At 41.1% G+C, this 144,179-nt stretch overlaps 4 protein-coding genes across 4 annotated transcripts; all 4 read left to right on the top strand.

Annotated features, from left to right (window-relative positions):
- Positions 1-6,310: 6,310 nt before the first annotated feature.
- Positions 6,311-37,149, top strand: IL1RL1 (interleukin 1 receptor like 1). Its single transcript, XM_050907217.1, has 12 exons — positions 6,311-6,341; positions 10,796-10,891; positions 11,773-11,843; positions 14,720-14,921; positions 15,218-15,386; positions 15,474-15,636; positions 18,753-18,821; positions 20,685-20,817; positions 20,910-21,067; positions 28,943-29,086; positions 31,009-31,167; positions 36,803-37,149. Exons 3-12 carry the CDS (start codon positions 11,780-11,782, stop codon positions 37,147-37,149), a joined length of 1,608 nt encoding a protein of 535 aa, XP_050763174.1. The 5' UTR covers positions 6,311-6,341; positions 10,796-10,891; positions 11,773-11,779.
- Positions 37,150-48,675: 11,526 nt separating this feature from the next.
- On the top strand, positions 48,676-67,187 carry IL18R1 (interleukin 18 receptor 1). The gene is made up of 10 exons (XM_050914215.1): positions 48,676-48,741; positions 49,795-50,035; positions 55,957-56,134; positions 57,808-57,961; positions 58,481-58,543; positions 60,871-61,027; positions 61,210-61,343; positions 62,723-62,884; positions 64,493-64,651; positions 66,787-67,187. Exons 1-10 carry the CDS (start codon positions 48,693-48,695, stop codon positions 67,185-67,187), a joined length of 1,698 nt encoding a protein of 565 aa, XP_050770172.1. The 5' UTR covers positions 48,676-48,692.
- A 12,364-nt stretch (positions 67,188-79,551) lies between these two features.
- IL18RAP (interleukin 18 receptor accessory protein) lies at positions 79,552-93,586 on the top strand. Its single transcript, XM_050915344.1, has 10 exons — positions 79,552-79,675; positions 80,808-81,075; positions 81,176-81,350; positions 82,691-82,865; positions 85,124-85,192; positions 85,448-85,568; positions 87,325-87,479; positions 88,342-88,479; positions 92,397-92,567; positions 93,213-93,586. Exons 1-10 carry the CDS (start codon positions 79,552-79,554, stop codon positions 93,584-93,586), a joined length of 1,770 nt encoding a protein of 589 aa, XP_050771301.1.
- Positions 93,587-96,083: 2,497 nt separating this feature from the next.
- Positions 96,084-133,369, top strand: SLC9A4 (solute carrier family 9 member A4). Its single transcript, XM_050911042.1, has 12 exons — positions 96,084-96,360; positions 99,518-99,981; positions 105,976-106,235; positions 109,415-109,632; positions 114,256-114,458; positions 115,970-116,056; positions 117,416-117,486; positions 119,815-119,976; positions 125,794-125,890; positions 127,928-128,059; positions 128,810-128,897; positions 133,068-133,369. The coding sequence occupies exons 1-12, from the start codon at positions 96,099-96,101 to the stop codon at positions 133,367-133,369; spliced, it is 2,346 nt and encodes a 781-aa protein (XP_050766999.1). The 5' UTR covers positions 96,084-96,098.
- The last annotated feature ends 10,810 nt before the right edge of the window (positions 133,370-144,179 follow it).

The following is a 144,179-nucleotide window of genomic DNA, read 5'->3' as shown; positions in this document are numbered from 1 at the left end:
CCCAAGAAGATTTGTAGGAAATCATGTGGAGAGCTGCAAGAAGGTTTTCCATAAACAGAGGAGTTTTGGTTAGTGAGGGGAGAGAAAAAAGCTTGTGTTGAGTTTATATTTTCATGGTGAAAGAAACAAACCTGAAACCTCAGTTAATAAGCGCTGAAAGGAACTCTGCATGCCGTTTGGTATCTCTGCAGCTTACAGAGATAGGCAACTGTCTATATTCCCAAATTTCTTGCAGCTGGCCAAACTGGGTACATACAGTTCTACAATAAACAGCCCAATTGCTGACATACTCTGTCCTAGTTTCCATGTAACTAGCTGCTGGGAGCCAGCGCCAGAGAAGGTTTTCATGCTCATAGCCCTCCCTGCTTTGACAGGTACTCTAAGGTCTAAGGATTAGGCGCTCTAAGGATTTCTGAACTCTAGCAGGGGACTCCTTGGGGTCTGGACACCTGGCTGCTTCAACTATAGAAAAACTAACAAAAATGTTGATTTTTTTATTCTAGAAAAAATAAGTTGGGTGACATTTCCTTTTCACAGGAAAAGCTCAGAAGTTCTAGTTTTCATGAGAAGCTTTGTTTTTTCTTTCCAAAGTATTTTAAACTTTCAGGGAATGCAAACTCCAAGTTGCAGCCAGATCTGATAGTAAATACAATGAGATAATTATCATAAAAAATGTTCTTCTAAAAACCCAGTCCATAACCTATAGAAAAAATAAGACATTTTCTTAAATAGTGATATTATAAAAAATATAAATAATTTTTATAACTAAAGCTCGGCTCCTGCATGCTGTCAGTATGTCATGACCCTCTTTTGTCAGTAAGACATTAACTTCCAGTAATTCATATACATTAAGGAACAAACAAGACTATTTAGTAAGAAGTTATTATAAACAATATCCTTTGTCAACAAATTATCTCAGTGACTTTCCGGAGAATCCCAATTAATTTTATTTGCGTAAATTAATAAGAACTGTGTCTTTCGCATCCGAGTTATGATTTCCAGAATGCCATGTATTTGTAGAAGTTTCTTCCTAAGAAATTGTGTAGAAAAACCTCCTTATTCTCAGGGAAGAGGTCAGTTAGGAACAACAACCATGTGCTGAATAATCTTCTGTTTCCACAGTAATGGGAAATAGAGTGGGTGCTGCACAGGAGGTTAACTTCCTGTGCACTCCGAGGGGAGAGTTGGATGTAAGGGCCTGGGACTTCTGGAATTAGTCTATGCTGTTGCACCAAGCAACCTCTTGGATATAATGGTCTTTCACTTAAAATTTGGAAGATTTCACTTAGGCATATCTTGTCTGTGCCCTGAAGTTATTTGGACGCAGGAGGGCTGGTTTATTCAGCTTTTCTTTTGTGGATAAATTTTGGATAGGTTTCTTGCCCAAAGATACTTGCCTGCTCAGACTCATTCTCATCTCTGTATTGTAAGGCATTCTGGCATCCAAGGACAGGACCACCTGTGGGAATGGAAGATCCTGGAGACTCAGCAGAGTATTTTTATCTCCGCTAAGAGCAACAGATGTACTGCACCGATCCTCTCTCTGGTGGGCTTTGTGGTCTCCCCACAGGGATCCTGCTGGTGGCCCGGTGACATTCAGAACAGCTGCTGTTATTTTCGTTCTGGCTGGCTGTATCCAGCCTCTGTGGGACGGCGGCGCAGCTGCTTTCCTTTTGGGGCAAGGCATGGAGCTGAGAAATTGAGAGCTTCTTTATGAAGGGAATCTGGTTTTAAGATACAAAGGCTTTGGTGATGACGTTAAGATTTTTGTTTGAATACCATCCTTGGCCTGACAAACATAACTATCATTGTTAAGATCTTTTATAAACTGCTGGTGATCAAATAACTTCCCAAGTAACATATCAATGTGCAATTGAAAGGTAAATACATGCCAGCCACATTAAAAAGGGCAGATATAATTGCTTCCTTAAAGATACTCTCACCTCCATTTTGCATCCTCTGAACTTTAGTACACTAGCTGGCAACTATAATGGAGCTGAAAACCTGATAAGCGGCTTAATAGCTCTGCCTTGGTGGGATGAAGGAGAAAGATGAGTATGATGAAAATACTGATAGCTTTTTAAGCCTTAAATTCTTATTAATCCTTTTCCGTCCACATGCACGTCCTCACCTACAGTTGTGGGGGACCCTGCCATGCCAGTTGACCTTGGCTGGCTGCCAGGGGCCCACCAAGCCGCTCTATCACTCCCCCCCCTCAACAGGACAGGGGGAGGAAATACTATGAAAAGCTCATGGGTTGAGATAAGGACAAGGAGATCACTCACCAATTAGTGCCAAGGGCAAATCAGACTCAACTTGGAGAAATTAATTTAATTTATTGCCAATTAATAACAGAGTAGGATAGTGGAAAAAAAAAACCAAACTAAAACCACCTTCCCCCCACCCCTCCCTTCTTCCCAGGCTCAACTTCACACCCAACTCTTCTATCTCCTTCCCCCGAGCGGCACAGGGGGATGGGGAATGGGGGTTGCAGTCAGTTCATAACACTTTGTTTCTGTTGCTCCTTCCTCCTCACACTCTTCCCCTGCTGCAGTGTGAGGTCCCTCCCATGGGAGACATTCCTTCACAAACTTCTCCAAGATGGGCTCTTCCCACGGGCTACAGTTCTTCATTAACTGCTCCAGTGTGGGTCCTTTCCATGGGGTGCAGCCTTCAGGAACAGACTGTTCTGGTGTGGGTCCCTCACAGGCCACAGGTCCTGCCAGAAAACCTGCTCCTGCATGGGCTCCTCTCCGTGGCCTCAGTTCCTGCCAGGAGGCTGCTCCAGCATGGGCTGTCCAGGGGCTACAGCTTCCTTCAGGGCACATCCACCTGCTCCAGTGTGGGGTCCTCCATAGGCTGCAGGGGGACAACCTACGTCACCATGGTCTTCTCCATGGGCTGCAGGGGAATCTCTGCTCTGGCGCCTGGAGCACCTCCTCCCCCTCCTTCTTCACTGACCTTGGTGTCTGCAGGGTTTGTCTCACATTATCTCACTCCTCTCTCACAGTTGCTGTGTAGCATTTTTTACCCTTTCTTAAATATGTTATCACGGAGGTGCTGCCAAAGTCACTGATGGGCTCAGCTTTGGCCAGTGGTGGGTCTCTCTTGGAGCCAGCTGAAACTGGCTCTGTCCAACATGGGGGCAGCTCCTGGTGTCTTCTCACAGAAGCCACCCCTGCACCCCCGCAAGTCTTGCCACATAAACCCAATACACTCGGGTTAGGCATGTACCTCCCAACAGTGTCTTCATGGGATAACTGTCTCAAACTTTTCAATGAAAGGAATCAGCAGAGCTATTTGGGGACCATCCATTCGTCTTTCTTTATCACAATGTGGGTGGTAATAGGACTGCATGATTAATGATAAAGACCAGGGGCACCTCTTACCTTGGGGGAAGAGGAGTCCATCCCCATCAGAATATTATAACCCTTGAAAAATCTTTCTAATTTCTCTTTTGCACAAAGCATGAGTTGCCTATGCTAACTGCAAGTAAAGCACCACAACACAGAGGAACAGGAAGGACACTGCAACCTCGGTAGGGCGGATCCCCACCAGCTAAAAAACATTAGTCCTACCATGGGTATGGGCACACCCAACAACAGCTTCCCCTGCCATCCGACCCTGTGCTAACTCCACCAGTGCTCCCTAGGCTGGCCTCAACAAATGTAGATAGCGAAACCTTCCCTGACAGGGTCACTTTTGTCCAGGTGTCCTCTACTGTGTGCGATGACAGTCTGCAATGACAGGGTGCAAAAAACATACACAGCAATTATTTCCTGGCTAATAGAGGTAGGTATTAGGCAGCCAGGACTAATAGACTGCTAGACTAAGCACTGTTTCCTGGAGCAGAGTGAACCCTGATGTTGCTGAGTTGCTGATTGCCTATCTCTGCTTTTTATCTCAGGATTTTATCTTTTTTTGTGTCATCATTTTTCCTCTTGAATGTTTGAACTCCTAACTCTTATGATCTCAATAACTTCATGCGATCTGGGTTTTCACTTTTTGTATCTAGTATGGCTTTAACTTGCATACTTTTCACAGCTCAGGAGTAATTTTGCCAACACAACTGAGTTAAGTTCATACAACCATGCTGCACCAAAACTAGCCATTGAATCACTGACAGCTGAGTCTCTGGGCCATTGACTCCTAGTGCTGGTAAGGACCTGTGGGGCTAACTACAGCATCTTGATACGAATACCAGATTTTTCTTTAAGGTCTAACACCTAGTGGCAGCTCCACTAGGTTCCCAGCAAACTCTTCCAGTGGTTCACTACATTTCCTGTTAAAAGATTTTTCCTGCTGTCTTGCCTAACTATTCCCTGCTTCAGTTTAAGTCCAGTACTTCTTGACCTCTTTGCTTGGAGAACAGATGATTCTCTTGCTTGCTGAAGTGCTATGCATACAGGCTGCCAAGGGAGCATGATGCATCTAACTCCTCAAAGAAATTTCTTCACATATTTCTGTAAGCACATTTTTCCATATACGTATCAAATAGGATTTTTTTTAGAAACTGGGCCAAAAGTTACGAAGCATTCAACGTTGATTGTAGTTTCTTAAGAAAGCTGCAGAATGGCTTTTGCTCAGCTGGCAGCTATTCCCTTTAGCCAGGAGCTCAGTTTCCCACCTGCATCATGATCTGGGAACAACCTGGGCATGGGGAACGGACTGCGGGATGAAGGGCTCTTCTGAGGTATGGAGCAACACAATAAGCATCTCTGATCTAAGTTTCAGTGGTCTTTATGGTAGAAGAACTTATTCTGTATCCAGACAATGGAAGTTAGCTTGACCTGAATATATTTAACCTTTCCCTAGAATAACCTGACATGTCGTGGCAAGAGGACGCTGAATTTACCACTGAATGCAGCTGGTTACTCCAGAATTTTTGCCTGAGTCTCTAGCATCAGGAAATGAGGAAGGCCTTGATCCCGATGAAACTGCATGAACCTGAGCAGGGAGTGGTTTGTGAGCTTTTCAAGGTAGGGATCTGAGCTGACCCTGATCAGTTGACCAAAGCATTGGGAGATTTCATTGTTGCAGTTTTTTTTTTTTTTTTTTGCTGTTTTGCATTTTCTGTGTCATATGGGAAGTGCAACCCCCCAGACCACTTCAAAGGAAACGCTATACGAAGAACTGGGGAAAGCATGGGTGTGACATCAGTAAGATTTTTGCATACTGGAGTATAATTGCTACATCTTTGTGTATTGATGTGGAGTTGCTGCATGCTGACAGCGGAGTCCCAGGAACACTAGAAGTGATAAACAGTATTCATAACTCTGCCAGGGAAAAATAAGAGTTTGAATGACCATAGTATAAAATCTTCTTGTTTGGTTAAAGAAAGAATGAACAGTTGATTCTCAAAATGTCTTTAGGGGTTATTCTGTTAAGATGTACAAGCTGATTTGTCTCCTGGAATTTGGCTGATTTGGTACTGAAATTGCCCCTTTAGACTGGCTGCTGCACAAGAAGGGGATAGTTTGGGATCTTTGATCTGATAGGTCCAGGTTTAATGCTGATGCTTGGAAGGCTGCTCAGCAGTCTTGAACAGTGCCCCCTAAAAATGTCTTGCTGACATTCGGTGACCCATATGGTCTCCTGAATACCTGCTCTTGTCGGACACTGGACACTGGGTCATGTCCACCGCTGCGGTGACTTCTCCCTCTCCCTCTTGCTCTCCCAGAGTTGCTTCTGGATTTCCTGTGGAACTGCTCTGCCCCTCTAGCCTTCATTCCCTCAGAGACTTAATTTAGCTGCTGGTGCAGACAACGGGTTTCTCAGCAGCCTTCTTTTATCAGCTTAGCTTCAGTGAAGCAATTTCCTTCACTAAAAACTGTTCCTGGTGCTCCAGGAATTTTTAGAGCTGTTCTCTGGGAGCTGCTGCCTACCTAGACCAGGCAAAGCTGTCACTTGTTTTCAAACAAAATCTGTTTCAAAGCACCCTCTGCCAGCTGAGTGTCCCTTCTTTGTTCTCCCCAGGCGTGTGAGAAAGCCAATAACCAGACAGCAGATTTATTGGAGTATAATCATGCTAAAACAGAGTAATTTGTGATTCATGGAAAACCTATGCTATTGGTAAAAGATATCTGATTAATTGGAACTATGAGTTGTCATCTCTGATGATAGGTACTTAAGGTTACTACAGTAATTTGCATGTTCTGGTCTGTTCTGTGGGAGGTGTCTCAAAATGAAGCTGTATATCTTGCTCTTACAGATATGAATTGTACAAGCCAGTTAAAAAGAGTTCCCAGTAATATCTGGTACAAGCTACAGCAGAGGAATCAGTGCAAAGGACCCAGCCACAGAGAACAAGCCACTTCTCTGCTTTCTGAATTTTCCAGATGGTAGGTCAAATTTTGATATTATCATTTAACCAAAAATAACTGAAGTATTTTATAAGAAAGTTTATTTCAGTTCACTTATGTGCTTCTTTATCTCAATAAAAAATATTAGATTAAAATAGTGGATATGTTTATGTGCTAGACAAATAATTTTGGGACCAGCATGAAGATTTACCTTATAGAGAAGTGTATTTAGAAATGGATTTGCCCTCAGTTTTCTGACAGATATTTTTACTAATTATTCAAAGACACAGAAAATATTTACTGAGCAGTGGATTTTTCAGAGTTTAGTATATTTATGTGCTTGCTTGCTTGCTTCAAAATGTTTTGTAACAATAATGTGTATATCAATTCTAGCATTTCCATGCTTTAATATTGAAATTGCTAAATTTTACACCTACAGCTGTAACTAGTGTAGGTGTATTGTGAGTGCTAGTTGTGGAATAAGTTCAGTGTTACTGTTGCTATTTTAATAGCCCATTTTCAGTCAGAATGGGTTTTCTGGTTTGCTAAAAGAAAGAAGATAACTTTCAAAAGGTGAATGAATGAATTCTATGTCTTGGGAAACAAATCTCACACAATTGCTGTTTCACGATATGTTTACGTTGTAAAGTCTGTTAAGCTTTTTAAAGTAGAAATTGCAATAACATTTCCAAGTTTTGTTAGTATGCAAGGTATGGTACTTTTATAACGTTTTTTTCACTTATATGAACAGTACTATAAACAGTTTGTTGCCAAATACAATTTTGGAAAAAAAAATCACAAGTATGATACTAACACAGTTGCCTTTGAAGAAGCAAGGAGTTCAGCCCTATAGACTACTGCTTCTGCAACATAAGTAGGGGGTTCCCAGTTCTTGCATCTTCCTTTGATATTGGATCATTAGGGGCTAGGTTTTGACATACTCAGGTAGTTATCCCAAACCTCTGTATTTGAATCTAGTGCTTTTTCAGCATCATACTGAAGTTTTCCTTCAAAGAGCTTAGACTTAAGCTCATAACATGCAGTTATTGTGAGCTGTAGGAAGAAAGAGATTTATGGAAAATGTCTCCTTATCTTTTTTCCCCTGAATATTAACAATCTAAATGTATGGTATACTGAGGACCCAAAAATCTGTTATGCAGGTTTTACTTCAGACAAATGTAATAAAACATAAATTCTAAATAAATCTGCAAAAGCAGAAAGAAAACTCATAACTATTTCCAGAAATTATGGCCTTTGTCTCTCAGTGCTTCAAGCTACAGGAACTTCTTCCTTTTGATTGCGGGACCTGAGGTGTCTTAGTGCCTTTGTCTTGTGCCTCATAATACCCTTTTTATTTGACCTAAGCATCACGGATGTGTGGATGCTTTAATTTTGCTTTACGCAGAGTGATGCCACAAGCTGTAAGGCACTAGTGAACCAGTCCTTCTCTTGCTATTTGCTGTCTAGAACTGCAACCTCTGCCTTGGTTTTTATTGAGGTAATTTGGCAGTTTGCTGCTGACTTTGGAAAATGCAAACAGAATCATGTTGCTCTTTTAATTACCTGAGCTCTTTGTATTTTCAGGGAACATTCCTCTTTAACTACAGCCCCATATGTTGCACATATTTGCACACACAAACCCCAAACTCTACTTAAACTGCCGCCAATACATGGCAACTTAAAAATGGGGGGAAAATCAATAAAGTAATCATCAAAGTTAGGCAAGGAGAATCTGTCGTTTCAGCACAACTATTTTGCGCTGTTTTGGTGCGGGCTGGAAGCCCAGTATTTGTAAGGTCTCTCGGGGACATACTTTTTCAAGAAACAGAAGGCTAAATACAACAACTGGCAAGTACAATGATAGGCAAATACAAATTTCTGACTCCTGGATCATTCTGGCACTTGTTAGAAGACTTGGTGAGGGCAAGTAATTGTCTGTCTCCATTCCTGGACAAAGCTGTATCTCAAAAATGGAGAAAGTGCAGCTCCTTGCAACTTTTTGTTAATCACCAGCCTTCCATTTCTAGGGCTGCAATAGCACTGGCAATAAGGGACTCACCAGTGTCTCCAATAGTGGTGTCAGTTGTGGCCAAATACAAAGTAGACACATACAAATAAAATATCAAATGAGAAAGAACCTCATTTCAGACAGTCTCCAAATCTAGACTATGAAACTGATTTTCCTTTAAAAATCAATCATTTTACTTTTTGTCATCTTGCTGAAGTATCTGCTTGCTTAAACACAATAGCTCTAAAAAGTAGTAGGACAGTTAGTATAACTGCTGGTATACCTCGTTGGGGGCAAATAAGTTTGTGGAACAGAACCAAACACTTGGAGGGAAAAGGCTCCCAGCAGAGAAGGAATATTCTGAATATTTTTTTATGTCTATTTAATTACTCAGATAATCTAATGATATTAAATTCTATTTATTATTCAGCTTTGAGTTCTTCACTTAGCTGATTCTTAGGGTCTGTTTGGAGACTTCAATGTGGAGATTCAGTTGATATAGATGTATCTAATCTCAGTTGTACGAACTAGCCCTGCTGCAGCTAGTGTTTTGCATATCATGTTTGCTTATGTGTATACACATACATGTATTTTGCATGCTGTAGGCATTCAGCATCTGATGGTACAGTGCTCTGGAAGGCTGCATAAATACCCTTTGGAGGGATTCACCTTCCCTTGCTACATCACTAGTTCTGACTATGTATATACCCTGCTGCAGTCCCAGACGTGTCAGTCAGTCCCTCTCCAGAAGAAGTGAGCCATTCCAAATGTGTGTGGGTACCAAATAGTTTAAAGTCAGCTTGCAAAACTGGCTGCCTGGCTGGACAGAAGGACCTCGTAGGAAGCAAAGGTCTCCTCTGCATAAGCCAGTGCTCAGTAGCAAAGTCACAAGAATATGGAGGTGGTGAATTATTGGGAATTATCAATAATGGCTCTTGTGAGCTGCAAGTGAGAAAAGTAATTTCTTTGAGAAAAAAACAAGTGAGACATAGGCTAACCAAAGCTGATTTGAACCAATAAGACTAGGTACAGTAACAGCTAGTGAAAGACAGTTAACTGGAGGGGAAATTAGTGCAGAGAATGAAGTGGTGTTTTAGAGCAGATCTATATCATAACAAGGCTCAGTGAAACCAAGTCAAGGAAAATCAGTTCTCAGAAAGATTAGAGCTAGATGGCAGTGTTTCGATTTTACCAAGAGAGACAGAAATGGAATGGGTAGTTATCTCATGGATTGTGGAAAAGAGGTGCTCACTGCAGTATGCCAGAGAAACTTTCATCACTTGCTCCTGATGCGCTGTTCGGGAGATTGAGACACCATGTATCTATCAAATGTTGCTCACCAGTGAACTGGTTTCCAAATATGTGCAGGGCATTTGCACCTCCGTTTTCTTTCTCAGGAGAATATGGAGCCATGAGTCCCCATATTATTTTTCAACTGTGATCGAAGCAGACCTTAGCTGATGAATGAAGTCAACAGAGTTGCTGGCAAATACAAATCTGTTTAGGTCCTGAATTGGATCCAGGTCTCTAATAATAGGGATATGTGAAACTCAGCTCCCCTTTCCCACCTGCCAATCTAGTTTGCTCCCTGGTAGTGTCAGAAATAAGTTCTAGGAACAAGCCTTCCGCTCTAAAGGATGAACAAAGACAAATGCTTTGCTGTGCTGATGCTGTGAATTTTGTTGTATGCTGTTTTGCTCTGTATCTTTATTCCTTGAGGGCCTACCCTGTCCCAGGTCACTCCCGAACCCTCTTCTGGGCCAGCTCATTCATTCCTTCCAGGGCAAAACTCCTGATGTTTGTTGTGCTGAAAAATACCTTCTAAAAATCTACTAACCTGGCCTAAGATTTCCTTAAAATTAAAGAAGTCAACAGACAGCATGTGCTTGTACGTTGTGCTTTTCTCCAGCTCTAATGAAAGCGAGCAGCTCCTCACAAACAGTGTTTCTAGGAGCTCCTGGCTGGTCCCTCAGTTCCCGTAAAAGGCATGGCATCAGCCTCGCCGTGACATTAATGCTGGGTTGCTGCTTTTTTGGTCTAAACCTCATCTGTTCTGTGATTTGTGAGTATCCCTGCAAAATACCTACACTGAAATTCTCACGCTTTTCTCTTCCAACACTAAGTTCTGTTATTATTTTTGAGAGTTTAAGAATAAGCCTCTGGATGTTATTAAACCTTCTAAAAGAAGAAACTTTCCATATCAATACAAAGCTGAGGACATTTCTGAAAGCTCAAAAATGAGTTCGGTCTGAATTTCAGACTTGGCAAAAACATAGGTCTTGATAAGGTCTGTCAATGTTTGTTTAGTCTGGAAATCTTTGGCACTGAAATAAAAATTCCGTGCAGTAAGTGTGATGACGGTACTTACCCTGCCTGTACATTTCTTGCCTATTTTTCACTATTCCTCTTGTTCTCACTATCTGCAAGATAAATTGTGATTCATTTCTAACGTGATTTCTCTTGAAAACTTATCGGCCATCTGTAGTACCATGGGACCGCTTCTTCCTCATACATGATAGTAGAACCCACCGCTCTCTGATCTGCAGTGAAGGACAGCATTCAAGCGAAGGGTTTATTAATGGTAAGTAGAATGCTTACAGCTGTGTAGCATAGCTGGTTTGCATGTCTGCTGTCTCCTGAGGTATTCCTAGATTAGGTCAACTTAATGTCCACAGACAAATAGGTTTCTTTAATAAAGGGATTTGCTGGAGAGTGTCTGAGCCACACTGCGAGGTGTGAATTACAGCAGGTACATATCAATTAGACACAAATGAAAACATCAGTGAGGCACGGGATCTGCCCTACTGCTGTTACACGGGTATAATATATGTTCCTTTACCTACCTTTCTAGTCCATTTCTTCAGTTCCCCTTCAGGTTAGCATTGCTGATGGCACTCACCTGGTTTTGTTCTTACTGCTAAACCCTTACCTAGAGAAGCTGTCACTGAAGATACCTCCACTTCCATAGAAAGCCAAACAGGTGTTGTGCACCTAAGCAGTTGATTGGATATAAGCTTAATTCAAAACCAGGGTATATATTTTCAAATCCAGGATCTATCCTTTTCTAAATCGAGGTATAATTTTTCTGCACTTGACTATGAAGAGAATGCCAGTGTACATTTTAGCTTCCTTAAAAAAAAAAGCAACCAAACAAAAAGAGGCTTCTGCCTGAGGCCCACCATGGCAGAGTAATTCCCGCATCCTCATTAAACTAAGTCATAACAGTAGTTTCAATGGAACATCAACTATTGGATTGACTATAGAACAAAGAGCATCATCTCAAAGCTGCAAAACCACTGCCATGCACACGTGCACACTCTGTACAGAGCAGCTCACATGATGCAGTTTATCACTGCATGATACCTTTATCTGTTAGTAGATGTACATCAGTACCATGGCAATAGCATAACTGATGCAGTCGGAGTATATTCTGAGATATCAATGTTTTTCTTTTTGGTTTAGAAATACGATGGGGTATGTACATTTGATCTTCCTATCTACCTTCCTCTCGGTTTCCATGACATTCGAAACATGTAAGTCACATTTTAAAAATACTTTCTGATGAGGTTTATTCTGTAGAAATTTGTAGGCTGTTCCTAAATTGGTAATTGTTTCTAAACCTAAAATTATCTAGTTTACCTCAAGCCACAAATCACAGCTTAAAAACTAGCTTTATGTGTTTTCTCTGTATATTAAAATGCACCGAGTACTGTTCATTTCTGTGACATTAAGTCTAGGTTCTACTTCTGCTCCTTGGCATCTCTGCAAGCAGAAGGAAAAGGGTCTTTTTGAAAGGATTTGAGAGTAGCTGGTGTTCCAGGCCCCAGCTGGGCAAAGTCTCCAAAAGCATGCTTAAATTGCACTGAACAGGGCATATGCTGTCGTGGTTTAACCCCAGCCAGCAGCTAAGCACCACACAGCCACTCCCTCACTCCCCCCCGCTGCTCCCTGTGGGATGGGGAAGAGAATCAGGAAAGAAGGTAAAACTCGTGGGTTGAGATAAGAACGGTTTAATAACTAAAGTGAAATATAATACTAACAATAATAATAATGAAATATAATAATGATAATGATGATGAAAAGGAATATAACAAAAAAAAGAAGGGGGGGGGGCAGAAAAAAAGAAGAAAAAAACCCAGTGATGCACAATGCAATTCCTCACCACCTGCTGACTGATGCCCTAGCACCAATCCGCCCCTCCCAGCCAACTCCCCCCTGTTTATATACTGGGCATGACGTTCCATGGTATGGAATAGCCCTTTGGCTAGTTCAGGTCAGCTGCCCCGGCTGTGCTCCCTCCCAGCTTCTTGCACACCTGCTTGCTGGCAGAGCATGGGAGACTGAAAAGTCCTTGGCTTAAGATAAGCACTACTTAGCAACAACTAAAACCTCAGCGTGTTATCAACATCATTCTCACACTAAATCCAAAACCCAGCACTGTACCAGCTACTGAGAAGAGAGTTAACTCTCTCCCAGCTGAAACCAGGACACATGCGTATGCACCCTGCTGAACCAGGGACGTAACTGGGCGCTTTGCTCATTAAAAATGTTTTTTAATGTCCTGGTTTTGGGGGTGTTAAGCCACAAGTGCAATGTAACAATAACATTTCCCTGCACATGGGGGACGTTCAAAACAGTAAACTCTTTCTGACGGGTCAGCTCTGCTGACTCAGCTATATAATGCTGACCAGTGCTGACCAGTGACACAGCGTTACATAGCACTCACGAAGTTCTAGTCTCCAGATGAGCTGCTTGTTTGTCTGAAAAAATGTTGTAAGATATGATCTCTAAATATTTCCCCATATTCTCAATTTTAAAATATGAATGCTAAGTTTCAAATGAATTAGATTTATTAAGAGGCCAAATTCTGCTGAAGAATTTGCCAAGATAATTTTCACTGATGTTATTGAGTTTAGATGAGTCCTCTCATTTTCAGTGTGTTCCCTCTCTATTTTTCCCTGAGGAAAGCTGTATTTCCAATGTGTTCCTCCTTCGGTGGGGCAATGCTGCCTTTCCTGCACCCCTGATATGTCCCACTGTCTTTGCAAGGCTCATGGGTGGGAATGCTGTTAAAACGGTGGGTTTGGGGGTACTCATACCTGATGTGGCTAATTTATGTTCCTGAATTAGCAAGCAAGGTGACATGTAATGTCAGTGGAGATGGACCACTTCTTTAGAAAGAACCAGAGCAGAAGCCAAGTGTTCACCATGTAGAGAGACTCACCACCTGATTTGTGCACCTACGTGTCTAAAGCCAGGCAGTGACAATACTCCCACAAAGTGTCATTTTTGATAGATATTCTCTATTGTGGTTAGCTATTTGGTTACCTACTCTCATTTTCATGCTCCCTTTTCTACTGTAACTCTTCTGCCAATCTCCATCTTTGTCCAGTCTCCATCCTTGCTTATTTTCTCATCTTTATCCTCTCCAAAATGCAATTTAAATTTGAGATTAGAGTTTCTGTTTTCAGCAGCCAGATCACTATTCAGGTGCCTGGGCACTTAAATATCTGTCAAAATTGCTTGATTCAAATTTCTCTGGACCAGTTGCAGTATTCAAAAGTAGAAATATACTCAGTAAAAAAAAAAAAAATTAGTGTCTTACTCCCAACTCGTTCCTCTTTTTTCTTATGTGTGAGCATGTGTGGTTTATCTTCCTAAGCTTCTTATTTGTCTCTTATTCCTTTCTGGCATCTTTTCACCTTGATATCAGATTCTTCCTTTCAGTCAGTTACATTTCTTTCATTTTTTTTCACATTTTTGTGAACTTCAGAGCGAAACTCTTCTGGATTTTGTCTTTTTTTTTTTTTTAATGTTCTCACCTACAGGCTTCCTCCTTCTACTATTTTTTTCTTCCACAAAAAAGAAGAAAAAGAAATGTATTGATTTCCTTTTTCTGTATTAAAAAGGCAGAACAAAAACTCTTCTCTGTTGTACAAATAAATATTCATTATACTGAAGTAAGGAAAGCTAACTTCATAGTACAGCATTAAAGCCAGTACTTTTCTTTGTGTTTAAATTCCTGTTTTGAATAAAACCAGGATTTCAAGCACAGACTTCCATAAGAACTTCATTTCAAGAAATCACTATTTTTCAATTAAAATCTCATTTTTTTTAGTGTCTTGAATTCAGTGGTTTGAATCTAGGGTTTTGTTTGTTTGTTTGTCTGTTTCAGTCCCACACATTGATTACTGTTTTTGCAAACAAATGGCTCCATAGCTCAAGGTAAACAAAAATTTTTCTTGAAAAAAATCTAGTGAGAATAAGTTTGCTATACATAATCTCTGAAAACCCAAGGAAGGTAGAGGGGCATGACTGGCCTACTGATCCAGGAATGCCAAGTTCTCCTCTGTCTTAGTGGGGCTAAGGTTTAATTGATCTGAGTTTTTTATCTTTTGTTCATTTGCAGTTGATGCAATGGAAGGTGAGGCTTTAGTTATAAAATGTCCCCGATGGAGTTCATCTGTGAAAATCACCTGGTATCACGCGGATACTAACAAAATAATTCCTGTAGAAGAAGAAGGATCACGAATATTTTCCTTAAAACGATTTCTTTGGTTTCTGCCAACTTCTAGAGAGGATTCTCGAAACTACACTTGTGTTATACATTTGTAAGTGCAACATTGAAAAGTGAAAGGCATAAGACTGGAAAGAAACCTACATGTTTTAATAATACATTCTAATTATTATCTGTGGAAATTATGCCATTTTTTCATGGTATACACCAATTCATGTAACTTTTCATCCTGCAATTGCTGTTTTTATGACAGGTCATTAAAATCAATCTGTGACTGAACTACAATAATAATTCATATGTTTATAAAACAAGACTCACATTTGTTACAAATATTGAATATATTCCATATAAAAATACTATCATTGATATACCTTTATTCCATTTTTAAAGTTCAAATAATCGCACAAAGTCGTTCAACATGAGTGTGCAGGTGCATCCATACAAGCAAGGAGTATGTTTCCCAAGTCAGATTCGTTACCCAAATGACACTGGAAGAGGAAAAGTTGTTTGTCCTACAATTGACAATTATAAGAATGCTACTATCATCCAGTGGTATAAGGTAAATAAAACCCTGATAGTGCCAGTAGCAGATTAGATTACTGTGAGAAGCTATTTGCAGCCAAACAAAGAAAGTTTTCTTTTCCAGGACTGCAAACCTCTTCAGGGACAGAGATACTTCAAAGGAGAAAAATACATTTTTATTAACAACCCAAGAAAGGAGGATGATGGTTATTATACTTGTCAATTTATCTACACTCATAAAGGAAATGTGTTTAATGTATCAGCAACAAGGATTTTCATAAGTAAGGGTAAGACAGTCATTTTTCAGCTTGCTAAGATAAAAAAGACTGATGTCTACTTAAAGCGGAGGAAACTCCTTTTGTACATTAAAGAGAAAAAGAGTTTCTGTTTGTTTTATCTTCTTAATGAAACTTTAGATCAGCTTTTTTAGGTGAATTTTGTGGATGGGGATCTCAATGGAGCAAGATGGGGGTAAAATCAGATCTGGTCACATTCAGCTTTTTGCTAAAAGTCTCTGACGACTCTGGTTACATACTGTGTTTGGTAGAGCTGTCTGGTAGCACTTATTTCTGAAAAGAAGGGTTTCCTCAGTGGGATGCCACAAAGCTCTGCTTTCTATTTTTTCGAGGGGAGAAGCATTTGTAGCTAGTGAGGATCATCTGGTCATCGTTGAATCATTGATGTGTCGATGGCCTACAACACAATACCTTCTGGTCCATCTTGATTATCTGGCATTTATTTGATAGTAGGGCTGAAAAAACTTTTAGATTTGTCTTGAATGAGACAAAATGAGTGATATATATATAGAGACAGAAAATGAGTGGAGCTCAGTGATTACTGTGTCTTTGTTACTTTGAACGTGGCCAACATAGCTGAGGTGTGTGGACTTTGGGGTGCCTCTAGGATGCAGTCTCCTCAGGGAGGCTTTGTATTTGGGTGGTGGTCAGGGGAAAAGCACACAACAATCAGCAGTTCCAGATTGCATCAAGTTGCAAAACTTAAAAATGTCTTCAGTTCTGCAATCTGCAAATTTGCAGACTGACATCAGACCTTTTTGCTGGGGAGGGGCACCCAGCTTGTGGGCAGAATGCAGATTCGGAGCGTAGGAGTCTTGATTCCAGTTTTTGCTGCTGTGCCCAGATCTCAGTAGTGGAGTTTGTTCTGATTATTCTGAGCTGGACAGAAGAGAGATTTGAGCTGAGACCTAGTACAGTAGCTTAGGAGGTGTCGTGCCTTTCCTCCTCCTGTTCTCTGTAATGCCTTGTTGGTCTACATGACATTTCTCTGGCTAACACTTAATTTTTGTCTGAATGTACTTTCATCAAAACTTCTCTAACTGGTCAGGAATATTGTTGTGTCTGGGTTATAATGAAAATTGCTGGGTTTTATTAGGCACAAAGGGATCCAAATTTACAAAAGCCTTTGTTACATCCAGGCAGATGTCGTTGTTTAACCCCAGTCAGCAACTAAGCACCCCACAGCCGTTTCCCCCTCCCAGTGGGGTGGGGAGGAGGAAAGGAAAAAAAAAGTAAAACTTGTGGGTTGAGATAAGAACAGTTTAATAACTAAAGTAAAATATAATACTAACAATAGTAATAATGAAATATAATAATAATAGTAATGAAAAGGAATATAACAAAAAAAAGAGGGGAGGGGGGGGAGAAAAAAACCAGTGATGCACAATGCAATTGCTCACCACCCGCTGACTGATGCCCAGTTAGTTCCCGATCCGCGCCTCCCGGCCAACTCCCCCCCGTTTATATACTGGGCATGACGTTCCATGGTATGGAATACCCCTTTGGCTAGTTCAGGTCAGCTGCCCCGGCTGTGCTCCCTCCCAGCTTCTTGCACACCTGCTTGCTGGCAGAGCATGGGAAACTGAAAAGTCCTTGGCTTAAGATAAGCGCTACTTAGCAACAACTAAAACCTCAGAGTGTTATCAACATCATTCTCACACTAAATCCAAAACACAGCACTGTACCAGCTACTAGGAAGAAAGTTAATTCTATCCCAGCTGAAACCAGGACAGCAGATTACTTCATTTCAAAGTTACTCTGACTTTCTTTTGAAATCATTGCAGAAAGAATGGATTACAACATAACATGTGAAATCTGAGCTGGGTCTGTCATGTCTGCTTCATTTTTTTACTAAATTCAAAGTACTTAATGACAACTTCTTTGAGTTTTTATCAGCCCTTAAAATCAGTATGCTGATGAGTGGAGCTGTTATGTTTTGATAATATTGGCTTATGATGTACATTCCTGTTGCCTTGCAGATCCACACTGACCCAGAGGACCTTCTACCTCTGAGTGCTGGCAGCTAAGAACTTAGCATAGTCAGCTAGCTAGGAAGTTACTGACTTTCTCCTGACTTCTTTTTTACCGGATCCAGCTAATGAAAATTAGAAACAGTTAGGATGGGTAAAGAGAATTGCTTTTCTGGCAGCCTGGGAAGCAGGGGGTTAAATGAGTTCCTGCAGATTTTTTAGGGAGATATGTTTATGGGTTTCATAGAGGTGCCTTGAGATGGAAAAGCTTAATGAGGGAAAGGATAGCAACCGATGTGTTTGGAGTGGGAAACATGAGACAGTATAAAGGGCAAGAAAAGAAGAAAAATGCATCAAGGGAAAAAAATCTGAAAGGTCTGAATGCCTAATTCAAGTCAAGCGGCTGGATGTAGTTTGGACCTGTCCATAACAATTATTAGTGGGGATGGAAAATCAATAAGTCAAAGAAGAAGTAGTATTCCTTCTAGAAGGTAATGATAAGGGATGCTCAATGTCATGACAGACTGATGTAACGGGAAGCAGTTACATGCAGCAGCGGTGCACAGACAGCAGAGAGAGAGCCTTGGGAACCAGACGTGCTCAGCTGTCAGGCTGCAGAGATGGGGGAAACAGAGGGGAACACAGGCAGGCAGCTGTGGGCTAGAGGGTCCCCAGTTCAGATACTGCATGAAAGAACATATAAGCTATTTCATGTCATGGATATGAGTAATTTCTCAAATGTCAGAAGGAATCTCTTTATCTCTTTTTAAAAACAAAATAAGCAACTGAGAAAATACACAAACCTATAACTGCATTTGCTTTTTTCCCGACTTAGCAGCTAAAACAGTACTTGAGAAACTAAAACTTTTCCTTGCTCTCTATGTACAAAGGTAAAAATTAAATAAATGGGGAGAAAATACTTAAACTATTAACATGTAGAGACTCCCCAGGAATACTTGGTCGTAGGAATAAAACCAGATGATCCCAACAGACATGTGCAACACCATTGTAGTGTTAGTTTGCGATTCTGCTTTAGGATCTTAAAATATTAACTGTACAGATTATAATAATTATCTTAGAAAATGCATTTTCACAACTTTCTAATATGTGCTTTCTTTCCCTCCTTAATTTCTGAAGCAAAACACTCACCTCTACCGCCTCAAATTTTATTTCCAAAGGATAAAGATGTAATAGAAGCTGAGCTTGGTAAGTACAGACTTTAAATTGTTTTTAAATTAAGATTTTGTGATGGCCTAGCAAACATGGGGATCTTCAAGAAGATTTAATGATGGAATTTTTCATTACGGTTTTGCACCATAATGTTTACCAGATCTAATTCACCCCAGGCACAGTGATGTGAAGTTAGATATAACTGATGGGTTATTTAAGCATTAAGCAGCAATTTGAGGGGATTTAAATAACCCATTCTACCCTCACTGGGACGGACTAGGATTATTCACATGGTCAATTATTACATCTCAGCTGAAGGGGTGACAGCTTCCATCCACTTGAAAGAGGGCTTTAGCTAAATCCCTTGAAACTGCTTGACGGTACCTCTAAGAGAGAAGGATGGACTGTTCTTGCAACTAGAGATACTCCTTGTTTGTTACTTGTGGTCCCCGTGTGGAGACAGTGGCTGTGTCTCTGTTGGTGAATGAAGGAGAGCAAGGGACTGGTCACTGGCCCTGAGGCCAAGGAGCACTGCCTGGCTCATGTCCATGTTGGCTAACGTTGAGCAGACCTGTCTGGTTGGAAGATACTGGGATGGCTGAAAGACAGGACCAAGGAGTGAACTTATAAATAGCAGGTTGGAGAGCCTGTGATGCAGAGTTTGTTCCCTGGCTCCCTTTCGTTTAGGACCATAGATGTTCTCAGTGATTGAGATTCACCCTGCGTAACTTGCAGCATCAGAGCAAGGTGCTTGTGGTAGGAATAGAGAGCTGTCTGGGGTTTTTGTGTAGTCAATGGAGAAAGGTAGACCTCTCCAGAAAGCAACTGAGCCCATCTGAAACGTAAATAGGCAGGCCAGGATGCCTGTCTCCCAGGGCAGGTAGGACGAACCTGGGAGAAGGGATCACAATTACCACTCCACTGTTTCTGTCCTACAGCAAGACTGCTCTGATGGCAAGTACTGGAGGGGCCTAGGGCCAACCACGTACCATGACTTGCCATGGTGACTCACATTCCTGTTCTTTTTTCCTCTTTCCCCCAGTTGCTTTGTCACTCAGAATTAGATGATCTGTGCTCCAGGACCACCTTTCTCTAATAAGATGGTCAGTCTCTAGTGCTCTGTGCGCTCTGTCCACCCCTCTGGGACAATAAGTCATCTGACACTGCTTGCACGGAGCAAATTCGCTTTACATTTAAAAACCATTTGCTGTACTGATTCTATTGTCTCCTGTTTGCAAAAGTGAAGGGATTTCTACGTGCTCCCTAATACCAATTCAGGTTGTAAGTCATAAAATTTGTTAATCTTATCTAAGCCCTGCTTAGATGCAGATTTACATGGAAATAATTTAAAATGTTTTAATTATACCTTCTTCCAGTGCAATGGTGACTCTTACTTTGGAATAAATATTTCCTAATGACAAATACTTAATAAGTAATTTCCTGTTTTAGTTTTGCTTGGGCTGGTTTACTTTACTTTTATGCACGTTGAATAAAATCCAAGATAAGACTCTGCACACAAGACTTATGCAAAATAATATATACTGAAATTTAATTATGTTGTTTTCCTGTACATTTATGTGTAAACCAGCATTTACTTTCCATGTTGATTACATGAGTTAAACATCACAAGTAAAGTCTACATTGCCTTCATCATAACAAATATAAATAATTCCTTTTGTAATCCTTGGTGTTGTATTAGATCATTTGTTAAAAATCTCATTTTACTATTTCTTTTTGAATGCATGATTTTGTCAGCAGTAGTTCAGAAAAATATGTCAAAATTGTTAAGACAAAACTCACAGGTGGTATGAAGATTTGTAGAAAAAGATGTTATGACAAAAATAAAATAATACTTGTTTTTCATCAGGGAATGTTTACATTTCTCTGTATCTTGATTAGGTGCTGCTTTGTCTCTGAAATGTCAGGCCCGCCTGGGGATTAAGAAACAGCCGATGGCTGTTGTCACATGGGATGTGGATAACATCCCAGTGAAATACTTAGATTTTTCAAGATTTCATGAAAAAACTCATTTGTAAGTACATATAACACAGAGTAATCTTTCTTCTATGCAAACTGTGCCTAGCCATTAAAGCCAATGGTACCAGCTCTTTCTCTCTCTATTAGTTTTGAAGGACGTGAACAAGAATATTACAGAGAGACCACTTTGCATATTACTGAAATAAAAAATGAGGATCTGCAGGCAAATTTCACGTGTGTAGCAGTGAATGAAATGCACAACACAAAAGCCACGGTGACGTTACAACTCAAAGCACAATGTGGGGGTAGGATTTTTTCTTTTTTTTTCCTTACACTTCACACTCAGTTTGAAATATGTTGGTGATTTTATTTTATTATTTGTTTCTGTTAGTAAGAAAGTTTCTGTTAGTAAGAAGAAAAACCAGCCTGCTTCCCCCGTACATGTTCAAGCCAGTGGCAAAATTCTCTTGGCTTCATTAGGTCATGGAAGTCCTTGGGGTAAATTCTGCTGAGGGGGGGCATTACTCAAATGGTATCAGCGAGAGACTAACTATGCAGAGCAAGACTGTATCAGCCCTGTGATAAGAATATCCTGTTTCTAGGATATTTCTGCTCGGTGACAAATTCCCCTTGCCTTGAAGGCAGGCAGTGCGCTTGGATTGGAAGCACACTGGTATAGTGCAGCCTGCCCTACAAAATACTCAGGCTGTAGAGGAGCCTCTGCAGGTGAGAGCCGGGCAAGGAGCTGACCTCTCCTTTGGTCATCAGTGTTACAATGCATTGTGAGGAGCAGGCATTCATCTTCTTTTGAGAATCAAACTGTTGCTTCTAGTATAGAACCATGACAGAAAATAGGTGAACTTTAAAAACAAGAATTTCAGCTGCCAGCTTGCTAGTTTGCTTGCCTTCCCTCCCATACCACATCCACTGTAGTGCCTTGTTTTTTGACTGAATGTTAAGTGGTGTGACTAACTTCTGCAATGTCTGGCTTCATCCTCTCTCCCTCTGAGAACCACTGTGTTCACTGTGTGCTACACAGAGGTGTGAGTAACACTTCGAAGGCTCTTCTTTGGTTTTGGTTTTAAATTCATGGTTCTAGTAATTTCTGCCAGAGAAGAAAAATCCAGGGCAGTAAATGGTGGGACTGGGATGGTCTTTACCTCCTATGGGAATTTTTTTTTAATAGGGATAGCCAGATCCCTAAGCACTGTTGCCAGCCCCACTGAGTTAGATTCTTATGGCAGGAAATGCTATTGTGTCTCTGAAGGCACAACAAGAAGCTGCAGTCAATGGTTTCCTTTCTTATCCCTTCAGATATGCTGAACCACCAAGGACCTTGAGAAGAAATCCCAAGGCCTTTAAAAGGGATTAGTTTCCTACAAAAGAATGGTGGGAAGAGTAAAATCAAGTGTATTGTGACCACAGGGTGTGCACAGCTCCATGTCCTGCAGTATTCTTGACTGTTCATAACTTCCTACAGGATCATGGCTTCAAAGCATAGACATATTTCTTTGCCATAGCCTGGACTAGAAGGAATGTAGGTGAATTGTAACAGAGGATGGGGCATCATCCAGCAGGATAGCACTGATTCCCCCCAGAGGAAGGTGGCAGGAGATGTTTTGGTTGGATATTACTAAGTGAATGCGAGCATAGCATCACTCAGGAAGCTGGAAGCACATCAGCTCTGCACTGAAGTATCTGAGTGTGGGAGTGTACTTGCAATGAGAGGGAAGGAAACTGAGTAACAGTTCCTGCTCACTCTAGTTCAGGCAAGACAAGTCCTTTACTGGCCCCATATTACAAACTAGATGAAGGAAAGAGTATATTCTATATTCTGTATTCATCAAGTGATCCATTGAATCTGATTTCTGTTGTAGACAAATCTTATTTTGTTTTTTATCCATAGGTCTTCAGTAAATGTTCATGAAAGCCCTTGACTGTGACCCCCCCTTTGCTGCTGCCTGTTTTGTGTGGATATCTGTTCCCTTCTCCTTGTTGCTGCTATTGTCAAGATGCCTGCTTCTGCTCCTCAGCACTGTCAGTGTAAGCAATGCTACGTCCAGAACTGGTTGTGCTCTGCTTTAGTTTTCTTCACTCACTCCTCACACAGCTGAGCAATATTTATGCTAAAATAATGACAGCTTGCCTCTGAGTATAATAAAAATGCTGGAGGGTTTGCTTGTGCCTGTCATCTTGTAAACGTGTAATAAAAATGTGTACTCTCCTTGTTTGTGTTTTGTTTGTTTGTTTATTTTTAATGGGAAAAAGAATTGTGTTTTTTTTTCTAAATATGTGACTGTTCCTTAGTGTTTCCCACAGCACAGCTTGTGTCTGCTAGCTACTATCCTGTTAATGTTCTTTTTACACAAGTTCCTGCTCTGTATTCTGATTTTTTTTCCAGGGCATTCAGTATGGGTTACATTATCATTATTTGTAGCACAGATCTGTGATAGGAAGTAAGAGATGAATAGGTGGTGTGCCACTTATTTACTACTCAGATTAGTCCATTTTGGGGGAATTTAATGAACTAGATATATAGTGTTTAGCAGCACAGGTGACAGATTAAGGGAGGAAGCCAAAATGCTGTAAGGTAGAGCTCCTCTGTGTTAGTACCTGTTCATTCTTACAGCAATAGTCTCTGTCTTCAAAAACCTGCTGAATGAATGATTTGGCTTGCCACATGGAAATTTTCCGTGGGAACCAGGAATTAAATCTATTTTTCTGAGTCATAATCAAATACTTTAAGTCCTAGCTCACCGTTAGCAATATCACTATAGTTAACCCTAGCAATTTGCTCTGATAACAATTGTAATCCACATCATAAGAATAAAAAATTGCCAGAGATGCGTTAAGAGAAAAGGAGGAGTTTCTTTCACAGTCAAGAGTGGTGAGAGCTGTTTGTTTTTGTCTCCATGGAAAACAAAAACACTCCCTTAATACTGGCAGGAACGGATGTCGCTGCCAAAGCTGCTTGACATTTCACAGGGAAAAAAGTATATTTTCCAGTTTAAGATATATGCTGTGCACACATATATGTATTCACATATGTGTGTGAACAGAAGTGCTGTATTGTGAAAAAAATGTCTGTCCCAAGTGTCTTTTCACTTATCTTTTTAAATAGGAAACAAATGCTTCTAAGAGAAGCTGATCAGCTCTTTAGAAATGAGCTACACCACCTAAGTACCTCACTTATCAGGAGTAATGCAACACAGTCAGCTCCTTCTGGTGCGATTTGGTGGTATCCAGACTACGCACACTATGTCTTTTAGACACAGAGAGATGAGGCAAATTCTTTCTTTGTTTTAACAGAAGAATTTAATGAGGATTTGGCTGTGACTTTTGACAGTCTCTGCAGCTATGTTCTTGCCTCCATCAGGAGGTGCTAATGTCCCTGCATCTTTCAGCTGCTGTGGCTGCTACATTCAGAGGTTGCTTCTCCTCCTGCTGAGGAAGATCTTTCTCCATTTTTTTCTCATCCACCCCCTGCCTAGACTTTGATCACCCCAAGTCAATATGGAAACCATCCTTCCACACTATTCCCCATCCTTTCTCTCCTCTCTTTGCCTGAAGCTGTTTGGTATCTTCTGACTCCTTCACCAACACTTGTTCATAAACACATTCTTCACGTCTCATAATACCTCTTTACAGAAAACACAGGCTGTCTCATTTCCTCCAGATCTTTCAGTCCTATATCTCCCTTTTTAATTCCAGAGATGGTGATCATCCCAGATTTTACATTCCCTCTCTGCCACAAGACATGTCCTCTCATGTGCTCTGAGATCATCTGTGTAACTTGTTGTGTGGTGTGCCTCTGGTCACTGTAAGGCTAAGGAATTTGTGACAACTTTTAATTCCCTTTTCTTCCACCTTTTGTGACAAAGATGTAGCTAGTCGTGCTGGAGACCTGGCAAGAGACAGCAACGCTGCCTGCCAGACTACTCCCAGTTGCCCTCCACAGCTGCTTGGTATCTCTCATGCTGGAAGATGCCACCTCTCAAGAACGAGAAAACTAATCGGCTACACTGTTCATGCCAGTTCAGCTCATTGATATCTGCAGTGGATCAATGCTCACAAAAGTAGCTCTGCTGGCAGAGGGAGGGAAGCTGTTAGCTCCTGAGACAGAGGCAATGACAAGTGATTGAAGAAACACTGAAAATGTTAACTCCTTCTACCAGCAGAGATGAGTCAGGATAGGAACATCTGTTCAACATCCCCTTTAACCTGTCTGCTAGGGAATACACGGGCTGTCTGAATACCTTCCAAGTCCTTCCCTTTTTATTAATATATAAGCTGCCACTGGCTTTTAGTTCCTCATCTTGATTCAGGGCTGTTTCAATAACTGGAGGTAGCTTTTCTTGTGTCTGACCCACAAGCATCATCTTATTTCTCCCTGAGCGTTCCTCAATTCTCATTCACAAGGAAGTGTAAAATGCCCAGAGGACCACAGATCTTTCTGACGTGAACCCTCTTCTCTGGAGAATGCCAAAAATTCCAGTCATTCGGAGCAGAGATAAAGATCAGCCCAGAACATCAACTCTGTTCTTCTTCAAAGATATTTAATGCCAAACCTAACCTTTTGGTTCATCTTTGGTAGATGGATGTGGACAGGAATTCCAGACCCAGATCTCTGCCTTTACGGTCTGGAAGCGCATCCACCTTAGAAGCCAGAGAAGTTACAAAAAACTGCTGTTCTTCCAGAGTTTGTCAGGAAATCCTTCAAATGTTGCTTTCTGACTTGTTTTCTCTGGCCCCTCCATTGTTGTTTCTTGTGAGCTGATAGTTCTGTATTCCCATGGCTCTTGAATATAAATAAATAGTATTAGAAGACAGTCTACTCATGAACTCTCTGCCGCTAAATGATGCAGCAAAGTCAAACAGAACAACAGGATCTGTTCAACCTTGTTCAGGGGCCCTTGCCCCCATTGTGTTGAAGATAGCTGGTTTATTCCAGAGAAATGAGAGGCTGAGTCAGCCTTACTGGGAACTGAACCTGCTCTTCCAGGAAGACCCTTGTGGGGTTCTTGTCTGACACTTTACAAGCTGTATAAGCACAGGAAATGTATCACGTCTTTTCCAGCCTTGGTCTAATCAGTGCAAAACCAAATGTAAACAGCATTTTCTAGGTTCGTAATTGCAGAAGTTGTTGTTGGAACTTGTTTCTTCTCTAGCTGTTTTATAGCTACTTAATGCGTTACAACAGTATTTGTAATGTCGTGCCGAGCACTGTCAACAAATGAAGCAATAAGAAATAGTGGCAATCTCTGATGCTCGGATCGTCCTCCACAGGCGGTGGAAGGGGTTTCCTGATTTTGTCTGTGCGTGTGTGTGTATTGACCAGGAAAATGGATCAAATCATAAAATTTGAAGGGATCCACAAGGACAGAGTTCCTTCATGGACATCATGTGACACTGTTAAAACTACAAAATGGCCAAACTTCACTATAAAAGAAACTGCTTTCATGCCCACTTCAATCTTATTGGAAGGTGGTTTCCCCAGATCTCCTAGTTCTAGTGAGGTAGGCTTCATCACATGCTTGACGTTTCTTTCTCCCTTTAAATGGTGAAGAAAGAAACAGGAAGAGTGTGAAAATCATGTCAAATTTGCCTCGCAGCCTATCAGAGGAAAGGGAAAATGTACTCATAAACTCTTTATTTATATATATTTTCAGTGGAATTTCTCAGGCACTAATATTTTTAAGTTGCCTCAGTAAGTATGACTCAATACACTACCTTATTCAACATCTCCTGGAGAAACCAGGCAACCTGTAAATTTCAATATAAGAGACTCTTCACTGCGAAATATTTTATCTTATTTCATTCACTTAGTGCCAAGTCCAGGCAAAAGCTCTGAAATTGCTCCTTGGTGGTGGTCAGTGCCTTCACCTGCTAGCATACTTACTGGCTGCATACAATCTGCAGCATATTCCTGTCTGTCTTGCTGCCTCTTCTGTAGAGGAAATTGAGACTGGCTCTTCAGCCTGCTGTAAGATGCACCTCCTCAAGTGCTGGTGAATGGCCTGCTGCTGCAGCCACCTGTCTTGTGTGTGTTTTGCAGGCAGAGGGAGGAAAAGCCCTGAACGTCTGATCCCTGCTCTGAATGCACAAGGCTTGGTTGGGTGGAGTTGCTACCAGTATATATAATCACCCTCCATGGGCTGAGATGCTGTGAAGGGTCTTTACAGTGAGGATGCCAGAGCTGACCTCCATGTGTGTATTGCCAGAATGCTTGTATTTAAATTTATAAGTGGTCAACATTCAAAGGAATATTTCTTTCCTCAACTAAGATAACTCTGAAATTGCAGCATACCTCAGATCTCATTGTAACACTGAAGGGATACATGCTTCTAGTGATATTCCAAGCCAGGGCATTGCATCTGGCAATCATAATATTTGCTATATCACAGTAAAATAAAAATCGATGGCCCCTTTTAAGCAGATGTGATGCACAATCTGGACATTTTCATGTGTATTTCTTTGGGGGTAAAAGTCCATCACCCAGTCTGACACCTCTGGAGGTACGTCTTTTAATCCAAATCATTCCAGTGATCTGAATCACAGAGAAGTCCCCAAAGTGGTTATATTATTACAACTATAGGATGATGAGTTGTCATGCTGGGCAGGAATAATTAGGTAAAGAAGGTGGACTGTGAATGGAAATCTCTTAATGGGTTTAGTTGACAGAGAAAAAATGTACATACAACAGCTCTAAGTCTATATGTTAAAACCAAGTGGAGTATATTTAGGTATCTTTCATTTGCTTAGGAGCAGATTTCTACTATGCCATTAATCTTCCCTCCACGTGAATAATGAATGCTCTTTGTGTAAATGCTGTATAAAGCCTTTGATATTTTCATTTCAAACTTGGCTATCTGGAATTCATAGTGTTTTCAATACTAAATCCTGGGTGAATTCAATATGTCCAGGACATAGGTCAAAAGTATCTTCTTCAGCTTTGTGGCTGTAAGAGTCTGTGGATTAACCTTCCATCTTTCTAGTTTGGAGAGAGTACAAAATGACCTTGCTTTTACCTCCCATTGTCTCTTGCTGCAGCAGAACTAGATGCCATCTAGAGGATGCACATATTTAGATTGACTTCTGCTCTGTGAATCACAGAACAAGAGGAAAAATGGGCTGTTACAGAAATGCAGCTATATCTGGGTTGTGAGAGAAACATAGCTCTCCCCTAGAAGAGGGATAATCACAATCTTGTCCTAGACTAGCTGTGTGCATACGATAGCACAGAGCTGGTGAGTGCCATCCTTATAGAATCACAGAATGGTTTGAGTTGGAAGGGACCTTTAAAGGTCATCTAGTCCAACCCCCTGCGATGAGTAGGGACATCTTCAAATAGATCAGGTTGCTCAAAGCCCCTTCCAGCCTGACCTTGAATGTTTCCAGGGATGGGACATCTACCACCTCTCTGGGCAACCTGTTCCAGTATTTCACCACCCTCATCATAAAAAATGTCTTCCTTATATCTAGTCTGAATCTATCCTTGATAAATCTTCATCTCTGAGGTGCAGGAGGTCACATTCAAGAGCTCTTCCATGAGCAAAGCTGGAACTAAAGTGGCTGGCTCCTTTCCCAATTTTCCTTACTTATCATTGCTATTTTATGCTCCTCGACTCTCTTCAAAGGAAAAAGCAGGGGAGAACATTATCTGCCTCCAGCATAGTTTATTTTATTTTTGTGACCAGGACATGTTCTGTTTTCCTGCTTGTTTTGTGTACTTTGTTCTTATCTTGCAGATTTCATTATTTGCGCATGTTTCTCTGTACCCTGTTTGTGTAACTATGCCAGAAGCCTCTGCTTGTCCTTTTGTGGACACTTATGGTTGTCATGCATAGGCTTAGATGCCTTACAAAATGCTGGAACATTGTTGCTGGTTGTGTTATTAACAGTTTTACAATGTTACAAAATACTTAAACATCGTTGTCAGCTGTGGTATTTAGTGTAGGTAGGTCTGGATTCAACAGAAGTAAAGATTAATTATATACTGCTTAGCATGCTTCTAGTTTAGGGGTCTCTGTGTTGGCTACACCAGCTGGGGAAGGAAAAAGCTTTGTCGTCTCTTTTCTGAGCTCCTTAAAGCTGAAACAGAAGTAAGGCCATGAGAGGCTGAGGCTTCAGCCCATGGGTTAACTTCTCTATGGCTAACAATATATTCCTCTTCTTTGCAGTGGGTCTTCCTAAAGTCCTCTTGATCGTAGGATCTCTAGTTCTGCTAGTTGCAATAGCAGTATCTTTTATACTTTATCAGTCCTTCCGAGTTGATATCGTCCTATTTTATCGGGAGATATTTCAGCCCTACTCTGTCAAGGATGGTGAGTAAGAATTGAGCAAGAAAGTTTAAAAAACAGAAAAAGGCAAATCATATGGAAATGGATTTATTTGATAGTTGCTTACTAATTCATATGACACCTGAGCCTGCTCCTTTGCTTTCTCATGCCTTCTGAAATCATTTTGAGAAGAGGGGACATACATAGCTCTGGTAGTGCTTTACATTCCCTTGTTTCCTGCGTTCTGTAGTTATGTATTACATAAAAGAGGGATTCGGTTCTGGTTTCATATTTTTTTAACAAAAATATTGCCATGAAACATTGAATGACAGTGAAAATCTGATTTACAGTGCTATTAACTGTACTTGTTATGTGCTCTCTAAAGAAAAGGAACCAGCCTGCTGGCTAATGTGTTAAGAGGCATGTGTTAGAGCAATACAGTTTTCATAAGCCAAAGAGAAAGGTACCGATATTGTGGAAGATGCTTTTGGGGGGAATACATCCCATCCAACTTTAGGGGTGGACTTCAGCTTAAGATTAAGACATCTAAATTTAGTCGCATGCAATGAAGGTGCACATATGCAAATTCCCATCATAGACATGAAACCTGGAGACCTGGGGCTGGGTCCAGCTGTCTAACCATAAGCAGCTAGTGCCGTTACAGCTCCCTTAGGACTTAAGACAGGCCTGAACCCCTCTGCAGTGGCAGCTGAAGGGCCGGCAGTGCTTAATGACACTATGTGGTACATGTTTTTAGGTTACCAAATCCAGCTCCTCATCAGTAAAATCAACCGAGCTAACCAGGCACTGAGACCTCGCATCAGTGGTCTAAACACGGGCATCTAGAGTCATTTGGGATGGCCAAAAAACCGGACACATAACACAGATCTGTTGGAATTTGCAGACTTCTGGAGCAGGGTCTGGAGATCAGGCAGGGTACCATAGGAAGTCTCAAATGGCACTAGATGCCTATGTTTAGACAACTCAGCTGGGCCCCTGGCATTTACATGAGAGTAATCTGAATCACTCTAGAATTCACTAACTGCAATGGCCAATTCTCCACTGATTGTAGCAGGAGTTTAGACACCTACCTTTCACATAGACACCTAAATTTCCATTTTTTAAATCTGAAGCTGACTTCTACCACAAATGTCTGCATGGTAGGTATCTACAGCTGATCTATTTACTTATGTTCTCTTTAAAGAGGAAAGAAGTATGCTTTTTAGGGCAGTTTCCATTTAAGTATATTTTATGATTAAATGAATCAGACTCTGGAAATGGCTGGTTCTTTTTTATTGTAAGGATGGTCTGGACAAGAACCTCAGAGAGCAACAAAAGAACTGATATGATCATCTCCACTGGAAAGAAAGAAATTAAACATTTGAGATGATTAGAAAACAAATGCTGAAATGGAAAACATATTTGAGAGAAATGAAGAAAAGAGCGAAAGAAATATTTGACTTTGTACTTTGTTCTGACTGTAAGACTACTTCCTGAGTAATGGAGCTTTTCACTCAGAAGTATGATATGTTGTGGGATTGATGAGTAATTTCTTCAAGGTGGAAGAATTTAAGTGGAGTGTCTTGTACTGAAAGACAAAGGCTGTTAACAGCCTATTGTATCACTGAAATAACAAATACTGAGCTTCACCTCTATTTCATGCTAATATGTATCAATCAATTGAATTCTTACTCTATATACTTTGGGGTACAGCCTTCACAATACAAAGGTCAGGCTCTCCAAAGTTACAAACACACAGAACATAACAATTGAGCATGGAAAACACCAAATATGCACAGTCTCTAATTTCCAGACATGCACCTGATGATACACATTATTCAGATTAGCAGGAACTTCTGCTTAGATGTATTTCAAAGACTGATACTTTTATTTCCCTTCTAGCTTTTGCAATAAACAGCTCTAATTCATGTTAACACAATACACTTTCCTCTTGTTTTGCCTTACAGATGGGAAGATATATGATGCATATGTTATCTACCCCCAAAACCACACCAATGAAGCTAATTTTGTGGAATACTTTGTTTACCAAATCATGCCAGATATTCTAGAAAATAAATGTGGATATAAACTGTGTATTTATGGGAGAGATATATATCCCGGAGAAGGTAAGTTTCAGATCAGATAATGCACTGAATGACTTGTCAAGCTTGAGCAAATTGTGGTTCTCATCCCTTTTAGGGGTATAGGAAGTCCCTTTACGTTCCTGAGCTGGCCGCTCACCTCCTCAGCAGCTGTGTGTCTGCTCGTTCAGGCAGGGCGACACAATGTCACTCTGTGCTTGCCGGTGTGCTAAGAAAAGCAAGCTACAGGGCAGGGGCACAGATGGTTTATCATCTTCTTGGGTCATGCAGGAAATGTGACCCCAAGTGTGACTCTTTTAAACATACACCTGCCCTTTGGGTAGTGGAACACTGCACAGCCATTATCTGGGCAAAGCCACAACCAAACCATGTGTGACTAGGTCTAGAAGACACGGAAGAGGAGAAAACCACAAACTAAGTTGAGGACTTAACCTTGCTGTTATCACTCAGGGTTTTTCAATCTGCTACGAGGGTGTTAGAGTCACAGGAAGTTCAGCTTCTGTTCACTGACATGACCTAATTTCACCTCACACAATTCCCAACGCTAATTCAGGAGAGGATTTGTATTCTTTATTTCTGCTTCCTTGTCTTCCAGAATGGAATCATGTTAATTAATCTGTGCTAATTTCCATATGGACACGTCTACGCTATCTCTTATGATTGCTGTCATCTAGGTGCTATCTGCTTTTCTCCAGAGCTGACTTGTCTGTTTATCTTGTGCTCTGGATATTCTGTGGACCAGATCTTCTCTCCCTGTAAGTAAGCAGGCATGAAGCCAAATCTGGCACATTTTCTGTTATACATTTCTGAAATCATCTGCATTGGGCCAGGTGTCATTCATCTGCCCAGAGCTGGTGCTGAGATCTTTGATGTCCTTCTCATCTGGAGAGTAGCAAAAGTGCTGCCTGGCCTTCGGAAAAGCCACTGCAACAAGAACGTAACAAAAGCTGCAAGAGTTGCTGAGCCACACCATTCCCAGAGCCAGAACAAGGAACTAACAGCAGCTCACAAAACTGTCAGTGACAAAAAACTTTTGCCACCTCTTCAGGCAATTAGGGAAAGCACAATATTTTGTTATGGGACACTACTGTCAAACTGTGGTTTATGGATGGCAATCCTGAAGAAAACTGAGCATGGCATGCAACTGAGGTGGACTATGGGACTTAACAAGGGCTCTAATAAGTTGGATGAAAACAAAGACATTTTCACTGTACAAAGGCATGAATGGATGCCTGTAACCCAGGAGTGACAGACAGAAGACTCACCAAGCCAGCCTCGGACAGTGAGTAACTTTTGACTTGTTCAGTCTGATTTAATCAAAACTCTAAGAATGTCCCAAGCATTGACCATTGTCTGTTTTTTTCTCTTCTTGCCTACTTTCTCAGCCTTCTGCTTTTCTCTTCCTTGTCCACTTTCATGCCCCAAAATGCTTTCACTTGGATGGAAAAGCCATTCCAAATCTGCCTGCCACTGGGAACACTTAAAAGTTCTCTGCTTCCAGGCAGATGGAATTTACCCATATGGTCCCCACTCTTGTTTTTCTTCGAATCTTTCATTACCGGGTTTCCAAATCCAAAACCTGACAATCAAAATATGCTCAGCAGAGTCAAACAGGAAATGCCACTTTGAGTTATTGTTATCCTTCCTGAACACGTACCATAGTGTTTGATGAATCATATTTTTCACTGTAAAACTCCATGTATTTCCAGAAAAAAAGAAGTTGCAGTAAGGATATAAAATGGAATTATTATTTCAAGACATGCTTATGACTCTTGGTTCCAGAGCAAAGCTTTGTTACTTGAAACTTGTGTTCTTCCAGTAAAAAGGAAAGTTAAACAGAATGATTCAAGTGATAAACAGCACTGCATAGCTGTTGGACTCCCATTATGCTTCCCTAAACTAGCGTTCTTTTTGTTTCCTGGTCTTACTGATTAACGGCATTTTCTACAACCTAACAGTTGCCTGAAGAGGTGCAAATGCAAGTATTACCCAGCAAACGAAGAGTTTTCACCAACATCACCTTCTACTCCATTCTTCTCATGCTCTTGTCTCATTGTCCTGCCAACTGCATTCCTTGCTGCAGAACCTAACCAAACACCGCTGGAGCTGCTGTGGCTCTAATACACAAAACCATGAGCAAGTGACAGAGGAATGATCATACTTCACTGGAGCAATGGTCTGTGTAGCCAAGTGTCCTATCTTCAGCAGTGGCCATGGGCAAAGGACTGGAAAAGACTTTAAGAACAGGGCAAGTTTATATTGTACTTCCACTAATGTACTTTTCTAGCAGTATGTGGACTTCAGATGCTCGAATTCTTGTGTGTAATAGTTGCTGATAGATTTTTCTTTCATAATATTTTCTGTCACTTTCTGAACTCATATAAACTTCTAACAGTCACAAAACAGGTTGCAATGAATCCCTTGGTTAAAGTATTTGCAGCATGCAGCCCCATCTTTCCTCTTGCCACAAGTATGGCATCAGAAATCCAAATGGAGAAGTGAATACCTCCCCAGGTCCATGGTCTTTCAGTCCTGAGCACAATGGACTGCACCTCAAAACTGAGAAAGACGATTTTTTAAAAGTGTTCTTATTATGGGAACTAAACATATAACAGTAGCTGCTTACCTTGATTTTTCTCACCTTCCAAAGTATCTATTCTCCTAACATCAGGAAAATGTAATGAAAAAGAAGAAGAAAATGAAAGGAGTTTGAATTGGCGAACATCCCAGAAAGGCAGATTGTTTTCACAGAATACCCTCAGAGCCATGAAATAGGACAGAGAAGTCATTGAAAGGGTTCTCTCCCTGACCCAGGAGCTGAAAAAGCTGGGCCTCTCTGAGACTGAGAAGACCTTTGCAACGGCCTGGCAGCCCCCAGCAAAGGAAAAGAGGGTGCATATGCAGCTGGCTGATGACATCTGCGAATCAGTGGCTTTGTTAAGGAATTGTTACATTGAATTCCCTTAGCTCGGCTCCCACCTCCTTTCTTTTGGCCCAGCATCACATGCTCCCACCAAAACAACTCCAGCTTTCCTTCTACAGACCGCAGGAAACTCTTCTGACTGGGATGAGTGTTTCACTGGGCAGACATTCATCTGCAGTCTTCCTCCCATAGACATCACAGCAGGTCATTGAGAAAAGCAGCTCCTGGAGGCTTGATGTGGAGCTTTCCGAGCTGGCCCGGAAGTTTCTCCCATAGCATACTGGCTCTTGAGTTTCCTAGGTACATGTCGTGGTTTAACCCCAGCCAGCAACTAAGCACCACGCAGCCGCTCACTCACTCCTCACCTCTCCCAGTGCGATGGAGAGGAGGATCAGGGGAAAAAAGTAAAACTCGTGGGTTGAGATAAGAACAGTTTAATAACTAAAGTAAAACAAAATATAACACTAACAATAATAATAAAAATATAATAATAGTAGTAATGAAAAGGAATATAACCAAAAAAAAGGAAAAAAAGAAATAAAACGCAAGAAAAATACCAGTGATGTACAATGCAGTTGCTCACCACCCACTGACCGATGCCTGAGCAGTGATCTGCCCCCTCCTGGCCAACTCCCCCCTGTTTATATACTGGGCACGACGTTCCATGGTATGGAATGCCCCTTTGGCTAGTTCAGGTCAGCTGCCCCGGCTGTGCTCCCTCCCAGCTTCTTGCACACCTGCTTGCTGGCAGAGCATGGGAAACTGAAAAGTCCTTGGCTTAAGATAAGCGCTACTTAGCAACAACTAAAACATCAGCGTGTTATCAACATTATTCTCACACTAAATCCAAAACACAGCACTGTGCCAGCTACTAAGAAGGTGTGGTGGGTTGACCCTGGTCGGACGCCAGGTGTCCACCAAAGCCGCTCTATCACTCCCCCTCCTCAACTGGACAGGGGAGAAAATAAAACGAAAGGCTCGTGGGTCGAGATAAGGACAGGGAGATCACTCAGCAATTACCGTCACGGGCAAAACAGACTCGACTTGGGGAAAAATTAGTTTAATTTATTGCTAGTCAAACTAGAGCAGGATAATGAGAAATAAAACCAAATCTTAAAACACCTTCCCCCCACCTCTCCCTTCTTTCCAGGCTTAACTTTACTCCTTATTTTCTCTACCTCCTCCCCCCCGAGCGGCGCAGGGGGACGGGGAATGGGGGTTTGGGTCAGTTCATCACACGTTGTTTCTGCCGATCCTTCTTCCTCAGGGGGAGGAGGACTCACACTCTTTCCCTGCTCCAGCGTGGGGTCCCTCCCACGGGAGACAGTCCTCCACGAACTTCTCCAATGTGAGTCCTTCCCATGGGCTACAGTTCTTCACGAACTGCTCCAGCGTGGGTCCCATCCACGGGGTGCAGTCCTTCAGGAACAGACTGCTCCAGCGTGGGTCCCCCGCGGGGTCACAAGCCCTGCCAGCAAACCTGCTTCAGCGTGGGCTCCTCTCTCCATGGGGCCATGGGTCCACAGGTCCTGCCAGAAGACTGCTCCAGTGCGGGCTTCCCACGGGGCCACAGCGTCCTTCAGGCATCCACCTGCTCCGGCATGGGGTCCTCCACGGGCTGCAGGTGGATATCTGCTCCACCGTGGACCTCCATGGGCTGCAGGGGGACAGCCTGCCTCACCATGGTCTTCACCACGGGCTGCAGGGGAATCTCTCTGCTCCGGCGCCTGGAGCACCTCCTGCCCCTCCTTCTTCACTGACCTTGGTGTCTGCAGAGTTGTTTCACATCTTCTCCCTCCTCTCTCTCTGGCTGCAACTGCTACTCCCCTGTAACTTCTTTCCCCTTTCTTAAATATGTTATCCCAGAGGCGCTACCACTGTTGCTGATGGGCTCGGCCTTGGCCAGTGGCAGGTCCGTCTTGGACCCGCTGGCATTAACTTTATCGGACACAGGGGAAGCTTCTAGCAGCTTCTCACAGAAGCCACCCCTGTAGCCCCCCCCCGCTACAAAAACCTTGCCATGCAAACCCAGTACAGAAGGAAATGAACTCTATCCCAGCCGAAACCAGGACAGTTCAACACCTCCAAAATCGCAGTCCCAGCTGCAGTTGATCAGCTCTCCCTAACATGGCAGTGGGAAAGAAAAACACCTTTAGTCATGCTGACATACTAATGCCCTGCAAGTCTGGATCCATCTCCGCAGGGTGGATGCCAACCCAATGCATAGGTTAGGGTATAAATTAGCGTGCTATAGCTCAGGAGAATTAACACTCCCTCTGCTGGTAAGTAAGCCTCTTAGAACCAAGTCACCGAAGAGTCTCCAAATGACCAGTTTTCATAGGTAAGTATTGCAGGATCAGTCTGTAAAGCACTAATCTTGATAGAACATGATTCCTTACATGGAAACTATTGATCAAGCACAAATTTGATGCAATCCAGATCTACTGAAGTTGACCCTAGGTTGTTGGATTAGAAATTCCTAACAATTCTTAAGAGCAGTGAAAATATTGTTTCAACCAAAGAAAACATTTGAAAGGAAAGCTATGGGTTTTTTGGGGTTTTTTTTGTTTGTTTGTTTGGGGTTTTTTAAGCTCTTTTTCTCCTGAATAAACTGTACCAGACTGGAGTGAGACAGAAGTTATTTCTGGTTAAAAAGCAATGAAAGTGACGTGCCTAAACACAAAAGAGTTTATAAAAGGAATTTCAGGGTCTCATCATTTTCTTGTACATTCCTAGACACAGCCAGTGCAATTGAGAAGAGGATGCAGAAGAGCAGACGGCTGATCATCCTTCTAACACACCAGCTGATTAATTGTAAAGAACATGCTTATGATCAACACATTGCTTTATACAATGCCCTCATTCAAAATGATACAAAGCTGATCCTGCTGGAAATGGAGACAATTGGGACTTACGAGAAGCTTCAGGAATCTCTTAGGTTTATTATTAAGCAGCAAGGTACCATCAAATGGAAAGAGCAGCACACTGTGCACCCACAGTCATCCAATTCTAAGTTCTGGAAACAAGTGAGGTACCATATGCCACTGACATACAAGTCCTCGTACTCAGCTAATGCCGGATGAACAGTCTATGAAAATACTGTTACGCTATCAGGATGGGCCACATGCCTGCAGCTCTTCTTCCTTTCAGTAGGTACACGATTTTACAGTCTGGAAGTCGGGCTGTATCTTTGAACTTTTTTCAGTCCTTCAATTGAGTAACGATAAGAAACTGACAGAAGAGGTCTGGGGAACTGAGGGAAGTTTTTATAGGTATGGGAGTTCTGTAAATCATTCTAGGTTGTTTGCAGAATTTTGCATGTCACAGGAAACACAATGTACCTATACCCTTTCTATATATAGCTGTACATGTAGGTCAAAATTATGATTCTCAATAGCTGAATGCCCTGCAGGTTTGCTTTACCTTTCTAATGCAGTTGATCAAACATAAATGCTTTCTGTATTATTTGACTAGAAAGTATAATGTGTGTTATGCAACTAGAAAGTATAATGTTGTGCTTTTGTTAATTTTTTCCACCACCTATTCCTTTTTGATTCAATAGTAATACTCATACCATGAAATTTTATTTTTCTGTAGTATGGATGCCTCAGTAAAGGTTCTTTTGAGACTGATGTGAATACAGCATTTAAAAAAAAATATGCAGTGTTAAGGGAAATAAATACACTGATATATATTTATATGCATTTTTTATATTATATATGTATATTAAAATGAATCTCACATGAAGGGGAAATGTTAAATCTTTCAGGTACAACAGACCATGCTGTTACTGTTGTTATTATCTCCATATAGAAATAACATTTTAAAATTTAGGGTGTTTTTTGTACACTGATAGCATTCCTTTAAGCTACTGAAAAAAGACTGCATTTTTATAACAGGCATTATCCACTTTTTTTTTTCTCCTGCTTTGACCTTAGGCCTAGTTATACTTTCTTCTGATAGGGAAGATGCAAAGGTCAGAGCCAAATCTCCTCCTAGTTCAGGGGAGTATGAACAAAATGTGTTCTAGTACAGATATCCTTGCAAACTTTAATCTTTTTAGCTTCTTAAAACGAGCAATTTTCTTCCTGTTGGAGAAGGTTTGGTTTTGAGCTTCAGGCTTGCTACAGAATGGACTTAAAAAGTGAAAATTGGATGCAGAACACCTAAAGTTACCAAGTCCAGGCTTACAGAACAGGCAAGTCCTTTCTTTTTACTCTAAGTTTTTATTGAATGTGGATCTTCAGACTTATGGATAGCTATTTGGAGTAGGAAAAATGTGTATGCAATATATGTATAGATTTTTTTCAACATTAAATTAAAAGATCTATGGCAAACTAAACAGCTTTTCACTGATGAGTTTTATTTTCAAGTGTTCATGCACTCATCGCTCACTTCACCACAACTATAAGACACCTAATGTTGCATTTTATTATTGCTTCATTAGATGGTGTGCAGTGTTGGGTCCTGTTCCTAAAGATCCCTCTAGATAAACCTCACTATCTCTGTGGAAGCTCCACAAAATGGATTCATGCCAATGGAAGAGACTTGGTTTATTCGTACAGTACCATTTCTTCCCACAGAAAGAATACTAATACTAAGGCATGTGTGAAGGCAGGAAAGCCTGTTGCCTTACACTATGAAGATTTTTCACAGCAGCTTCTGAGCAAGACAGAATATTCACTTCCAAGATTGTTACAAGATCAATTTTTAATAGAGTTTGAGTCCTGGGCACTTAATGAGGAAGAAAGGATGATAACTGAGTATCTTGGAAACAAAAAGTCTAGGATGAATTTTGAAGCTGGAAAGGGATAAGAGGAGAAGGCACAATGAGGAAGTGCGCAGGGTCAGCAATGAACTAAATTACTCTGAAACATACTGATATCTCATTGACTTCTGTTAGCCAGGCATGTAGTTAAGATGGTGAAAAACAAACTCACTAAACGGCTCTTGTGGTGACACTCCTTTTGTATCAAGCTTCATGGTCAACCAAGAAAAAAAAGAGGAAAACCATATCAAGCAAAACCTGACAATTCTTATTGTGGTTTACCAGCAGTGAACAGTATGGCCTTGACAGAAAGAAAAGGGGCAAATTCTGAGAGTGGCAAAGAACTTTTACAGAATCAGGGAGTGAGTATGTGACTGTAAGTATGAAAAAAAAATACCGCAGTTGTCACTTCTTTTTGTATTCCTTGGTGGTTAGTAAAGAAATCTGAGAGATGCATTAAAATTGATGTCTTTCTACAGACATTATCACATTTGTAGTGTTAAAGAGAAAGCACAAAAAGAACTGTGTAATACTGTTACAACATCATTACAGCATCAGCACTGCTGACGTCACACCTCGAGTCTTGTGTCCAATTCTGGGCTCCTCGGTAGAAGAAAGACATGAACATACTGGCGAGAGTCCAACAAAGGGCCATGAAGTTGGTGAAGGGCCTGGAGCATCTCTCCTATGAAGAAGAGCTGAGAGAGCTGGGGCTTTTCAGCCTGGAGAAGAGAAGTGTCCCATCTGAAGGGAGGGTGCAAACAAGAGGTAGTGAGGCTCTTCTCAATGATGCCCAGTGACAAGACCAGAGGCAACAGGCACAAACTGAAACACAGGACGTTCCCTCTGAACATCAGGAAACACTTTTTTATGGTGAGGGTGACCCAGCACTGGCACAGGTTGCCCAGGGAAGTTGTGGAGTCTCTAGCCTTGGAGATACTCAAAAGCCGCCTGGACACGGTTCTGGGCAACTGGCTCTAGGTGGCCCTGCTTGAGCCAGGGGGGTTGGACTAGATAACCTCCAGAGGTGCCTGCCAACCTCAACCATTCTGTGATTCTGTGATATGCGACTTACAAGGAATCTAAATTTTCAAAAACATGTTTTTAAAGAAAATTGGCAATTTTTTACAGTATGCAGTCTGCCTTAGCAGAATAACAGAAGGACAGTCTGCCCTGTGCAAAAAATCTCTCCTTTCACCGTAGAAAGCTCATAGAATAATCAGTTTGGATGCTTAAAGCTTAAACTACACAGAACAAAGATAATTTTGTTGCTGAATTAGAACTTCCACGTAGAGATTTAATGCCCTTTAATTTCTGCCCTGTGCTTCCCTGGTTTTGGTACCTGAAGGGACTCCGGAGAGCAGATTTGCTCTCGCTTGTTAATAGAGCAGGGTCACCATGCCATCTAGTGGATGAACAAGCATGAAGAGATTCTGACCAACTAGAAATCGGTCTAATAGCATTAGAATTAAACACAGTGAAATTTTCAGGGTGTGCAAACTGCTGTAATCTCCTGAAACCCATACAGCATTACTTGTAAACAGCAGCTCAGAATCTGGCATTGAGAATACAGTGCTGACTCTCTTATAATAACATATTTTGAAGGAAGAGAAGTGTCTCCTTGCCATGTAACTGTGGTCATACAGAGTTGTGTGCCCCCAGTTGTGAAATCTTATCTCTGGATACTTCATATCTGAAAAGTATACACTGCACTGCTGGCAGTAAAGAAATAACAAAGAGACAGGAATAAGCATTGACTTAACTGACACCGATGTCAGTGGTGAAGCTCCTGGTGACTTTCAAGATACGAAAACCAGCTCCTGCTAATACGAAGTAGGATAACTGTAGGCAGCACTTAGAATGTACTGCCCTCCCCACCTATGCATTTAATATACACCAGCCCTTTGTGTGAACATATTTAATGGTTTGGCCTTGAGGTCTCCTATACTGTTGAGATTTGATGTTCCTACAGCTCACTGAACCATGACCGCTGCTGGCTTCTTCACCTAAACCACAGTCCTGAAAAGCCAGCCTAGCTATTGCTCCTGCCACATGCAGGGAGAGAGTTTTACCTGTATTTGCTTCACGTGATTGTGAAGCCCAAGAGACTGACCACTAGAAGAAAGGTTTTAGAAATTTTTGTAGCAAGCTATTATTTGTAGTGTATGCAACATTAATTTCTTACAGCATTGGACAAAGGTATGTTTGGAAGATAATATATAAAATTGATAGTATATTCTATTCAAAAATTGTACATGTACAACTGCATGTTCCTGACTCTTTCAAGGGTTGGAAAACTACAGATATTGTGTTAGACACCTGTGCTCACGTGTTCCTTTTTCCCACTTTAAAGCATGAGCTACATGCCTAATTTTATATGAAAGATAGAGCTTGTTGTACAGCAATTTACTCTTTAAAACTGTTTCCAGTCTCTATAGATCTCCTGGGAAGGTTATGAAGCAATCCTCCTTGAAGCCATTTCAAAGTACACAAAGGAGAAGAAGGTGACTGGATTTACAAAAGGCACATCATGCATATCCAGCCATGCTGTGGACAATAGGAGAACACTGGATGCTGCATATCTTGAACTGAGCAAGGCCTTTGGCATGGTCTCTGTTGGTGAGATACAGATAAGTGGACAAAGTCCATGTGGGGTCAATGTGTTGTGATCTGTATACTAACCTCAGCTCACAATAAATGACGAGCGGCATCCCTCAGGGACTGATACTGGTACCACTACTGTTTAGCATCCTTATTAATGACCTTGGCAGTGGGACAGACTGCACAATCAACAGATTTTCAGACAGAAGAACAAACTGGGGAAGGATAGTTGACACATTGGAGGGCAGGGCTGCTGTTTTGGACAGAAACAGGCTGGAGAAATGGACTGATGGGAAACTCACGAGGTTCAACCCACATGCAAAGTGCTGCATCTGAGACGGAATAAACCCATTCAACAACACAGCCTGGAGGTCAACCCAACACAAAGCAGCTTTGCAGAAAGAGACTGGATGTCCTGGTTGACACTAAGGTGAACATGAGTCAGCAGTGTGTCCTTGTGACAAAGGCGGCCAACTGCTCCCTGCACCTTACTAGTGAGAGTGTAGCTGAGGAAAGTAATTATTCTTCTGTATTCAGTATTTGAGAGATCACATCTGGAGTACTATGTCAAGTTTTGGGCTCCCCAGTACAAGTGAGGCAGTAACATACTGGAGTGAGTCCAGGGAAAGACCACCAAGAGCACAGGACACAGAGGGAGAGGACAAGAGGTCCTGTTTCTGTCTACAAGAATATAATGGAAAGATAGAGAGAATGGATGGAGCCAGGCTCTTCTCAAAGGAGCACAGTGATGGGACAAAAAAGCAACTGGCACAAATTAGAACATGGGAAATTTAAATTACATACTAGGAAAAAAATTTTCACCATATGCATGGTCAAATGCTAGAAAATGTGCCCAGAGAGGCTGTGGGATCTCCATCCTTGGAGGTGTTTGGGTCTCAGCTGTACATGCCCTGAGCAGGGGCTGGACCTGATGACCTCCAGAGGTCCCTTCCAACCTGAATTATTCTGTGATGCTACAATGTGGAGGAAAGTTTGAAAATGTGCAACTTGCATATTTTAAAAATTTTGAGAAACATATGAGGCTCTAACAGACATGTTATCAGTCTGGACTCTGCTTTTTGACATCAGGGACAGATAATGCTGAAAAAACTATGGAATATAACTTAACCTCTGCTAAGAATTAACATAACTGGTATACAGAGATGACATAAGTAGATTAAAAGGGACTATTACCGGCTAGAAGCAAACAGGCTTAGACTGTGGTTACAAGAGTTGGATGTGTTGCTATTTGTGACGGAAATAGTTTCACAGTTTAGGTTTTCAGTTAGCACCTCTGTGTAGTGTATGTTGGATGGAAAGGAAGATGTGAAAAACTGTGAGAAGTAACTGGTCTTCCCTAGCTGATTGGTCAGGTGGTCAGAGCTTCATGCAAAAACCTGTTTTTCAATATTAGTGCAAACTTTCATTTTCATCATGGCATTTTCATAATGAAAATTTGAGCTATAGTTATTTTCAGTTGAGTTTCTTCTCTATTACAAGGCTATGACTTCTCCATTAAAATTGTATTAGTCTGAGGACTAAAGAGTGTAAATTTTATTCTCCTTTCATATACATTCACATATCTCAGAGCTAGCTAGGACATTAGTTGAAAGGACTAATTGAACACAGCGTTTTCTACGACACAGATGAAAGTTCAGGAACTTGAGAGAATTTCAAAAGGATATGAAAGAAAATGAATGTGAGAACAGCTCATGGAAAATATTGTTGTAAAAGAGTGAATAAAAAAAATTAGATGTTTCCAAACTGTCACTATCAAGTCTTAGCCTGTCAAAGTAAAAAGCTGCTGACATTTTACTTTACCGTTTTATTTGGTGGCTGCTAAATTGCTTTCGGATTTTCATGTAAAATCATTATCCTCTTTATGATATATGCTTTCTTTTAAGTTTTAAAATCAAGCACTGAATCATAAAACCAAAAACCACCGCAAAGTATCTTGTACACTTTTTTGCAGTAGTTATACTGGGTCAGATTCTTAGCTGACTTTCCTGAAGTTGTGCTGATTTACATTAGCTAATGGTCTGGTTGCTTTTATATACAACTGTTTCAATCTGTGATGAGGAAAACAAATGAGGTGAGACAGTAAAACTCTCCAGGGTTTCTTTGCTTCACCTCAGCAGTAGAATATGCAAAAAAGCCAGCTCTGTGGAATCCCTCCTTTTTTAGTGTAACCTGCTTGTTTTACTTCTGAAGTGACACCTCCTGTTGCTTTTGGGAACTTCTACATTCCCAGCTGTACTGGGTAAAAAAAAAAAAAAAAAAAAAAAACAAACCAGGTAGCTGTCACCAAACAAGTTTCTGAAAATGAAAAGGGTGATATGAAAATAAAAGAAATCCTGAGGGGATGGATTTTTTCCTGCTGCTATCAAAATAACTTTATTTAAAAGTATAGTGAATCATTGCACAGTACATATCGAATCAACCATTCATGTGGAATAAACAGTGGCAAGCATTCATTTACTCAGGAACAATACTTAAATAGGAAATACAGCTGTCAGAAATCCCTAATGGAACTCCAGTTCCAATATATCAACATTTGGCTAAAAAGCAGGCTCAGCCACTGGCATGAGGGCTTATTTAGAAGTGAATACATACACTCCCTTTGCAGTAATGGAGCTATAAAATGTTTCATGTCTTGAAAGCTTGCATTACCCTCTTCCCAAGGGGGATGCTGTCACAGAAAAAATAGCACTGAAATCGGGACATTTCTGATCAAAATATTGTAGGATCACATGTTTTGCTTTGCCTCTTTTCCTGCAGACCATATTTTGTAACGCTCCTGGGGGTTTTCATTTCTTTTTTTTTCCTTCTTTTTTTTTCTTTTGAGGTCTTTGCAGAGTATCGGCCTTTCAGGATACAGTTTATCTCTTTGCACATCCTCATTCTCAAAATGGCAAGTGGGCGGGGAGGGGGGAGGAAGCTGTAGCAGAGATGAAAGTTGCTATATTTAGCTTAATATACACGTTCCTAAACCTCCATCCCACTTCCATCACACTTCTTGGAAAAGAGTCCTGCAGCGGGCATTCAGCAGAAAAGCGGAGGTGTTAAAGATAACCGAAGACATCACCTCCTTACGCCTTTTTTCCCCCCCCGGAAGGCTGTGAGAGAGAAGACCCTCGTCTCCTAAAAAAGTTGATCTTCACTCCCTTGGCTCGCGGGGGGCACCTCCGCGTTTCACCCGCGACCGGCTGACCGCCCAGCACCCTTGGTTAAGCCTGGTCATACTTCAATCCTGCCTTCTCGGCGCTGCTGCTGCCCGGCCCCGGCCCCGGCCCCAGCCCCGGGCCCCGGGCCCCGGCCCCAGCCCCCGCTCCGGCGCCGGGCAGCGCTACTTCCCAGCGAAACTGGGAAGCGGCCCCGCGGCGCCCGCCCGGACCCCGCACTCCGGCGCAGGAAGGGGCGGCGTGGCGTGGCGTGGCGCGGCGTGGCGTGGCGCGGAGCTCCTGCCGAGCGCCCCGGTCGCCGCCGCCCGCCGGCCAGGTAGGGGCCCGGGGGGCAGGGGGGGGGGCGGCCAGGGGAGGGAAGAGGGAGGGCAGGCGGGCTGGGGGAGGCGAGGGCCGGGCGCGGGCAGCTCCTTCTTGCCTCCCTCGGAGGAGCCGAGCGCCTGCCTCTGATCAGGGCATCTCTGTGGGTGTGTGGGTGTGCGGGTGTGTGTGTTGGGGGGTCCCTCGCTTTGCCCCGGCAGCCCCATCCCTCCGGCCCCACTCGGGCGGCGTGCTGGGGGGCGGCAGTCGCTGCCCGGGGCCGTGCGCGGCGCCGAGGGCCGCGGCTCCGTCTCCGAGAGACCCTGCCTGTCTGTCTCCCCAACCCTGACTGTCTCCCCCACCCTGCTCGGCCCCGACTCTACCTGCCCCCGGCCCTGCCTTCCCTGCCGCGCTTCCCCTGCCCGCGGCGCTGTGCCCCGCTCCCCCGAGCCGCCTGGCTCGGGCACCTCTCTCCGACTCTCTCCCGGGCCCATGATATAGTTTTTTCCTTATTACAGAGATGTCATAAATAATTTAGCTTTGAAAAGGGCTTATTTCAACACACAGCCCCTCACTGGCACTGCAAAGTCGCCCTCCCCGAGCTGCCCCGACCCTTTCCCTCACACCTAGGTGGCTTTGGAGCAGGACGGGCTCTTTAAGTGCTATTGTAGACGGTAGCAGCAAAAGATGATGCCTAAAACATTTGTGTATTAGCCCTCAAATGCCTCATTTAGAAAAGTTAATATTCGTAATTTACTATTATCTTTCCATTAATGCTAGTAAAAATGAATTTCTCACATCTACCTTTTCCATTTTCCTCCCTGCAGTCAACAGTTCACACAGTGAGAAATTCCACTCTTCCTTTTTCAGGAGGTTTTTCAGACTGAGCTGTCTGTGTATTGACTCACTTATTAAGAGAGATTACTCTCAGTGGTGAATGAGGTTCAGAGGAGTTATAAATACAAGTTGTAACTCTCTGGAGTTTTGAAGACTACCTCTGCATCTGCTTTCCACCTGGCAAGACTTGCATAGTAAGTAAACAACTTCACTTATGTTGTTTGAAATGAAGATGGATTTTTCATTTTTACCAATAAATTGCAATCCTGGCAGAATGGTGCTTGGACCTAGTATGGTTAAGACAACTGTTTGCTAGATCCTTCTGTTTTCTTCATGAATCCTACACAAATTATTGTACTGTGTGGTGATATTTGAAGAAGACTTAAATTCCACAAGAAGCCGTTCTTAAAGAGGTAAGATTAGTGCTTTCCTCCCTTGACCCCAAAATGTTTGTTCAAACAGTCTGACATTGTGAAGAATCTGTTGGTTTTAAAAAAAGGAAGTCACAACCATTTGGGACCAAATTCTGGTTTCCAAAAGCGTTGATCAAAAAGAGTTACTTGACCAAAATTGAGGATCGCTTCAATGTATCAGCCCCCTTTCATTCCAAAATCTGGTGATTCTAGGAAAATGAGGAATAATTATAATGATGCTTAAATACACAAAATTGTCTGGTTCATGAGGTATCACTAATGCACTTTACAGAACTTAAACTTTCAGTTTGTTTAAAGATTTTGTTGGCTTCACAATGGCACAATGATTTTTAAGAACCATTTTTTAATATTAAAATTTCATCAGTGACTTTAAGCATGTATGAAATTTGAAAAACATGCTTAAAGTTATTGTTGCTTTGGGCCATATAGACAACTGGGGTTTTTATACTTTTTTCGTTGAAACTGTCATTCCTACTATTGCCTTAGCATTTTGCCCATTAAGTATTTCTGTACTCCTTTATTAGGCAGAGAATCTTTGCCTTTACTTTAAAATAACTCTCCATTTCTTTCTGAAAATTAAAAATCTTATTCTGTTCCTTGAAGAATCTCTTTATATTAGCTGAGTTCCACCAAAAGCATTTATCTTTTCCCTGCCCCCCCCCCCCCCAGTGTTTCATTGAAGAGTATGCAAACCATATGGCTCAAATGTAAATAGTGCTAGCCTGCAGTAGAACAATTTCAGACAAATTCATCAGGTTCAACAGCAATGTGAGAGTAAGATTAAGGACCTGTGTTTTGCTTGTTAATAGTAGCCACTAATCTCAAACCTGGTTATTACTAAGTAGCTTGCATTATACCGTGTTCTTTAATCCCTGTTAAAAGAATGAAGGGCTCTACTCTGCATTCAACAAAAATTCCACTGTGTGCTGATGTGATGTGCCAATGAAGAATGCGATTTAGAATTAAAAATCTGGTGATAAATGATTTTATCTTTATGTAGCGGATCATAGTTTCATGGTCTGCAACAGCTGTATTTCTTCTGGATGTGATGGGGTAAAAAATGAAAAGTAATTCAAGAAATGAAAATAAAGAGAGAGGCCCTTTTTTCCTTGTAAAGTGTAGCAGTTTGAATCTCCATGTGTAGAAGGGAACTGAAACCAGGTCTGATGAATTTACTGTATGACTCTTTATAGTTGCTTGTTGCAGTACTCAGCATCCAACTTTCTTTAGCTGCTTTCTAAATCTGGATCTGCCTACAGTCTGTCTGAAAAAAGGGATGTGAAACACTTCTTTCACCTCCTTACAGTGATTTATGGGATGATGGCATACTTGTAAAGAACTGGGGAGAACAGTAAGAGAGGGAGAGCAGCTACACAGTTTGATGTCATTCTGGAATATTGCTGGAAATGCAGTAGCCTTCTGCCTCCGGCTGCTTTAGATCACGGGAAGTTTCTGGCTGTAAATCTCAGGGCAGTGTCTTACAACAGTAAGTATATGCTTTCTCAAATTGCAAGAGGTTTAGGTAATAAAACCAAAGAAACAGAATGCTAATGAGATTTCTTTCGGCGGCTCTCTGTGAAATACGTCTCGTGTGTGTGTGTGTCTGTGTCTGATTTGTCCATGCATATTTGGGTCAGTGACTAAGCAAGGTTGCAGAGGATAAACTGTTTATTATGCACCTACTCTGTCTGTTTTGTAAGCAAAACTGAGGCACAGTCTTCGGACTGGCTCTTCCCTTGTCAGTTAACCTGCTGTTCTGAGGAATCTCAGGAAGATACTCCACACTGGTATTGTTCATTGGTGTTTTCCATTTGCCTTTGAAAGCACAGTTGATTACATATGAAGCAATTGAATATTAGCTTCTTCATCTTCTCCCCCTCAGTGGAAATGTTAGCGCTCTCAGCTGGTGCTTATTGGTTCCACAGACAAAATTGTAAGACAAAATTGTAAATCTCATTGTTTTCCAACAGGCTCAAAATTAGCCATCAACATGTCCAATCTGTCAACATTGTGCTGTTTTCATTGAAGGCAAGGGAAGTTTCTACTAGCTGTTTCTACAAGGTCCAGTCTTGCAGAGTTTATACTCTTCGTGGAGAAAAAAAGCACTGTCCTATCCTGTGGTAGGTGTCTGCTGGCTTGGGATCTAAATTTGAGTGCTTCTATAAGATTGTCAGTTTAATCAGAAATGTGAAATACATCTAGCGAACAAGAAAATGGAGGAAGGAAACCCTGCAGTGCTTTCTGAATTTGAAATAAACTTGCCAGGAAAAATCTAGATAGATTACCTGATGTATGAAAATAGCTATTATGATAAAAATGTGTAACTTTCCATTTGGAAAGGCCTCTTCAGTACCAGGCAATAGTTACTCTGCTCACATGCTCAAAGGAATCTGTTTCACTGCCCTTGTGATGAATTGTGAATCTGTTTTTCTCAGGCTTTCAGAACAAGCAAGAACAATTCAGTTTCATTTTTTTGGCGAAGAAGTGAGAAGTAACTCAAGAAAATGACTCTGATGATTTTTTTTTTAATGTTTATCATTGAATCTGCCACTGGTAAGTATAAATCTTCATTTCAATAGTAGAACCTTCAAAATATTTGCCAAATATGTGGCATCTTCTTGGCAGTTGCTTAGAGTGAGGCAAGTTTTGTATTTTGCAGCTAAGAAGAAAATCTTAAAGGTTTTCAATTTCAGCCCAGCTCCAGACTTGGGACATTTGGTCCAAAATACCAAAATTAGGAAATAAAAAGAGCAGAGATGCTACCTGGAGACACCTGATGATGTTGTATGGAAGCATGGCTGTGTGAAGAGCCACAGCAAGGAAGAGAATGAGTCTGCTTCTTTTTGTGCCATTCAGAAGTGTGGTCGCAATAGTTGTTAAACAACAATAATCTCTGAGAACCTCAGGAGAAATAGAGACCAAAAGCTTATTTTATTCTTGACTATTAATGCTAGACCAAGATCCCTTTTCTGTATTTTTTATGATTTCTGTATGCGAAGGTACGTTTGGGAAATTTGATTGGAAAAGCAGACTTTAAGACTAAATTTTATATACATGATCTCATTCCAAGGTAACTTTCCCAAAGATATCTGAAGCTTTTAAGAAATCTAGCTACATAATGATTTAGTTTTAATTAAGAAGATAAGAAAACGCAAATGTTAATTCATAGGATCTCTGTTTTTATGGCAGTTGACCAATTCTGAGGATTAGCCGTATTTGTCAAGTCAAACCATATGTGAAGAATTTCTCCTTTCCTCTTCCATTTGTGGCAGCTGCTTTACTGTAGAGTGAGGCCAGATTCTGCCATTTGTGCCCATGTGATTCTGACACTGTTGGACCCATGTGAAAGAATCTTAGGGAAATGTCCTCTTTTTTGCCCTCCTTTTCCTTCTGGTTTTGCTTGGGTGAGGTAGAATAAAGACTTGGAGAACTGAGTTTTCCAGTAAGTATTGCTGGAATAAATAAATACTGCTAAACCACTTTGCTGAAAGAAAGTCACTTCATAAAAGGCCAGCAGCACAGCAAATCACTTTCAAGTCAGGCTAATGTATTTTCTGAAAGAAGTACTTGGCTTCCTAATGTATCTTTTTTCCTCGTTCTCTGAAGAGAAGCTGTGTCCCCTTCGTGCCTCCATTGACGTGCTAGAAGGGGAATATTTTTTCCTTTGTTATCTTGAGTCAACACAAGAACATTTTCAGGAAGAAGCATACACAATAAACTGGTACAAAGAAAATGCTGGAAAGCAGCAACTGATAAAGGAAACAAATAGAATTGTTTCCCAAATGAATTTTCTGGAGTTTTGGCCAGCTGAACTCAGTGACTCTGGGAATTACTCTGTCACTCACAGGTGAGTACACAAGCCGATGGGTGAACATCTTGCCTTTGCACTTGCCTATGAAGAAGCTAATTTCTTTGTATTGCTTGTATTGCTAGTGGCATCTGTACAAAGGAGGTGCAGGGAACTACATTAACTGTGGTGTCATTTTCCACATCATTTCACAATAACCATCCAGGCAGACCTATAATATTTCCAAATAGCTATAGGCAGTTGCAGCCTTTTAAACGTTCTGTAAACCTTTTGATAAGGCAGGTAGCATTTCTGCTGGTTTGTGATTAAGTACCTAAGCAAAATGAGTGATAGGCAACCCTTCTGTCCACTGCCAAGTAAAAGGAAACATTTGCTTGTCTTCTTCACCAGACTTGTTCTTCCTTATTGTGTTGAGTGGATCTCACGCTATGACGCCTGCCAAGTGGTCTAATTGTATAGTAAAGTAATAAACAAAGAGTGGCATAGCTGAGCCCTGGTTTCTGTGCAAACCTTTGCATGCCTGGAGCCATTCAAAGAACAAATGCAATAATTGGATTTGATTTCTTACCGCTGTAGAACACCATGAGTCAAAAGGAGAAATAAGGATGGGCCTCAATTATTTGGTGGTAATCTTCATTAGACCACCATGAAAGACTAAAGGACTAAATCAAAGGTTTGCTGCATGGAGTTCTGATGACTAACTTGCACCAAAACTGTAATTCAGCATTTACAATTGACGCAATAATTAATTTTAAGCAGATTATTTTGCATATAATGATTTGTGCTGTTCTCCAGGTAGTATTTTTAAGGTTCTTGCCCGGTTCATAAAGGTTATAGGACTGCAGATACTGAAAAATGCTCTCCACATTTCTCCGCTAACATAGCAGACACAAGTTCAATAGTTTACAGTTTTAAGCTAGACTTCAATTGTTAACTTCCAAATTAACTTAGAAGCTGAAACCTTCATGTTTTATTTTTCCATGTATCATTATTATTGTCGTCTTACTGATATTATTTTAAAAATTACTGAGTCACGGTATCTGAAATGCTAAATATTATAAATGAAAAGTCTGCTGGTAGAATATTTCTTTTGGGTTTGTGTGATTTCTTTTTAATTGTAGGGTACTCTTTATCCAAATCATAGGTAAAGCTTGAGAAAAAATTTACTCATGTATGTTGAACCCCATCTTGAGAGAATTGTTTTTAGAGGTGATGAGTATGGTAGTTTGGCTACTTTGTTGTGCAAGGTCATGCAAAGGGGATGTATTATTGAGTGCAGACATTTGTCTGAAGTAGCACAGGTGAAGCCAGCTGCTTGGTTTTGGTGTGTAGGGGTTAACATTAGATGATACCTGACATAGGTTTGTCTGTTGTCATTGACCTGTACTTTTCATATCAAGTCTGAATTTGGCTTTGAATTTTGGCTTTATTGATGGCCTTGATCAGTTGTCTATATGGTCACTTCACTAAATGTAGTGCTAAAAAGCTATTAAATCTAACAACGCACTCTACTGCCAGCACCTAACGGGTGGTATAAAATGCATGCTCTGACTTTTTTTGGCATGGGGAAAGACGGGCAGAGAGCATACCTGAATCGCCAGGCTACTGAAGGCGATTGTCATAAGGAGTCTAAAATAAAGGACAAAAGAGAGGAAAGCTGTGATAACCCCAGCCTTAATTCATGATCCTTGCGGTTTTGTGATTATTTTAAGGACTTGGAGTAATGACAGTAAATCCACAGTAAATTACAAGAATTCTGTAAAATGAATACGAAAAAAATGTGAACTTCAAAACTGAGGGAAACAGCCTTACGTATAGAAGAAGGAGATGACAGGAAAAGACCTTAAGTAAAACTATTAGGATGAAGTATGTTAAAATAAGTATTTGTTGGAAAACACAAAAATGTCTGAATCCTTTGTGAAGTGTCTTGATTTGCTGATTTGCTTAAGCAAGAAGCTCAGAAGAAAGGTTTTGATTACATCAAAGCATTCATTTGGAATTAAGAGTTTTGATTTTCTGCTTTTTTGTTTCATTTTCTAGGACTATATTATGCTACTACGTTTCAAAACTCAGTTTTGAAAGAAAGCATTTTTATTTTGGAAAAAAAAAAGTTTCTTAGTTGTATCATACAGATACTGTTAGGATCAGAATGAAGGCACATGCCAGAATCTTCCAGTCCTCACGCAGCAACTCTTCACAGGTCTCACCACTGGAACAATAGGCAGAAGGGGATTTTTTTCATGGGGTTTTAATGGGATCTTGGGCTTAGTTTATAGGATGGTTCTCACTGTTGGCAAGCATATTAAAGCAGTTACATTTCAGCAAATACAGGAGATTATTTGCAGAAACAGTTTTCTGTAGAGACAGAGGACTTTTAGTAGTCTCTATTGATGACAGGGAAAAATTGTAGGCTATTGTGGACTACCGGATTGGTTGAAAATTTAATAAGAATGACAATTAGAATGGAATTAGTTTCATTTCAGAGCATTTATAATAGGTTAAAGTTTTGGTTTTGACAGCAGACATTCTAAGTATATTTTTATTTATCTTTTTTATTTTCAACTATTTAATTTAGAGATAAGTATTTGTAAGCTATATGGGAAATGATTTTTAGAGCTCTTGTAACTGTTTAAGCAGCTTTAGTGAACAAAGTGACAGTTAAATATACTGCAGGTTTTCGAGAAAAGTAAGAGAACACACGTTGACAGATTTTGCAAACTAATTAAATTTAGGGATTTTTTTCCTGATATGTTACAACTGACAATATGCAAGAAGTGAGAGGTGAAAATGATGTAGCAATATATTTATAGTGTATTATCCACTTATTTTTGACTTAAAGAAGAATCAGAAGTTTTCCAGTTAAAGCGGAAGTGTCCTGCTGAGACATAGCATAGACAGCTAAAGTGTGCATACGTGTGTTTTGATGGGTTCATATGTGTTTATTAGTATAGTAGACTTAGGATATAAATTCAGGAATTAATAGACATCACCTGTAAGCCTGAGTGTGTCCATCTCCAGCAACATTTCTTGAAAATAAAGGATTTCATGTGCACTTGTAGTGGGAGTGGTAAGCAGAAAAACTGTGTCACACATCTTTGGCAGGTTTTCTAATTTGTATGTTTTTTCATAGCCTGTATCCTGTGGTTATCAAAGAAAAAAACAGAATACAAAAAAGCAGGTCATCTGTTTGCTCTGTGTTGGTGACCTTGAAACTGAGGGAACTTACAGGTTCCTGAAAAAACCGAAAGTACAGAGATCCATGATAAACACATGATACATTTTAAGATCCTAATACTTCTCACTTTTTCAATGTGTTTAGAACAGTTGAAAGCAGTGGGAACACACACATTTAGAGTTAATATTGTAGTTTGGAAGGCAGAGTGACAGTTTCTTGCAGTAGATTGAAATATTGATTTAACACTGGCTTGTTGCAGTGGAATAGCTAAGGGATGACTTAGAGTCGGCTATATATCCGGTAAACTTGGTTTATATCCTCTAAGGACTTTCGCTTCCCTGTGTCCTCTCCTGAGTCAAGCTAGTTTTTGTTGTTCCCTCTTGGTGGGTTTGGCAGGGGGAGTTGAAAGGCGATTAAGCCAGAAATGGTGTTGTTGCCCACAAATTATCACTAAAGAATCTCAGCAAGTGAAAACCAGGATAGAAATATAACAGCTCAGACACTAGCAGTTTAAACAATGCAACTTAATGCATTTTTTTGTTGAAAATCATGTATATGGCAGACAACTAGAAATTATGTAAGCCAAATTCATCTTGGTTTGCATAGGTATGGTTTTGTCACCTTTGAGGGAGCTGCTCCTTGCCAGATTTTGGCTCGTCAGGTAGAATATCTTGATCCACTTCGTGTGAAATCCTCATATTTGTTGCAGTGATTTCACCAAATATGATCACAGAAGAAAGCCTCTGTGGAGTGACAGTGCTGAGGGGAACATGTGGTTTTATTGATCCTTTTCTTCCATCTGCTGAATCTAGATAGTAAAATCATATGTATTTTATGGCTAGATCCATAATTGCCTCTCCAGCAGTATTCAGATACTAGTGTGATGCCTAAACAAACACACAGACTCAGTGGAATTAATCAGAACTAATGTTTATGTCTACACCTAAACTTATCTTAGGTACCTTTACTGTCAGGGGGAGAGAGAGGCCTTTCTGGGGCACAGATTGTCTTGTCCTAAACCAAAACTATAAAATAGGTCACGCAAACTGCACTCTAAAAGGGTGACTATTAACTGTGGTCCCACTGCTGACTGTGACTAGTAGCTCTGATTTCAATGTGTAAATGTGATGCTGAAGAATAAGTGAGAAGGACTCCACCCACCGTGAATACCCATGCGAGTACATCTCTGATGGAAATGTTTTGATAAGGTTTTTCCTGTTTATGACACCATAGTTAACTGATTGAGAAACCAAACCACTATGTTTTGATTTAGATTGCAATTATGAGTAATGAATATCTCAAGTGAGTAAGGAGAACAAGGAGAACCTGTGTAGGCTAAAAAAGGGCTACAATGTGAAGAGGGTGAGCAAAATACATAAATACATCTGTTTGGGGAGCTTAAAAAATGAAAAAAAAACAAACCAAAACTTGGTCTAAATTCATCACATAAATGATGTCCTAATAGTTCTTCTGAATCTTGTAACAATAAAAGGCATGTCAGTCAAGAATGGTGTTTAAGCTGATACACTCCTCAGGCTTGCTTCTCCATTTCAACTGCTTTGTCCCCTTAGCCCTTCTCATCAAAATAATTCTTGACTAGTTTCAGTTCTGGGAACGATTCCTTTTTCTTTTCTTGGAGACAGAAAGATTCAAACATATTTATGAAGATATGACTGACACTGGAGGGAAGTGCTCTGTGATTGCTGCTTTTACTTTGTGAGACTCTACTTGTTCAGTTAAAAATGAGAGCTTTATGCACTAGTTGCAAAATCTCACCCATTAACTTCCAGCAGCATACGACTTTCTCTTAAGCCCTAACTTTGCCACAGTTAGGCCAACTTTGCCAAACTTAAGCCAAAAGTCCTCCAGCTTCTTTTCCCTTGGTAGTCATGTATTTGGACATATCCAGCAATGAAATAACTCACAGCTATAATCTGATTCTTTAGAGGAATGTGTGGATAGAACATAGTAGATATCTGAATGACAATGGTCAGCTCCTACATATTCAAAAGAGGCATTTTTGGAGCATATTCACCTGATCTTTCATAGATACTGCATGGGACGTGATGACTCTGCTTTAGAAGCAGTAGTTCCTGGATCTTCCAGTCAGCCTGGGGTAGCCAGCTACTGTAGATCTCTGATCAGTGCAGACTGAAAGACAAAGAGATGAATCCTTTCCAAAATGCCTTGTTCTGCAGACATACTTGAATCCATAAGTGATTCTGTAATTCATGAGACTTGCGTAGTTTAGAAATATTTCCAAAATATCAGTGACTATCTGCACAGTATCAAACAATGAATAATGTTGCTTTGTGAACAATAGCAGTGTTGCCCATCTTATTTTTGACATATTTTACAAATATATTTTTCAGTTACTGCTTTAAACCTTGGCAATGCATAGGAAATTAAACCTGCAAAATCACTAGCTGATTCAAGGTCCTAAAACTCTTTCGTGCTCACTTGTAACTATACATGAAGCCACAGATTGTTGCATCCTTGTTCTGGTCAATATAGCACATATTGTCATATTTCATAGATATAATTGCATTGTCAAATGTTTTGTGATTGGTGATTTAGTTTAGATAATCTCTTTTGTTATGGGAAATAACATATATTTGGGGGTGGAAAAGTAATAAAGGGGAATATAAATAATTAGGTCACTGTAGATGTACTTGTTACCTAACAGATATATTAGAGAATTTATTTGTATTTTGTTATGTAACTCACTTAGCTACATTCCTTTAAAAAGCTCCTAAAACTGATTTTGCTAATTTTTTTTTCATAGCAATGGAAAACAAAATTTCACGATTCAAAAGTGGACCTTGAATGTACTTGAAAGAAATAAAAGCAGCTGTTTTAACAAAAATCATCTAACTACAGAATTTAAAAATGCTGGAACTGGTCATTCACTGAAATGCAGTGATTTGTCTGTCAATGAAAATGACAGCATAACATGGTACAAGGTAATTACTGAAACAGTGTCACTCAAATCATTGGCTATAGAAACAAAACATCTGATTGCAAGAAAAAATAATTACAAACAAATTTTTAGAAGCATCTACAAACCTTGTAAAGCTTTAATTTCTCAGGTTATCAGGGAAAAAACCTTTAGACATTTTAGAAAGTTTTTCTCTGCTCTCAGATTTGTTAGAAGAATGTACCTGTAATCAGAAATTATTAATAAACTGGTAGCTTGGAATGGTAAAAGATCTGATACACATGTCTGTCTGCTGATTTAGCCAGCAGCTGATTTAGCCAGCTGCTACTTTGCTGATACAGATATTACCCTGACACTAAATGAGATGCCAAGATATTTGTTTTACAGTTGGCATGTGCTTATAAAGTAATTGCAGACTTTTCAATTTTGCTGTTTCTGAACACTTTTTACAAAATGTGTCACAGATCCAGTTCTGTTCATTTTAGGCAAATCATCGGTCTTCTCTCTACCAGCTTTTGTCAGAGCATAGATGATAGTTGTGTAAGCACCTGTAACTGTTGGGTCTTGTGCTCAACCATTGGATGAAGCACCCTGAATAGGTTTCTTCCATCCTGTCCCTATGCATCACCTTGACCAGTGCTCCTTATTCCTCTCAGGTGTCCTGGTTGGAGTAACAGACCCTGTTCACTCCATGTTGAATCAGTTTCAGTAAGGGATTCTGGCCACTTAAGTACGGGCATCTGGATTCTGCCCTGCAGAATGAGCCACAGCCCTGCTTCCTTGTCCTTCGGGACCTGGGAGGATAGGACCATTGATGGATAGGGCCATAGGTGGATATGTTTTCCTCAGTAAAGGACCATACCCCAGACTGACCTCTCTCATGGCTAAGCTGAATATACCGATGCCTAATATTTTAATGCCTAATACTGTGTGAGACAGATGAAGCACCCATCCTTGCGCCTAAATATCTTTTGGTGCTTGACTGGGTGAAAATTTTCAAAGCCTTCCTATCACACCCTAAGCTGAGATAAAACAGGGGTGGTCACACATGCCTTCTGTATATGAGCCTGGTAGTAAGCATATGCATCCAGGAAATGTCCATTCCCTGGACAATTTCCAGCAGTGCTCATTTCCCTTCTTGATCTAAGGTAATTCAGGCCAGAATGAAATATTGCTGCGTTTTCATGTGACATTTCACTTAGCATGTGCTATGAATTAAAAAAACCCAACAAACCAGAGTTTGTTTTGGGGCATAGGGAGGGTAAACGAATGTGAGTCCAACTCTTGTCACCCTCTGAGATGGTCAGTTTCCCTCCTATTGAGGGATTTTGCTTTAACCTGAAAGCTCCTCATAAGTCTAGACAACTTTTGGCCACAAGCAGGTGACACCTGCAGACCCAAGCCATCATTTTGAAAAAAATAGATGAGTGCATTTAAATTCCCAATACAGTATTTTTATACTCAGATGCTTACTTGGAATTGCAGTGCTCTCAACTTCTAGTGGGTTGAATGTTCAAATGTTGCATTTAAATGACCATGACTGAAAATTGGGCCCCCGCCTCTTTTGGGTCAGATAAATGTCATTGAGATAGTGAAAGAGTGGTAGTGACACTTTGTTTCAAAAAGAATTTTTAATTTCTTTAAGATTTTGAATGGATGTTTGCTACAGAATAGTATTTTCTGTCTTTATTGATGCAGGACTGTAAGAACTATGAAAATGAAACAGAGCGGGAACTGGATTTTAAAACCTTAACAGTACAGCACTCTGGGATATATACGTGTAAAATTTTAATCAGTCATGAAGGAAAGGTATACCACAGCACAAATACAATTAAGCTGGTAGTAGAAGAAGGTAAAAGAAAGCTTTCTAAAATTTTGAAGCATGCTTTTTGGTTCTCTTTACTATGGAGATTTTTAATTATCGTTCTCATTTGATAAATATATACAAGGGTGATCAGATCTAGTAATATCTGAACTATTTCACAATGATTTCAAAAATAAAAAAGCAGAAGAAGAAGTTTATATGACATATTACCAATTCTGGAAAATTTATTTAGTATGTTTTCCCTGCATTTTTATTTTTTTCAAGATTAACTGCTGTAAGTCATACAAACTCACTAAGAGTTTTGGGGAAGCGTCTTTCTAATAATTGTAAATTGTGGACTGTATATATATATGCATGTGAAAAAAATTCAACAGGACATACTGTGTTTTAAACTACTCAATAATGCCAGAGTCCAGATATTGTTCTTTGAATTAAATGGAATGTGTGTGAGTAGTTTTAGAAATAAAGCAAATGTGTAATTTTTACTGTGGTAGAATGTAAGTAAGCAAGCTATTACTTCAATAGCAGTACTTCTTTGTATTTTAGATGCACCAGAGGCTGTAACTTTGGAGATAGTTGGACGTGACGAAGAAATTGAAACAGAAATAGGTATGAAATTAGTACAATTTGTGGTAGCTACTGCATATATGTGCTTTTGTTCTGATCTCTTTATGGTTGATGGTCTGGTTAAGTGTAATCAAACTAAGAATTGTCTGTGCACCCTCCCAGATCTGATCCATCCTCACATCTGGTTATGTTTTGCCTAGTGTATTCCATGATTAATATACAAGTACACTAAATGTACCCTCTTACAGAGGCAGAAGCTGAGGTTGCTGCTATGACCAGCAAGAGAAAGTGGTGGTGATGGTAAACCATCTCTCCATGGCTTTCTTTTGTAGATAGCAAACCCCACAGAGCCATGTGTGAAAGACGTCCGGTTTGTTCAGTGAACAGCAATAATGAGTAATCCCCTTAATACCTGATGCAGTTGAGGATGTTATTCTGCAGGGAAATGAGAAGTGTGAGGGCTGACAGTCCTGGCAATGCGAGCATGAAGATCTGTTACTACTGTAAAGAATGGGTTGTATTGTCAAAAGCCAAGACCTTAACTGTGCTTCTAGCTGGGAGGAGGTTAGATAACATGGTCTGCAGGCGTCGCACAGTGTTGGACAGGATCCAGGATTTTGTGATTGAGGCCGTAATTAATTTTTAAAAACAGAAATTTAGCTTTTTCCTCTCCTGTGCCTGAGGGCTTCTCCCATTTGGTTACCTAGTCTTTCCTTTCCAAGTCTGAAAAATCATATTTACCTCCTCTGTTGCTCATAAATGTATCATCTCATTTGCTCAGCGAGGACCTCAGATGCTAATTTTCCTTCCTTCCTACAAATACCAGTTGGTAGGTCCTTTTTCCAATGGTAGTACCTCAATCCTATGATGCCTTATGTCTCCCAGCCTCCCAGTGCACTCTTCCTGCACAGTTCTTCCCACTTACTGTGCTTGTCCCAACCCTTAGAAGGTACCAGGGTTCAGCATCAAATGATTATGAACCACCTGTCTTCCATCCCTTATCTGCCTTAATAAGACCATTTGATAAGGCCATTGAACTACCTGCTGAGTGATGAGACAGATGGCATGGTGGAGAGTGAAAGGAATTTTGGATGAGCTAGGTCCATGGTCTTTCAAACTTGTCATTGTTTAGATGGTGTTCTGGAATATTTCCCCCAAAATAGTTGTGTATGGTGAAAAAGCTAGAGTTGCAAGGTAGATGATACTAGAAGTTTAGGTCTGTGTTTCGATCTGTGCAACTGTGATTTGGATTTCTAAGGTCCGAATCTAAGATGGGCAGATTTTCAGCGGGATCCTGCTTTAAAGGTTCTTAAGCAGTTCCACTGGAAGCATTCACTCTGATAAATCTTGAGAAGTCAGCTTATAATGTGTGCACTTCGAGAATTCCTGGGCAGGCCTCGCTTACTGGAAAGCATTTGTACATGATGGCTTGAACAAGAACTAACATGCGTCTTTTGTGCCTTAATAAAGGATGTTAATAAATGGTGCTGGCATAGCCTAGAAGTGGTGGTGTAAATTTGCAGCTAACCTGAGGTCAAGCTTCCCATGACAATGTTTAAAATAAAATGCCTTGCAAATCATCAAATCTCACACTCCAGAGCTGCAGCCTTCTGCCTTTATTTTCCCAAGTGTACAGTTGTCTTTTTAGTTTTGCTTTTTCTTATCATTAACTGGACTCTACGGGGTGGTTCCTGTCACTTCCAACTAGTGCTTTGAAATGGTACAAAGTAGCTTGTACTACTACTTAGTAGGTACTAAGTAAGTGACTTGTTCACATATTCAGGATTATGCTGGTTTCCAGGTGTGGTGCTGGGATGAGAATTTCTTCTGTGAAACTTCAGCAGGGGCTCTAACAGGTTTTGCTTTTATTGAGTAATAATGTATAGTTTAGCTATTATAATCAATTGGTTGTAATTCCCCTTACCAGTTACGTACTTCTACCTGGCCCTGGGGCACTGGTGATAGGTTGTCCTCTCCTGTTCTCTGCCTGCAGAACACAGTCTGGTTCATAGAATTATAGAATATCTCGAGTTGGAAGGGACCCACAAGGATCATCGAGTCCAACTCTCTTTAGTTCTCTAAAGCCTGAAATTCTCTGGCCTACTTAAAATCTTCTGGCTGTGACAGTTTATCTGAGAGAAAGAAGTGGATGACTGTCGCTCTGCAACAGGGTGCAACAGAGCCCCGTGCATGGTTGCCGAAGCCGCCACCAGTGCGAGTGGAACACCTATGAAACATCGTGCAGGGGCTACAAAGTCCAGAAAGGAGCACAGCTCATGGGATATGTTGCCTGGAAAGCTGACATTTTACTGCACTGTGAACATGAATGCTACTTCTGACTAGATCTTCTCATGTTATGCTTTGTTTAGGTAAAGAAGAGATACTCAATTGCACAGGTTTCTTGGGTTATTATATGCAAGAAGATGCCAACCTCTACTGGTTAATTAATCAAACGTTTCCAGAAAAATGCATAGGTATCCCTGAGAATGAACCTTCAATATGTGAAGAAGAGTTAAAAAAATTACAGTAGGTTTCCTGAAAATACTGCACTTTTGTTTGTATGTGATAATGTCCTGCACTTTGTGGAACCGCAAATTCAGTAAAACCTCAGTCTGAGGTTATTTTAGAACCTTTTCCTCAAAATCTGCCTCTCAGCTGGTTGTAGGTTTCTGTACAGATAATGTTGCCAACACCATTCGTTGTTGCAGGTTGGGAAACAAGTTCTACGTCACAAGGCTACTACGGATTAAAAAGGTAACAGACAAGGACATGCATCATAATTTCACCTGTATGTTGCAAGCTGATGAAAGAACACAAATAAAAATAGTGAAACTGAAGAAAGGTACAGTATAATCTATGAATCATACTTCTCATACATAATTATTAATCATGCCAGCCTTCTCAATCCTGAGGGCAGGGTACCGATTTCAGAACATCTCTCCAAATATGGCTGTGTGCTTGTGAAAGCCCTGGTCCATCTAGTGCTAGACCTACCAAACCCCTGGGTGATTCCTCCTGCTCTGAGACAGGGGCAACATCTGCTAGAGCAGCTGTGTGAGGGCTCCATAGTTCAACCGCTGCTGCTGTGGACACAGCTGGGGAGGCTGAGCTATGCTCTGGCTGACAGATCCCTGGGCGGCACTTTGTTAGATCCCATGACAGAGCGTTCCCTGTGCTCTCTTACTCATCAGATTGGTGGGGTCACGGGGGATAATTTTCCAAAGCTTGGTGCAGCCCAGAGTCTGCTCTTTGGATCACTTCGTTTATTAAGCAGCTCTTTCTAAAATTAAAATCTGATGCGTTGGTTGTTTTTTGTGTTGGTTGGTTTTTTTTTTTCCCCGGAAAGGTCAATCTTTTGTATTCCTGATAATGCCTAAAATGTTCTGGTTGATGGTTTCTCTCTTGTCAGGGACTCTATCCTTCTAGCTATGGAAAGCTGACCTCTACCGTATAGTAGTACTTCACATTTATAATGCAGACAGCCTGGAGATTCATGGCAAATGGGCCTTCTTGTTTTCCATCTCTCTCAGACCTTTCCAAGCTTCACTGGGAGGAAATATGTGAAAATAGACTGGTCAAAAGATGATGCATATAGTAAAGCAAATGAAATACAGACTACAATGAGCATGACTTGACAGTGCCTTCATACAGACTTCACAAAGATTTAAGGGTTAAAAATCTGTTTTTGGAACTAAAAAGGCAAAGGTAACAGAATAATAATTAAGAAAAAAAAAAAAGCCTGAAAGAGACTAGAGACAGAAGGAAAAAAAAAAAAAATCTTTGCCAAAGATATTAAAGGGGACATTAAGGACTGTTATAGATGGACTGAGAGAGGGGTGAAAGGTAGAGAATAACAGGAAATAATAAAGAACCTGAAGAAAACTCATCATAAAAGTGGATGACCACCAGTTTGGGATGCTGTACATCTGTGAGGATCTGTAGTGTCAGTCTTGATCCCACATACAGTTCATTTACGTGTGTGGAGGGTGTGTGAATGCGTGCAAGATTGCTTCTCCAGTTTTTAGAGTAATCCATGTTCTGTAGTTCTCCATCTCAGGACAAATGGCATGCATATGTGCTTGAAGTATTAGCAGGAAAGGTTTCACATCAACATTGTGATTTTTTGGGATGATTTTAAGATGCCATCAGTACTGAATACAGTGATCTTGTCATATAATACTCTTTGTTAAGGCTATAATGTCCTGTGTTTCTGTTTTACAGGGAACATGCAAGATCTGCCTGTGCAAATATTTACAACTGGAATGGTCCTTGCTATACTATTTCCATGTGTTGCTGTAGCTGCGGTGTTTCTCTGTGTGATGTTTAGAGTCGACTTAGTTCTATTTTACAGGAACATATGCAGAAGAGACGACACTGCTGGAGGTATGACTTGGCTAATGCTGACATTGAAATAAGTGTATTGATTAAAAAATAGTTTCTGGTAGGTTCTATAAAACAATCATCCTTGAGGAAGAGACAAAATAAATCCAGGAGTTTTGTGAGTAGAAACAGCAAAGGATATGTAAAAGAGAACTTGATAGTCAGGTGCTAAAGTGAGTTTGTTATACACCTGGGGCAGTAACAGCAGATAAACATAGAGAAGAAGCTGCCTTTGGAGCAGGTAGTCAAAAGGACATGGTTAGTAGCTGTTCAGATGCGCTCTGTTCTGCCATATTCTTCATCACAAAAGTTGATGAAGGTGGAGAAGTTTACAATTATCTATCTGTAAAGAGGATGAGCACTCTGGAGTTGTCAGACAGGCAGATTGACAGAAATTTGTTTTCACCTCACTGATGCCCTTCAGTGAGGTGAAGGCTAAAATACTTCCTTGACTGTAGAGGCCACTGCAATGTTTATAGGTTTGTCACTAAATGCACTTAAGGAGAGCAGGAGAACACACTCCCAGTATCTTACCAGGCAGCATCACTGTGACCGTCACTTAAGGAGCAAGCCTGACAGTTACCCAATTCTGGCTATAATTTTTCTGAAAATTGTGGTGAAAAAACTTGCTGTATATATGTACCTGATTTTCTTAGCCCTCCTTAGTCTCTAAATCAGCTTGAATATAGCTTGCATAAACTGCAGTGGTTGGAGATTTCTCAGTAATGGGTGGATGTCATTTATGCCTGCCAGCGTTATTTATCTATCATCTGTTGATGTTAGCCATCACTGCGTACACTGGCTTATAGGGAGGATCTCCGAGAACCTGGACTAGGCCACCCTGGAGGAACCGATTGATACTAGGCAATGGATTTCCTACTCCTAGAGCTCTTGCATGTGTAGGGTTTCATGGGCTTTAGTTTGTGCCCTCTCTTATGAACTACATGTAGTAAAATATCAGGAAAGGGAAGCAAAGTACAGTTTAAGATGCAAAGCTATGTGAGCCACTGTATCAATCCAGATAGTTGTTCTGTGGCAAGGTTCAATTAGATATCGCTCAATGTGGTCGACCTGGCCTCTGAATTGGTCTTGGATTTTGTGTTTGTAAATTACTGCCCAAAGCATGACCAGAGATGGTATTCTCTTATAATTAAAATAATAAATTGGTTTGTTCTCTTTTGCCAGTACCCATTCTACAGAACTACTTGACAGTCTTAGACAAAGAGTAAAATAAATGTGGAAATGAGCAATATCTCTTAAATAGCATTCTTATCAGGTTACAGGCACATTTTTTGCTTCCTTTCATTTTCTTGATCATCACAGATGTGACATTAACTGGTTGAATTAATAGGATTTTTTTAAAAACCACCTTAATGTAGAAAGTATATGTTATTTTCAAATATTTGCCAAATGTAGTCAGAATCTTGTGTATAAAATTTAAATTTATTCAGGATTTTTTTTGTTTGAAGACTGTTTAGGGTATCAAAGGAAAGAGCAGGATTTTCTAGATGCTTTGCTATGGAGATAATAACTTTGAAAACCAGAATGTTGGATCAGATACTGTATTTCTAATGGTTGCTAACAAGACAACAATTGGTGATTTCTTTCCAGATGGCAAAGAATATGATGCATTTGTGTCTTACCTGAAAGACTGCATTTCTCCTGCTGACGAAGAGAGAGAATTTGCTTTGAAGATATTACCCATGATATTAGAAGAAAACTTTGGGTACAAGTTGTGTATATTTGAGAGGGATGTATCCCCTGGAGGAGGTAAGTGTATTGAATATTCTTGTCATTAAATAGGCACATCATTTTCACACAAAGGTAAAAGTCTGTAATTAGAAGGAATTCTGTCAAATGTGTTGTACATTGAAATGCTACATTTTTCATTTAATCTAGACTATGTGCGTGCAAAGTTCGCATGCACACATTTTACATATTTTATAGGTATATTTATGAATTCATATACACCTACACAGATACACACACACACATATCTGTAATTACACAGAACCAAGATGAACAGATGAAAAAGCTAGCATGGAGAAAGTTGAGGTGGGAACACAGAAGATGTCAGATGTTCCACAGTAACAGTGCTCTTGCTCTGCTTTTGCTGAGAGCAGGCACCTATGAATGAACTCACATTTACTGCACAGAGCAGCTGGTGTCTCTGGTACTGGTTATTCTCAGGTAACTTGTATGTTTGCTGTATCGTCAGTGTGGTGATTGAAACCATTTTGTGAATGTAATGGGTGCCATAACAAAATAGAAATGAGAACATGGAATTTTGTTTCTCTAAATGGCCTATGGATAGATGGCCTTTTGCAGATGCTTGGAAAAAAGATACTGGGGGATTCCATTTAGTCCAACGATCTAGTTGAGGAATAGGATTTCATTGTTAAAAACACAGAACAACAGGTCAGTCTCCTTCACACGGCAGGATCTTGTCTCCTTGTATCCATTCCTGACATTTTTCTAACCTGAGAGGTGCCACCTCTGTCCCAAGCCATTTTTTCCCAGTTATTCTCTCTCCTTAAGTATTAAAAAAAGGCTTTCTGAAGTGTTCAATCTGATTCTTTCAATAGTTTTAGCTTATTTCCTTGCAATAGTTTTAGCTTATTTCCTTTTCTGTGGACTGATCCATTGTGAATATGGAAAACAGAGTATTTCCTTCTATTTACAGGAGCCTTTGGTGTGTTGTAATACCCTTGTCAGCCTCCTTCTCCTCTCAGTTTTCTCTTCTTTAGGTTACTTCTGCAGTTTGCTTTGCTTTTCCCTACAAGGCATGTTTTCTACATCTCTGTTCTCTGTAGACCTTGTCCCATGGTGCTGAAGCAAGCACAGGAAGTTGTACATGAGAATTCAGTTTGGTGCATGGGTGTTCGGAAGGGTATCACCATTTGATTTCATTCATTGCTTGTCATGGCAAAAGTCATGGATCTAAAACACAGTTGGAACTCATTTTGTCATCACATGCTAGTCTTTTCAACCTTGGATTACTGGCAATAGATTTGGGTATTCAGTGATGTAAAGGAAGGAGTAACCTGAGGGTTACTGAATATTTGGAGAGAGGTTGCTGTTGGTGACTTTCTGTGGAATCACTCCAATGGTATGTATTATGAAAGAGCAAAGAGTTGTCTGGTTGGAGGAAAAATAAATTTTGCTGTCACCTTCTATCTGTGTGACTGCTGACAGACAGCTGTCTAGGGTAGCTGGAGACTGTATGTAAGTTTTTGTCTGCTCCAGAGAACAAGCTTTGGCCATACCTGAGCTCATTTTTGCAGACTCTTAATCTGCAATGTGTGTCCAAAGAAGGGCAACGAAGCTGGTGAAGGGTCTAGAGAACAAGTCTTATGAGGAGTGGCTGAGGGAACTGGGGTTGTTTAGCCTGGAGAAAAGGAGGCTCAGGGGAGACCTTACCACTCTCTACAACTCCCTGAAAGGAGGTTGTAGCGAGGTGGGTGTTGGTCTCTTCTCCCAAGTAACAACCGATAGGACAAGAGGAAATGGCCTCAAGTCACGCCAGGGGAGGTTTAGATTGGATATTAGGAAAAATTTATTCGCGGAAAGGGTTGTCAAGCATTGGAACAGGCTGCCCAGGGAAGTGGTTGAGTCACCATCCGTGGAGGTATTTAAAAGATGCGTAGATGTGGTGCTTAGGGACATGGTTTAGTGGTGGACTTGGCAGTGTTAGGTTAACGGTTGGGCTTGATGATCTTAAAGGTCTTTTCCAACCTAAACAATTGTACAATTCCATATTAATCTCTTCATAGGGACAGGATGCTTACATGCTGTCATTTTATAAGGGGAACATGTTTGGTATATGTGTGATTGTTAAAGGATAAGTCGATTCAGTGCCTATCCTTTCAATTTGGTTTAATAACACATTTATCTTTAATTTGCAGCCATTGTTGATGATATCCATTCATTCATTGACAAAAGCCGAAGATTAATCATTATACTGAGCCAGAACTACGTTTCTGACAGAGCCATATACGAACTTGAGAGTGGACTGCATAAAGCCCTAGTTGAAAGAAAAACTAAGATCATATTAATTGAATATATGCCTATAAGTGACTACAATTTCTTGCCAGAATCACTGTCTCTTTTACCATCAAAGAGGGTTGTGAAGTGGAAAAAGGATAAATCTCTTCCCGTAAATTCCAGATTTTGGAAAAACCTTCGGTACCTGATGCCAGCGAAACCTACCAAGATAAACACCAAAGGGCACTATAATAATCTTGACCTAGGCTCAGAAGGGGCTGAACCGTGGACTGAGGGCTGTGACTTTAATGCAGTTGTATAACAATTCTGGAGTCAGAAGATCCTGCAGAAAACTGCGCATTTTGCTAACTAATAGAAAACACAAACTGCACACTTACTTTGGGAAGATAGTGTTCAAAAGAGTCCAAGTCTGAGATCTGAGAAGAATGTAGAAATTGTTATAGTGGCTAGGATGATGTTAACCCCAATGCTAAATGCTATCCCAGAGAGTGTTTCCTCAGCAATCTGCACAAGGAGCAGGAATTTCATTCTGCTTAGGACTTACCACATGGCATGAAGCACAATGCAAAACATTTTGATTTCACATTTTCCAGTAATGTAGAATGATATTAGTTATACTTGCATACTTTTTGAGGCCCCTCAATAAATATATCAGTATTTGCAAAGTATTATTATTTAGATGTGTCCTGGTTTCGGCTGGGACAGAGTTAACTCTCTTCTCAGTAGCTGGTACAGTGCTGGGTTTTGGATTTAGTGTGAGAATTATGTTGATAACACTCTGAGGTTTTAGTTGTTGCTAAGTAGCGCTTATCTTAAGCCAAGGACTTTTCAGTTTCCCATGCTCTGCCAGCAAGCAGGTGTGCAAGAAGCTGGGAGGGAGCACAGCCGGGGCAGCTGACCTGAACTAGCCAAAGGGGTATTCCATACCATGGAACGTCATGCCCAGTATATAACCAGGGGGGAGTTGGCCGGGAGGCGCGGATTGCGGCTCAGGAACTAACTGGGCATCAGTCAGCAGGTGGTGAGCAATTGCATTGTGCATCACTGTTTTTTTTCTTCCCCCCCCTTCCTTTTTTTGTTATATTCCTTTTCATTACTATTATTATTATTATATTTCATTATTACTATTGTTAGTATCATATTTTACTTTAGTTATTAAACTGTTCTTATCTCAACCCACGAGTTTTACTTTTTTTTTTCCTTTCCTCCTCCCCACCCCACTGGGAGGGGGGAGGGGGAAGCAGCTGCGTGGTGCTTAGTTGCTGGCTGGGGTTAAACCACGACAAGATGCTCTTGGTTTTGTATTTTGGTATTTCCTAAGGATCCTGCTTGGGAGTAGACCCAAACGGCTCCTGCCCTAGAAAGCTTGCCATGCAGGCTTTGGGCAATGTCAAGCAGAAAAATCAATGAAAACAGGGAAAAGGGAGGTGAGAAAGCGTAGGGCAGATTTGGTCGGGCTAACAGTATTCACTACTGAGTTGTACGTGGTCTAGACAAGCCAAGTGGGAGTGATTTGGAGGAATGGTAAAGACTGTTTCCATCCTCCTATTTCACTGAGAATACTGTAAATGCTCATTTTGGCAGGGAGAGGAGGGGGATGGCATAGAGATAATAGTATTTTGTTCATGGACACTGATATCTACATTATAGCTTGAGCTGCCTTCAGCTGAGGAATGTAGATGATTTATGTGAAAATGAGATCTTCAGTATGTACATACACTCCTAACCCTTTGGAACACTTCTACTTAGTATTATTTTTTAAAACAAAGTCAGTAATGCCATTCAAAACCATGGTAATCCTCCCTTATTATTACCTGCCTGACAGAAGATGCCAATCTGACATAAATTCCTGGATAAAATGGAACTGTATTTCCTCCTAGTACCAATGGGGAGAAATCAATGGAGAATAATTTTGGAAGATCTTCTGTCAGTTTGCTAGGAGACCATCAAGGCTCAGCCCACTCTCATCATTGTCTTGCATTCAACTAATGCTAGTTCTGAGGAGACGTCTCTTTGACACTGACACTTAATTCATGCAACTGTAGTGGAGGAGCTCCCTTACCTTCTTAGTGCACTTGAGAACACAACTGGAGTGCTGGTTGTCATGGCAATATCTCAAGATTCATGAGAATGAAATACGTTATTGTTTGTCAAATATCCTGTAATCAAGGATAGTTTCTGACAGGTGTTCAGGTAAAATTAAAGGCTAAATGTGCATTGACAAAATGGAGACAACACAGTTGCCAGGTTAACACACAGATGAAAAGGAACAAAGGAATAGGGCACACATCTGTGGTGTCCTTCAGATCAGCTCCAAGAGGTCTCCCTCTTTCTGTTAGGCAACCAAAGAGCTATTGAAACTTGGTGCTTAGGCAAAAGCTGTTCTCTGGCTTAAGCTTTTACTGAAGAGGATTTCTACTCTGTAGATATGTGTGTCTTTACATTTCCAAATCTTTCTCAAGGTTCAGTTCTTCTCTACCAGTGTTTCCTGTGATTTGTAATCACAGATCAGTTTTAACATTCTCCTGTAGGATTAATGATTGCCCTTACTTCAGAAATGCCATCGGACATACTGGGCACATCCATTTCTTGGCCAAACAGCTGACAGAAAAGTTAGTAACTTCCCTGGTACTTACCTGAGGTGGTAAACTTGCTCCTCAGCCACATAGTTTTTCACATGCTGTCATCAATGTATTGCCTAACAATGTAAAATATCAAATGTGTTATACTACGCATGTGAATATGGATAGTGCACATGGTTTGTTAAAAGCTCTGAACTGAGTCTACCCTCTATGAGAATCAGCTACTATAAATTGAGATTGAATTTGCTATGAACGCCCCCTCACCTCACCTTGGAGAGGTGATGTGATGGCATATACCTGCTATACTGATGGCATATACCTGCTATACCTCATTAAGCTGTACCCTGAAGATTGTAAGACCATATAGAATTTGACTGCACTGAGGTTTTACAGAACAGCAGAAGACTATACATAAGGAAGGTTAAAAGCTAAATGGCATTAACTCCAAAGTTGTTTGAATGCCAGCAAAGCAGGCTTTCAGATGTACTACAATGAACTACTCAATATCTGTAAAAGGGCAAGTATTTTTGCACAGAATGGTATTGTGACACAGTCATTTAATCTCTATAGCTGATCCTCACTGCCCATGCAGTGGTAAAGGGAGACAAGGGAAATTAAGGACATGCATACTCATATTAACACCAGTTGATGTTCTTATTGCTCTTATATCCTGAATTACTGACTTTAATCAGGGCTTGAAATGCCTGCTTTCTGTTTAGCAGTGCCTAGAGAAAAGGAGCTGCTAATATGACTTTTATAGACTGTAGTTGTGTTGATTTGCCTGATCATGTATATGTCAATTTATAACTGAATTCACATGATTGATAGTTGGTTTGAGGTAATGGGTCATTTCAATGATTTATATTGCATTTTGTGTTCCATTTTTGCACTTAATAAAACTTTATTTCCTCCTCTCCACATCTGTGGCTTCCATTTTTGCTGCAGTTAGACAGCAGTAAGTGTCAAAAATCAAACTTAGAGTAAGAAGAAAAAATGCAAGAAAAAGCAAGAGTGTGGTAGACCTGCTTTCCACAAGCCATAAATGTCTCATTTGTACTGTAGAACAATTTAAACAACGCCAAATCCAAACAATAAATTGGAATATGTAATTTCCCAGAGGAGGATGCAGATGGGATCAGTGAGGAGACAGCTGTTTTAAGTCACCAGTCTTGAAGATTTTTGTCTCTCTTGCACGTACTACAACATAGTACTGACTGTGAGAGCATAGTCTGTCTGCATTTTTTTAGTGTTCCTCGTTGACCACTTTCTACCACACACAATGCAGGCTGGAAGAAAAAGAGTATGAAAGAAGTCTTCTTGTCTATTGGTAATTTGAACATAAATGTTGGGAAGAGTTGGGACTATTGTATATAGTGCATATATCAGTACTATAATGTAGTACCATATAAGGGCCTGGAAATGTAGAAGGTTTGTGAATTATAGTTGTCCATGTGCCCTGTCTCATGTGTCCACCTTCAGTGTCTGCTGGTGCAGACTGGAGAGGCTTTTTGAGTGAAGGGGTCCCTCCAAATGGACACCATGTCTAGTTCCGTATCCATAATTTCTTCCTACTATAAGCACTTCTGTTCCTCCATGACCATCTTCATTCTTTACAGAGATATGAGGAGAGGTAGAACTTGCGAAACAGGAGTAAATGCCCCCCCCAAGCAGCTGTGTCACTCTGTATCCAAGCTTAAGGACAAATTTTACCTCTTCCACCATTCTCCAGATTGCAAAGAAAGCAGGAGATTTGCAGAACGGCTGGAGGACAGAGGGAACTGTAAGATTTACTGGTTATATTGCAGAGCAACTGAAGATGCATGCAGAAGCAAGTTGTTGGTAGCATGTTTACTGAACTAGAAGTTAAACGTAACTGTTGCAGTCAGCACAAAAAGGAGAGCTCCGACAGCGATGCACCTTGGGCACATGACTACTGTGTGTGCAGAACAAGGTTAGTGTACGCTGGACATATCAGACCTAAAGGAAATACGCAGATGATTTGTGCAGGGTGGTCCAGAATTCTGTGTGTCATATCCAGAAATGGGTAGATCGATGCCTCAGGTCATTAAAGGTCATTAAAAAATGGCAAGAAAATAAAGATTAGCTGGTATGAAGATAGATGCGTGAGTCTGGCCTGGAAGATTACTCTAGAACTGTGGTTATATATTAAAGTTGTCCTTTTCTATCTTGATTTCTCGGAGAAAGTAAAAAAAATTGGCTTTCTTTTTGGAGATGGCGATGGTCTGGCTTGCACAGAAGAGGCAACTTTTACATCATTAAATCCTATATATATTTAATAAAATGTTTGAAATGTTGCCTTTCCTAGTGAGATGCTTGTGATGTAGTTGAAAAGTATTCAGTGTTTTGAAAAAGAAAATGTGATTGCATTTTTGGGAAATAGTTTTCTGATTTAGTAGCTATAATTAGATAAAGTGCCTGAGTGAAACAGTAGTTACCAAGCTTTCTGCAGTAGCCACAAGTCACATAAAATACAAAATGGAAAAAAGGCTCCACAAGAATCTATTCCAGTTTTGATCAACCCATGACAGCTTTCTGTGGTTCAACAATCCAAATTTCCTGAACTTCTATCTGCAGATGCAGATAGACCACAATAGTCTCATTTTTTCGTTTCATTGTCAGCTAAATACATAAACAACTCATCACGGATTTGTCTCTTATATTGCATTGTTTGATCTTCCATCTGGCCTCTATTGGTGAGATATAGTATGTACATCAGCAAGATATACCACAGTCCAGTGTAATATATTTGTTGCTTATTACCTATCAAATACAAAAATAATAGAGTTCAGTACATTGATGGCTTAAGGCATTTCTGAAAGATAATCAAATAGATTCACAGCTTATTGCTCTAATTCTTTTACCACTACCATAGTTAAGCCAATTTCAGTCATGTGCTGGACACCTCATTTCAATATGTGGTTACAAAACTGTTTACTATGCATTGCCAGAAAGTGGTAGCTGTTTGAGGTTTTTTGACTATGGTGAAGGAATGCTGTTCCATAAGAGGTTCCAAAACTATTTGTAATGCTGTACAAATCTGACTTTTTAGAAAAAAATGAACAAATTCAGAAGTGACTGTGTCTGTGAAGAGCTGTCAGTACATACTAGGAATAATCTGAATATCCCTAGCAAAGAGATCTCTTGAAGGACTTCATTATGGGATACACCTCATTTCTGAATTCAGGCATTCATTTGGAAACTTGAGCCTGAATATTCAGCTCAGCTCTGATAGCAATGTCTCTGTCTGTGTATAGTGGCTTAATATGTAGTATATTAAGCATATTTATTTACGTAGTACTTAAGGAAGATACTGCCTTTGGGGACTAGCAGCAAAAATTCAGCTGCAAGGAAGGAACTTACACTTTGGAAATGAAAACTTGTGAGAACCTCAGGATTGTTGCCAGCTGCCAGCATGATGAAGGAAAGTCAAACAATACAGTGCAAATACCAATGAAGTGCTGCCAGTGAACTGAGAGCTTGAGACCTGCAAGGCAGAGTCATGAGGATCACCAGGAGAATCGTGTGAAGGGATCCTAGAAGAGTTTAAATTGTTTAGGCTGGCAAAATGAACAGGGAAAGGAATAGGAGCATTGTCAACAAACGCATATGGGAAAAGGAAAAGCACTAGAAAGAAGAAGAGCTGTTTAAGCTAAGGAACGGTATTCACACAAGGACACGTGGCCATGAATAAATTTACGACGGGCATTAAAGCCATTAGAACAGTAAGGTCTCTTATGGGAGTAATGGGGTAACTATTCTGACCTACTTTTGTGCTGGAGCCCAGTAAGTTTCTGAAAGAAAACCCATAATACAACAATGGTCATCCTTGTCAGTTTTATGTTTCTTGGCTTGCAGTAAGCAGGCTAGACTATCAAGGAAGGCAAGAAGGGATTGCCATGGAATTTGAGGTGCTAGACAATCTTTTCTAATTAACCACTAAAGATTGTGAGAGTGAAAAGATTTGAGAGGGCTGGGTCATGAGTATTTGCTTTGCTCTTTCTCTGTCAGCAAGTGATCTATTCGGTTATTAGTACATCCGAAGTATTTCTGTGGCACTAGCCATACTACACCCTGATGCCCAAGGCAGGATGCACTGTAGTGCAGCAAATTTGCACTAAATAACACCACCTTCCCTGATTTCACAGAGGAGCAACAGGTCAGTTACCTCACTGCTCCATAAGCCGCCCTTGACTGTATGCCATTTCAATGACTGTATAGCCTAGTACAAAATGGACAGAGGCTCATGTTTAGATATTGTTCAGACACCTCCTGTGACAGCAGAACCAACACCGCTGACTCAGTGTAGAAGATAATCGAAGCGGAAAATTTCTTACCCACTCAGTGTAAACCATAGCTGGGCAGAGGAGGAGGTGATGTGTAAACGTGTCAAGCTAGAATAGTACCAGAATATTAAAGAGACGTAATCCTCCCAGCACTATAAGACTACACTACATACATAGTGAGACGGTGCATTTTCCCCCCTGTTTCTTGGCTGGCAAACTGCTTGAGCAAAAGTGAGACGGACAAGGTAAGATATGGACCCCCACCTTGACTTTCCACAGGGGTGGGGAGGCACAATTTCCTGGAGCTATAGCATAAAATATGCTAAATGTGTGAGTGGGAGGGTAAGTGAGTGAGGGGGAGGAGAGGGAGGGTAGAGAGAGGAAGCAGGGAGGGTATTCTGGAGCGGTCCTTTATCCTCTCCTTTATAAACTTGCTCTAGCAGCAAAGGATAAATATGAACTTGGGAAGTGCAGGTGTGTCAGGCTGCTTTTTTAGCATATACATTACTCACAAAAGAGGAAGGGGGTGAATTGGAGCAGAGGCTCAGCCAAATATTTGGTACTATTTGACAAGCTTTTCATCCAGTGTGGCAACCAGTATGACATACCACTCAGTCTTCTGGCAGCATGGCTTTCAAAACTCTATGTGACTGGTGCTTCTGTTGTATTTCTGAGATCTGCTCTAACAGTTGGACTGCTCTGCTTAATTTTTTGAATGTAATAAACCTATTACTTGGAGAATATGACAATTAGTACTTAAAATGAATGAATTATATTTTGTGTCTGTAAGATGCATCTTTGGGAAAGAACCATCTTCTCTTTCTGATAGTCTGAGCAATGGCTTGCAAGCAGCATGGGCTTGACTTTATCTGTGTTGCACTCCGTAATTCCTTCAAGGGAAGAGGAAAGGAAAATGCTTTTTTTTCTAGTCAGAAAGGACACCTTCAAAAAGCTTAACTCTTTATACTGAAATCTACAGAGATACATTGGAGCCTTTTGTAACTTCTAAACCAAACATATATTTTGCATTGGGGCAAAACACTGAAAGTATTTTAGGAGACAATCACCAAGCTTGATCATCAGTGGGCTCTGTTCTGGAAAGAGCAGAGAGCTAAATACATGGTGGAAGCTGAAAATACAAATCCTGCATCTGCAAATGCTCTGAACCCAACAGAACCAAGCATTAATACTGGTCATTGCATAAAGGAATGTGTGTATAAACAGAGGCAACATTGAAATCCCCTGTTATACAGCAAAAAGCCTTTTTTAGCTTCTTGTTGTGGAAAGAGAGTAATTGACCCAATCTGCAGTAGAGTGAACTTCACACAAGAAAAGAAGAAACAAGTCCTACTGTTCTTGAAATAAATCTGGTGCAAACTGATGGACCCATATATTTACATAACCTCTATTGAAATAGGGAGAACTGGGGTCTGAATTGATGACAAGGTGCTCTCAGATGTTTTTATGTAGTTTGAGTCACTGTGCAGCCTGTCTTTTATGGGTTTCACCCCCATAAAGGAAGCCGGGAAGAGGGGCTGGACCGTGTGGGACTGTATATGCTGAAGTGCTCTGCCTGCCTAGCAGATCCAAGGGGCAAGTCACAGATCGCTCAGATTCATCAGGGCTTCTCTTTTCTCTTTCTACCAAAGCTGCGTTTGGGTAACCAACAAAGCTTAACTGGGAGGACACAGATAGAAAGTAATAGTGTGTCACAGCCCCCTTATAGTGGGGGCTTGCAGCGAGTGTGGAAGGTAGCTGTGGAGACTAAGGTTAAGGAGAATTCGGCTCTTACAGTGGCTGTTATTCGGTATTGGGCAGAAGTGTGGTTCTTTTGTAGATTTCAGATCTTACACACTTTTTTGAAGTGTAGCAGTAGCAGCATTTGGGCAAAAAAGAAATAAACTTTTACCCTTCCTCCTCTTAAATGAAGCAAACTAAATAGTCCAACGCATTTTTGCATACAATGCAAATAGAAGATTTTAGAACCCAAAAGGCTTTGATCTTTTACTAGGGGCAAAGTTTTTTCCTCTGTTCTTTTTACAAGAAAATGACCCGGAAATTTTGAACCTAACGCAACTAAACTGAGAAAGGAAGGGATGATGACAATGAGGTAGAGGAAATTCCTGTAAAGGAAACAGACTCAACACAGTGCACAGCTAGAACTAACCACAATTCTTATCATGTAGTGTAGGATGTGCAGGTAAGATTTTCAGATAATTACTTTTTTTTAATTATAGCTTTTAGCTTCAGACTTTAGCCCTCCCTACCCCATCTGCTTGACAGGTGAGTTGGTTTTATTGTCTTTGAATGTGCATTTTAACGTAAATTGGTTTTAATTGCTTGGTCAGACAAAACAGTAGTGTCTTAGTAAGTAGCTTCATTAGATTTTTTTTGTTGTTGTTGCTTTATAGGTATGGTAAAGCTTTTTTCTTCTCCTGTGTGATTTTACTAATCTTACTCCTCGAATCAGATTATGTTTGCCTTTCCACTGATGTAAGTCCAATACAAGACACAGGAACTGATAGCTCTGACGCTGAAGTGATTTTCATCAGAATAGTACATTGTAAGATTGTGGCATGCCACTCTTTACTAGACTTCAGAGATATCATGAAACTTGGTGCAGCCGCCAAGAAATTGATTTTGATTTCCTTTGCTTATATTTTATGTAAACACACCGAAAATACTATGAAACAGAGATTTACTGTTTTCTTGTGAGAGTCCTTTAAGAGTTGAAACATAGGCAAAATAATACAGTTCTTATTCTTCTCTCTTACATTTTTTACCACAGGAAATTATGTTAAGACCACATTAGTTTCCTTTGTATATAAATTACTTTCCATTTAAATGGCATCCTAAATCCCTAGACTAAGGATATGATAATATGGGTGCGTACATGGCAGGAGAAGGCAGAGAGACTCTTGATAATACATTGCCCAGAGTAGAGCGCTTTCTTTTTCTGGCAGATACTGACCAAGATAAAATGAGTCACTGAATATATTGATTCACCAAATCACCTTGAGTCCACCTGCAGTGCAAACACACCTGAATCATCAGTTTAAGATTATCCTGTTTCAGGTACCCCCCTCCTTTGGTAATTGCCCTCTGCTTCTGCTGTGAATTTCTCTCTTCCTGTGAAGCACACTTGCAAGGTGACACTTCTTAATTTCACACGCTACCATACTTTTTAAGCACTATAAAAATGCAAAGTTTCCGAAGTTCTCTAATAAAAGTGTTATCAGTTAGCAAAAAAATTAGCAGTGATGTATTTTCCCATGGCTAGCAAAAGACAACAGAAAATTATACAGATTGCTAACCAAAGCTATAACATTCATTAGTTAACCCTCCCTCTCGCACTTCTTCCCCATTCACGGTGACCTTTTGAGCTTGAAGAGGGCGTTGTTAGCATGGCAGTAAAATGGAGAGCGGAGAGATTATACATCACTGGCATTATTAAATGCTTTGTGAATGGTCACTTGATGAGGTTTCGCTACACATAGCCTGCGTGTCCTCGGTTACAGACAAACAGGCAGCTGGGAAGTAAATGCTTCCACTGCTTATCTTGTGCCAGGTCAGGCACTCCTCAGGTAGCTTCTGATGGCTTAACAGATTGAATGAGCCACCAGAAAGGACCAGAGCTGTCACAGGAGAGGGGCTGCACCATTTGCCTGGGATCAAGGGAGAGGGGAGTGGGGAAGATGGAGAAGGAGAAGAGACCTTCCTCTTTTGACAACAGTGACCCTTTACATCAGCTCATCTGCTCAAGGGACTGCAGCACTGAATCACACACAAGGCCCTTGGGTCCTGCTTGCTACTGGCACCAGTATGCCTTTGCCACATGGGCTGTTGGGTGACATAACTCAAAACATCATCCTTTGTTTTATACAGTATTAATAGGGCTAGAGATGCAGCCCTAATAAATGCCTTGAGAGAGGTCTTCATGATTGTCATAAACCCAGATTCAAGAGTCAGGATCCATTGATCCTTTTGCAGTGGATAAGACAGTCTTCTTAAAGTTTAGGAGGGCTTTTGCCCAGTGCTGGTAGGAAACTGTCTCTTTATTCAGATAGACGTATTGGCTTGGAGTTTCAGGATGATTTTAAAAGATGTATGGGGCGATGACAGTTGGTAGCAGCCAATCTGTAACAAAGCATCAGGATGGGTTAAGGCAAATGAGTTGACCTACTCCATGTGACCTCTGAGCGTAAAAATAGATCAGTCTGTTCACTTGCAAGGAATAGAGACATGCTGAAGAGAACGGTGACTAAAGTGCTCCTCTCTACACAGAATAGCTGCCTGAAAAAGTGCAGAGTGGGAGTTCTCTTCACCTCTCTTGCTAGCTCAATGTGCACTGGATGCTCACTTGCTGCCTGCCTGTATAAGTCATGTCTGATTTGCATGAGGTGCCAACAGACAAGGGACTAGCCTTTGCCCGACCTTTTCTTTTTTTCCCTTGGGCTGACTCAGTGCCTCTCTGGCAGCTGTGCAAATGCAGAGTCACGATGTGGCCAAACGAGCAAAGAAAAAAGCTCCTTGAGGTCTCAGTTGCACAATGTGAACATCAGCAAAGCACATGGCCTTTACTCACTGAGATCCTGAATCAGGCACTCCAGACATGTCAATCACAGGCGTTGGATATGTTCTTATTAAATACCCGAATTAAGCCATGGCTGTTGAATATGCATGCTTGACAGCCTGCCTTCCCTATGTGGCTGAGAAGGTTGAGGGACACAGATCAAACCTCTTAGTAGGAGAGGCAAAACACTTCATACAATAGGGTTTGGGGTTTCACCTTGGACAGGATGCTGTAATATGGGGGTCTGGGTGTAGCTGAGTGCTTTGTGGACCTGCTCCCAAAACCCCCAGGTGTTCCTGGTCTCAGCTCACATAGCACACCACAGGGCTGACACCTTACGATGGTGTGGATGTTACCCTGTTCAGCAGGTCTCTGCTAGGGTCATTCAAGCAGTGCAGCACAGCACTGTGGTGCAGAAGTGAGGCCCGATGCTGCACATGCAGGGAGGTCATGGAGGAGAAGAAGGGTTTTTTAGGTTGCTCTGCTGACACTAACAGACATCTTAGGGTATGTCCGTTTTAGCTGGTAATAAAGCCCAATAGGAGCGTGTCTCTTGGGTGAAAGAGTTAGAACCAAAGACCTGGTGTCCTCACAGTACATACTTTGAGGGTTTTACTTCTGTAGAGCTCTACTCCAGCCCCATGGACTCAATGCCATTTGCAGCTGCAGCACGTCTTCAGATTTGGTTTAATCCCAAAGGAATCCAATCTACACACTCTGGGCCTGTTGGCCTTCAAGATACAACAGAGCTCCATGGATTTTGGTGCTAGTTATGCCTTTCTCAGTCTGTTGCTGATAGCTGTCATTAACTAAACATTGATTTTGTTATTTGGTATCTTATCGCTCATCTTAGAGGACAGGTTCCTCTTCTAACAGCAACAGCTGCTGAAGATCTGCATTTCCACTCCAGACGTGGAGTTCTGCATTGCTGTAGGTATAACTTGGAAATCCATCTGTAAGCAACTCTATACAGGATGTATTTAAAGAGACTGTTGCATATTCTTGAATATCATCTATCCTGCATTTGTGTGAAATAGTATGAGCTGGAGGAGTGCTGCAAATCCCATTTTTAAAAAGCACAATATCTAGGAAATACTGTCTGCTAAGTTTTATGGAGCTACATAATAAAATATGTACTTTCCTATCTATCCTATTGGCGTATTATTTACAAAAAAAAATCTGTTTTCTTCTTTTACAGAAAGCAAGATGATTCTTAAAGAAAATGTCTCAGAATATCAACCAAAATTGATAAAGAAAATCATGCTCAGTTTGTGCTGGATCCTAGCATTGTTTGTCAGTGGGGCAGAAGTTAGAGAGATTAACTTGCCAGGTAAGAGTCTGCTTTGGTGAGATTTGGTGTTTGTGGTGCTTTCTGACAGCTGAGAAAAGTGGATCTGCATTTTGCCATGCCTTCATGAGTTTTTTCTGCGCCTGTTCATGCTTGTGTCAGGCACACAGCTAGCTGTTTCTAGCCTTTCTGCAAGCTTTCTAAGTATTGGTAATACAGTTTACCCTAAATATGATTCAAAATTCAGTTCCCTAATGAAAAGAAAAGGGCAAATGTAAAGGAGAATTTCTGAGAACCGAATGGAGCAAATAAATTGCTTCTGTGACTCCTTGAAGTCTCCAGCAGCTGGTCCAAGCCTGTCGGGGGGGAGAAGGAAGAGAAAGGCAGGGTGAGACCAATATATCAAAGTCTTCCACCCACACAATCTATCTGGAGGAGCTTGATCCGGTTCAGTTCGCAGAGAGAAACTGAAACTGCAAAGAGTGTCCCAGGTGGGCAGGGGAGGAACCGAAGATTTCACGCCCTCCCTTCTGCTGAAGTGAAATCCTGCCATACTTTCAAGGGTTACCACATCCTGACTAGCAGGAGGGGTTACGCAGCAAGGTCAGTCAGCCTTTAGAGAATTCAGGGTTAGGATGGGTGACCACAGCTTTCAGAATCCAAAAATTTGTTTAATTTTAGTGACAGTAACTGAAACATAAGAGGGGAACGATTTGAAAGCAGTGAGACAATAATGTTTGGCAATCTTACCCTAAATAGGGAGTGTGGTGGGCAGGTTCTCCTTCTTCAGGTTTATGTCAGTCCCTTCTCCATTAATATGAGGAGAGCTAGAAGAGCTGCATCTGCTTTTCTACAGAGTTGAGGTTTAACAGGTTAGCACCCATGTGAAAATCTTCAGTTCACTAAAAATCTTAAGCTATTTCCACATTAGACTTTTGAAAAAGGCCTGATAAACCTTTGGAAACCTTTGAATAAACTTTTGAGAACATCATTGGCAAATTCCATGTTTAAGGAAACCAATTCTCTATTAGCCCAGCAACCAGTCACATAAAAAATTATTTAACACAAAGAAAAGTAAAGTTGTATTTTTGTAGTATTCCTAATTATTTTTTTTAAACATGATGACTGTGTGTTCTTTCAGATGGTACTGATATCTTATGGTCCTGCTTTTCAGGATGTTCCCATGTTGAACCTCAAATACGGTATCGTGCAATTAGTGATGAGGAGTTTGTTTTACAATGCGCTTTACCAGATAGAAATGCTGCCCACATTTATAACAACTCAATTCTAAAACAACATGAGGTGAAATGGTTCTGGCATCAGAAAGATAAAGAGCCACTGAAGGCTATCAAGGGAAGCTCTAATCCTGCTCTCCGAGGGGATGCACTTTGGTTTAAACCAGTAAGGGACAGTGCTTCTGGAGTGTACATCTGTATGATACGGTATGTAATGGAGCAAAAGGTTTATATTTCTATACAAGAATTAATTGTTTTGTTCTGTTTTGTGTATTAAACGTTTAACTTCTTTTTCCGCATCTCTCAGCGAAAAAATCCCATGTCTCAAAATTGTTTTGGAGGTTCAAACAAAGAAGGCAGCAAAATGTTCAGATTATGACACAAATATGCTATATCTTCTTGCTGACAATGGGAATTCAATAAGTTGTCCTGGGACAAAATGCTACAGACATATAAAAAAGCCAGATGTAAAATGGTACAAGGTAAGAGTCACTCTCTTGAGCATTCAAAAAAGCTCAGTGGAGGTATAGCTTTGGGTCTAGTCAATGCTCATGTGCTGTAGGTTCTTGAACTCTTCTTTGGCAGTCAATGCAGCCTGAGAAATTCAACCCAAAAGTAGAATCTTGAATTGCTATATATCAAGTCTGTAAGTAAGAGTTTTGAAGAAATTTGCCACACCCAAAATATTATTCCATGAAATAGGAGCCTAGAAATGCTTTCTCTTCAGCTAAGAAATTAAAGTAATTGAGAATCAAAATAGGTTCTTTACAACACTGACATATGATTGAAATTTAAAATTTTAAGTTTTGTTTTGACATTTTAAATTCTGAAAATATCAAATATACCAAAGAAAAAGTGGCTTTGTTAGAAACAAAATTCTTTTAAGATTAATGTTTCAAATTGTTCTTTCCAAGACTCCTGTTTTTAATGAAACACTATTCCACTGAAACATTATTGACTTACTCTTTTTCAAATGACCACTAAAATGCTTGCAAGCTAAAATTTATTGCTATTGTGTTTGTAAGGATTGTAATATACCATCTAAACCTGTATAGATGAGCAAATGAAAATGACTGCAATTTCAGTTGTGCATTTTACTACCTGGCATTATTTACATTATTTGTTCTATGAAGTAGAATTATGATCTAGTCAAAGTTACTCTTTATTTACTTTCAAACTTTAAATGAGGTATATCTTTACCTACATCTTGATCTGAAGCCCACTGAATTTAAGGAGATTCTTTCCACTTTGCATTAGTGGATTTTTTTCAGGAATTTGATTTAAGAAAAATTCTTAGTGGTCTTAGAGACTATGAATACACTAAGCTGAAAAATACATCTGCTTTTCAAAAAATAGTCAGTTTTCATCCTGTTAGAAGTAGTGACAGTGTGTCAATCTGAGACAATCCAAACCCATGATTTACTTCTCATAAAAGAACATGAAAATGTTTTCAAAATAATTTATTTACAAAATAAAAAATACCCAGTCCATTAAAAAGTGATCCTTTTTGCTGCTCTTTAGTAATAGGAGTTTAATTTAGATTAGGTTCATGATTTCACATTTCTCTCAGCAACCACAAATTTTACATATTTTTTTAAAAAGACAATAGTATTCACATATTATAGACCACAATTTTTTAATATAACTGACAAATGTCCTCAGACTCCTAATAAATCTTTTTTTCAGCTTCAGTGGAAAGAGTTTGGCTTAGCCCTACTGCCATGGTAATCTTATCCAAATATCTTAAAATATAATTTAATGACAGCAACAACAACAACAAAAAAGGACTTCTAATTCCTTGATATTCTTTTCTTTTCATTAGGATGGTCATCAGATAAAACATAAGAAAAGCAGACAAAGCCTAAAGCTTAAGCCTAATGAAATCTACTTGAATCCAACCTATGAAAAAGATGCTGGAATATATGTGTGTGATTACACTCTATATGACAACACCACCAAATGGACAATGAGAACAGCAGTAACAGTAGAAGTCATTAGTGAGTAATATAGTAACTCAGAATAAAATACCTGAAGTAAAGTATGTTTTCTCTATTCTTTCCTACCCTATTTATGTCTTTTGTTCAGGCTCTTGTTCTGAAAAACCATAAACTGAATTAGCTACACAATCATTAAAATCCTCTTCCAAGTATTCTGAGGACATCTTGGGACATTGACTAGAATCTTCAATGTTCAGTAATAACATGTAGCATACAATGCCATCATTTTCAAGATCTAATTCCGCGTTGGATTTATTGTAGTTCCTAACAGTGGGGGTCAAACCTACAAAAAGATTTAGATCCCTTGATCTGAGAGTAGAATTCATGAAACTCCAACCGGTGCCAATGTTCTCCATGTACTGTATAGGGAGTGTTAGGAAGGTATTCACAGACTGGGAGGAAGGAGTGCTAATCCTGCATGGGAAATGTGGACAAAAGCAGTGTATCTCAATCCTACCTCTGTCCCTGAAGTGGAGGCTTATGTGAAAGTAGGAGTTAGGTAAAAAATCGTTCCTTGTGGCATGGACAAGACCTTCATTTTTTTCACTTGACAATGATGTGGAAGGTGATGGTGGGATCACTGCCCATCTTCCGCGTAACTTTTTATCAGCAGAGGAAACAGGAGACCTGTGAGCAATTCAACTAACAAACAACCCATTTGTTGTTGTACGTGCTGTTTGGGGGAAAGCATCACTGCCTGCGTGACCTGTTCTTTTAGGCTTTGTATAGATTACTAAATAAAACTGGCCAGAACTCTATGGCACAGTGATATGGCATAGCCTTATATTCTCCTTCAAATCATGGTGACCTTTTCCGTAATATTTACTGTCCTCTGCTGCCCTTCAGGCGAAGCCCAGATATTGCCTGGCAGAGTGCTGTTGGACAACATCAATCCTGTGCAAGGGAGCACGCTAGCAACTCAGGATCAGGAATGAGGGAGACTCTGTTTAGTTTGCTAAAAGAGATGTGGTTATGCTTTTCTCCAGATATCCAGTGCTGTAAGACACTCTTGTCAGACACTCCACTCACTCCAGTCAATCACAGGTTCCAGAGGAAAGCATAGTTACATCTATTCTATATCCTGAGCTGGATGGGCCCAGTACAGCTATTTCCATATAAAAATGGCACAGGACCTATTCTCAGCATCCTGGTGGAAAGTGGGCCACTCTGTGGAAGGGAGAACAAGATTTAGGGAGTGAAAGAAAGGTGTCAGATGAGGCAACCTGGTTCTATGGTCTAGTGAGGACAGCACTCCTCTGAAATAGCTGGTCCCGTTTTTGCAGATGTTTGATGCATTTGGTACAAAGAAGTCATGGGAAAAATATATACACCCCATCAGGACAGGGCCTGGAAACCACATCTCACCAATTTTTGAGACCTCTATGTGCTGGATTACAATGTCTGGTGCTCTGTCACTCTTCTCTGGCTACATTCCCACGGTATTTTCCAAGCAGGCATGGACTAGCTCTGCTTTTACTCTGATCTGGCTGAACCTGAGCTAACACACTGTGCTTCTCAGTTCTTTTCCCTCACTTGACAGCACAGTCAGAAAAACACTTGAAGGGTGCCATATACATATATACTCCCCCTGAATCTTGCATACATTTCTCTGCTGTGGCTTGGTTTAAAAAAAAAAAGTGTCATGTGGCACCATTTCCTGCAGTATGGGACTTTCCTAGAATATCAGAGCTGTGGGTTTTAGCCCCTTCAGGCTGTTTTTCCGGAGCCTGGGTAATTGCTTAGTAGATTGTACGAACTGTGGGTGTCATTATCTGTGCCCTTTGGCAGCCTTTGTTTTGAAAAAAACCACGGTTATTTTAATGCAAGTACCTGTGCTTGTGAATGAGGTGTGTGTGCTGCATGTGTGCTTACTGGGCATGGAATGGGGTTTGGCAGGGAACTGGTATGGGGATTGCGTCCTTCATGGGATTTTGCAAGGGGGGGGGGGCCCTAATTTCTGAATCCTAAATAACCTTAAGTGCAGGATAGACGCTGAGCTCCTCAGATCATGTAAGATGGCAATGCCTCAGAGTAACTAACTGAGATAGCAGGTCTTTAAGTAGCTACATAAGTTTTGTGGTCAAAACTTCCTTATCTGTGCACTCTCAGACACCTCAACAAGTGTAAATCATCCTCTTGGACTTAGGTGTCTAAATTCCACCTAACATTTGAAAAAGCAAATTCTATAAGATATTTTCTCTGGTCTTCTGCACTGATGGTAGCATTATAGTTATTAACAGTATTCCTGTTAATTGCAGCAAAAAACACTACCAATCCACCAAACTTCTTGTATCCCAATGGTGTGGTGATCCTCGAAGCAGAGCTTGGTAAGTTTTTATTCCTCATCTGAAAGCAAAAGAAAATGTTTAAATGAGGTATTGATAGATAATGATATATCTTGATAAAGCAAAACAGCTTTGCTTTCTAGGAACATGAGAATTTTATATAAGTAGTTTTTTTCTTGATATATATCTCTGTGGATATTAAAGGAAGCACCATGTGTTATACAGATCCCAGGCTATTTAGGGGAAAAATATTCTGGTGACCTCCATGCATGGTTTTCCTGTGCTAATTTGTTCCAGGAAAGCCACTTGAATTGGAATGCCGTGTACAGTTTGGGTTTGAAAGAGTTTCTCTGATGAGGGTAACATGGAAAAGAAATAATGATGAAAATATAAATGAGAAGCTGAATCAGGAAACAAGGTAAGAAAAAACCCCGTAGTCTGATTACTACTACAGTCAGCAACTGTAAAAATCCTTCTACAACAGCTTCACTGAATACATTTTACTGAAAGAAACTCAGAAGGTTCTGTTCTTCAACATGTTAATGTGTATGTCCATAAGCATGTGACACGCACGTGCACTTCACATACAGAAGCACATATTGATGGTCATAAAGTCAATAACTCGAACTTTCTGCGCATTCTTAACTCTTCTTCCTAAAGCTTTAGCTCATGGACAGCTTCAACATGAATTGTGCTTGGTCGCCTGTGCCTGCATCAGCTTTTTTGAAGTGTTCCCTCCATTGTGCCTTGCTAGCAACTCACACAATCTGTCTTTGGAAGCTGTCTCTGAGTGGGGAATAAACCTCAGTAAAACAGTACTGCGGACATTGAAAGGAATTTGGGTGCCTCAGATGTTGGGGTGTGTTTATTGAGTCAGTCTGAGGACTTGCAGCATTGAATTTCAGGACACTGAATTTCAGGAGTCTTCCCTGGCAAGAATTAACCAGACCCTGCAGAGAAGCAACGTGTGGGGAAAGGTTTCCTGTGACTTGGAGACAACCCAAATAGTCACCACGCATCCCTTTCCTTCCTGTACTTCCCTGTCTCATTCATTTGTGCAGTGTCCAGCTTGGGCAAGAAACATAGTGGAGGCAACACAGGCGAGTGTGACTCACTACACAGTGCTGAGTCATCTTTATGGGAAAACTTTTCTGTATGCTGGGGGAAGCAAAAGCCCTGCTGCCACTGCTAAAATCAAGTTCTTAGTAGGAATCATATGGGGAAAAAATAACAAATGATGATATCACACACACAAATGCACACACACACACGCTCACTCATGAAGTAGATTGGAAACTGGATTTTCCTAACTTTTGAATGTTTAGCTTTGTAATGTTCTTCTCACCAAGTTTTTAGCTTTTTGTGTGCATACAATTTCTGTTTGTTTGTTTTTTAAAAACCCGAATGAATAAAACATTCCCAACAGACTTCCAGTACAGGTTGAATCCTTGCCCATGCCTATGCCTGTGTATCTTGAGTTAGCAGAGGTAGGGCCATGGTAGACTGTCATTTTGTACTGGCATGATGTGAAGCGCCTTCAGAATCAGAGATGCCTGTACTTGTGGCTTTCAAAGAGAAATGCTGAGACTCAGAAACCCTGGGTATTCTCAAGTGGTTGCAGACACAGATCTGTTCCCTGCAACCCTCGCTCAGCCCCAAAGGGATTCCTGTGTTACCTCTTCATTTCCTATACTTCCGTCCCTTATATCTGTCTTATTCTGTTTGCCTATCCTGTCCTTGGGCTTTTTACCCCTGTGCAAGAGGCTGTGCTGCTCAGTTTTTTTGTCCAGCTAGTCCTTTCTTAGGAGGAAGTTTCTTTTTGAACTTTCATTTCCCTGCATTTCCCTCGGGGGAATTTTTTACATCTTAGAAAAACACAAATAATCTTATAGAAGTCCAAGGGGGCTATATATTTAAAACTGGGCAAGTGCTTAAGTATTTTGCTGAGTTGATGAATTAAGAATAAACCTTTCAGTCTGCAGACCTTTGATGTTAGTATTTTCTTACAATGTAAAAACCAAATGGAAGTTCCAAACCAGAATATCGCATCGCTGTTAAAAGTTCAAGCTGAATGTTAAGTTGCAAGCTCCTCGTTCTTTGTATTTAAGACAATTGGGGATTGTGTGAATGAACAGCAAAGGTATCACGCAAATATATTTTTTTTTTCTCTTTAGCATTTATCCAAAAGGTTTAAAGGGCCACACACTTCTTCATGTTGCGAAACTGAAAGAAGTTACCGAAAGGGACCTCAGAAGCAACTTCACGTGCTTTGCTGAGAATTCGGTGGGGAATGCCACTGCTGTGATCCAGCTGAAAAGAAAGCAGAGAGGTAAAACTGTTGATGGATGACAATTTGCCCTTGAAGACACATTTTGATTTACTCACTGCTACAAATTCATTCCCTACTGGCACTGACTTTTTAGCCAGCTGCCGAAGTTTCTTGAAGCTGGATGGGAAAAGTTTGATTTATCAGATGTCTAGAAAGGCACATTATTCTGAGGACTACTCAGAAGGACAAGGGTATCTGGGGACTTATGGCAGGCGGGTGGGCCAAGTAGAAGCTGGAGAGTAACTGGGAGGAAGAAGAGGAGAGTAGCATCTCTGAACATTAATAGGCAATCTACTAAACTGAAGCAGAGTGGCTGCTGAAAGCAATAGTATTCCTCGATTTTCATAGGACATTTCTGTTTGCCATAGGACAGTTCTGTTACCGTAACTGATAGCAATGTGGCAGCCTTTCAAGCAAAGGCCAAAACCAGAATCAGTGTGGAAATTGAACTGTTGAATCATAGTTCATAGTGGAGGTTCATCATTGGAGTGGCACAGGAAGTCTCCAGCAGGGCACTGTGTGCAGCTGTGTGTGTTCTGATGTGACTTTTCCATCTCAAGCGATGACTACTTTCAGCCCTGCTGAGTATACCACGGATGGTTTTCTCTGTGCCTTCCCTCACAGATTGGCTTTTCACACCATCAAGGAGATGATACCATTCAAAAAAGGTCCCTGGTGGTAGACTGAAACTCTATGTTAAAGTTTGCAGCTAAATGAATTCCTGACTTCCCTAAAGTTTGCCAGTGGGGCAAGAATGAAGATTGTGAGATGGTTTGCCCCCATTTCTGGACTGAATCTTTCATCTAAGTGTCAACATTATTTTGCAAAGCCTGAGTTATAATAGACCCTTTTCTTTCTACAGTGTTTCTCTTATATGTACTATGCAGTGCCATTTCTACTCTATTTGCATTCCTTTTGTGCACTGCCTTTATTTACCAGCACTGGATTGAAATAGTGCTGATGTACCGAAGTTATCTGGTCCACAATGAAACTACAGGAGGTAAGAAACATTGTATAATATTAATTTTCTCCAGTTTTTCTACTGCCTTGTGTCATGTGGGTTAATCCGGTGTGAATTAACCGTTTAATTAAATTCTCTTAATGACCCTGTTCTCTTTGAGCCGGCATAAAGGCTGTTAAAGCTAGCAAGATGCTTAGTGGATTCAGATGGAAAAATGCCAGGCAGTGTGGAGGAAATATCTAACACCAACTGAAATGCCACAGTTAGCCTTTTACAAGATCACTAATTTACCCTTGGAAGATTAGAGTAGGAAGTTGAATTTTGGCAGTCCCTTTGCAGGGAATAATAGAGCATCTGCAACATTTTAACCTCATTTTCCCAAAGTGTTCAACAGAACCTGTGGACAAGAATCAAATGTCCTTGCAGAACTAAGTGAAGGACTCCAGAGTCTATTGTATTTTTCACTTGAAGCCAAATAATTTCTCAGAAGAATAAACAAAGGAGAGAAATAAGATGATACAGGGCACCGAGAAGTGTATGTTTGGGAAATATTCATATTTCCTTTCTAAAAATTATGTTGACCATCTTGACATTTATACCAGAGTGATCAGCTTCTGATATTTCAAATCTCCATAGTAGCATTGCCCCATCATCTCAGCTGAAATGGGACTCCAACATAGTAGGCAGTGTAAAAATGTATCGGAAATGACTGTGCCTGCTTCAAAGAACTTAACATACAATTTTCTTACATGGGTTGAAAGAAATCTGATAGTATGTGCCCAAGGAAATTTTTCTAAAAATTCTTGAATCTTGATGCAGCTTGAGATACAGGTGTCTGAGTCTGCTTTTGTGTTTGCATGTGTATATGTAGATTATACGTGAGTGTGAAATAACTGTATCTAGATATCTATAAATACACATGCAATAGGACAATTAACTGCCCTTTTGGAAAGTATTTTTGTGAGTCCTAAGGCAGCTGGCAAAAGTGATTTGGGAAATCACTCAAAATTTCCCCTCTATTTGGTAACAAATTGATTTAAGAACCTCTGGAAAGTCCCCTTAGAGCTCACCCCGTATGTCAGTAGGACAGAGGCAGACCTGCCAAGATTTGTGCATTGAAGTTGAAGACACTGTTGGGTTCCACCATGGCAGCCTCTGTCCCACTCCCTGACTCTCATGTACCTCATGCACACAGCACCTTTTGCAGTGTGGGGGCATGGAGCGTGCAGACCAACTGTGCCTACCCAGATAGTTTTCTGCCTAAGGTGATTGGCCATAAAATATGTTCTCACCTGCAGGATTATGTCCTTCTCACTTCATGTGGATGCATATCAAGTCACCTGAGGTCTGAAAGGGCTTGCTCATAGAGCAGCAAAGCAGCAGTTATGACTTAATTTTGTCGTTTCTTCCTTTCCATCATTTCTTCTCTTCCATCCCTCTTAGCACAGAATTAGAGAATTGCAGAATCTCACAAGGTTGGAAGGGATCCCCGGCAGTCATCTGATCCCATATCCTGCTCAAAGTAGAGCCAGCCTAGGCCAGGTTGCTCCGGACCTTGTGGACAGAGAATCCACAACCTCTCTGGACAACATCCTCCAGTGTTTGAGCACTCTCACAGTGCAAACTTTTTCACTAACATCTAATGAGATTTTCCCTTGTTGCATCTTGTGTCCGTTGCTTCTTGTCCTGTCACTGTGCACCTCAGAGAAGAATCTGTCTCCATCATCTCTGTACCCTCCCATTTGGTAGTTGAAGACAGCAGTAAGGTCACCTTTTTTCTCATGCTTCTCTAACGCTCCTTAGCCAATTCAGATATACCTCTTAAAAATCTTGCCTTCTTCCACAAGCAGAAAGAAACAATGCAGAGGCTGTGATACTAACATTTATAGATCACGTATGCGGTCACTTTGCTGAACTCGGGTATTCTTCATTTCCTACCCTTTGGGCATCTTAAATGTTTGTGCCAAAAGTTCCTCAGGTTCTAACTGTCCTTCTGTACAATTCTGGGGGGGAAAAGAATCCTAGTGGTGTTTACTGTGTATGTGTTTTTAACTTGCTATTGTAATAGTAATACTATAAAGGAAAACGGTGATGTATTTATTAATGGTCATTGTCTAATAAGATTGCAGTGACCTCTGTGGGTGAAAAGAGGAATATCTAGCTTGTAGTGCAATTTATTGTCATTGAAAAACTGTTTTCAAAGGAGCTTCAATTCAGGGTATAGCTGAATTGAAGTTCAGCTAAACCAATCTAGTGACCCACTGGCCCACCTTCAATTCCCACACTAGTCCTGCGTGCCTGCTGTTGGTGATTCACTCTTGTGGGCCTAAATTGGCTCAATTTGGCAGAAAAATAACTCAGTTAAAGACAATGAGTAGCTAGCAAAGTGAATCAGCTTCCTCTGTTACCACAAGAGCTTCAGCACCCGTAGAAGGAAGTGGTGGAAGCGTGTGGCCAGGAGCAGAGGGGAGGAGCAGCAATGTAACATGTGTTGTCTAATCACATCCTTGGCCTCTAAACCTAATCTCTACACCTATGTTTTGGTTTGATGACATACTTTCTGCTACGTGCTGGTTCTGAACCTAGCTGTTCAACCCCAGCTCATGCATGTCATTAGTTTTCCATGTGTATCATGTCCTTTGCTCCCTGGAATCCATATGGGCTCTTCTAGATCCTGTGGGAACCTGCTGGCTCTAGCTCAGGTTTGTGATGCTAATCTTACATCTAGGGGTAGAAATCAGGAGGTTAACACTGAGGCACAGGGTGATACTCAACACCATTACTTAGGTGTCTGTGCCGGAGGTAGGTGTCTCAGTTCCCATGCAGTGAAGATGTAGTCAACACGGTGAAATCTAGAGAGCTTCTCAGCTCGCCCTGCAGCAGCACCCTGCAGTAGAACCCTGTGCTAAACTGCTGAACTTCTTTCTGGTTTCTATTAACTATATTGACATATGATACAACTCAGCTGATTGAACACAGCTGTCTGATGTCATTTGGGCTGCCTGAAGGTGTCCTGCCATTCCAAAAGATGTGAGTCTCCAGTAGTTCCCACGTCAAATTTGGCAGTCCCATCAACCTTAGGACTCTTAAATGGCATCAAGCAACTACATATGGGGAACTGGACTGAGTCCACTGTGCCTTTTGCTTTCACCAGTAATTCCTTTTGTTTTGCTTCCTCCTCCTTCAAGTGTAGTTCAAATTTTATTTAGCAAATAGATAAGATTTGCTTTTGCCTTGTAGTGAAGAATGGGCCTACCTCAGGTCATTGGTACCAGGGTGTTTCAAAGCTGAGAAAAGTTCTTTATATATTTTTCATCTGCACCTCACAAACATATTCTTTTAATGAGACTGAAACAAAGTTCAGGAATTGGTCAATACTCAGTGTCTGAGCTGATATTTGGATCAGACTTAGGCTTTGTTACTTGCCCCAGCCTCTCTGAATAGAAACATAACAGTGTATGAAAATAGTGCATCTTTCACAAGCAGCTAATATTTAAGAACATTGTTCCTTTAAAATTCATTATATTTTCAAAGTAGGTTGTGCATTGATGAGTATTATTTTTGGAATCAGCATTTGGGCAAATGAGAAAAAAGACTGGGAATCATTCCCTACAATATGGATTTTGCCTGGAAGGGGCCAGATCTTCCACTGGTGAAAACTGTCACGTATTTGTGAAAATACAGAAAAATGCCTGATTTAAACTCTTCCTTCCACTAGTCATCTGTAGCTTCCTCATTTGCTTTGGTAGTGTATGCCTACAAAATTTACAAGACAGTGAGGAGTAAGGGCTGCCTTTGGGTAACTGAATGGCTGTACTTCATGAACAGGTGATGATTTTAGGTTTGTGTTGTGCCTGCTTAAATAGATATAAATGGAAACTGAGCATTAAGAAAGAAGCTGAATGCTTCAGACAGACTTGTTAATGTATACAGTGTTACTTATTTATTTATTTTAGATGGCAAAGAATTCGATGCCTTTGTGTCCTATGCAAAACTAGATTCTTCTGAAAGTGACTCTGCTTTAATTAGTGAGGAAAAATTTGCCCTGGAGCTTCTTCCAGACATGCTGGAAAATAAATATGGATACAAGTTATGCATTCTTGAAAGAGATATTCTTCCAGGAGGAGGTAAGGTCCCTGTGGATGGTAGAAAATCTTTAGTTCTTCATAAAATTGTTTTTCATTTTCCAAACAACCTTATGCGCTAGATCAGCAAATGGTGTATTTTGGTACTGGAGTTTCTGCTCAAGTCTCATCATGTTTTGATCTTTGTATCTGGTCCCTACACCTGAGGCATACATACGTTTGAGTGTGGTCGCTGGGAGCTACTAGGCTGAGACAAAGCTTCTTGTCCAAGAATTGCTTTGCAAGCAGATTCCGTTCCCTGAAAAGACGAGCCCAGATATTTCAGTAGTTACTTTCTGAGCAACTTTAGTCAGTGCTACCTGCAGTAATTAGAAAGCCCTCAGTACCTGTCCCTGGGAGAGACAAAGAGAAGTCCAAGTGTCACTTGAGACCCTGTTTGAGTAGCAACAAAGTGTGTTGAGGTCTCAGCTGTGCCCTCTACCTCCTGAGCAGCACGTTGTGTTCTCCAGGCTGCGTACGAGTGGCAGCAGTACCCTCTGATAGCAAACACATTTCTAGGGGTTATGTGATTGCTCAGCATCCCTATTTTTGGTTTTCCTTATTTCTAAGTTTTAGCTATTGATAAAGGAACTGATAAGACAAAAAGTCCATTATAGAATGCAGTAATGATTGCCATTTTTTCTCCAGCATACACAGATGAAGTTGTTACAGCTATTAAACAAAGCAGACGAGCAATAATTATTTTGAGCCCAGCCTACGTCAGTGGACCAAGCATCTTTGAACTGCAGGCAGCGGTGAACTGTGCATTGGAAGACAAAAAGATCAAACTGGTATTAATAAAGTTCCAGGCTTTCCAAGAGCCAGAAACTTTGCCTCCAGTAGTGAAGAAAGCTCTTCGGATTTTACCAGTTGTTACCTGGAAGTCTTCTATTTCTGCTGCTCCAAACAAGAAGTTCTGGAAATATATGCATTACCACATGCCAGTGAAAAGTACTAAGGTGTTGGGAAACTGCAGCCTGAAGAACTTTTTCCAAAGGTTATTCAGCCTGATATATCGATAGCAGAGATTTCATAGAGGGATGACAGCAGGCTCAGGAATGATGACATGATTGTAGGTCTTTTCTACATCGGCTGACCACTGTGGACTGTCACTGCAGTCAGCAATAGCTCACTCCAAAACAGTGAGAAGGACTGCAGTGTGGCAGTGCTGCAGCCCCACAGTAAAACTAAGTGGCACTGCACACAACCGTAAATGTGAGCCATCTTTCATAAATTATTATTTTATTATTACTTTTATTATATTTATTATATTCTTTTGCTGTGATGTTGAGACATACATGTGAATGTTTTGTTCTTTGCATTTTATTTCTTCTCGAATATTTTTATACTTGTTTTCTAGAAAAAGAATTAAAAAGTGAACTCCAGAGGAAGCTTGCAGTTTAACTTTCCTGTGCAGTCCAGTGGGACAAATACAAACTCTTTAGACGAGTTACCTCCTCCTGTGGGAGCACCAAGTACCATGGGAGACTGCTACAACTGGGTATGCGGAAGGGGCTGAGAAAAGAAGAAACACTGTGTCAGGGCTGATCCCAGGCATCTCCATCCTTTCTGCAATGGGAGAAAGCATTCCTACCAGCTGTGAAACATTTCACACTTGGAGACATCTGCACATCGCTGATCATGTCTGGTGCTGATCACTCATGAGTCCCACTGAACCTGTTGGTATTATGGGTGTGTTGCAGTTGTAAATCAAAGTCCTGATTGTCACAGCTAGTAGACTTCCAGGGACTCTGAAGTCTTTCCCTTGCAGTCCTCTTGCTGCTAACTCTCCAGGGTTTGTCTCGCTTACTCTCAGAGTATCTTGCAGTCTGTGTGTGTATGGCTGTAGCTAAATGAAATACAATGGTTAGTGTTAAGAAAATCTGAGTAGGAGAGCCACTGATCTGGTGTTCTGCTGACTTCATTTGGCCTTCAAGTTAAGAAATCCTTGTTTTATAATGCTAATTGAATAGCTCATCTGCCAGATTCCTTGTTGGAAAGGGGCTCCAAGAAATACTGCTGTTAACAGGACCAGTATACTGAAAAAAGAACAACTCTTTTGCAAGCAGGCTGAGCATTATCTACCTATTTTCATATTGGGTTCAAAGCCTTCAGTGGGAGGACTGGTGGTGGTGGTGTGGGGCAGAAGCAGAAGATAGTGCCTCACATAGAAACAGAACATCAAACGGTATCACTGGCCGTACCACAGTAAATTTTGACACTGCAGTTGCACCTACATTGGGGATTTGGTTCAGATCATGATAAGCTTTTGAAGCAAATTTCCCAGTTGTCACCACTTGTTGCCTTTTGCTTTGCACTACAGAACGTCACAGGTGCACATACAGAAAGTCAAGTGGAAGATATTTTCCACCCATGAAGGGACATTCAATCTGTGGGACCAGTTGGCCTGAAGGAATCGCCTCCCAAACACATGCAGTGTGGATGAGGGTTTCTCAGCACTAGTTGTTTTGGGGTACATCTCTGTTCTCACTAGTCTGCACTGTTTTCCAAAACAACCAAATCAGTGGGCAATTTGAATAATTTGTCAGTGAATTAAATGTACTCACTTCTAATGTACATCATACAGGCTTTAGTAGCTTCTAATCAACACTACTATGTTTGCACACTTTGTTATCCTAACACTAAACATGGTAGTTCTTGTGGAGGAGAGAAGAGGCTGACCTTTTAAAAAGACATTCCGTAAGGGTGAATGTCATGTTGGAGGAGGATAATGTGGTTGTCCAGTAAATGCCCTGTTGGCATGAGTAAAACAAACGTCAAATACAAGACAACTCAAGATCCAGTTTTAGGCACGTGATGTGACTCAGACCTTCCTCTTTCGGTTGTTATAATGTGCCAAGTGACATACATGCATTTAAGAGAGAGAACACATTTCTAAACGAGAATGTAATTTGCGTGGTCCTCCACCAGATGTCCCTACTGTAAGCCCTGCAGAGCCCATTTATTTACACACCAAGAACTTTTGTTACCAGGAGAGACGGGACCAGTGAGCAGTGCTAAGTGTGGTACCTGAGGTGCCAGTTACGGTGGGGAGGCAGACGAGGAGTGAGGGCAGGAGAGGAAGGTATGAAGCAGGCTCTCCTGCATGGCCAGGGTGCCACCGTCTCTCCCACCTGATGCTATTTATTCATGCTGTGCTTGCTGCCCGAATGGTGTGCATTGCAGCTTTTTTTTTTTTTTGACAGTGGGAAAAAAATCAGAGTGGCTGGATAAATAATGTAGTTGGAAAGGGCTTTTTATTCCTTAACAGGGTGATGCTGTGGCCAAGGTTTATCTGGGTCGGAGGAACCTGCAGAACCGGTATCTTCATACAAACTCCAGGTCTGTCTGTAACACAAGAAACAGGACAGGCACATTAGAGCTTTTAAAATGACCTCTAATAGGCAAATGAAGCAGCCCTGAGGAAGAAGTGGCCACGGCTATGAGCAGCGCGAATCAACAGGAGTGAGTGTTGCATACCTTCATGCACCTACTATATGCTATATCTGTAATAAAATAGTCACAGCCCCAGACATGGGCTCTGCTGTGCTCACACATGCAAAGCTTTTGAACTGGTTGCTGTCGCTGTCAAGTCTGGTATGCTGTTCTGCTGCTGCCTATGTGGATGAGCCCAACCTGAGCAAGAGTCTCTTGCCTCATTATGAACCTGATCACGGGGGTGCTGTTGGCTCTTCACAAGATACGAGGCTACATGTTTTCACGGTGGACTATGACTATGTGCAAATTCCCTATGAAGTTACTCTTTGGATCCTTCTTGCCTCTCTTGCAAAAATAGGTAAGTAGAAAATGGGATCTTGGGTCCTCCTACCTCGGCAAGAAGTTAAAAATGTACCATGTAACCAAGTATCTTCCATGCATTTTTGTAGCTGGGATTGTTTTTACAGCTTCTGTCCTCAGAAGAATAGGTGTGTTCATTATCACGACAATGACAAAATTCCGCCTCTGAATGCTTCCAGCTTACTTAAGTAAATATATGACCTCTAACACTCATGTCTCTTGGGTTGTCTATGCTAGTGAGTAGCAATGGAGCTCCCCTACACAGTGCTGTCCATCCCTTTTTCTACTCTTTAAATGTCACAAGATATCAGAATTTACAACCTGCCACAGCAGTAGAAAACAGTAACACCAGACTGAGACTTCAAGCGTATTGAATGTGGGGGAGAAAAGTGGGAAGAATTCTTTCATCGTGCGAGTAATAGGAAACATTTCCCTACGAGTCTTTGTTTTACATCTTTGCTGTTTAAAGTTGCTCAGAAGGTAATACCAGAGGAGAGGGACTGAGAGTCTAAGAGGGTGTAGGTCATCAGAGATGTAGGGTAAGTGCCTTTTGAATACATATCAATACATCCAGCTTCTATTAGAGCTCCATGTAGGTATCTGAATGAAGAAAGACAACTCATGGAGAAGTAAGGACTGCAATTAACATAGCAAAAATGGCTCACCATGTGTCTTACATGTTTGCATGGCTGGGCTCAAATTATTTTGACCATTCAGAATTAATGCAGCAATATCAAATAAATGAAGAAGATGGTAATAATGTGAAGAGCTGCACACATGTGATCTCCCTGACCTTTTGATCTTTTAATGGGATTTTCAAACATTACTATAGAACAGGCTGGTAGGTGGGACTGATGATTTTCTGGAGGTGGCCTGAAGATAAACATTTTTCATCTCATAGTCACACAACTGACAAAAATTGTTACCACTCATCACGATTTGCTAGTTTCAGAATAGCTGATGATCTCAGTCCAATTCTTATAAACAAATGTCTTCACTGCTAAAATAATAATAAAAATTTTCACAGATCAAATTTGCTGTTATGGCATCAAAAGAGTGTGTTAGCAGTGAGCATATTGATCAATTTCTTTATTCATCATCCATAAAAGCACAGGACTTGCCATATGGCACATCTACTCAATATTCTTGTTTTGAACAAGAAATAGATACTTTAGAAGAACCGTGTGATGCCTCCCAAGCAGACCTGTTCCTTAGCTGGGAGTTTTCAAATATTATTTTTGATTAAAAGTGTGGAGCTGCTGACTTCAGATCTACTTGGAAGAAAGAGTTAGTCTGAATAATCTGGTTATCCAGGGAAGAAGATTTCCAAACTGTTAAAAATTTCCTGTGTTTTATTCAGGTATTATCTTCTTTCTAGACGTCAAGATTTCAGGGTGGGAAACATTTCTGAGATCCTGAAAGGCAAAACAATCCCCTTATTCTGTAAAACTGACAGAAGACTTGAACACGATTTTTTTAATTAAAAAAGGAGATGAGTAGAGTTATGATCTTAACATACTTTTTGGTAAAAACAAATAATCTCCTAAATAAGTTATTTAAAATTTCATAAAAATATTTTTCTTTTCCTTTACTTTTGAACACTGATAATTCAAGGGTCACAGAAATGCAGTCATGGCATTAGCTTCTAGAGTTACGGGATGAAGGTTGACCTAGCTTCAGGCATGGAGACACAGCCATTGGATTTATAGGTTTCTTAGTCTGCCTCATTCTCATTCTTGCAAATTCTGAAACATTCCTTACATTTCTAGTAGAGGCACCTCTCATTCACAATATGATTACACAGTTCCTGGAATAGCGAGTAGATGAGCTAGACGTTATCTTAGTATTGGTAACAGTATTCGTGTCAAATGGGAAGAATTATATGAATGGAGTTGCAGTAGCAGCACCTCAAGGCGGGCAGGAGGAGATTCACACCCACAACATTTATATGGTAAGGGTAGCCCTTTCTCTGTAAAACAGCTTGGCTACATCAATGCTTGTAAACTAACAAGGACCCTGTCAGGGAGCTGTGTGTGACTGTCCATACCACATCAGTGTTGATGTGCTCCTTCTCAGCTCTGGCCCATATTGACAAGCCTTCTCCCAGGCAGTGCCCTGGCAGACTGTGGGCCAGGATCTGTTCCCACAGGCAGTTTGGATGTGACCACTTCTTGCTGGGGTAGGGAAGAGAATTTGCCTGTATGGATGCAAACCGAACCTTTCTGCTTGGAAAAGTCTTTGGCCTGCTTAATTTGCTAGTGTAGACTCAGCCTTTATTCTAGTGAGGAAAAAAAAAATCCCTTAGGACGCATTATTTTCTCAGATATTTGATGGCTGCTGGTAGCTCTTTCAGCTCTGCTGAAATCACTGGTTTTGTTTCAGTAAACTAACTCATAAAGTTCTTTACAAAATGTTGTTTGCCTTATGTAGGAACAGCAGTTTTCCCAGAAAAGCAAGGTTAATCAGCTTTTGCAAAGCCTTATGTTACTGTGGCTTGATTCCTGCTGCTTTGGATATTTTGTTGTTCATGAGTACTCACTCCCTCTGTCTGTGGATCACCTGGAGTCCATGCAATGCTTCAGGAGAGTGCTGGAAGCGGAGGGAGCTGAGCAGACCATGGCATCTGAGCTGCTGCCTGCTCCCTTGGGCTTCTCCAGGTTCCCAGTCGGCCCAAATCCAGCAGGAGCTCAGCAGCCACGGACCCTCCTCAGCACTGGGGGGAGCTGCCTTCAAACCTGCAGCCAGGGATAGGGGTCTCTTTGAGATGGAGGGACAATACTGTGCCTCAGAGGTTTGGCAGTAGCGGTTGGGCAGCAAGGATTCTTGAACAATATTTTCTTTCCAAATTGTGGAGTACCTTTTCAAAGAGGTTTCTGCATTCCTAGAAGTGGAGCTTAGACTCAGGCACACTTGCTCAGAAATCGAGAGGTAGGGAGCGGGAAGAGAAGAGATTCATGGCCAAACTCTTCCCCTGCTTTAGTGATACAGGTCTGGGAATGTTTAATTTTGAAGCGAACAGTACTGCCTATTTTTACATGCATAATCCTAAGAGCAAAACCTGGCTGTCTGAAGACAAAGTATTCAAATGCAGGCAAAACATCTGTCTGACATCAGGTTAATTTAAACTTGCATAATAACCTAATGTTTTATTCAAGGTTTCCATCTCTATCACCGATTACCAAGACTCATGCCCGAAAGCTGCATCCTGATTGCCATTGGAGCACTAGTAGGAGTGATCATCTTTGCTTCTGATCACAAATCTCCACCAGTGATGAACACAAGTATTTACTTCTTGTATCTCCTTCCACCCATTGTCCTGGAGGAGGGTTATTTCATGCCAACTCGCCCTTTTTTTGAAAACTTTGGGTCCATCCTGTGGTGGTCTGTGCTGGGATCTCTGCTAAACTCGTTTGGGATTGGCCTCTCCCTCTACGGAATCTGTCAGATCGAAGCCTTCGGCCTGACCGACCTGAACCTGCTGCAGAACCTGCTCTTTGGCAGCATGATTTCAGCTGTGGATCCTGTGGCAGCCCTGGTAGTTTTTGAAGAAGCCTCCGTTAATGAGCAGCTTTACATGATGATCTTTGGAGAGTCATTGCTAAATGATGGCATAACTGTGGTGAGTTTCTTTCCACTCCTTGTCTTCCCCTCTTTGGGGTCTTGTGGCTTGTAGGGTTATTGGGCACAGGACAAGAGCAGCTCTAAGGAGATCCTAGATACATTATTTATTTTATGGGTACTCCACTCCATTACACACAAGTAATTTTAATGTATGTAAAGATTACATCTTATATTAACTCTTTCAAAAACATTGTTTCAGAGCTGCTGGAAGAGGGAAGCATACCCATACACATTAGACATCACATCTTGCTCTTGCATTCACTGAAGTGAATGGATAAGCTACAGCTGATTTTACTGGTAGGATCAGCGTAAGACCTAGGAACGTTCTTGACATTGTGCAAGCAAGTAAATAGAAAATTACACTGCTTAAAGACTGAAGGCAGCAGGGGTAGCAATACAGGAGACTCTGCCTTGTCACATGCCTTAGAGAGCCCTCTGCAAAAAAAAAAAAAAGAGCCAGATGTGGACAACCTCTGGAGGCTGCACTCCTTCCTCCAGCCCCTTCTAGGAAGTTCCCCAGAGACCTTAGACAGGAATTCCAAAAGACACTAACAACTTCACGCAACTCTGTTTCTATCAGTAAAAAAAATGGCATCTGACAAATGTTGACCTTTCTTGGCTGTCTTATCTCCAGTGTCCAGAAATAATGCTTCTGGAGTAAGAGAGATTTTGTGTGTTGTTGTTTTTGTTTTGTTTTGTCTTGTTTTTTTCTAAGTAGGAAAAGGGTGTTTTTACAGAGCTCCTTTTGCTAATGCTTTCCCCCTTTTCTCATTAGTTCTACTAAAACTTGGAGCAACCTGAAATTCTAGCTATAAACCACAATTGACAAAAACACTTAGAACACGCATGTTTTTCAAGGAAGAAATTTCAAGCAGGAAATTCATTGCTCAGAAACCAACAGGATTGCTCATGTGCTGCAAGTTAACTGCAGGTTAAGGAGTTTTGCTAGATAAGATCTTTACATAATTTAAATCACAGGAATCTAAAACACATAAAAACTATTCAGATACTGTTATACATGAGGTACAGCACAACTTGGACTTGTAAAATCTGTACAGAGTTCATTGCTGAAAGGTGTCATGGGAGAAATGCAGTTTATGAGTAATGTGAAAAGGAAAAGGAATGAAGTAATTTCTTGCAGCCACAGCCTATTGATCATAAATCCTTCCTCTTGGTGAATCAGAAATGTAGGGCTGATGTAGAACTAAGGTACAAATGTTACTTAACTTTACATGCAAACTGCTTATGTGTTATAGTTGTAACAAAAAAATCCCCAATGCATCTATCACTTCCACTTGTCTTTTGGGTTCCTTCAAGTGCAGACCTCAAAAAGTAATACCTCTTCCTCACTCTGGAAAAGCTTGTTTCATCCTTTTTTTGACTGGCTCTCTACCTTGCCTTCCCTTTGTTCCCAGCTATTACTTATGATGCGAGTCCAACTCATGATGGTATTTACATGAGCTTTCAGTCAGGATCCTGTTACAGCATAAATATGTAGTGACAGAAAGCCTTTAAAAACAGCGGTATTTAGGCATTCCTCAGCAGCACTAGGTGTGTTAGCAAAAGAGATGAAAGGGCTGTACACGGGGAGTGTTGGCTACACCACTGTGAGTTCCCTTTGCCCCATCCGCCCTCATCTTTGGGACTCTTCTCACAGCAGCGATCTTGCAATCAGTTTGTCAGCTCCTGCTGATGCATCTCTGCATCACCCACCTCTCACCCATTTTCTGGGCATTCAAGTTTTCAAAATCTCTACCTGGCTTCATGTTTGAGAAGACTGAAGTATTTGTCACCTGGATGGAGCCCAATAGGTGGCTTTCTCCTCTTGATACCCCCCTTGCTTTTTAAAAGGCTTTAAACCTGTTTATCCCGAGTGTCTTATCTTACCATTTCCTCCCTGCTTCTCTCTTAACAGTTTCCTTTGAGTTAACTCTATGTGTTTAAAAAGATAATATCACCAAGATATATTAAGCATACATATTTTTGGATTGTTTAAATACAAATATCCCCTGGTTCTCTCCAGTCTGCTTATCAGCTTGAACATTTTTTTCCCCAGCAGAAAAAACTGGTATGAATTTTGCTGAACTTGTGTATTACATTTGAGGCAACAATAGCTCCCTCTCCTATATTTAGTTCCTGGTATAAAAAAATCCACAAACTAACAGACTGTGGAATTAGAATGACGATTTAGGAGTTATGCCTTTGATTTAAGGGACTGGGACAAAAGTGGATAATTTTTTTACCCATTTGTACCTTTTCCCATTCTCCTCAGTAGGGCCATGTCCATGTATGGAACAAGAAGGCTCCAGGTCCTGTTAATTGCTTCTTTTCCTGGTTGCTTCTGAGCGGACTGTTAGCATCAGAATAGCACAGACAGCAACAGGACTGGTCTTAGCATGTATCATACATTAGTGGAGTTTCAAAGTTCTGTTCAAAACAGTGATGTTGGTAAATCCAGGGCAGATTTCGTTCAAACCTGAACACAGGTAGAGGACCCTGATTTTGCTGCAAAGTGTTTCAGGCATCTGAAGCTCTGCTCCTGCATATACACAGACAACTTCTGTCTCAACAGGAGCTGAGCACCTGTGTGCATCAGGAAATGGAATATTTCCCCTGACTACTTCATCTCTGAGGCTTGATTTTAGAAACACTGAGAACACCTATACATCACGCTGTACTCAAAATGAAGTGGCAGTGACTATTTTCTCTAATGGTGCCCTCTCTTCTTTGTATGCAGTAGCGGAGCAGTTAATCTACTGCATGATGGAGACCCAACTAAAATTAATTTCCTTATTTCAGGGGATTTGAATTTACCTCTCTGATGTCACTGAGGAAGGCTTTGACCACTGGGATGTATGGGTAGTAGGAAGGAGGATGAAGATAGTCTCTGCTCCTGCTGTTGAAGTTGACCCACTGTGTTTAGAGTAAAATTAAATGCATGTGGTCAAAAAGTTATCAGGGTGGAAAGAAAGAGTTATCAAGGCTGCCTGTGTTGGTGGTTAAGGCAGTCACTCGAAAATCTTTTTTCCAATGCTTCTGATGTGGATGGTATACACAATGTTTGTATCATATAGACAGCTGGAGCAGGGACCAGTCCCTGGGGAGGTCTCCTGTGGGCGACAGTGTCATGGTCTCCCTTCCTCTCCCTGTCTCTAACAGCCACCCAGTGGTACACCACTACATGGTAATGTCCTCTCCGAAAAACCCAAAGCATGACATTCTCAGAGTTGCTAAATGAGGCTAACTATCAATCCATCCCTTCTTTTTGAGTAAACAAAGGCATCCTAAGCTGATTCAGGCTTTCCTTCCATATAAAGAATTATAGTACTCCATTTACTGGCATAAACACTGCAATGTAACTTAGCCAAGCAGCAGTTACACAGAACCTTAGTTGTATGACACACTGCAGGATGTTGTACAAAACAGTTTACTCCCTGTCATGGTTTAACCCCAGCTGGCAACTAAGCACCATGCAGCCACTCGCTCGCTCCCCCCACTCAGTGGGATGGGGGAGAGAATCAGAAAAAAAAACTTAGTGGGTTGAGATAAAGACAGTTTAATAGGACAGAAAGGAAGGAAAATAGTAATAATGATAATAATAATAATAATAATATGGCAATAATAATACTAAAAGAATTAGAATATACAAAACAAGTGATGCACAATGCAATTGCTCACCACTCGCTGACTGATGCCCAGCTAGTTCCTGAGCAGCGATCCGCCCCTCCCAGCCAACTCCCCCAGTTTCTATACTGGGCATGACATCATATGGTATGGAATATTCCTTTGGCCAGTTTGGGTCAGCTGTCCTGGCTGTGTCCCCTCCCAACTTCTTGTGCCCCTCCAGCCTTCTTGCTGGCTGGGCACCAGAAGCTGAAAAATCCTTGACTTAGTATAAACACTACTTAGCAACAACTAAACCCATCAGTGTGTTATCAACATTATTTTCCTACTAAATCCAAAACACTGCACTACACCAGCTACTAGGAAGAAAACTAACTCTATCCCTGCTGAAACCAGGACACTCCCACAAAGCATGTTACAAAAAAATGGAAATCATGTCATATTTCCATAATTTCCATTTTAATGCCAATTCAGTTATATCATATAGACACTTCAGGAACTAGAAAAAGAGAGGAAAACTTACTAAGTCCTTTGCTGAGGATAATTTGCTTTATTCATAAGTCAGCATAGATTCATGCCTTGGTATTATTTATAAAGAATCACAAGTCTTAGGAGGAGGTTGAAGTCTTCAAGAAAGGGGGAACAGAGAGAAAACAGGCTTTGTAACTAAAAGCCATATGGTAAGTACAGTAAGGTTTACTTACTGTGGAGACATGAACCCTCTTTTCCCTACCTGCCACTGAAGAGCCTAATTTCATAGATAGTCATCAGGAAAAAGTAGCTCTGGGTATTTGCTCACATGAAACATTTTGTTGTGCTTTGTCTGTCCCCCAGAAATACTAGCAATGAGCCTCCTGGGTAACAGGCTATGTGACAGCTCAAGGTCATATGTTCCCAGCAGCAATTTAAGATTAGATAATAGCTGGGGAATAATTGTTATCCTAATGAGCTTGACTCTTCCACCTGCAAATTTCTGCTTTAGTCTTCTTAATAGCCTTCTGGAAGTAACTATATGAAGAAGAAAGACCAAAGAAAACCAGATAACGCAAACAATTTTGGTCCGTTTTGCGTTTTCGAACTAATGCTTCAGTGCAACAGCTTTGGAGAGCTGGTGTCTTCAGATGTTCCCCAAATTCTCTTGAAAACTGAAAGGTGACTTTCATGTGTTACACATCCTTGTAAACAGATCTGATAGGACTTAATGTTAACCAACTGTCAGCAACCTCTAAGACCTTTTTATTACTACACCACTCATTACTGTGGAAACTTTCTATTAGTTTCTAAAAGATGGATGAAAGTGGAATATACTGAAGATTTTGCATCACGAATTTCTGCAGAAAAGAAATTATTGATAATAGAAGTACGGTAAACTTATCTGCTCTAAACTAAATGAAATTATCTTTACAGACTGAATTATATAATCTAGCAAACTCAGTCTTTCTTCTGATCTGACATGACATTGTTTTCTTTTTATTTTTGCCATTTCAAGCTTTCTAGTCACTATATATGTGTGAAGGGTCTTTAGGCCATTTAGAGTGCCACAGCTTTTGGTTCCCACTTTGAGATTGACACAGAGTTCCTGGGAAGCAGGTTAAGTGGCATCAAACCCAAAACATGTGAGGATAGAGAGGCTGTATTTGTCTAGCTAGAGACAATATGAAACTGAGGCTACCATTTTCCCTTCCCTTCCCTTCCCTTCCCTTCCCTTCCCTTCCCTTCCCTTCCCTCCCCTCCCCTCCCCTCCCCTCCCCTCCCCTCCCCTCCCCTCCCCTGCTTCCTTTCCCATTCCCAGTGACGTTTCATGATTTTTATGTGTCAAGTACTATCGAAAAACATTTAACATTCCAGAGTCCGTCTCATGAAGTGTGTCCAGTCTACTGATCATAGAGACAACCTAAATGGGATTTAAATCAAAAGTGTGATTCTTAGTTGCTGCCCTGCCCCATCCTGAGTCAGAAAGAGAACGTGGAAGGGAGAGCCTGGGGTTGGTAAGGTACCTAAGCTGGGCTTTCAACATCTGCTACAAAGACCAATAATTAAGTTTACCTTCAGAAAACAAAAAAGCATGAGTATTTTTCGGTTACTTCAATTGCATTTGATCCCTCAGAGTTTTACTCTTACTATATAACCATCTATCCTTCTTTTTTTTTGCTTTCTTTCAGGATACTTAACAGACCCTTAATTCTGGGACTTGTTAAGAACCAGCTGAGATTTCAACTGTTACTTTGCTGAGCTGTCTAAAGGAATTTCAGGCATATATATATGCCTGAAACATATATATATATATGTTTCACCCCGCCTATGAAATGAGTAAGCCTGCCAGGTTCAGAAAGATGCCTGACTGCTTTCTCCTTATTTTCACACGCAGGTTTTATACAACATCTTCATCGCCTTCACCCAGATGCACAGGTATGAAGAAATCGAGTCCATCGATGTCTTTGCTGGCTTCACTCGCTTCTTCGTGGTGGGGCTGGGTGGCGTGTTGTTTGGCATCGTCTTTGGATTTGTTTCAGCGCTCATGACTCGATTCACCCGCAACGTTTCTGCTATCGAACCCCTGCTGGTCTTCATGTTCAGCTACCTGTCATACTTGTCCGCTGAAACCCTTTACATCTCGGGCATTTTGGCGTGAGTATCCCTTATGTGTTTTTGGATGCCCTCTCGAGGGAAGTGGCATTGTTTTGAGGAGGTGGTTTGCTCAGGTTGGTACAATACAGGCATTTTCAGCCTCTGGCCTAGAGATCTGCAGTGGACTGCTTCTAAGGGATCTGTAAAATGCAGTGGTAACTAGGAAAAGCAAACCCACGGTCAGCGTAGGCATAGATGTACTACTGAGGAGTGCATATCTGCTCTGAAATTTTTTTAGATTTTTGCCTGCTGGAAAAAATACTGCAAGCTGTGGGTAAAATGACTAGTGCCACCACCATCTGGCTCATACCTCTGATAAGATCAGCAGAATGACAGAATGATTTGATAATACCTCAGTGTATCTGTATTTATTTCTAAGCAGCATCACCATCAGATTACAAGAAAGATGAAAAGTAATGAGTATGGAAAGCATAATAAAGAACGTCCAAGTTCTTGCTTTTGTATACAGCTGTGAACACCAGCTCTAACAAAATTTACTGGAATTACATTACATTTCAACAGCATCACTGGAACTAAAACTGGGCAAAATCAGACAACTGAGAACATCAAGCACATATACATACATATACTCATGTATATGGATATTGACGATCATATTTTGATGTGATCAGGATAGCTTGATACTGCTGTAATGCTGGGGACTGCTTCCTTAAAGTGCTGTGATGGCATGGGTGCCCGCTGCAGAAAGCAAGCTGGCAGGTCTATCGACCGCAGTAAATGTGGAGAGGGTGAGTATTGTGAGAAGGAAAGAGGACAGCGGCAGGAAAGGAGTCAGAAGAGAAAGGAAGGAATAGGGGTGAAAGTGAGAGAGTTTACGAGAAAACTGCTGGTAGGAGAATTTCAAAGATACCACACCAAACAGCCCCTCAGCAAGGTAAAGTGTAAAGAAACGGGAACCTGATGGTGGTAAATGCTCCAGCTAGTGCTGCTGGCTGCTGCAGGCTCAGTGTCCAGCAGTTGTGTGGCAGCAGCCTTGCATGCCATGTGTTGGCTCTGAGCATGCATGTCGGGTTTTGCGGGCCCTGCTGCTCCAGAAAGGAGTTCCCTTTATTGAGGACAAACCGGTTTAAATCTAACAAATACAAGCATGTGGCTGTTGATGTCTAGACAGGTGCATTTACTCACCTCCACTTGTCAAACCCTGATTTCACAGCATCATAGAACAGTTTGGGTTGGAAGAGACCTTTAAAGGTCATCTAGTCCAACCACTCTCCAATGAGCAAGGACATCTTTAACTAGATGAGGTTGCTCAGAGCCCCATCCAACCTGACCTTGAATGTTTCCAGGGATGGGGCATCCACAACCTCTCTGGGCAACCTGTTCCAGTGTCTCACTACCCTCATTGTAAAAAATTTCTTCCTTATATCTAGTCTGAATTTACCTTCTTTCAGTTTAAAACCATTACCCCTTGTCCTATTGCTACAGGGCCTATTAAAAAGTCTGCCCCATCTTTCTTATAAGCCCTCTTTAAATATTGAAAGGCTGCAATAAGGTGTCCCCAGAGCCTTCTCTTCTCCAGGCTGAACAACCCCAATTTGTTCAGCTTCAGAGCAGGATTGGCTTTGTAAAAACAACCTTTGCAGGATGGCCCTGGGAAGCAATATTTGAATATTTAACTGTATTAAATAAGTAGTTAGACAGAAGATATGTTTTTCTGAGCAATTAGACAAAGCAGATGAGTCTTGTACTGTGTTTTGCGTATCTAACACATCTGCTCTGGCGAGGTGACTGGCGACTTTAGTTGAGCAGGGTTAGACATCCTATGTAGTGAGCACTAATACCATATGGACCCTTTCCTACCTGCACTGCCCAAAATACTGCTTCCCGGCCTATTCATTACACTAGGCTACATAGCTCTTTATTTCTTTTGCTTCTTATTTTCATTAGAGTGCTGAAATTATTAGTAATAAAAGAACGTTAATATAATTGGGATTTATGATTCTTACTGCTTCATTAAGGAAATTATTGCTTGTTTTAGGGATGGGAACTTATTGTCACCCTTCTGAATTATTGAGGAATTCATTCATTTTTCACTTGAATCATGAAAGTCTATTATGCATGTGTCTCTGAAAGTCAACAGTATTAAACATTAATACCTAATGGCCTTGTCTTAGAGTGTCCTTGGACCTGCTAAATGTCTCAGCTCCACCAGAATACCCTTGAGACTTCTTCAGTGGAAATTAAATGAGCAGAAACTAGATGAAGGGTTATTTAACGAACAGTGAGCGTTCTCTGAATTCACAAGTTTGGAAAAATATCATCACAAGAAGCCCCCAAAGACTAAAATAATATCAGTAGACACTAGATAGATGATGGAATATGTTACTAGCATAGCACTCAATCTATCTATTACCTATGGCTATGGAAAATGAAGGGGAGAAGAGGAAACCCCCTTCAGTAGGGCTGCTCAAAGACTACTTCTCCGTGTGATTGTTACCAGCGTCTGTGCTGGGTGGCTGCTGATGTCTCTGAAGCAGGCTCTAGTCTTCATTAACAGTGAAGAGGTGGAAAACATCCCTTTGCTTCCTTAGGCATATTCCCCACACCCTGGGTAACTAAAAGGGGGGAAGGACACCTCTGTAGGATAACTGAATTTCCCCCTGCTGTACAGCAATGGGCTGCTGTGGGTGCAGAGTCACTGAAGCGTACCCTGGCCCTGCTGATCTGCCAGCCAGCTGGCAGGGAGCTGCCGGGAGCTTTGGCCCCGGCATAGGACTACCACCATGTTCTCTCACCACCACCTCAAAGGAGAAGATCACTAAGAGGCAGGTTATGTCCCTCTAACCGATCTGTCCGTAGGCTGGTACAAAACCGACTTGCCCTTTGTTTGAGGCTCAAATATTTGGTGCTTGGTAGCTGTGTGTTAGGCATTCAGGATAAAACAGACTTTGAACCGGAACGTGATACCCTCACTTCCTCGTCAGGTAGGCTGACTGGTTTGCTTCCTTTTTCCTGTATGCAAAATGGATTTGTAAAGCTGAATGAAGATGCTCTTCTATCTAATGAAATAGCTAACGTTACTGAAGAAATAAAATGCTTCTTGGTATTAGGAAGGTCAGAGGCTGGTGATGGAGAGTGCAGGTAATGAAGGCTGAGGCTGTTCCTAAATGAAAAGAAAACCAGGTTGTGGCTGATCTCTGATATTTTGCCTGGTACAGGATGACAGCATGTGCAGTGACAATGAAAAAATACGTGGAGGAGAATGTTTCCCAGAATTCCTATACCACAATAAAATATTTCATGAAGATGCTGAGCAGCGTCAGTGAGACCCTGATTTTCGTGTTCATGGGAGTGTCTACAGTGGGGAAAAACCATGAGTGGAACTGGGCCTTCATTTGCTTCACTCTGCTCTTCTGCCTCATTTGGCGGACACTGAGTAAGTCAGCTTTTGCAGGCAACCTTCTCTGCATCTCTGAGAGAAACCCTTTGGTGCAAAGGTATGTTAGAAAAGTCTGTGCAGACTGGCATAACCAGTTGAATAATGAATTTACTAGGTTTATGTTACTGATAAGTTAATTTTGCAAATCTACACATGGAGAAAAAGAGGGAAAAAGCCCCAAACAAATCTGAATGCCAGTCTCCAAACACAGACTTTATGATTAGGTGAGAATGAAGTATTTTAAGCAAAATTAAAATATTACCATGATTATGCCTATATAGATGCTTATATCTTAGTTAACCATATGCCCTTGGGTAAGTGGGCTTCATAACGATTTCATCGCATACTGTAATTAACTTACTAATTAGATAATGTACATCACCACACTTCTGGTGCTATAACACTACAAGTCCTGGGCCGGGAGTGCCAGAGGCATGGAAAAAGAGGGAAGGTGAAAATTAGCACTGATAGATAACTGAAAAGGGACTCTGTTCCCTTCCTTATACCACATCTAGGCCAACCACGCTATGCTACTGCTTCTCACAAGTCAACTCTGAAGTTTTAAACTGGTAGAAAAGAGTGCCTGTTTGAAATTACTCCATTTCTACACACAGTATCTCCCCATTCTTGCAAAGGTCTCCTACTCCCTGATCTACAAGACTGGAATTCCTCCAGTTTGGGCAGGGCAGTTTATAGATGATGTCGCACAAGTTCTGGGACACAATTTCTCATCTTCTAATGTCTGGGATAGGTTGACAGTAACATTGAAAAAGGAGAAGCAATAAGAAGGCTGGTGGTGTTCTGGAGGTGATAGCAGTCCTGGCAGACTTCTCGTACGAGCTGCTCTTGTGCCTGTTAGCCAATTTACTGCAACTGTGGAAGCAGAGAGGTAACATATTGCCATCTTCTCCCTCATCTACTAGTACCATCCAGCCAAACACTCTAGCTGACATAAGGAAAGAAGGAATGACCTACTGGGTCAGACCAACCCTCTAGCAGTGTCTTCAACAGAGCCTGCAGGAGATGCTAATTAGGAAAGGCTTGCAAGTCTGGCCGCTTTCTGAGCTCTGTTCACCTCCTACTTCCTCAGCATCTATAGTCACTGCGTTAGGGATGTGAGAGGGTACACTCCTTGCCTACACTATATAGGGGTCTGTTTTGGACCTGTTGCCCATGAATTACGCCATCCTTTCTTTGAACCTGAATACTCTATTCTGCATCAGGTTAAGTTACAACTGCTGCAACAGAAAGCAAACACATTTACTCCTGGAGAGGTGATGAATTATGGAACACACCCTACTCAGCCACGGTTATTTATCACTTTTAATTAGTTAAAAATATGAGTGAACGATGCTTTTGTAATGAAAGATGTTTTGGAAGTAGTACACATGAGAGGGCCAAAAATACAATTATGCAGGCAACCTTATTTCTGACATTTTTTAACTTCTGAATGCCTGAATTGGCCATCTTAATAACATTCTTTTTGAATTTCAGTAGGATTTTTCAGATTAATTTATATTTTTAAAGAAAATGAGAAATCCAAATATTCCATCAGGTGGCCTTGGAGGAGATATTCTGAGCACTGAAATTTAGGTAGCTACCTTGGCTAACTAAGTAGGTTAGTTCCCCCGTGCTTCATTTATAATCAAAGGAGGCCCCTCTGGAGCATCGCATGGGGCAGAAATCTACATTGGGCACCTGCTACCACTTCCTCCAGCCTTCAGCCCTTGTCTATATTCCCTTTACATACAGAGCCCAGGCTAGAGCTCTGGGCATTGGTCCTGCATCATCTGCTACAGTATTGAGGAGGAACAAGACCTGTCAGGTGATTCATCAGGGCCAGCTGTGCCCTGAAGGGGAAGGCAAAAAGAGGTTGAGAGGAAAATGTAAGTGATAGTTGCTGGAGACTGGTTGATGAATCAACTGGAGAATATGCTTTGTCTTCTCTACCACTCACAAAGAAGGAAGAAATGGCTGAAGTGAAGATTGAGGGTAGCCTTAACTGCAGTGACCATGAGACTGTGGATGCTAAGATCCTGAGAGGAGTGAGCAAGCCAAGAAACAGCAGAATTACAACCCTGGACTTCAAAGCGCAGATTTTGGCCAGTTGAAGTGGTTGTTAATGTGGGAAGGGAATTGGCTGGACCGCTGGGCTCAAAATACTGGTCTAGGAAGTGGGTAATGGCATCCCTCAGGGCTCAGTACAGGGACCAATATTGTTTTAATGTCTTCAGTAATGACCTGGAGGATGGAATGGAGTGCACACTGAGCAAGTTTGTGGTTGACATCAAACTGCAGGGAGCAGTCAATATTCTGGATGGCTTCCATTCAAAGGGACCTGGACAGGCTGGAGAAATGGGCTGACAGAAAGCTCATGAAATTCAAGAAGGGCCCATGCAAGGACTTCCATGTGGGTTGGAATAACTCCATGCACCAGTATAGGCTTGGAGTCTCATAAGCAACTCTGCAGAAAAGGACCTGGCCTGGTAGACAACAGGTTGAACACAAGCCAGAATTATGTCCTTGTGACAAAGAAGGCCAACCATGTCCTGGGCTACAGTAGCAAGTGTGTAGCCAGCAGGTCCAGCAAAGTGTTTCTTCCCCTCTCTTCAGCACAGGTGGAAGTGTGTGCTATCTCCAGAGTGCTCTCTCCAGTTCTGGGCTCCCCAGTACAGGAAGGACATGGAGGTTCTGGATCAAGTGCAACAGAGGCCACCAACCTGGTCAGAGGCTGGAGCACTGGACGTACAAGGAGAGTCTGAGAGTGCTGAGTCTATGCAGCCTGGGGAAGATAAGGCACAGGAGACGCCTTATTACTTTCTACGAGTACCCGATCAGAGGAGAGAGAGGAGATGGAGCCAGACGCTTCTCACAGGTGCACAGCAATAGGAGAAGAGGCAACAGACACAAGCTGGAACACGGGAAATTCTGATTAGACCGTATGAACCCATTTCTTAACATGAAGGTGATTCAATATTGCAACAGTGGCCCAGCTCTCCATTCTTAAAGGCATTCAAGACTTGACTGGAACTTTGAGCAACCTGATCTGATTAGCTCTGCTTTGAGTAGGGACTTGGACTAGATGACCTCCAAAGGTCCTTTCCACCCTACAGTACTCTGAGTCTAACATTTGGGGCCAGCTAAGTGTTGGCATCAAACACCTGAGATTAAGGTGCTATTTCTTAAATCGCTCAGGTGGCTTATCCCTCAGTCAAAAAGAATACCAGAGCAGGAAGAAGATATTGGCTTGACCCTCAAAGCCCATACACATTTCAAGACCTTTAAGTCTGAGAGCCCTGGAGGAAGGCATTTAACCAGAGGAAAAAGAGGAAAGGGGAAAACTGTGAAGGTTCAAGTACATGCATCTGAACAGCTCTACTATATAGGGATGACACAAGTACTCAACAGTAGAGGTGATATGATTCTTGTGGGTTCACAGCAAAAAGAAAGTAATTAAATGTTTTCTTGCTAATCCTGGACCAAGCATGGCCTCTAATTTTTCAAAGGCTTACTTTTGGAGTCTGTATTGGAATATCCTTCCAATCAAGACAGAAAAAGTGGTCTTCTGATACAAAAGCTATTTTGCTGCCACATGTCCATCCTTCTCTCAAACACCAAGGGGAGTGCTAGACTTTCCAGAGGAAGGCCAAAATATTTTCTGCTAAATTTGTTTGCTAAAATGATTACATCATTTTCTCTGAAGCTTGAATAAAGTAAAGAGAATTGGCCTGAGGGTGATACCTCACATACGCAGTTTCAGTCTGAGTAGCTGATGTCTAGCATAGTTATAAGTAGTCAAAAAAGGTCTTATATAAAGCAGTATCCAGCAACCTACATAACAGGATACTGCTATTGACCTTACCTATAATAATCCACTGAGTTTATCAGTGATAGCTGTGTAAAATAACACCAGTAATTATCAGCATTTGTGAGCTTTTACTTCAGTAATTTAACAGTTTCCACACAAAACATACGATACATGTTTCTTAAGGAAGATGGAGAAGATTAAGAGTAAATCAAGCAAATTGCTAAATGTACTCTATAAAGAAAAGCTGCAGTCCTTACATAGCCACAGGCTGTCTGATTAATTTTAACTTTTATTAAAAGCAAAATGAAATTTGAGAAATAAACAGAGAGTTAGAGACGCAATAAGCCAGAGGATTAAAAATTAAAATGCTATTACTCTTTGTCTTTCGGTGAACCTGTCTACAGGACTTGTTGGTAAAGCACTGTTTAAACACTTTGGGCAGATACTGTGCAGAAAGCAGGAAACATTGCAAGGGAAGGCACAGGAAAAACTCTCATCCAGTGGTTTGTCTTGTCCCCAGAACACTTTGGAGAAGAACTGTACAAAATAAATACAGAAAGTAAATCTTTTCCCCTAATCTCACTTCTAAACTGCATAAGTGAATTTAAATCCTGAAGCAGTTAGGAACTGCAGTCTTTTCCAGGAGATTATTTTGCACAAAACAGATTCAGAAGTTGGTCAAAGAGAGCTACAAGAACCCAAAATCGAAAAGAAAGGTCTGTCAACAGCTGCCTGAGCCAAGATGTTGTTTTGCTTTAAATATTTTCCTTTTCTCCTTGATTAATAATAGTTGTGTTTTTTTCCCTTCCTAGGTGTATTTGCTCTCTTCTTCATCAGTAACAAGTTCCGAACATATCCCTTCACCTTTAAAGACCAACTCATTATTTCCTACAGTGGCCTTCGAGGAGCCAGCAGCTTCTCTCTTGCATTCTTGCTTCCAGTGAATCTCTTCCCAAGAAAAAAATTGTTCATTACTGCTACTCTTGTAGTTATATATTTCACTGTGTTCATCCAAGTAAGTGTATTTCTTAATGGATTGCTTTCATAGAATCATAGAATGGTTTGGGTTGGAAGGGACCTTAAAGATCATCTAGTTCCAACCCCACTGCCATGGGCAGGGACACCTTCCACTAGACCAGGCTGCTTAAAGCCCCATCCAACCATGACACTGGCTTTGAACACTTCCAGGGATGGGGCATGCACAACTTCTCTGGGCAACCTGTTCCAGTGTCTCACCACCCTCACAGTGAAGAACTTCTTCCTTATAGCTAATCTAAATCTACCCTCTTTCAGTTTAAAGCCATTACCCCTTGTCCTACCACTACATGCCCTTGTAAAAAGTCCCTCTCCAGCTTTCTTGTAGGCCCCCTTTAGGTACCGGAAGGCTGCTACAAGGTCTCCCTGCAGACCTTATATTTCATGTAATAGAGGTGACTGAAAGCTTCATAGTGAAGATTGCATTGAATTTACTCTTAAACTAGGACAAGCTATTGTATTTTATGGCCAGATTTAGCACTGTACTGTGTAATTTCCCTTTCAGGGCTTTTTAGGTATCATTAAATAACTTTTTTAGAAAGTCTGTATTGAAAACCTGTGTCTTCTAAAATATGCAGGGAAAAGGGCACGTTGTGTCCAAAATCTCTTATGTTCGCTCCACATGCGCTTCCTAATGTTTCCAAATTAAGAAGCATTTTAACTTTACACTTCAGCACAGAATCATTCTCTACTAGTGGTGTATCTCAAACTGAACAGAAAACAATATGTCTGTTCTAAGAAGGATTTTGAATTTTTTACTTTTATCTTCATTGATCTTGGACACCAAATGAGAACATTTTGAAATCCTTTGTAAAAGAATATTAAAGAAAAGTAAAATGAATAATTCAGATTTGTAAGAATAGGTGTCTACTTCAGATGTTTGGGTTATTCCACTTGGCTTACAGTGCTGTACCTGGAAGAACAGGATCTTCTGGAGGTCTTGCATCCCATGTTCTGTATTTTCCCACACCAATATCTCAGATACTCTAGGGTGCCAATGGGGCACTGTGCACTTAGATTCCACCAGAATGTTTCAGAAAAAAACATTTTGTTTCTGTTTCCCCTTTTTAAATGCTATTCTGTAGCAGTGCAGTAAAGAATTGGGAACAGCTAGAATGGTTTCTAAGTGAAAAAAAACCCAAAATATTTAATTCTGAAAATGTTGAAGTAAGCAGTTTCAAGATTGTAAGAACCTCACAAAGATAATGTTTTCTTTCAAGTGAGTGCTGTTTTGAAGAAGGTTGGCAACGAGTCAGTTACTTTACATAGTTAAAACATGTCGATAAATACAAACTTACTTAAAAAAAAGTGGTGCATAATTTCTTTTAAGTTTTCGAGTTTTAATCCTCCTCTGTAGCTCTCCATACAAGTAATAGATCATTCTTGTGTCTAAGACACAGCTTTCCTAATTGATTAAAATTAAATCCTTTTGCTTTCTTTCTGTTTTTTTGAAAAGATAATTAACATTTCAACTCATTGTTCCAAATGCAGGGAATCACAATTGGACCATTGGTCAGATATCTAGATGTTAAAAAGACCAACAAAAAGGAGTCTATCAATGAAGAAATTCATGTGCGAGTAAGTTTTTACCATCAGTAGCTGGTATCCTAAAAAGAAGAAGAGAAAGGGTATTCCAAAAGAGCTGGACAGAGGGAGGCATTTGGTAGCACTGGCATTCAGTGGATTTGGACACTGAATGCTTTTAACAACATTTGGAGGAAACCCTAGGCATAATTTTCTAAAATATGATCTCTCATTTATATTCATAGTGACTATCATATTATAATATTGTACCGCAAGTGTCATGGTGTAGCAGGGCCCTTACTTCTTGATACTTGTGACCATGGGAGGACAGAAACATAAATGTAGCATTTACAAAATGCACTCGTCATCCTTCCCAGCTAGATTTGTCAGATACCTTTGTTGCCATCTTTTGTCTGGTTCTAGACACACTGACACCTTAAAAGTCTTTAATCGAGTTTTGTTGAACTGAAATGAGTTGAACCATTGGTTGAACCATTGAAATTTAGTGTCAGCTTATTCTGAGTAATGATCTTTTTCCCTCTCAAACATTTGCTTTAGCTCTCAAATTACCATTATATAAAATAACAGAAAGCTGCTCAAACTGACTTAACAACACTATACAAAATATACGTACATGCTTTCATTTTCACAATAGCAAATATATTTGAAATTAACAGAAACACTGTGCCTTAAAATTAAGCACATGCAGAGACATTAACAAAATTAGAGCATCTCAACTGATTTGAATTTGAAATGCATTTAATTCTTAGTATTTCAACCTTTACACGTAACCTTGAAAAGAATTTACATTTAAAAGCACCACTTATAACAATATGTATGTAAGAACTGGCCATTTTTCTGTCTGTTTCTATAATGCTAGAAACACACAAAAGATGACTGAAAATCCTGGTAGTTAGCAGTGATGAACTTACCAGTCTCACGATAATTTGCAAAATCCTCAGAGGACTTGTTGGTCAAGGCAAAGGTTAAAAGGTGTGGGGTACCTGGTCCTCTGCCCCTCTGAGGGAGGTCACACATGCAGAAGGGAAACTTGGTTAACAGAACCAAGAATTTAGTTTTTGGTTTCAGTAGACAAAGAGGACCAGGCAATTTGCATGCTCGGTATCATCTTCCATTGGACATAGTCCTTTACTTGGGCCTATATGTTGCTGGGTGACGGTGAGATGATAGCAGACTGACAGGCTTGTTGCCTCCATCAAAATATTGCCACTGCAGCCAAGCACAGGAGCTGCCACAGTGGGATCTTTGCCTTGATTTTTAGAGAAATGTAGATGCTTTCAGAATTAACTCACACCCTCCAATTAAAAAATCTCAAAATCCTGTCAACAATTGCGTATTTGTGCAATTTTCTCATAATGGCCACTTAGAATTTTTCCATGTTTGTTTCTCTAGTTGATGGATCACTTGAAGGCTGGTATTGAAGACATATGTGGACATTGGAGTCATTATCAGCTGAGAGATAAGTAAGCATCTCTTATTGCAGCCTACTATAATAAAATAACCTATCTATCATGTCAAACACAATAGGTAAATAGAGTAGGAAATCAATCTTGTGCCCCATAAAGCTAAAATAGCATGAAAATATTTGGGACGTGTGCAATATCTCTTTCTAAAAAGTGAACTCCTGAGTAACAGTTATCTCTTGGGAGTGCAGTGCTCGTATATTGCCTGCTAAATTGCTTCTGCACAAACAAGCAGAAAATAAGCCTTCTGAAAGAAAAACATAGCACGGGAACTCATGCTGCAGACATCAGCCTGTGCACATAGCTTTGGCATAAATCTTAGATCTGTGGCAGTGCCCCGTTAGGTCTGGATTTAGAACAGAAGCTACGTAAGGTGTCAGTGCTTCGTTGACTTTTGCTGTAAACCTCCACAGTAAATATGATCCCTTGTTGGTGAGTACAGATTCAATAGTAATTAGTCACCTGTCCTTACAGGTCTTTGCACTCAGTAATATTTAGAATAAGAGTACTGAAGGGAATGGTTGAATTTAAATATCCAGTAGCATAAGCAGACACTTTCAAGCCAGTCTTCACTCAGAAACACAGGACCTGCGTTGTGTCTTCTATAAGCAGGATGAGGTGGTTTTGTGAAGCTTTGTGGCTCTTCCAGGCACTGCCCAGAAGAGACAGACCTGCCATTCTGAGCTGCTGTTCCCTTCACCTTTTCCCTAAGGGAGCCCTGTGATCATGTTGGCCACCACCGTAGCATGTGAAGGGGAGTGTGGGGAGAAACTAATCTTCCTTTCCCATAAACATCTTATTATGATGCTGTGGGCTCAAAGTTATCCCTAGTTATCCTAGCTATGCCTAGACTTCTGTGCTGGAGTCCTCTGTCTCATCTTTCAGCATTGGACCCCAGTAATCCAGTCAGGGGAGTCTGTCAGGACATGTGGCAACTCCATTCATGACTGGGTTTCTCCCTACGGAAATCAGGAATTAAGAGTGGGAAGAAGGTGGCTGGTTTGCATACAGTTCTTGTCCCAACAAGGAGTAATGATGTAATGTGCTAGGGCACATACCTGGACCCAGAAGCTAAAATGTCCTCTTGGCTCTCACAGTACAGAGATAGCTTTAGGACATCCGCTGGGACCACATCACTGTCTGTGCAGTCAATAAGCTAAACAAATCCTTGTTGAAGTAATAATTCCATTGAAATAGCTGCATTTACACATATCTGTGAGCAAATGTTATCCCCTTATCTCACATCTACCCAACAGCTATGAAAAGAGAATTTTGTCCAAACTAGCCATAAATGTAGTGTTTCAGTTCAGGGGCAGATTCAAAGAGCAAGCTGTATGTGAAGACATTTAATGTAAGAAGATTGTATTAAAAGGTATTCCCTAGACTTTTCTACGCAACTTTAAAGACGTTTAGCATATCAGAATTAATTACCTAAGTGATGACACTCCAGGAGGCTTTCTGTTACATAGAAAAACGTAAAGAGCTCTAATCCCAGCGGAAACATCTGTGTACCTATCTCTGTTATTAATGTATAAAAACTAGCCTTTGTTAAGAAAAAACGTACAAACTCTGTAGTGCTTTTCCCAGCATTGTGGAGCACTTTACCTTGCTGTGGTAAACTGTTCCTTTGAAAGAAACGTGTAAGAAGATCTACTGTTGTTCTGCTAAACGTCTGCCTGAAAGCGCATACCTGTTCCAAAGCGCACACACACATTCACATTCAAATTATGCCACACATTAGTGATATTTTACAATCTGCAGCATGCGAGCACATAGTATTTTGTGGTCCATTCAATTTCTCTGTTATTCAGAATACAAAGAAATGTATTTTCTCTGCTCTAATTGTCAGGATTCAAAATTATCACCAACATAATAGGCCCAAACTACTGTAACTGCTGGGCCATTTAGAGCCTCATTGGTGGCTGACTGAATAGGCCAGGATTACTGTAAGAGCAGCTGCTGCTGTTATGCCCTACTAGAATACAACATTTGTACAAAAGCGTGGAGACTGGCCGTATTCTTTTCTGACAAATGTGGTGGTGTTATATGCAAACACACTCCCAGCCCTCTTTTTTGCTCTGATTGCAGCTTGTTTCTTTCTTTTGTCTGGTGGGCTTTGCAATCTCTGTGGACCAGTAGACCACGCCAAATGTCCCCCTAAAGGTCTCTGCTCACTAGGCCTTCAGGAGTCCGCAGGTGCCTCCAATTTGGATTCAGTTTCCACCGCTGAATTATATATGTGTGCATTTGAATGAAGATCAGCTTGTACCACAGAAATAAAAACACATTTCCTTTTTTTACACTTTCATTTTAATATCTCTTTTGCAGATTTAAGAAGTTTGACAATAAGTATTTGAAGAAAATCTTAATTCGGGAACACCAGCCCAAATCCAGCATTGTGTCATTGTACAAAAAGATGGAGATAAAACTGGCCATCGAGATGGCTGAGAGTGGCATGAAAATTTCAAAATCATCCACAGCTTCTTTACAGTGAGTACTGACCTCCTGACCCTTTGCAGAGTAGGGACAGGAAGGAAGGGGACAAAAATGAGGGAATACCCGAGGGATTTTATGACTTCAATAGAAATGTAAGAAAAAAACGACAGTTATGAAAAGACAAGTTGCTGTTTTGTGCTGGCAGTTTGGTGCTCATCATATTTACACTTTGGCTCTTTGTTCACAGAGTGAAAATTAAAACCAGGGACATTTTCTCTGTTTCTCTTCAATGATGGGCAGTTCTGAAGAGGAATCATGAGTCAGGCGCAGAAGCCATGCTTTAAGTCACAGCAGTGGTTCAAGGTGGCCGTACTCGTCACTTAGCTGGCAAGTGGGTTTTGCTCATCACTGCTAGGCGCTGAGAGACCTGCAGGAGAGCTTAGAGCACAGGTCCCGACTCCATTATCCCAATCACAAATTTTTGCTGAGAGCAGATTTCCTTGTAGGATTTGCAATTTTTGCTACTTCAGTTTGCAGTCCCTCAAACTGTCTTGCCATATTTTGGTACTTCCGTACCAAATTTGTCCAATTAAACATTGAGAGCAGCCCTGCGGAGAAGGACTTGGGGGTACTGGTGGATGAAAAGCTGGACATGAGCCAGCAATGTGCGCTTGCAGCTCAGAAAGCCAACCATGCTTTATGAAAAGAAGCGTGGCCAGCAGGTCGAGGGAGGTGATTCTGACCCTCTACTCCACTCTGGTGAGACCCCACCTGGAGTACTGTGTCCGGCTCTGGGGCCCTCAGCACAGGAAAGACATGGACCTGTTGGAGCGGGTCCAGAGGAGGGCCACAAAAGTGATCAGAGGGATGGAACACCTCTCCTCTGAAGAAAGCCTGAGAGAGTTGGGGTTGTTCAGCCTGAGAAGAGAAGGCTCTGGGGAGACCTGATTGTGGCCTTTCAATACTTAAAGGGGGCTTATAAGAAAGATGAGGACAGACTTTTTAATAGGCCCTGTAGCAATAGGACAAGGGGTAATGGTTTTAAACTCAAGGAGGGTAGATTCAGACCAGATATAAGGAAGACTTTTTTTTACAATGAGGGTGGTGAAACACTGGAACAAGTTGCCCAGAAAGGTTGTAGATGCCCCATCCCAGGAAACATTCAAGGTCATGCTGGACGGGGCTCTGAGCAACCTGATCTAGTTGAAGATGTCCTTGCTCATTGCAGAGGGAGTGGACTAGATGACCTTTAAAGGTTCCTTTCAACCCAAACCATTCTGTGATTCTATGATTCTATGAAACATTAATGCAAATTGGCATCAGACAGACCAGGGGAGAAAACTGGTGGGATCTCCAGAGCCATCACTGAGGGAACTACCATCTAGTAGAGAAGTCTGTACAAATTTTCACTCCTGCATACTTTAACTGCTGTGCATGCATTTATCCTCACCTTGCAACCCACTGTCCAGAGTGTGGGTATTGCTAATGGCACTTGCCCCCATAAACTCTTTCCTGGGCTCCCGCTGGCCACTGTTGCTGCTACTGCCTGCTCTCCACTGCTGCATCCTTCAACTCCTCTCCATTTTGCAGCAGCCTCTGGCAGGGCCCAGTATATCTTCTTTTTTGAATGGTCATCTCAAACCATACCAGAAAGTCCAAATACAAACTGGACATTAAATTAAAATCTCTCTTGAAACTTTGGCTTAATCATGTCAAGATTCATCTGCTTTCTTGAAACTGATGTCAGCATGCAGCATAAGACCTAGCCCTTTTCTTTCTAAATCATTCTTTGCTGAGCAGACGATATTAAAAAAGATTGTGTGTCTGTCAGGCTCCTTTCTGTCTGCTGTATTCCCTTAACTGTTCTGAGCCAAGAGTAAACGTGCAAGGATGGTAAACAATCTATGGCAATCAAACCACATTCCTCTTCTTTTCTTGAGGGAAAGAAAAAATAAGACAAATTGCTTCAGCATAGTTCAGAAATTCTCTCCTGAGCTGAGAATTTGGTTTGAAAAGTATTCTATAATAAACAGCTGATATGATGAACTAATTTTTGCCAGCTCTACTCCAGCTGTAACTGAATTTTACTGTGCATCAACCTCTGATGCACAGGTTCTCCTACTGAGACAGCCTTTTTAAAAATGAAGTGTCAACTTCAAAGAACAAAGTGCAGCCTGTGGCTCAGAAACGTTTGGATTCTTGGAGACTGTGCAAGTGTTCTAGGAAAATATATGTTTTCCCAGCTCTATTCCTTGATAGGTGTCTGCTGGTGAGCACTGGAGGAGACAGGATAGTGAGCTAGTTGTTGGATCTTTGGTCTAAGCCAATGCAGCAGTTCGTATATCTCCATTCTCCTGAGCAATTAAGTGAACCTGCTTAAGACTAAAAGGTTTCTAAATATACTTGTAAATTGTTTGATTGTTATCATTGAGATAGCTAGTACCTAAAGTCCCTGTCTTCAGTGAGGATACAAAAATCTGGCCATGAGCAAGTGGAGATTTGAAATCAAATTCTAACTTATGGCACGTAAAGCAATATTTGCAGTGCCAGAGTAGTGAGAAAACTCTCTCACTGGCACTTCTGATCAGTTCTGTAGCCTTTAGGCACAAGAGGGGAAATGCTCTATAACAGTCAAAGCAGATCTCCATCACTGTGAACAAGCATTATTCTCAGAAATTGCATTCATGCTGGTGTAATTCCTGCAGGTGGAGTGGGTGTCCAATATGTAGTAAGTATTTCCTGTGCGGACTGGAGAAATTTGCCCATGGACTGTGCAACAAAGAATCCACATTTGAATGAAAATAGGGTATTTTGTTATGATGTTTTGGACAACATAAGCCTTGGAAATAAGGATAGAAATGGCAAAAGCAGAGCCAAGCAGGTATTATCAGAACTGTGTTTGTATGGCTGTTTTTTGGAGGAAATATGCCCATTAGAGAGAGATGGTTTGACGCTGAGCTTACTTAATGTTGGCTTCATATTACTGCAGTACTGACTTTGGTAAGAGTAAGTCTTAGAATGTATCAATACAGCACAGATCAGAATCAAATGCCATGTTGTCATTTGCGGTGGTGCAGTTGTGCAAGAGCTGTGCCTGGTGAATGTTACTTCCGTCACAGGACTAGTGAAGATCAGTGGAGAGTTCAGAAAGTTCAAAATTTTAGATATAATACACAAAAAATAATCTTACAAGGTTTGTGGAAGGCACTTTGTTTCCTCCATGTATCAACCCTCTCTAAAGAAGAAAGAGATACTGTCATGGCACTCATTAGAGAGACACAGTCAGTTTTCATGGCATATTATCATTTCAGTATTTTCTTCACAAATGTATCTCCTGTGCTGTGCTTTGTTGTAACATGCTGGAAGTTTCAATAAGAACAAAGAAATAGTTTCAATAGGGATTGCTTTATGGGTTTGGTAACATACCAAACTTGTTTGCGTTTTTTTGAAAGTTCTTTTTTAATGTATTGTATATTGCAAAATGTAAAAGCAATCTGTTCCTTATTACCATACCTGTGCTTTGTTATCAGTTGGGTAAGTTAATACCTAATCCCATGAAAAGAATACAAATTTTTTATTTGTGCTCCAGAACAATACAGACTATCTTCATGCTGTTTGTTCTTTTGCTATCCCAGCTCAACTGAAACTCGGGGAATTTTATTTATTCTATTTAAGTCACTTTAAGAGCAAAATGATAAGCCTTTAAATGACTTAGCACTGGGCACTTCTGTGCTGGCATGTGGAGGGGGTCAGATATGCAACTGGAAAAGTAAAGAGATGATCTGATGTCTTCCCAGTGGAGTTCTGCTTTCCCCTATTTAGCTGCTCTCCCCTATTTATTCCCAACCGTAAGGTATAAAGACTCTGTGGAGACATTCAGTGAAGTGCAGACCAGAGAGACAGTTATTCCCTATGATGTCAAAGCCGCTTGCATCAACTATGTCAGTTTGATTTGCATTACACAAATGAGCCAAGCCTGCATTTTATAGACCACTACTCGTTGACAGGCTAGACTGCCATTAGTCCCCAGGGGCTGTGCTTGTGTTTGCTTTCCCAGGTGTGCCTAGGGTCTCTCTGTTGTCCAAAGGGACAGCAGCTAGGGGCTGCTGACAGCAAAGAGAACGGTTTCCTTGCTGTGGAAGGTAGCGTACACACGCTGTCCCACAGCCTGCGACACACCAGACCCAGTATGGAATAAAGGTGCATTACACCTAAGCCTGGAAGCTTGGTGGCATCCCTGGATCCTCTCAGTGTTAACCCTGAGAGCTGAAAGCAAGTGAAAAACCAATCAACCAACCAACCAACCAACGAGCCCACCCAGCTGGCCTGGAATTGGGTGGTGGTGATGCTCTTTTTTCCCTGCTGGTAAATACCTGACTTTTTGTTGTTCTTGCTGTCATTGAGAACTGATGAATGTCAATTAAACATTTGTTGGGAAAGATTTATCAGGGCCAGGATAAGATTTCTGGTCAAATCCAGAAAGGGAGTCCTTTTCTGCCACTCTGGCTTGCCGATAGCTGAGTGGTAGACTCATGGGTCTCTCATGCCTCAGTGAGATCCTTAACCTATTGGTTACCCCAGCCCTACCTCTAACACTACACCTTAACTTATTGTCAATTTCTCTCTTTCTTTTTACTTCATGAAAAATTTGGCAGATCTCAGTTTTGGTCTGATGCAGAATGAAAACACATTCCAAAACCTTGAAATATATCAGGAATTAATTCTTATATTCCAGGGACTTTGGACAAGGCCAGGCCACCAGTGCTCATTGTCTACTTGATGGTAAGAGGCAGTAAAATGTAGAATCCAGGCAGCTCATGATGGTCCTACAAGTTTTCAAGATGTTCATGTTAGAATATAGCACAAAACAGTGGTAATCTTGTTAAACTAGCTGTAATTGCAAATTCCAACCTTTTTCCTATGTTTACAGCATAATCTCAGTTTAGCTCGAATCCACCTTCCGTTGCCATTAAAAGTTTTTAATTTATTTTAGAGGGAGTAAAAAAGAAATCCACATAAAGCTTTGGCAATACTTTACCTTGATCATAATCCGTGCTTTAATTGCACAATTTACAGACAACACTGTAAGGACATCACTTAGCTGAGAACAAAGATTTGCGATTACATTTTTTTTGAAGAAGCAAGAAAGCAAAATGGAGAAAGGAAAAAACAAGAAACAACAAGATGAACTCAGACTGATTCATCCTGGATGATCACTATCTACTTCCCTTTCTTTTCTTGGGAATTCAGCCGAACACTAACTCTCACACAGATTGACCAGTTTAGCAAAACCAGCTAACATTTCACAGCAGCCCTCCTCCATTGTTTTGCTAGTGAAAAAGCTGGGTAGCTACAAGTGACTGTGGGCTTCTTGTCACAGTTTGTTAAAAATACGAAGATGACTATCTTTTAGGTAGTTCTTCCATTTTAAATGGAGAAACAGGCTCAGTAGCAAGGAAACCTTATACGTTCTCCTCACCACAGGGCAGGTCTCTCAGACTCCTTAATTGGCATGTGCTTTAGTTCTTAATGATTTGCTGCACTTTCTCAAAGGAGTTAAAACCAGCAGGACCGCAAGGCCCAGACTGCTAGACCATGCTGAAGAATGTGTCCAGACAGAGGAGGAAACTTGCAGTGCCCTCCTGAACGTACAGCTGGTTGTTGCCCAGTCTAATCCTTAAATACGAACTTCCTTATGAAGCTTTGAGAAAAAAAAGGAGTTTCTGCTGCCAGCTGTATGGTGTCACTGGTCACTAAAAGGATCTTCATAGCCTTCTGTTCTAGCACTAAAAATAGATCATGCATCATTTCATGGGAATAGTATTTAATCAACTCATTAATATCATATTTAAACTTCTCTTTTATTTACAGGAGCGGTAGAAATCGGCATTTGCATAGGCTCTCCCCCGCAGAGGTGGAGTCCATGAGAAATGTCCTGGCACATAACCTGTACCAAGTGCGACAAAGGGTGCGTAAGCGACCTGCTATCGCGCAGTATTTGCAGGCTGAAAGCTCTTGTTTGCCCTCCCGATATTGTAGCCACGGCGGGTTGTAGCACTGGGACCGGCCCTGGGGTCACGCTGGTGGGAAATGTGGGCCCGGAGCCCGCAGTCGCTTCGACCCAGGAGCTGCATGGGGAAGGGAAGGCAGGGAAGGAGCCCTGGCTCCGGGCTCACTTCTGGGTGGAAAAAAGGAAAGCAGTTTTCTTCCATCAGCTTTTCACGCTGACGGTAGCGGGAAAAGCCAGGAGAATCTGGGACTGAGCTGTAGAGGTCAGGCTTCCCTCGCTGCACTGCTACCTGTGACTCAGAAACCGCCTTCCCGAGGCTGCCAAACATCCCTGAGGCGAGCCTGAGGCCCCAGGTCCTCTCCCTGGGGGCACGCACAGCTTGGCTGTGCTGGGCGGCCTGCGTGCCGCTGCGGCGGCGTGGGGCCGCAGGCTGGACGGAGGCCGGGCAGATGGCTACCGGGCACCGAGGGATGGATGCAGGGCTTCGTGGGAGGCAGCAGGCTGGCAGGTCACCAGCAGCAGTGAAACTCCCCTGTGGAGGTGGGTGGACCAGCGGCGGTAAACATTGCGCAGCCCAAAGTCAGCTGAGAGGCTGGTAAATCCTCGGTCTGTGTGGGAGCAACAGGTTACCCTCACCATAGGAGGAGAAAGGGGAAAAAAAAAAAAAATTCCACCTCCTCTGGAGCTTCACTTTACATGTTTGGGATTTTTTTCCCATAAAATGGGGGTGATAATACCTCAGCAGGGATTTGTTTTGCAGAAATTTGTACTGATTCTGATGCAGCCCAGTGTATAGTATCTACTTAATCCAATCTTGGGCCCAGAATATACAGCTGAGTGCTCTCCTACAGCAATGAGTGGTAGAGGGTATATTACAGTAACCTTGAAATTATGCAGATAAGTGGGGCTAAGTTGTGTAACACACATTTATTAGAAAATGCTAGGCCCTGCTCATTTAAATGTGTCATTATTAATATGATATTCATTCCTAATATTGTTTGATTTGCTGTGGCCAATTATCCTTATGATATTAATTTCTTATCTTACCAGCAACAATTTGCATATATGGCTGTCTCTTAGATTACTGAAATGAACTCTCTCTCTTCAAAATCAATTACAGTAACGACTATTTGCACCAGTGACTTCCTATGTGGTATTGAGAACGGTGTGCTTTTGGAAATGAAAGATCAGAAGTAAAATAATGCCACTTCTAATACTTCACTTTCAACTCTGAAAGCCTGGTAATGCTCTGGCTCACCAGACCAACTTTACAAGGACCCTTGCAAGTGAGACTGAGATCAGATTCTGCTTTTTAAGACACCTTATAAACTTAAGTGAATTTTTCTCTTTAAGGCAGATAATTATTTCCCTCCTTTCACTAGATGTATGTGATAAATTAAAAAGTTTGTCCTAAAAGATGCTCAGTTTTAGGGTAATATCAAGGTGTAGTTTGTCCAAGTATGGAAAGGAAACTCAGCTGTACATCTCATTTTGGAGATGTACTCTTCTTAACATAGTCTTTTGCTTCCGGGCACATCTGCAACTTGCTCCTGGCTCAGTAATGTTAGTACCGAGGCTCAGAGGTGGGTTAACCAGCTCTCTCTCTCGGGACCTGCCTGAGACCTGTAGCTCCCAATTGTGTGATGAAAAGAAGGACGACAAAGGGAGGACACGCCCAGAGATGTTAACAGCCCTGTGTAGGTAGGTATATTTTTATGGTGCACTTCAAGCAGGCAAGAGTCTATCAAAAATGGCATCAAAATGCAGCCCTTGAGGTCCGAGACGTACAGCTGTGTTTGTGCTTCCTCCCATCTTGCTCTGCAGCATTGAGGTTAGTGTGAGGCTGCATTTTTCCACGTGATACCGAGAGATCTGTGATGAGTCAGTGGCGGAGCCAGGGCAGGTGTCCCCTTGGCCCTGTGATCGACCAGACTGCGCAAGGTTATTAACATTGCAAGTGCAAAGAAAATCAGCTGGGTGCATTTTCTGTTTCAGGCACCAACATACAGCCGACACAACCTGCCTACCAACACAAATGAGAAACAAGCCCAAGAAATCCTCATCCGTCGGCAGCACAGCCTGAGGCAGAGTTGCAGGAAGGGAAACAGCTTACCTTGGGGTAGACAGGTACCTGTTATGTAAACTACTATTCATGTAAAAAATGCCTCTGCTTCTCTGTAAATAAGGAAAGAGACACCCATTTTTATATGCTTTTTGCAATAATTAAAATGGACACTTTCCCCAGTGTCCTCATGCAGCACCTAAGAAGAAAGAACTTCACTTAGCATGTGGATAGCAACGCTTTTATGTCCTACCTCTATACATTGGTCAGAAATCAGCTACTATGGCTGTAAGTAGTAAAATAATGTAACTTGCATTGTTTTGGCATGTGCAAAACATAGTACAATCACGGCCTCATGCAAAGCCCTTGACACCTCGCACTGACAGTTTGGGCTCTCGATCAGTAAGAGTAAGATTTGTCTGACCAAATGTAGGCATTGGATAGCATAGACATTTACAGCTGAGATAATTACAGTTAAGGAAGAGAAATAAGTTCTTGCTGGGTATATTAATTTTATTTAAAGTTGTCACCTGACATAGGAAAGGTGAATCTTAGAAGAACATATTTCTCTCTGCTGACTGTAAAAAAACCCCTAGGGCTATTTTATCAGACACAGACATTTTCGCTGGAACTGACATTGAGTTCAACCATCCAAGCCAAGCACTGATCTTATTCACACCTCTCTAAATTTGGCTGTAATGGTGCAGAGGCACAACAGAAAAAGCCTATAACCATCCCTCTTTACCGTCCCACCGAATCAGTGCAAATGGCAGAGGCAATCACAGGCACTGAACACATTTTTGTCTCGTACACAGGCTAGCACCATGGAAGTACGCTACCTCTCTCTGCCTCAGGGCCCCAGCCAGCCCACTAGACGAAAAGCCAGGCGTGTTACTTTTACAGGTAATGGAAGTGCTTTACTCTGTATCCTACTCCAGCAGTGAAACAAACTTGGCCAGTTGCTCAGTGGATTTAACAGTACTAAATGCATACTCCCATGGAAGTCGCTGGCCTCTTTAAATGAGCCACACCCTTCTCTCCTATCTTTTTTATCTGTGTTGTTTATATGGTCATTACTGCAGTAGTTTCTATCTCGTTCCAGCACCGCCTAGTTTTCTCTTTTTCCCTCTTGCACAAATATTCCGTGATCCCTACCGTTTGGCCTGGCCACGAGGACATCCGTGTAAACCCAAGAAAGCAAATTATCTGTTCCCTGCAGCCCCACAGACACAATTGCATGCAAAATTATTAGCAGCTGCTGAACCCGTAGCCCAGTCGAGGTGAGGCTGCTGCAGCTCCATGCCCCCAGGTCCTGCTGGTAGCAAGGCTGAGCAGGTATTCCCAACAGGCACCCCCACACACCGTAATTCAGTGCACACGTACACATGGCCGGACACACAGAGCAGCACAGACAGGGCACAGCGCTCACACAAATGCAAACAGCACCGACAGCCTCATCCTGGTCCCCTCTCTGGCTGATGAGGACGATAGCCTGTTAGTGGAAAATTGCTGTCTGAATCCCCCAGTAGCTGGCCTTAGATACACACTGTGGCCAGTAGCTGGCCCTGGACCTTCCATCTGCCCATTTGGTGGCTCTTGGGCATGTGAGCCCCTGGGGACACAGCCCCATGGCAGCTGCTGGTACTCAGACCTACACCCACGTGCACACATACGCACACGCACACACATGCACAGATGCTCTTCCACCCCACCCCATGCACTGTAGATGCCTCCAGTAGCTGGCCTTGGACAGCCAGTCTTCCCTGTAGCAGGCTCCTGGAACCTTTGGTCTCCCCTTGCCTCACACACAGGGACACACACATGAAAACATGTCTCTCTGGTACCGGGTTCAGATTATGGCCTTACCAGTAGCCAACCACAGACCCCATGGTCTCTTCAGTCACTGGTCTGGACCTCCTGCCCCCTCCAGTAGTGAACTCACAGACCTTCTGCTCTCCCCAGTCTCTGTCCCAGACTCATGGTTGCTCCAACAGTTGGTTCCCAAGCCTCTTATCCTACTTGATGGTTACTCTGGCTTGGTGATTGCTAGTGATTTTGCACTGACATATGCACCCACACAATATGCATGCACCCCAGTCCCTCCAGCTGCTGGCACTCAGGCCTACACACACACAAGCACACAGTATAGGGAGCTGCTGACCAAGGAACACAGTCAGAAGTGGAGTTAAATGAGAAAACAGGACAGACTGCGCTTATTAGGTGCAGGGCATTACCAGACACATGTACTGAATGGCCCTTTTTATCCCCTTTTTCCTCTATTTTCCTGCACTTGTTGCTCCCCAAACTACCCTGATCCCTTCCTTTCCCTGTCTTTGGTTCCTGCCCTAAACATCGCATGATAAGTCCTTTACGGTCCCAAAATGCTCTCCCCTGGCATCCCAATAATGAGCCCCATACCCCTCCACACCTCAGTCTACGAGGTGCCCTGGGGAGAGCCTCTCGGTTGGCTCATCGGTGGTGGGTCTCACCCTGCCCATGGGGATGATCACCCCCGTGATGGATCAGGGCAGGGGCTCAGGCTCTGTCCTCTGACTGGGGTATTGGGGGCTCCTCCACTTGCCCTTGTGCCTCAGGACTCCTCTCTGTTTGTGGAGATGAGCCACTAATCACATAACCTAACAAAAAAATCCTGGCAGAGTCTGTCCCCAAGCAGCTGGTCTCTTCTCCCCTATTCCCAGCTTGCTCTCTATGAACATTTCTGTAGTAATACTGGTATTACTGGATAAGGTTATCAGCCAGTCTCAGGTTATCATATGTACACAGTAAAATGCAGACCCATCTTCACTTACAGTCTAAGTAAGGAGACAGAGGTTAGGGATGGAGCAACACTGAATTGTCCAAGGAAATATAGCAGAACAGTGTCACAGAAAACATGGAATTTAGGACACTTGAATGTTCATCATTGTCTCCATCTGTAATCTCCCTGACTCCTTTCTGAGTTTATTTACGTGAACCTGAAAGGCATTTGTGTTCCTTAGAAAAATTCCTTTTCACTTCTGGCAAAATTAGCTATAGCGATTGAAACCATGTTTTTAATCTTTGTCTTTGTATCAAAAACTTGGACCACAAAATTTGTTTCCTGCAGGTGCATAATTTTTTTTTTTCTTCCCTTTCTGTTTTACTGTGAAAGAGATGAAAGCAAAAGAGATCTGTGTAGGCAAACCATCCCCTTGGGGCTGGGCACTCACATGATGGCAGCAGAACAGAAACCCATAGGATCTATTCAGAGGGGAAAATAAAAGTTACTCTTTTTTTTTTTTTTTCTTTTCATACAGCTGATTCTTTTCTGTTCTGTTTGTCAGGACGTCATCATGGGGGATATGTGTCTTTCTAAAAGATTCAAATTGTTCTACACAGCAGCCTCAGACCTAAAAGCATTTCAGATACTTTGAAGGGACCAAGTCCTGCTGTAGCAGACAGGCATGTTATTTCAGTGGGGAGAAGGTAAATCCTGAGGCAGTGAATGCAAGTACTTTTTTACTAATAGCTAGGCCTGAATTTGAGCCCTGCCTTGTGATCGATCCAAATAATTAGACTTCTTGGGCCGGCTTCTGGCCCCATCTTAGGTCCATTGCGTAGCATTCACACCACTTTAAATGTCTGCAGCAGGAGGAAGCCACCCTAAACTCCTCTCATAAACTGTGTTAGGATGAGATGAATTGCACTTGGGAACTGAGAAGAGAAACACTCCATACGTAGGAAATCAGAATGACAACCTCATATATGCACATATGCATTTACAGAGATAAATGCCACCTCTTCTGTCTATGCCTGGAAGTCCTCCTGGCCCAAGCATCTTCCAGCAAGCTTGGTTTATCTCTTATATGTAGCATGTGCAGAAAGTTTAGTAACTAAGAGGTCAGAAACGACCACAAATAGATCCTTAAACCACCTATTACCTCTTACTGCCACTCATACAAATGAATTATTTCTTTGACAGTATATATCATTCATACTTTGTAGCAGTGATGCTCCCAAAGGGCTAAGTAGAAGCCCTTCAAATCTGAGAAAACCTATCCTATTTTATTGCTTACGGTGTGGTATGCCCACATGGCCTATGAGAAGCAGGTTCTGCTGTTAAAGAAATCTGTGCCCCTGTTTGGTAGAGGTAAGTGCTGGTGCACACATTCTTCCTTTGTGCCAATGGTGAAGTAAACATTAGCTTAAAATAATTTAATCATTATTAAGCTGCAATAACTTGATAAATTTTGCCTGTGTAACTATACCGAATACACGTGTGCTTTAACTGCAGCAGGATATAGTCTAATTTTATTATTCATTGGCCTTTGTGTTTATCTCCCAAAACCTCCTAGCTTGTTCAGAGCTATTTCTTAAATTAACTGATTCGCTAGTGCATAGTCAGACTACAAGTGGCTTTAAGAAAAGTGAAAAAGTATATTCTATAAACTCAACAGAATGAGAAAGCCAGTTATAGCCCTATTGCAGGCAAATTTTTATTGTGTACTTGTGGCAAAGCAAGCTGGTAGGAGTAGGTCTGACACACCCAATGTAATCAAAGCGCCCTAGAGTCAAACTCCTGGTTTCAGGTGAAACTGTTTCCTTCCCAGTTGTTAATCACAGGTGACTGGTAAACTTGATTTTCGCTGGCGCTAGAGTCTTCTCCTATGTCACTTTTTTGTCTTCTGCTGTGGGTTTCACAATGCTTTTCAACCATGGTACTAGGTATACTTGAGAAATTGGTGGAAAATTGAAAGCTACATAAAAGAGCACTCTTGCCCTGTGAAGGCATTTAGCAGCTCTGTGAGGCACTAAAAGATAGCTGAATGTGCTTATTTGGTGGGGTTTCAGGGTAGAGGCAAGATCAATAAAATCTTTTAAACATCAGCTTTGGGATGAAAATAAAAATTTAGGGTTATTTTTAGTTCTTGACTGCTCTCTTATTCTATAGTAATTATTTAAAATGCTTTGGTTCCAGGGTTTAAAACCATAATGCTGTATTGTATTGAATACCCTTTAACTGTCCTTGCGAATACCATGGTGTTTCTCTTTTCTCTTCTTCAGAATATGAATTATTTGTCTATTTTCCTTCAGATCACCACAGAAGTGGCTCTGATGCTGCGTTCCCAGTAATGGTCAGACCCCAGCCCCGACTACGGCCACTTGAAGCAAAGCACCGCCACAAAGAGCTGATTCCAATGGCACACTTGGATAGACGAGCAGGCCCATCCAATCTGTCAGGTCGAAGAGGAAATTCAATCAGCCAGCATCGTTTCACCAGAGCAGAAAATCTAGCTCTAATGCCAAAGTCTCGATTCACTGTGGGAGAAGTAGAGGGGTATGAGTCAGAAGAAGAGACAGAAGCAATGGCACCAGCCAGGCCATTAGCCATATGAGGAGCAGAAAAGAGCAATGTTTGCATCTCTAGGGCCCTTTGTGCACTGCTCCAGAGAAAATAACAAAGCTCTTACATGAACCAAACCACAATTTTCCTTTTGGGACCAGTGCACTTGTTCTCATATCACTTTCAAGTGCTGTATCAAGGTACTTAGTGGCTTGGAGAAGACTCAAATTCTTATATGTTTATATCAAGCTTTCTTTCCAACAAAACACTGCAGGAAAGAGGGGAACATGATCTTTGTAGAGGTTTGGACATGGATTTAAACAACAGTAGTTGGGCACATGCAATGCTATGTGTGGAAGCTGATATTGCCTTCCTCTGTTCTGTACTATGGCCTGCATCCAGAAGAAAGAAACACCGAAGGACATGCTTGGCACATGAGTGCCCAGATTGGTAACTTCAATTTGCCTAGAGCTTTTGACGTCAGAGTAGCTGAGATATTCCAGGAAAGAGTTAAAAAACAGAAAGGCATTTTTAGGGCACCTGAATGTCACTGAAGATGCCTAAACAAGTACTTAAGTCAAAAGGATTTTTAGTGGACATTTTCAGCACTTGGGAATCTCTTGGCATCTCAGGTTTGGGCTCTGCAAAAGTGCCTAAAGTCAGTTGCTGTGATGGTCCATAACTCCTGCTACTTCAACCAGTTTCAACATGTAAGCACCTATCACTCACCTACAGTTGTTTTGGATGAATAAAGGAGGCATCCTAGTACGTACAAACCCAGAGGACTCTTCAGGCAGGGGTGCTGTCAGGATGCCTTTTATTTGCAAATGCAGGACCACAAGAATGTACACAATATTCTTGTGGTTCAGCAAGTGGGAGGATTCATTGTAGAGCATCTAACCTCCATTCCCCACTCCCACCTTGTCAGAGGGTGCCCAAATTGGTGGACCACTCTTCACACTGAAGCTGGACCAGCACTGCAGATAGGAAGCAAGAAACTGGGATAAAAGGTAAAGGGAGGCTAACTCTGTAGCCTGCTGGCTCGGAGGAAAGAGAGGCCCTGTGTTTTGCTCCCAGCTTTTTGTAGGGTGTCTGCCTGTATGTTGTACAGAGAAGCATTTGCTAAAAAAACCCAGAAATAACCAGGGGGACACGCACTGGAGCCCATGACCTCCCAACCTTCCTACTGAGCTCCCTTCCAACTGGCTCTGTGTGCCCATGCTCCAGTCTCAATGGTGGGTCTCCGTAGCAGTAGGAGAAGCAAGAAAGCTATGGTCGTGAGTAATTTTGAATTAAGTCTAAAATCCCAGACACCTAGTTCCTCTGATGGAGCTCTTTTCTGCAAAATGGAAGCAGCATTGCCACTGTCATATGTGTCTTGAAACTGTAGGTGAGCTGATTTTACCCAAAGGGATGATTTGAGTCCAAAAGTCCATAAACCCACCCTTACAGCTGCACTAAACTCAAATCTACAGCTGACAAATGCACCAAGTTCAGTCATGTTTTCTTCAAGTTTCCCTCTCTCTCCTCCACTCAGAGTTTGCTTAGCTGCCCAACTCAAGGTCTGTAAATGCTACTGTAAGAGTCAGAGAGGTAAGAATTAGATATAGCAGTGCCACCTTTATGTTTCTCTTTTTTATATTACTGTTAAGTGCTTGTAGGTCCTGGTCCAGAAAATCTTTTAAGTGTAAGTTATGACATCACATTTCTTACAATGGATTTCTGATTCAGGACAGGTAGCATCTAAACTAACACATTGGAAAAGCACGACCAGAGGAAAAAAATAAAAGCCTTTTTTCCCCTTTTCTCATGTTTGCAGCTTTTATGTTTAGGAGGTCATAATGAATCATCTGTACTGAAATTGTACAAAGCTTTATGAAACTTATGTTCTGTTTGCATTTCCTCATTGTGCCAGAGAAATTATACAACTTCCTTTTGTGAAAGCAGTGGCACTTTATTAAAAAAGGGTAAGATTCGGCTTTTGTACCGACACTGAATAAGCAATGAAATACAGTTCTGTACCTGAAAATCAACAAATAAACCCAGCTCCACCAAAAGAGGAGGTGCTCCACATAGTTTCTAAACAAAAGTCTTATGCCAGATCTCAATCCTATAGCAAGTTATATTGACATACCATAAATCTCAGTGAAAACATTATTTTAAGAAGAAGAGTTATCATACAAAATCAGGTCTTAAATTGCACCGTGAGCTGCCAAGTTGCCATATGAAATTTAATTGAGGGCAAAATCAGCACCCATGTGACATGGTCCTTAGGCGACAGAGCTGATATCATAGGCGCATGGAGTGGGGTGACGGACGTGTGGGACCTGCTGCTGCGTCACAGAGTCGAGAGGGGGCGGGATCTCCAAAACTGGCTGGTGGGTGATGCGAACTGAAGGCAATCCCTGGGGACAGCGATGAAGAGAAAGTGGAAATCTGAGAGGAGGGTGAAGAAGGGATAGTGTCTCATCTTCAAAGGGAGGCTCAGGAGAGAGATTAAACAGAGGAATTACTGTGAGCTGCAAATTCAGCATTTCCTCTATAAGAAGGTTTAATCAACGGGTTGTCTGGGGGAACTGGACAGATACAAACTGTGTGAGACGAGGAAAGTTAATGGGATGTCTGGAGTGGCATGGAAAGGGACTAGACATACATCATGAAAAAGAAGAGTCCGTGCAATTTGGTTAGGGTATGTTTGACAGGCATGCTTAAAATTGACTCCCAAATTCTTTATGAAAGATTATAAAACTCGTGGAGCATTTATATAATTATCCATTGTAAGTAGGGAGCAAAGCATTAAATTTCTAATGACTGTTTATATTAGAACTAGAGAAAAATAATTACGTCTTTCTAAAATACAAATAAAACTAGTGCATAGCTGGAGTCAAATCTCCCTCTTTTGGTTCATTCCTAATCTTTCCTCTGACGAAATCAGTGAGCCAGATCTTCAGAGAGTGTAAAGTCATAGAGCATCTAGAAGTTAATAGAGCTCTCCCAGCTTTTGCAGTCTGGCCCCCAAACTTGTAAAGTCTATTTTTAGTTTTCTTTCCTAGCAATTAGAAAATAAGACTGGAAGAAAATTTCCTTCTGTGCCATTAGTTGCTGTTAATGGTTTTGCTGGCCATCAGCCAAGAAGCAATACTGCAAATGCCTGTATAAAATATGTTCTAATATATAAAGTTGCACTGTTTATTTGTTTTCATGGGTATTTCATATCTGTAGACAAACAAGTTCTCCTTAAAGAAGCACATTGCTTATGTTTTAAATAGCAATAACTACAGAAATGTTTCACTACAAGTAACTTACTCTGTGTCTATAGGCTCTCAGGCCTGGTCCATAAAGAAAACTGAAGTGGTTTAGGGCATGAATCCGCTGCTAGTGGATTTAAGTCCTCATGTGTGTGGGCATTCTTAAGCTCCTTAACCTGGGTCACATCCAGGAAACTTGTGCTGATAATTTGCAAAGGTAAGTTAATTCAAGATCTCCTTTTTTTTTTAGACTGGTACCCTGCTATTTACTGGAGAATTTAAATTCTACCCTGATTTAAGGTGAACTGGCATAGGAAACTCATGCCCAGAAGGTGAAGAATTATTTTCAAAATCCAGAGAGGAAATAGGAACTCAGGGAATTAAGACTATTTCCTTGAGGCAGGAGGATAGTGCAGGACAGATGAGTTTCAGGAAGGAATAATAATGAATAGCCTGTACCTTCAACAGTAGAGAAAATAGGAGATACACTTGAACAGAACTTGCTAACCAATGAGAAAAATAAGACAATAATAAGGACAGTCATAATGAGAAAATATTGTCATAGTAAAAGCAAGAATGGTCAAACAGAATATTGCAGAAAAAGAGAGGGAGTTATCAAGGTCAATAGTACATTGTGAGCAACCGGCAATACTTTCATATTTATTGCACGGTGTGATTAACTGTTAGATCCTGTTGTTCTTGCTGCAGCTGTTACTCTTCAACTAATACCCCAGGCAAGTAGGAACGTGTAGTAAAAGGAGAATCTCTTCCTCAGAGAGCTTACCATCAAGGACGCAGCAGTGAGGGGAGTGCCAGCAATCAGGACACGATAGCAGCTAGCGCAGGGAGGGCCCAAGCTGTGACCTCCAGAAATACCAGTTAACAGAGTGCACTGGAAGAAAGCATTGCCGTGGTCCCTCTTCCAGGGGGAATGGTGCCCACTGGGAATGTCTGCAACTGCGTAGTCAGGGCTGCCGCTGCTGTCTGTACGGCACCCAGGGAAATAACATGCTGGCTACGTGATAATGACAGCGAGCAGGACAGGGAAGGATGCTATGAAGGACCTAAAAGCAGTTTGTGTGTCACACTAGGGGAGGATATCGGCGAAAGAGTGCAGAAGCAGGGTGGATAATTCACCTCATAGCACGGCTCGAAACTCGAGTGAAGCAGGCATGTGGCTATCAAAGCCAGAGAGGAGAAGCTCTAACAGATGGAAAAGAGCAAATGTCCCAGCGGGAGCTCTAGATGGACTGATTTACTGCTCTGTGTGTGGGCCAAGAAAGTAGGCCAACTTAAAAGACAAAAGTTAGTTCAGATGTGTGTACAGCAATTAAGGAAGGTTATATAAGATTCAGAAAAGTAGGACAGGATTTCAGGCTGGAGAGACTGGTAGAGAAGAAGTAACCATTCCTGCAGCCAGTAGACCCTGAAAACTCACATTTTATTGTCATGTATGAATGGAAACTACTAGTTAAAAGCCTGTGGGAGACTCCGGAAAATATAACAAACATTTCCAAGCTTCCTTTCTTCATAGGTACTTTTTCTAATTTTCTATCTATGTACATGGATAAAACACAAACATTAAGAGTGGAAAATGAGATTACCTTATCTTTATATTTTGTTTGCTTTTTAGGAAGGACAATTACGTTTATTGTTTTGCCAAACTCACTGTACTTAAGAACCTTAAAATTAGAGGTGTAAGGTAACATGAGTAATATTCTGAACCAGTTAACAGCACTGGAAATCTATTCAGCTAAGTTGCCTAATTTATTTCCTTTTGAGAATCGGTCTCAATGTTCGTCACAAGTGAAACTCCTTTTTCTTTCCTGCTTTGGTTTCACAGGTGTGAAATTTCAAAAGTTAATATCGATTCTTGTTTATTTCTAGTCCACCCTTCCTCCCGGAAAAATTCGAGTTTCTACTACCTTTCAATCATAAGAAATGAGAAATGGACTGAAGAAAACAATGCCAAGTTCTGATATTCAGAGTTTTCTTTCTTTGGCAAGGTAGATTGCAGGCACACAAGAGTGAACAGCTGGTCGGGAGCAGACACCCAAACTGAACATCATCCCTGACTTTTTTTCTAATGTCCTTGTGGGAGCAAGCTGGGAAAAAAGAAGTATCTCTCAAGAATAGCCACAGTGAGCTGGGGGCACAGGTATTAGTCATCTGCAACATCACTTTTACACATGCAAACACAGGTTGGAGCATTAGACATCTGCTCAGTGCTTTCCTGTCAGTAACTTATTCCGCTAAATACAAAATTATCATAAAAGAAGCTTGAAGTTAAACTGCTTTTTTTGCTGGCGTGTATGTCAGGTATTAATTTAGACTCATTAGTTGGTACTGGGCCTAACACCATTTGCTCCTTGCTCTACTGTATTATCAGCAGTGATAAGGGGTGAAAATAGTGAGTTATGCACAAATGTCAAAGTAAAAGGGATCTTATTTTTTTAAGATATCTTGGAATAAAACCCATAGCTCTCCAGCTAGCTTTATTCATGCCTTTATTTAAGGGTAAATTTCCCATCACAGAAGCTTGCACTGGGTGAGAAAACAACATATAAATGAAAGCCAGCTGCCCAAATATATTCAGTTTCAATATTACATGATGATGAATATTGATAATACCTGCAGTGGTGCACGGTGTCTTCCAGGTGCTGTGTGAACACAAGGCACAGACAGTTCAGAGGCAGGGCATCCTGAGAATTATGCCAGAGTTAAAACCCCACATGAAAGGTGGAGAAACTTGCACAAAGCAAATGAGCTGTGTGTACACGTAGCACAGGAACAGGGCCAGGAACCGAACATGAGACCCTGGTCCCTTGACCCCAAGTCTACCTTTACTTCCCTTAGGCTTTCAGGTGACTGAAACCTACAGAAAGGAACAAAAGAACAGGCTGAAACTGTTCATCCAGCTCTCACCACAAAAAAGGAACAAACCGCACAGAAATTACATTGTTTGTGCACTGCTTCAAGCCAGGCATCAGGACCTGCTGTTTACAAACACTCAGTGTCCTAAAAGACATCACAAAATTTTGCCATATTTAAGATATACGTCTAAAATACATGTAATGTAAAAAAGATGTAATTCTTCACTTACTTTTCCCTAGTGCATTCACTGTCGTTCCTTTCAAAAAGCTACATATGTTCTGCATGTTTTGCATAGTTAAAAAAACTTGGTAACATTGAAGGGGCTTGTAAGACATGAATATACTGTGGCAAATAGAACTCTCGGAAGTTGCTCCTCCTTCTCCATTTCGGTTCGATGAGGAAGGGAGGCTGTAGATGTTTAGCACAGGTGTTAGACCTAGGACAAATCTCTTAGGGCTAAGGACACTCACGGCTAAGTCATACGCAGGTGCTTCAAGCCATCTGAGTTGCCAGATTTGGCACAGGAGCCATGGGAGCCCTTTGCTCCCTGGGTCAGCAGCCAGAAGCCAGGGAGGCCCCTTGGGGCACCTTTACGGCAGCTGGACTGCACCCCTGGGGCTGGAGTTGGTGGGGATCTGCACAAGGCAGCCAATGGCACTTCGGGCATAAATCAGTTGAACACATGTGGATGGCTACCTTGTAGTGATCTGCTGAACAGTTCAGCCTCCACTGACTCCAGTGGGAGATCAGACACCTACCCCACATGTAGACACCTTCATGGTGAACATCTAAATGCAGCTTACTGAGTCTGAAGTGGAATTCCACTGTACTGATCCTTCAAGTGATTTTGGCACCTATGAATGAAAAGCATCTTTTCAAAGCTAGGCATTATGACTGCTTTAGTTTTGAGATGAATCTTCTTTTCCTCCTCAATAAACTAAGCTATTTCTGCATGTACACATAAAAAGGTAATCTATATATTTTTTACCAGTGTCTCGCTGTGTGCAACTCCTATATTCTGTTTATTTCTAAAGGACTCTGTCTGCAAGCGTATTTGGCTCAATCTGCTGTAATGGGTTTAGCAACAGAAAATTGCAAGGCTCACATTACTGCTGGCTCAAATGGACTCTTTGGCTTGAATTCCTCTTAATGATAAATATCCCAAAATCTTTCCCCATCATTTTCATAAGTATGCAAACATAGATTCAAATGAGAGTGATGACTGCTGACAAATTTGTTAATCAAGTCTTAGCAATTTGAAAGAGCTCTTTCAGGAGCTTTTTTCTTATTTTTCCCTAATGCAAAAATGCCTGATACTGATTTACCAAGCACTGCAGAGCAGATATAACAGCTGGTGCCAAGACCAGATTTACAGGTCTTGTTCTTAGGTAATGAAAAGAAAGATAGATGTAGCGACAAAGCTCAAAACATCACTATAAGCAAGTTTGCATGAATTAGGTTAAGTTCCAAAGCTCAAAAGAGCTATTATTATTATTATTATTATTATTATTATTATTATTATCATTATCATTGTTTTGGTGTTTTTTCCCCAGCCTCCCACTACGTGTAAATTTTCCTGTACCAGTTTCTAATGGATAAACTAAAACTCTGCTAGATGAGAGCATTAATTCTGCTTTATCTGCTGGAAAAGGCATGCTTTCACCAAAGAGGAAAAGAGCTGCAGTGACCTCTGTTGATGGAGTTAAGCAATGTATTTAAAGAGCCAAAAAGGAAAGGTGACACATTCAAATCCTCTGCTAGGATTAAATAGGACCAAAAGTAAACTGTGCTAAGAGGAAGCGGCTTTCAGGTTGCATATGAAAAAGACTATTTCCCAACACCCACTGAAGTCAGAGTCCTTATCAGGATAGTTGCCTTTTAAAAACTATTTTTAGACAATTTGTTCCTTTTTAAATGTGGAATTAAAAACTATTGGCATGAAGATAGAGGACATAACACACTAGGGGAGATGTGGTTTTTTGAAGTGCTATACTGCATTCCAGGAGTTTATATCACCAAAAGAAAACATCATGCCTGGATGTATTACGTGATCTGAATTTAGTGACCGGTTCCCTCTGCCAGCCTGACACACGGTATTCTTGAAGTTTTGAGGCAAAGAAGCTTTCCAGTTGGCGGGCTGCCTGTGGCAGAGAGAAGTATCTAGGAACTGTCATGCCTTTATGACCAAGAATTTGGAACATGTCTTTATGGGCTAGTTCTGATCCAGGAAAATAATTAAACACGTAAATACCCACAAGGATCCGGACCTTAATGCTTAACTTCAAGGTTGGCAGTAGGCTCAATAAAGCCAAGCATTTAAGGATTGATCCTGTACGATTAAAGTTATTGAAATCAATACAAAAACTTCCATTAAGAGCCAAGTAGCTTGTGGAAATGGGGGTATTATGTCATTTTTTTCAGACTTGTGCCTTTGCTAAGGACTACTCAGTATTAAACAGAGGCATAAATGAGGGCCAGGGCTTCATACTGTTAAAGTTACTTTACGTTTCTGAGCTGTCCAGTAAACAATTGGTACCCACTCTGTTTGGCTTTTCTAGGAGCCACAGCAATACAGATTGGTATATTTTTCCTTCTACATCTGGTGTTACGGCAGGTCTGACCATGATCACAAAGCTGGGAGTTTTCCCTGTTCAGGTATTTTAATTTGTTAATGCCTCCACCAGAGCCTAAGAAGTTTTATTTTATTATACTTTCCAGAACCACTGCTGTCCCTCTGATCCTAAAATGTCATTCTCACAAGACACAAATGGCTATTGGTAATGACACTTTACTAGTATCCACTATGGTATCCTTGTTCAGGCTTTGTAGAAAATAATTTCTGCAAGTGTAAGGAGGGAAAAAACCTAAGTTCATTCTGTTTTTAATAAAAAGTATGAAAAGCTGTACATAAAGCAATATCTTATTTTGATATAGATAAAATCAGAAAATGAAATAATAGATCAGTGCTCTATGATATCATTAACTAGATATTAGAGGTGTACTTGCTCTCCCAGTCTAAGAACATCAAGATACACAAAATGTAAAGTGTTAAAATCAACCCTAGTTTGCATATGTTATAGATGCCGTAAATGTTATGGCATCTTATAAAAATTTCACGATAAAGCCAAATATTACAGCTACCTATTTGAGAACTTCATGCTGTCAGGCATGAAGGAAGTATTGATGTATCTTCTATATATAATTAATGATCCTGGCGAAGATCTTCATTGACTTCTGGGAAATTATGTCTGGGTTTTTTTCACTCTGCATGAGTCTGACAAATTTTTGTGGAGAGTGGTCAGGATGGGAAATACAGCTGGGTGGTAGGTTGGATCAAAGATTTCTTTGCCTCAATATATTTAGCATCCTACAAAGACTCCTACATGTTAAAGGACTCCAGTTGCCCACTTACTCTTCTAAAGATAACCCGTGCAAAGGCTCTATTCCTGGGTGAGTTTAAACATTAAGTAAATTAATTCTATGTTAGAATAGCACATAGAACCATTCTATATAAAGAATAATTATTTTCTGCCAAGCTTACCTTGTGATAGGACAATTATTTTTTCTTAGGTTGCTTGACATAATTCTAAAATGAACATTTGTAATATTGTATATAGCTACAACTTTTGCACTGAAGGCTGAAATCACCCATGCTCTGATACCTGTGCTAAAGCTGAGCCTCAGTTCCACATGTATTAGCTTTGCTACCTCAGGTATGGTTTAGGAAGCAGGTTGTGACTCAAAAGGAATCAAAATATCTCATTGCCATTTGTCTACTGTGCATTCTTATTACCCATCATATAGGCTTTATAATTTAGTTCTTTGCCAGTTTAATCTTACAGTGCATTTATGAACAAGTTCCTGAGTGGTTATTTATGTACCAGTCTTCAGAGGTCAGCTCTTTTGGCTTATCTTACAGAAGAGAAGGGAAAAAGTCAGCAGTCATCTTTTTTTACATCTGGAAAAGTATCTTTTTTCATACAATTATAACCGTTTGACAGGAATTTGCTCAAAGTTAAAGAATATCTTTGGATGGAGATTAAAAATGGAAAATTACATCTTCAGAGATGTACTTTTCTTTAAATTACTAGTATGTGAAAACTGTTTTGGAACTTTAATTGCTGCTACAGACTTACTACAAAATAAACTTTGCAATAAACCCTGGCTGATCCTTATCTATAACCAAAAATCTCCACACTGGCAAGAGTATAATATAGGGTGAAATCATATTTGGATTTGGATTTGTTTGCAACTGAGTTCAACAAGGCAGGATTTTCTCTTTCAAACAGCCCCAAACTTCTCCTCTGTGTATGTGGAGATTATCTGGATCCTGCAGTAATTGCTGGTTGGGTCAATTGCTTGATTTTTTACAGTGAGGAGACTTACATGCTTTCTGGTTTTGGCCTCACACAGAAGCATTCGGGCATGATTTCTCAGGGTAAACTGGACAGTCCAAACCCAGAGTTTGAGTGACCTCCTGAGTTAGAAGCCAGCTTCTCTGCTCAGTGCCAGCTCTGAACCCTAACAATTATGCCTGTTTCCAAAAACTGCATCTGAACCTGCCATTCTTTTGACCATTGTGATTTTGGCAATTTGCATCTCTCTGCTCATCCTGTTTTAGCATGCTGCAGGTGGGACAAACCTGAGGCTTAATTCCAGGAGAGAAGGCTTCATCAAAAGCTCCCAGAGTAGCAACCACTGCAAAGTTGATAGGTGAAATCCCTTCTCATCACAGAATCA

Source organism: Gymnogyps californianus, chromosome 1 (genome assembly GCF_018139145.2).
Source record: "Gymnogyps californianus isolate 813 chromosome 1, ASM1813914v2, whole genome shotgun sequence".
Classification (NCBI taxonomy): domain Eukaryota; kingdom Metazoa; phylum Chordata; class Aves; order Accipitriformes; family Cathartidae; genus Gymnogyps; species Gymnogyps californianus.
Note: the sequence above shows the minus strand (reverse complement) of the source record. Positions and strands in the feature narration are given on the sequence as shown.

What these genes read in the sequence shown, in the direction of transcription:
- IL18R1 (XM_050914215.1), top strand. Translation starts at nt 48,693, where the DNA reads ATGACTCTGATGATTTTTTTTTTAATGTTTATCATTGAATCTGCCACT. An exon ending in TATCATTGAATCTGCCACTG is followed by an intron (nt 48,742 to 49,794) that starts GTAAGTATAAAT and finishes CGTTCTCTGAAG; the next exon opens with AGAAGCTGTGTCCCCTTCGT. An exon ending in GGATGTATCCCCTGGAGGAG is followed by an intron (nt 64,652 to 66,786) that starts GTAAGTGTATTG and finishes TTTAATTTGCAG; the next exon opens with CCATTGTTGATGATATCCAT.
- SLC9A4 (XM_050911042.1), top strand. Translation starts at nt 96,099, where the DNA reads ATGGGCTCTGCTGTGCTCACACATGCAAAGCTTTTGAACTGGTTGCTG. An exon ending in TAAATGATGGCATAACTGTG is followed by an intron (nt 99,982 to 105,975) that starts GTGAGTTTCTTT and finishes TTTCACACGCAG; the next exon opens with GTTTTATACAACATCTTCAT. An exon ending in CATTATCAGCTGAGAGATAA is followed by an intron (nt 117,487 to 119,814) that starts GTAAGCATCTCT and finishes TCTCTTTTGCAG; the next exon opens with ATTTAAGAAGTTTGACAATA.
- IL18RAP (XM_050915344.1), top strand. Translation starts at nt 79,552, where the DNA reads ATGATTCTTAAAGAAAATGTCTCAGAATATCAACCAAAATTGATAAAG. An exon ending in CCACAATGAAACTACAGGAG is followed by an intron (nt 88,480 to 92,396) that starts GTAAGAAACATT and finishes TATTTATTTTAG; the next exon opens with ATGGCAAAGAATTCGATGCC. An exon ending in AGATATTCTTCCAGGAGGAG is followed by an intron (nt 92,568 to 93,212) that starts GTAAGGTCCCTG and finishes TTTTTTCTCCAG; the next exon opens with CATACACAGATGAAGTTGTT.
- IL1RL1 (XM_050907217.1), top strand. Translation starts at nt 11,780, where the DNA reads ATGGGGTATGTACATTTGATCTTCCTATCTACCTTCCTCTCGGTTTCC. An exon ending in TACACTTGTGTTATACATTT is followed by an intron (nt 14,922 to 15,217) that starts GTAAGTGCAACA and finishes CCATTTTTAAAG; the next exon opens with TTCAAATAATCGCACAAAGT. An exon ending in CTATCATCCAGTGGTATAAG is followed by an intron (nt 15,387 to 15,473) that starts GTAAATAAAACC and finishes TTTCTTTTCCAG; the next exon opens with GACTGCAAACCTCTTCAGGG.